At 34.8% G+C, this 144,179-nt stretch overlaps 3 protein-coding genes across 3 annotated transcripts; 1 reads left to right on the top strand and 2 right to left on the bottom strand.

Moving 5' to 3' along the window:
• Positions 1–25,256: 25,256 nt before the first annotated feature.
• LOC129000622 (tonsoku-like protein) lies at positions 25,257–72,580 on the top strand. Its single transcript, XM_054427584.1, has 25 exons — positions 25,257–25,423; positions 28,428–28,555; positions 29,320–29,449; positions 30,439–30,610; positions 31,373–31,487; positions 33,217–33,408; positions 34,395–34,500; positions 34,695–34,846; positions 36,710–36,856; positions 38,757–38,943; positions 39,383–39,508; positions 40,982–41,127; positions 43,902–44,138; positions 51,414–51,546; positions 54,264–54,386; positions 55,556–55,770; positions 55,934–56,182; positions 56,797–56,888; positions 58,053–58,209; positions 58,795–58,928; positions 59,337–59,512; positions 69,780–69,946; positions 71,590–71,712; positions 72,013–72,172; positions 72,322–72,580. Exons 1-25 carry the CDS (start codon positions 25,411–25,413, stop codon positions 72,555–72,557), a joined length of 3,816 nt encoding a protein of 1,271 aa, XP_054283559.1. The 5' UTR covers positions 25,257–25,410; the 3' UTR covers positions 72,558–72,580.
• A 2,894-nt stretch (positions 72,581–75,474) lies between these two features.
• Positions 75,475–89,139, bottom strand: LOC129000623 (leucine-rich repeat-containing protein 43-like). Its single transcript, XM_054427585.1, has 7 exons — positions 88,935–89,139; positions 88,159–88,304; positions 87,767–87,958; positions 86,108–86,674; positions 84,872–84,955; positions 76,443–76,476; positions 75,475–75,587 (listed from the first exon to the last, which is right to left on the bottom strand). The coding sequence occupies exons 1-7, from the start codon at positions 89,137–89,139 to the stop codon at positions 75,475–75,477; spliced, it is 1,341 nt and encodes a 446-aa protein (XP_054283560.1).
• A 1,121-nt stretch (positions 89,140–90,260) lies between these two features.
• On the bottom strand, positions 90,261–91,979 carry LOC129000624 (uncharacterized). Its single transcript, XM_054427586.1, has 2 exons — positions 91,591–91,979; positions 90,261–90,377 (listed from the first exon to the last, which is right to left on the bottom strand). The coding sequence occupies exons 1-2, from the start codon at positions 91,855–91,857 to the stop codon at positions 90,261–90,263; spliced, it is 384 nt and encodes a 127-aa protein (XP_054283561.1). The 5' UTR covers positions 91,858–91,979.
• Positions 91,980–144,179: the final 52,200 nt, after the last annotated feature.

Raw genomic sequence — 144,179 nt, forward strand, 5'->3', positions numbered from 1 at the left:
AAACCCGTTTAGTTTTTGTAAATCAAACTGCAAATAAAAGTGTATTATTGTTAATAAATGTACACAGTATTAGTGATATTTCTGTGTATCCAAATTAATTTTGATTAGTCGAGAACTAATTTAGTCACAGCCAATATAGTATTCCATTATACATTGTTGTAGGTCTATCAATTCTATTTACAAGATTTTTATTTTAGCTTTAATTATCTATAGTAAAAATATCCAACTAATTATTTAGGGCCTGGTTTAGAGCCAAGTTAGTACAGAAGGTCTAGGAACTAGTGGCAAAATTCCAACTTGGCAAAATGCCGAACTGTATACTTAAGAGATTCATGCATGATAAGGAAATGGCAAGTTTTGTATTTTTTTATTTTTTCTAAGAAGCATATTTGTGGTTTTAGTAAAACCACGCCTTATCTCTTAGCCACTATAAAAAAACGATTAGAATTATCTAATATTGATAGAAAAATTAATAATATTATGTGTTATTTTGTTTCTTGTTTCCAAAACCAAACCATAACAAAGAAGTACTATTTTCTTAAATATGATTCAATGCGTGCGTGTTTTGTTAATATGGACTTTTGATTTGGGATATAGTATCACAAGTGTGAATAAACAATGTTTATCGTCATTCAGTTGCCTTTAAAGTTTTACAGTTAAACAGATTTAGTTTATAATCAAAATGATTCATTATATTTTTGTGGTTATTCCTCTATTAAATCGTGGTAATTAATCTATCTCTATTAATCTATATCTGATAATTTGTTGAGCTCTCAAATAATGATAATGATGATTGTTTACGCTTGAAGAAGTAAAATACATATGGTCGTACAGTATACCATTTTTAAATTGATTTAGGTTGTACTTAAAGTGTCACGGGTAGAACTATATGGGATCTGACCTTTTTACCTTGAAAGTGTTCAGATTTCTACCATATAAATTTCCCACTGGCGTATACATAACATTAAAGAACGGATAAATTATTTGTATAATATAAAAAACCAATTAATTACAATATAATTACATGTCGAGACATCGATGATATTTTTACTAAGTACGGCATATCTAATATTTTATCTAGTTTACTATTAAATGTACATCGATGGACTTCGCATAAGTCATACACATAAGTATGGAGAGCATTGCATTGTTGTTATGGTATTGTATTGTTAAAGCGGTAGTTGTTTGAGTTATATGAATCGATCAATCAATAAAATAAGCTCAATATATTGATGTCCATCCGCTCCAGAGACATTATTTGCATTGTATTTGATTTCATATTTTTTCGGATAGTCTGTATGGTATAACTCATAGATAAGACTGGTTTAATACAAATAACTTTAATTCTGTTAAAAATCTACGGGAAATATATTTAACGTATTAATTTATCTTTTGGATTTTCTACCTTGAGCTAACCCTGTTTCTCTATTTTCACATTCGATTAAGAAGAGAGATTAAAAAGATTGTTGTTCAAATCCACATGCCTTATGGCTTAAACACCTCTAATTTATATATAATAATTAAATATATACATAGGAAACAAACATTAATATTTCTCGATTTGTAAAATCTATTTAACAAAATTTTGGAACCCATTTAGCTAAGACTTTAGACCTAAAATTAGAAAATAGCACTGTAAACTTAAGTCGTACAAAAGAGTAGTAATAATTGTAAGCTTAACCACAGCCATGCTGCAGTGGTGACCACTATTGTAGTCATCAAAGTTCTCTTTGTACCTGACTTGGAACTGAACGGTCCAAAAGTAAGCTGAATCCACTTATTTGTAATTTGGACTGCTAACAATGTTATTAGTTCTGAGTAAATTGAATTAAAAAAAAAATCAATGAATGTAAAATACCATGACTGCGATAAATATATTTTTTTACATAAATTATTGTTATTCAAAGCTCTATTACTTTTTATTAAATCTAAGGGAATCTGATAAATACAGTTTTTTATTAGGAATGCAAGTAAATTAAGTCTAATCGAAAGAACTAAACGGACAAAATTTGAGGCCATATCACCCCCATAAATATTTTATAAACGACCCTTACTTATTCTAGTGAAGATAAATTATCTTTCATAAGACGATGGCATCTGAGGTGTAATCAGGGTAACATTGATAACTTGATTACTAAAAACTCCTGGGATTTATAAGGCTTAATTACAATCTTATTAAGGAAAGTAAAGTAGGAGTGATAATAGTAACATAGCAAAACAACTGTACATCATATAGTGTACATATTTTATAAGCGTAGCTGATAAATTATTCTAATATGGCTACTTCCTATATTGTTTTAATATAACAACAGAATTGCTGGATTGCTGCCTAAACGTAGTTTGCTTAGTCAAAAGTCATGTCAAATCAATTAACTAATCCCCTGGACGATCAGTTTGGTTGACCAATCTCCAATCTCCTTCAGTAAACATCCTTTGGCGAAAACTTGGCTTGGACTAATTGGCAATGATTGTGTTGTCGTGATTGGTTTTGTACAGTTACTGCGTATTATTAAATGTTCAATGTACATATTGTTATCATATTGCTCCATGTTTGGTGCATTATGTACCACCTGTGTGATTTCGCTTCTATTAGATAAATTAACATGTTACAACACAACAGTATTGATGATACTACATTATACACTCAATGTTATGAGTAAAACTACATTTTACATACATTTTTTTTTATAAAATCTTATTAAATTATTCCTTTATTAGTTTGTACTATCAACCCCGTCCGAGGTTGGGTGGTTCGGTTGTGCCAAACTAGTACAAATAGAAGTAAATGGATAGAAGCCAAAATGTATTGTATGAATCTTTGGCCAAGGTCCAAATTACTTGTGCATTACCCTCTAATGTGAAATCTAAAGAGGGAATAAATGAAGTGTTCAAATTCTTAAGAGTAAAGAGGAGTAATATTTCTTTTTTAAGTCATTTTTTTTATAAAAGGGACGAACTAACCTTTGTGAGTACAAGAAATTAGAATCTGAAGTATACTAACTAAATTAAAATTTAGGCAGGTGGTATGTAATAAAGTTTGTCTTAATAATATTATAGCGTACTTACAAATGAGTTATTTTGGTGATATTTTTATAATAAATTGATTAAACTTGGACCAAACAAATCGGAAATCTTATTCAATAACAAGTGTGTTCAAGAACTACAATTTATGATAAGTGTTGAGACAATATTTATAAAGATTTATAATTTTTAGTACAACTTTTTTAGCTAAAGTAGTGCTCTGTTTATGATTATATATAAAATACTAATTCATACGAATGTATTATACTCCATCTTTATTAAAATATTTTTTTCAGGTAGATTAATTAATTAATGTTCAAATAATTAATAGCGTTAAATTAAAAAGATGTTAAAAGTCCAATTTGTTAAACATAAGGATCAAAAAAAATTAAATTTCTTGACGGATTAACCAATGCAACAAACACAGCGTATCATCAATTAATCGTTGATCGGTGAAATAAGTAAGAGTTTTTTTCCAAAAACAATAAATAATGTTTCCGACTGTAAAACTACACCATTTTTGCCTTTAAAACAATATCTAATCCAACATGTGTGTTAATATTTGATCAATGATCTTTTTGAGGTACCTACTTTATTTAATCAATATATAGTTATACTCATATACAGACTGTCCCAAAAGTCCCGGACCGTTTTAATATTTTCTAAACGACAACAGATAAATCAATAAGATTTTACACATCAACACCACACTTTAAAACCTACTTTTTTAAGGAACTATCAGTTTTCTGTCATATCATGGGGACGTCCCGCAAGGAGTCAGAAGGAAATCTTAAATAGAAGCACAGGTTGACATGCACATCATATTAAAGACCTTTACTAGCAGAATATAATGCCGCAAATTTGAACTCAAACGGATAACTGAGTAAAAAATGGCAGCCGTTCAAAGATTTCTTCAACCTGCCATTTTGAATCTTTGAACGACTGCCATTTTTTACTCAGGCGTTTTTTTTAGCTTGAATTTACGGCATTGTAATCTACTAGTGAAGACCTTTAATTTGATGTGAATATCGACCTATGCTTACGTTAAATTTTTTTCCGATTCCTAGGGCTGTGCCCCCAAATGCAAATTAAATGAATCTTTGAACCACTGTCATTCTTGACTTGGTTGTCCGTTTGAGTTCAAATTTGCGGCATTATATTTTGCTAGTATAGACCGTTAATTTGATGTACATGTCAACCTATGCTTCTATTTAAGATTTCCTTCTGACTCTTGCGGGACGTCCCCATGATGTGACAGAAAATTGATATTTCCTTAAAAAAGTAGATTTTTAGGTGTGGTGTTGATGTACCAAATCTTATTGATTTATCTGTTGTCGTTTAGAAAATATTAAACCGGTCCAGGACTTTTAAGACAGTCTGTATAAGACCTAGTATCTATTATTAAACTTTATCTTAAGTAATAGAAATTTAAATTAGTAAATCAACTGTCATAGTTCACATTAATCTACCGTAATTTTATCTCCATCACATTCAGGATTTAACTTTTTGTCTGCTCGCAACATCAAATAGAGCAGGAATTATTAATCCAATACATTTGAGAAACGTTATCACGTACTCATTATTCCCAAATAGGTCAGATCGTAAAGAGTCAAATTAGGATATAATCAGACATTTCAGAATTGTTACACCTTCAGCTGGTTACCACGAACGTGCAAAATAACATGCGAAACGCATCAGCTGTTCAGGAGGAGTAAAGCCCCGTTCACACGGGGCGAGTTTACAAGCTACAAGCCGGATTTTTTACACGCAGCTAGTAAAAAAGCTCAGTGTGAACGACGTACTCGCTCAAAAGCTGCTTGTAAAAAAGCTCTGGAAAAAGTTGACGCTGCCGCTACTTTACACGCCAACTCGCCAGCTTTTGAGCGAGTAGGCGTGTAAAATAGCCCAGTGTGAACACAGTTGCTTGTGCTTGTGCGCATGTTATTCAAAGATGTTGGAGGATTTGGTTCAAGCCAGCTACTGAGCGAGTGGAAAAAGCATCGTGTGAACGACTACAAGCGCACTCGCCGACTCGCCGGCGTCTTTCTACACGTCGGCGAGTTGGCGAGTGGACAAGCTCCGTGTGAACGAATACAAGCGCACTCGCCAACTCGCCGGCTTCTTACACGCTAGCGAGTAGCTTGTAAACTCGCCCCGTGTGAACGAGGCTTGTGTGTTGTAAATCAAAAGCAGGAGTGTAGTATAAGCTTCGATTATATCACACTACTCAACAGTAAAAAATTAATTAACGTTAACTAATTAATAATTAATTGCCTGGGTAGCCGAGTAGTTATAGTGCTTGCCTTCAAATATGAAGGTTGCTGGTTCGAATCCATTCGAGACCGTTTCTAGACCCAGATGCCATTTGTCAATGTACTATGAATTAATGATGCTATCTAACAAAAAGGTCGACGTTAGGTAGTAACAAGACCGGGTTTGGACCGTTCCCTTTCAAAACGTGAAAAAATGCCACTGCCGTAAAACAATATATTATAACATACTAGTGTACATGTTGCTCGAATTCGAGCAATTGCAAAGTATTACAGGAGTTATTTTAAAACGAATAACAGTCATACTTACCATTAATTTAAAAGAGTCAACTCAAGAATACCGGTGTGTAGCTCAGACCATTTTTGTCTTCGTTATTGATAAACCTAAAGCATTCCTGCCGGTTTTCTCCTTCTCAAAATGCCTCGCTGTACAGGCAACACAGGTCATTGATAGAGGGCCAATTGAGAACGAAAAGTCGTTTTGGGGTAGTGTTAGGGTGCATTTGTAACCTAATAGTTGAGATTGTCCAGGGTCAGGTGCTGACTGTGATGAGTTAAGCCTATTACGCGCCACTGTTCTGTAGCTGCGGTTGTTATCACGATTACGCCTCTTGTCTATGTTTCGTTGTCGTCACGTCGGAGGCATTTAAAAGAAAAAAAAAACAACCAATAACCAAATTATAGCTACACAAAACAACGATAAATGCACAAATTTAAGTTACAATCATACTAACACGATCCTTCATAGCGACACAAAACAACGATAACTACACAACTTTAAGATACAACCATACTAACACGATCCGTCTTGGGGGTTATGTTTACGCAAACTCAAATAGTAAATAAATGTACTCAATGCGTTTCATTGAATTGAAAAATAACAGCAACTAAATTATACAGCTGATCGAAATGTAAACAATTATGTTCTCCATAAGGATTACATGGGAACTTTTAAAGCCACTGGGGCAGAGCCCAAGGGACTTTTTCAAAAATGTAAGGCCAGTTTGCAAATCTACGCGACACGCTCTTTCCAATGAGACGTCATTGGATAAAATTTGTTAAGAAATGGCGGAGGAGTTAAACCGACAAAGTTTCATGTAGCGTATTAATTATATAGATTAACTAGCTGTAACCCGCGGGCTTTGCCCCGTTTAACTTCTTAATTTTCAAGATTATCTCGTTCGCATGGCTCAATCACGTCCTGGTTGAAGTTTGTTCGCTACGCTCACTCACCTTTAGGTTGGAGCTCGTTCGCTACGCTCACTCACCTTTAGGTTGGAGCTCGTTCGCTGCGCTCACTTGCCTTCTGGTTAGCTCGTTCGCTACGCTAACTCGCCTCCAGGTTGAAGTTCGTTCGCTACGCTCACTCACCTTTTGGTTGCAAATTAGCTGTTGTCATAAATGTAAAAGAAATAATAGTGCTGCACCCTGTTGGTAATCCTTGTAACTTTAATGCTATTGAACATCATAGAACAGAACCAACTTGTTTAGTTGAAACAGCTGTTAAGATTCAATAATTCCATTTCTCATAAGGCTAACATGGGAAACTCCAGAGCCACTGAGGCGGAGCCCGAGAGGATTTTTGAAATAAGAATATGCCTATATGTTAATCGGGAATGTGAGCTATCATCATGCCAAATTTCAGCCCAATCCGACCAGTATTTTTCGCGTTCACTTGTCACAAACATACATCCATACATCCATACATCCAAACTTTCTCATTTATAATATTAGTAGGATAATATTTAACTGTATTAATTATGAATAATTCCATAACATATTAATGATTTTGTATAACATATTAATGCTTATGCGTTATAATATTGGACTTAATTTGGTAAATTAAATAACGGTACTCACGCAGGTAACTAAAGTTTACTTCACCTGATTTGGATTATTCCATATTTATTTTTTACATTATTCGTGTCGAACAATTCATATACAGTTTGCACCGAGCAAAGTTATGCATACAAATATGGACAATATTGTATCGCGTAGTTGTGTTTTTAAAGCCAGGGTGCTATTTGTTTGAGTTATATCCCGCTATGTTATAAAAGCAGGGAATACCTTTTGATGTTAAGCCGCTCCAATGAAACACTTGCATTATATTTTATTAAACTCTTCGCATCCCATAACTTTTCATGGTATGGCCGAAACGAGTTGAAGCTTGAGTTTTTACAAAGGATGCTTTTAGCAGCAAACAGAACTGTTTCCCTTGTTATGTAATTACTTTCATATTTTTCGATTTGTGTTAGGAAATAAGTTTTCGATATTTTATCTAAAATATTTAAGAAATAAAAAGCTCCATTTCGCAGTTTTTTGACACTTTTATATACTATGAAAATAATGTAAACCAATCGATTCCTATACTTTTACACAAACAAAATTACAAGACTTAGTATGAAGAGACATTGCAGTTTTCTGCCATGCGATGACAAAAAAAAATGCATGCAATGTTGAGTACTTTAACATACATTGAATGTATGTATGTCGCCATGTGAATGTTTAAATATATCAGAGAGTGCTGGAAGACTAATTTTATTTATTATTTCTTGCAATTGCACAAAAACCTAACGACAGTGAAAAGGTTATTTGAAAAATGTATCAAAGATATATTGTTAGTATAATTATGAAATATATGCCATCTAAATAACTGTACTCTGTATTAACGTATAAATTAAAATAGTAGTGAGAGCTATTTAATACAGAAATATGAATCACATTGAATTCAAACTACATAAAAATAATATGGAAAAGACAATTAATTTTAGTCAGAGCTTAATAAAGTTTTGTTTCCATTTGAAATTGAATTAAATTCCAAAACAATTAAAAGAGTAGTGTGAACTAACTTTACAGATTAAAATCCCACGAAAACTCTCAGCTGAGTTAATAAAACATTCAACTTTAGTTTAGGGGATTAAAATTATGTTGATTCATCCAAATTTGCAAACACAGTTAGGTAGTGAATTCAACACACCTTTGTAACACCTTGCTTTCAACAATATGTAGCAAAAATTATTTCAGTATAATTTAATTGTGGATGTAGAGGAATACGAGCTATGTCTGTTTGTTTATAATATATATCTCGAAATAGAGCAGAAATATATATATTTTCTCACTAGAGAAGAAACGACAATTTCCTCACTACACTAGAGCAGAAAAGACCATTTCCGCACTAGAACAGGAAAGACAATTCTCTCACTAGAGCAGAAAAGACAATTTCCGCACTACGGCAGAAAATACTATTTACGGACTAGAGCAGAAAAGACAATTTTCGCACTACAGCAGAAAAAACAATACTCTCACTAGAGCATGAAAGACAATTTTCTCACTAGAGCAGAAAAGACAATTTCCGCACAGAGGCAGAAAAGATCATTTCCGTACTAGAGCAGGAAAGACAATTCTCACTAGAGCAGAAAAGACGATTTTCTCACTAGAGCAAAAAAGACAATTTTCTCACTACAGCAGGAAAGACAATTTTCTCACTAGAGCAGAAAAGACAATTCTCTCACTAGAGCAGGAAAGACTATTTTCTCATTAGAACAGAAAAGACCATTTTCTCACTAGAGCAGAAAAGACAATTTCCGCACTAGGGCAGAAAAGACAATTCCCGCACTAGGGCAGAAAAGACAATTCCCGCACTAGAGCAGAAAAGACAATTTTCTTGCTAGAGCAGAAAAGACAATTCCCGCACTAGGGATGAAAAGATCATCTCTGCACTAGAGCAGAAAAGACAATTCTCTCACTAGATCAGGAAAGAACTTGCAAACTATTTTTTCAATGGAAACTGACGTTTACAACTCCTTATATGCATCTTTTGAAAAAAAAAACATGGCCAAGTGACATTCTAGACTCAACGAATAAAGTTAGGAGTTTTATAAAGAGAGTTTTATAAAATAATCTGTTATTTTATTAAAAACTGAGCCTAAAGTCCAGCACAAATACAATACCGTGTCCTATACAATATACGTCCGCCACGTAATTGAGGTCGCATATGGCATTGAGGCTAGATAAGCCTTCTTTGATACATAAGTAGCTCTTTTGTAAGAGAAGATTACATGAAGACCATCATGGGGAGTCAACAGGGAGCTCTCTCTTATTACTTTTAAACTTTGACATTGTTCATTCATGTGCACAATACGTTGATACGAAAAATATTATATTACACTTTCTCAGAATAAAACGTATATTTCCAATACAGTTGAACGTTTACTAATACAGTATTCAAGTCAATCAACACTGCAGCTACAAAGATACAAACAAGTTGCTGCATAGTTTGCTCTTTGGACTTGGAAACAAGGAAGCTGATTGCATAACTTGTCCAATATTCTGCTTGATGACTGGGAATCTGAGATTACCGTCTTGTTTTACCGTGAAAATGGAAAATAATCACGATAATCAAATTTAATATCAAACACTTTCGGAACTTTTCATTATAAACCAAAATATATTCACAACAATTATTTTGGTTAGTAAAAGAATGCTTCGTTGTTTAATGTATTTTATACACTAAATTTCAAAATGTGTTTTACGTAAATAAGATAAGAGAGAGATCTTACTACGATATTGATTATTTACTAAAATATGTAATGTAGCCTAAGTATTTGTTGCACTTTATAATCTATTTAACATAAAACCATTATGTTCATAAAATCAGTCAATTTTATTTATAAAGAAATTTTTATTTCAAACTATTTTCTCTCCAATTAGATTTTGGGAACGTAAATCAGGTGGGATATATGTATAAGATCTTTTCTCAGTATGCTGATATTTTACCCCAAATAAACTCGCTTTTCCCTCCGCACTAAGTTGTTTTATTAAAATTAATTAAAAAAAAGATTAATTTTAAAACATTCATATTCATACGTTTTACAAGCAATAACTTTTCAATTCCTTCCTAATTTATTCTTAGCTAGTAAATTATAAGTTAAATGACTTTTCTTTTCATTGAGCTCTTACCTTCTAAGCTATAAACAATAATCAAATGGCCACTGTTGCTATCGGGTTTATTTTACAAAGAAGCCAAGTTTTATAAAGTTGCACCGTAAAGAGTATCTCAGATGATTTGTAGCGCGAAGAAGCTGTTACATTAGGTGTTCCAGTATAAATCACTTGAACAGGTGCCTGTAATCTTGGGAGTATTACTAAATCTTATATAGGCCCATCAAAATGACTAGGAAAATATTTCATCCAATGAAGTTTTGTCTCAAGTAAAATTTATGTATTTGGAAATAAGCTATTTATTTTATTTTGTGTCCGTTTAGCACTTTTGTAATTTTGTTTTCGTCAACTAATTTTGTCTTTGTTGTTCGAATTCCTATTCATGCTGCTTTCTAATGTCTCACTTTTGTTCAATAAGAATTCAACTCATTGAATGGACGTCATTTCGGATTATCATTGACAGTTGTGCTATAATTCTATGCATATATTGTTGAATATGTACTGTAGTTAGTTTGTGTTAAGCTATGTGTCAATAGACTAAAACGTTTTCTAAGTGTTTTATGAAAACAGCTGAATTATAAAATCACAATGCTTACAATAGCCTATACATAAAACCATCACCTAATTTTGCAAAACATTTCATTTGTGTCAACTACTTGGGTAAGAACGGTTGGTAAAAAAAAGCTTGGAAAATGTGGTTATTAGATCTTTGCACGTTTTTTAAGTAAAGGTTTTTTGCGCATACCCCCAGCTCACTTGAAGTTCGCAACGATGCTCCTCGCCTACTAGCATCATTTGTAGACACCATTTGCAGCTCTGTAGCTGACGTGTACGCTTAGCTGTGAGTTATTAAAATGTTTAAAACTATCGAATACCCTGCCACGTGTGATATAAGGTCAGTGATACTTTTTTTGATTACAAGAAACATATATGATGCTAACATTCATCTCCAGATAACTGAAGGCTATGGCTTTAATGCAATCAGTGTGGGTATTAAGTGCGGAAATGAGTTGTGGAGTGTAAAAATGGCCGTAATTTTTTTTCCTTTCTAGTGTTATGTGAGAAGTCTGGGCACCCACAAAAAACACTATTCCTTCCATAATGAACATTTTCAAACCATTTTTGAACAACCAATCCTATTTCTGCACTTTCCCAGCTATAATTTTTAACTTTGGACATACTTAAGCCCATTCATCTAACTGATAACAACATAAACAAGGAAATCTTTATGATAAACATGATTTTTTTACTAAATAAGCAGGAATAAGCTTTTAGGTTCAAACGGATAAAGGATTATCATGCGCAACTGCGGTGCTCTATAATCCGGAAATAAATTCAAAAAAAGTTTTAAATGAGATTGGTATTCGCTAATGCATAGCGGGATGCAATAATATTAAAGATAATAAGTTATATTCGTGCCACAGTAATAAGCAGTTTACAATGGAATACTTCCATTACAGATTATTTTAATTACATTTCATTATAAAGTATATGTGATTAAAAATTAACTTTAAGTGAATCAGTTTGTTTCTGTATACTGCTGTGTCCATAACTGTTTGTTATTGACTTACATTGAGTTACGTTAGTTATATATAATTTAGATAAAGTATTTATAAACTCTCTAATGCGTGGAAGTTCTTTTCTGTGTATATCGTTTTATAAATGTATTGAGTTATAGAGAAGAAACAATGTCATTTTGACGACGCCGAAACAACAGGCTACATGGCGAAGATGAGTAAGAAATAAGCATAAAATTGATTAGATGGCAGCGTAGCACAGAACAAATATTTTTTTACGTGTTCGTAAAAAAATTACTATGTACAGTATTACAATTGTATACCGTACGCAATGTAAATTATTTCGTGCGTCGAATAAACAATTTATATTACATCCATTCCAAAGGTTACTTTATTACAGGACTATTGAAAAACTTTACTTTATTACCTTTTTCATAACAATTTTGCTAATGTTGATTTGTGAATATTTTATACAACTACTGAAATTATGGAGAAATCAAAAAAGGTTACATTATTAGTTATGGTAAATTTTTAAGTCCAAATTGGAAAAATTCCAATATCATCTGACTGTATGTATTTTAATTATGTATTTACGATTAAGCCCACTGCTGAGCCTATTTAATACCGGAACCACATTATTTTATTTTGCATCTGCATTAGTTGCTGAGCTTATCAGAGCATAGGGCATACATACACACCAAATCATGATTTTAAATTAAATATGAGGTTTATAGCAGCTCACAAACCCATTTTTTGTATGATTCAACAAGATTATAAGCAGTAACTGTTGTTGTTAAGGAACCCCAATTTTGAAGTTACTATTCTTCTCGAGGATTGACAAGTCTATGTTAACTTGTAAAAGATGTGATCAAGTGTACTTCTAATCTCGATGTTTGAAATTATAACTCAATAAACTTCTCTGGATCAAAGATTTATTTAATAACAGTAGCCATATCATGAACACATTACCTTGTCTTATAAAATAAAAAGGTCCGTCAAGTATTGTAGGTCTCCTGAGGCATTGAAACTAGATAAACCTTCTTTGATACATAAGTAGATCTTTTGTAAAAGATAACAGGAAACTCCTCACAGGAAGTCGACAGGAATGCTTTCCTTATTACTTTTAAATTTTGACGTTGCTCATTCATGTGCAAAAATACGTTTGATGAAAATATTAGATTTTCAGAATTCTATTAACTAAAAAATCATAAGCTATTCAATGGGTATTGTTTTTTATTTGTATTATTATTATTTACAAAAACTAAATTTCCTTTTTGTAACTTTATTTTAAGAAATATGAATGTTATTTTAAGCATCATTAACATGATTGATGCTTTTTTTCAAATGTATTAGTGTTTATTCATAAATAAGTAATAACAACTTATAAGACCCGTCTGAATGCAAAAAGGTGTTAAGCAACAAAAGCATTTCAACTAAGCCGATTCACTCGTTATCAGTTCAATTTAAACCTTTTCCAATTCACCCTCTTTGCTAATGGCACGGAAGGGCCTTTTAACTTACATTCAAACGAAAGCTATTACTAAATAACTTAGCTAGAATAATTAAGATTCGAGAGGTACTTGATTTTTCATTACATTCTAAGTGTAATGTACACAACATTAAATTGACCAAAGAATCAAATAGAGAAGGGACGTATTTTTTGTTCCTATGTTAGGTAATGGTTGATACCTTTGCAGATTACACATTATTTGTTAAAAGGATTACTATCATCACTATTATATAATCATTTTGTTTTATGGGTAAGGTGCAGGAGACAAATGTTCAAAATGTTCCTCAAAGTATAATTGAAAATTAAAATTCTCATTAATAAATAATGAACAAATGTATAAGTGTTTTATTTGTGTGCGTGATAAGACCGTAATTCACCAGCTTTGGATCCGATTCCACAGCATTAACAGTTCAAGCACATACCGTAACTATCAACGTGTTTTTTTTTTTTTTTTTATTATCTTACATTGGATTTAGAGACAAATCGCCATCAAAATATATGCGACAAACGGTTAATACTTGCTGCTGTTCAAAGGTTCATTGCGGACATTTATAGTGTACGTGAGCGATTTGGATTAGTTTTCCATTGAGTGAGCTGTTTCAATTTCTCTTTCCTAGGACGCTAGGCACGAGCCCGGAATTGTTTTTCACATTGCTTCAGGCTGTACCTAGGGGTTGCGGCATTATCACATGGATAAAATTCATTGGTGATTTGGCGGGATTTGAACCCGGGACCTCTGGAACCGAAGTCCCACGCTCTAACCGCTAGACCAGCTCGCTCCCCCATACATCTGCTGTTTACTGTTTACAGTTTACCATACATATACATCTTGTATAGACTACAGTATAGTGATTTGTAGCTGGCAATTTTGTGCATGTTGTAAAGTTGGGATTTTGTGTATTGTTAGTTCTAATGTGTTGGTTAAGTTTTTAAGCGAATTCCCCAATAGGGAATAAGCTATTTTCACCTGAGGACGGGATCAGATTGCAGATCCCGAAACGTTGTGTATTGTTTTTTACCATTGTGATGGGAAATGTCCGCAACAAACCTTTGAACAACATTTACTCACCATCACCAACAATGAACTTCATAAAAAGGTTAAGATTTGTTCCAAATCATTTGGTTAAAAAAATTATTTTAGGCTGAATATAGCAGGTAGTTTGTCTGAGGGGGGTGGGTGATATAAATATTTTATAAGAATAAGTTGCTTTATTTTACTTCGTAAAAATGTTTCTCCTATTACTAACATTTTTAGTTGCATGAGTTTCAATTTAACAAACATTCAATTAAAACACATTAATTTATGTGCAGGTTATGTTTAGTTAAATACCTTTTCAACCGTACAATAAACAATGATCATATTATCAACTTTAAAATCATTCCAAAAGTAACTCATGTATGCTAGTTTTACCTAACAAACGAGCTATTTACACTTGACTTTGATGTTATTTCGTTGAAATAACAGAGCTTTTCCGATATAACCGACATCTCTATTCGAGTAGTCCAATAACACCAGGCTTACCACATGTTCATGGTCACGTGAAGCCCCAAAGCATATTCAACGCTTGGAGCCACAAGTAATAACCTGTGAAGTCTCATGCAATAGGCCAGTCATAACTATTCGTTGGCAAGCGAATTGTTTAAGTATATTTTAATTCTATTTTGGTTTAATGTATTTGGTATATTAAATGTAAGTGTTTGTACAGAAGATATTTACATGCATTGTACATTGTACATCGTAGTCGTCACTTAAACTATTAGTAGGCATCAAGATTATTCTGTGCTTAACTGTACTGTATGAGTAGTGCAACAATTAAGTCCACCCGCACGCAACAACTACCATTTTTTATGTGTGAGAAATGTATGTCAAATTAATATGATAAGTGTTAAACTTTTTCACGACTTACCTTATTGTATTATATAATTCATTTCTAAGCCGAACACCCGTACACTTTCATTTATCAAACAAATGTCGATAGAATTTTTGTGTTCCAAACCACATATAATTAAACAGTATCTTTCCATACGATCAAACGTATTTTATATTTTTAATGTCAAAGAATGTTTTGACAGATCTTTGTACAATTATTTTTGTACCGTATATCAAAACAATTGATCCGTAAGGTTAGGTAGCTGTACCTGCCTATTTCCTGGCAGTTAAAAATTTCGTTGTTTTTAAATCTACACCTAATAAAAAACGTGTTATATTCAAATAAATAGAGCTGAATCTTTACTCCGCTTTGTATACGTTAGAAATACATTTTTAACACAGTGTTTTAGGTAGGTCTATGCATATTTATGACTGAAAACCCAATACAGTTTGATTAGCCTGGAAGCCAATAAACAAATCAAAATAATAAGGTGTTAACTTTTAATTACTAAGCAAGTGTATTGATGTTATCCCTTCAATGTTTCATTCTAAAAATTACATTCTTCCATCTTCAAACGGCAGACAATAAGCCAACATTTTAATTTAATTTAAGTTGTATTAAACTGGATGGAAAATAATATAAAATGGGTTCAGTTTTAGTTTGAGTGTTAAAAAGTTTGTTTCCACTTTGAGATGGAATTAAATGAAACTCCAAAACAATTAGCAGAGTGGGTATATTTGAATGAACCTTTAGGGTTAAAACGCTACGAAAAATCATAGCTGAGAAAGAAAACATTACACTTAATTTAGGGACTTAAAATTAATTTGTTCTTCTCAGTTTGCAAATGTCTCGACCTCTCCAAATATTAAAACATACGATGTGTTTATTATAATACTATTTTTGTGACAATCTATAAGACATATTCAAATGTTTCTACTCATAAAAATGTAGACACTAAAGCCAAATGCTTTGCTATATCTCAGTTGCAAAGGTGGTATGAAAAAGTACAAAATTATAATATAATTTATTTGGCAAAAATATAAAACTTGTGTTTTTAATGTAGACCTGTAATCCGAACTACATTGTTGGCTCCAGAGTCGTTGTTCGGTGGGTGCAAAAGTTTAGTGGATACTGATTTTTGTTAATATGTAAATAACATTTTGGAGTCGAAATTGATCTAAAATGACTCCAAAGGATATCGTAAGGTTATTTTGTCCTAAGACGCTAGACACGAGCCTGGGATTTTTTTTCACATTACTTCAGGCTAGACCTAAGAGCTGCGGCATTATCTATTAGATAGCATCCATTGGTGATTTGGTGGGATTTGAACCCCGGGACTTCAAGGACCGAAGTCCCAGGCTCCTCTAGACTACTTGCTCCCCATTGTAAATTGACTCCAAAGGATTTTGCAAGGTAATAAAGACTTTATATTAATTTTAGTTCAGGTTTGTAACAGAAAAATAATCATAGATACGGAGTGACCCCTTGGGTGGAGGCAAACTCGTTCTAGTTCTGATGAAGTATGACTAGTATTACCAGGCTAGTAATGTCTGAAGAGTATAGGAGGCGACCCATCTTCCCACCTCTCCTTCAATGAAAAAAAAAACTACCAATAAGGAAGTCTTGAAGACGCTAGTGTTTAAAGGTCTCGGTACCGTTTTCATTAAAGTCGGCATAATGAACCATTTTTTAAAAGATAACACTTTAAATGTCATCCAAACATTGGTATAAATAGTTTTACCCCTTGAAATAATACTGGTGTACGACTATTTCTGCTTATTCATAATACCGGGTGTCCAAAAAGGAACTGAAAATGTTTAAAGGCAAATACTGACACCAAATAAGAGTCTATGTTTAATGTTTTATGTATGTATATAAAGCTTATATTCTCAAGTTTTATTAGAAACTTAATATAACTCGATATGAGCACCATTATTGGACCAGAACCTTCTACAGTTCTACGCCGTTCTGTAAGCAGCTTTATCTAAAGGTGCTTGAACTTCTAGAAGGATCTTCGGCAAACTTTAAGTGACCGTCCTCCGGCACTTGCCAGTCTGAGTCTACCCCTCAGACTGGCAAGTGCCGGAAGACGGTCACTTATAAGTCTGAGATCAGCGCAGCGACCGCACGCCGATGTGACAGTGTTGTGGCAGAAATAGTGATAAATCCTGTAGAGGTTAGCTTTACGTAGAAGCATTTTAAATTAGAATAATCTCGGCATTAGCTAGGTTTATGTAGGGTTAGTTAGGTGATTGTAATAATTACACAGTGTAGAAGAATATTAGCGTTAATATATAGCTATTATAAAATCGCCAAGTTTTACTGTCCACAATATGAACCATTTCAAGAGAAAATCCTCAAGTAACCTTCCAGATTTGATATATAAAGTTAGAATTTTTGTGGAAATGTTCTGAAATATTTTTTATGAACTGTGGAAAAGGTCCAGCACGAACACAATACCGTGTTCTACAATATAAAGGCGTCCGACACGTAATTGAGGTCTCCTAAGGCATTGAGGCTAGATAAGCCTTCTTTGATACATAAGTAGCTCTTTTGTAAGAGAAGATTACATGAAAACCATCATGGGGAGTCAACAGGGTGCTTTCCCTTATTACTTTTAAACTTTGACATTGTTCATCCATGTGCACAGTATATTGATAAAGCAAATTACTATTATATTTCGCTGTCCTTACACAATATTTTATACTGTTGGGTTGTTTTTTTTATAATAAATGGTTTATTTTTAGAAATATTTCATATCCTCCAGCTTTTTCTAAGCTACGGATTGATCAGTAACAACCGAAACTGTTTCAACCTGAGGATCAAAAGATTCGGAGGAAATGTGAAAGCATTTTTTATACATGATAAATTTTAAACTAGGAATACGCTCCGAAGTCACGTACGGAATAAGACTGTTTCGTTGGGAAAAATAGTTAACTATCCATACATACGATGCATACAAATATTTTTTCTTTACAGTGACCATATTCATACCAGTTGATCAGCTGCCCACGGAGTTCCAGCATCATTCAAGCTTAGGTTTTGGATCATATCTATAACACTTTTCAACCAATGTATTCTTGGTACTGCACTTTTAGCGTATGGAGGTGGACCAGGTATAAGATAATTTGGTTTATTACAAGGAACCCTTGGTTAAGGCAGGGAGATAAGGCAGGTTGTAAACTTTTCCAAATTCTTTGATGAAGAATGTATTTCGATTATTCGTTATAGCGACTCCTGAGACCTGGTTGCCTGTGAATAGCGAATAAATAAATCTGTCAACAAATATTTGAGTGAAAATCCATTCATCAGGCAAATAGAAATTCTCTTATAGTGGTAGGTTTGATGTGGTGGTGGTAATGTTTATTTCACAATGTTTGTACTTTTAATCTCAATATGGTTTAGCAGCAAATCCCCATAAAGGGTATAAGATGTGTCGTAGGTCTCATAGATAGGCCTAGACCCTGGAACAATTTATTTTTTTTATTTTGATGTCCTCAGAAGCCAAAATTATAATCCGTTCAAATTGTCATATATATTACATTAGGCTATATACGTAATGAAATCTAATTAAATTAATAATTTACCCAATGGCATTTTCCATTGAAAACAGGTTATTACTGTGAAACGAATATAACAAATAAGCTTTAATATTATTAGCATCCCGCTAGGCATTAGCGAGTACCAATCTCGTTTAAACCCCTTTTGGATTTATTTCACGATTATAGAGCACCGCAGTTGCGCATGATAATCCTTTATCCGTTTGAACCTAAAAGCTTATTCCTGATTATTTACAAATACAATTATGTTTATCATGAAGATTTCCATTTGATATTAATATTAATAAGTTTCACTAATTGAAACGGGTTTGTGTAAAAAAAAACATTGCGATTGTATAATTATAAAATAAAACGTGTATGTCCTTTATTCATCACTACCCATCCATCTATCTGATCATCACGATATTTTGATAGGTTTTTCTAGGGGAAGAATGTAATTTTGTTTTAAAATCCCTCCACTATATTAGTAGTAGAATGTATGATAAGTGTAAGTTGTTTAAAGATAAAATAAAACCAAGATAAGATCAACCCTGTTTCAATACCAATTTCCAAAAACTCATCACATAAACAAAAACAAACAAAAAGTCAACTGATAAATATTACAATTAAATATGGTATTTAAAGTCAGTACAACACTTCCCCCTTAAAATTAACCTGAGCTCTATTAATTATTTTGTTGTTTATCGTCCCTGTCATCGGTGTAGAACTCATGCAGCTCTCCCTTTCATTAACTCTAACTTGAGTTCTCGTAGCTCCTCCAACAACCCATTACATTCTTCTAGGACTCGCTTCAACCGAATATCTACAGACCCATATTTATGTTGTAGGACACCTTCTAGTTCTTCTAGAGTTTTCTGCTCTTCACCTAGTTGTTCTTGAACTTTCTTCAGAGATTTGGTATCCTTGTGTTCTTTCAACATTTGAAGATGTTTCTCAAAATCCTTGTATTTTTCCATGGACATATCACTCTGGTACGGTACTCTACTCTAGCCTTCTTCACACTGTCCAGATGTGCTTTGGTCACCACAGCTTTGCGGAACTTCTCCTCACATTCCCTTGGATCAATACTGGCAACTTGCATGCTGTTGACCTCCTCCATAGAGCCCTCAGAAGTACAATTTGACGATTTATAGCTGTTCTTTGAGCACAGCTGAGATCTACTATTGGTGGCAGAGCTAGCTCTATTTGGAGTGGAGTATACATCGTGGTTTTTAAAGTTATATTTGCTGTAAAGCTGGTGACTTTCTAGTTCCTTCGTCCTGATTTCTCTAGCTTCATCTCTCGCCTGTCTCTTGGTGGCCAATCGAGTCTCAGGCTCTTTGGATATCTGGTCGAGTGCCGGGTGATTAAATCCCTTCCTATCGTGGTACCGGCCTCCTGTCAATGACTTATTGTATTCCACTATGTTTCCATCCTTCTTAGTTCTGTGGTCATTCTCTTTCTGAAGCTCAATGTTGAATAGTTTCAACCATTCCCTTCCAAATACACTGTCTACATTTCCCCGAATAACGTATAGGTTGCCCACAGACATCTGATCTTTATAACAAATTTTGACTGTTGCAAAACCTACGGGGCGAATCATTTCTCCTGTATATGTCCCTAACCGTATTCTTGTTCTATTTAGAATCTTTTTCTGGAAATAATTTTCGAAACAGATGTAAAGGTATTGTACTGACCGCAGCACCAGTATCCAACTCAAAATAGTTACGCTTGTCATCAATGGTGCATTCTAACATAATTTTCCTCGGCCTGTTGACAGCTTCTGGTTGATAAATACTATCACACAGTTTAGATAGTTTACTACTTTTTTTCTGCCTATCTACAATGGATAACATAGACATGAATGGTACATTTTGACACTCACCCTCATCGTCATATTCATTATCTGGCGAAGCGTCGTCAGTTTGTAGCATGTTTTGCTTGTTTCTCCAACAAACTTTGCTGAGATGTCCCTTTCTGTCGCAATTCCAACAATTTATGTCTTTAGGAATTTCACAGATAGCCTACTAACGTGATGGTTTCCTCCACACCTGAAACAAGCTGTAGTAACCTTTCTTCCTTGCGAATATCCAGTGTTCCTCCTTCCTTGAATCTGAAATTGTTCTTCCACTTTTGAATACAAATTTGATTCTTGAATTTTTGCAGTTTCACTTTTGATCTGTTCAAAGTTACTAGCTATTTCAATACACTGGTTAAAGTTTTTATTTTCATGAATTTCCATTAATCTTGACAACAACTTTTCATCATGAAGCCCCGAAATAAACTGCTGCCGCAAGTGAACGTCAGTTGTCGAAGAGAAACATTGTGGACATTTGAAATCACATTTACTGGCTAAGTTTTTTAGGTCTTTGGCAAAAATACCCACAGATTCACAAGGTTTCTGGACTCGTTTAGTGAATTTGTGTTGCTCCGCGATAATACTACCTTTAGGCTCAAGTAATATTTGTAAAGTTTCACACAATTCATTGTAACTTTTATCTTCTGTGTTAGATGGGCTTAGGCTAATCCTTAGATCATGGAATACTTTAGGTGTTAACAAATTTATCAGATACTGCTTTTTCTTTACTTCTGATGTGATTTCATTTAAGTCAAAAAAATTATCTATTCTCACCATGTAGGATGTCCATGTCTCATTGTCTTCATCGAATTTATCAAAATTAGAACAAAACATTGGTTTGTTCGGTATCACTATGCGTTCCTCCTCTAGTTCCTGGTGTTTTCTACCGTTCTTCCTCATCCTCGTCGCCATTGTAAGTTGTTTGAAGATAAAATAAAACCAAGATAAGATCAACCCTGTTTTAATACCAATTTCCAAAAACTCATCATATAAACAAAAACAAACAAAAAGTCAGCTGATAAATATTACAATTAAATATGGTATTTAAAGACAGTACAATAAGGAAACATGTTTAACTAATTACGGTATCTGTATGAATGTGCTTCAAATGAAAGAAAAGTGTTTGTGTGTTGGTACAAAACAGAATACATATTTTAATGACTTTGTTAATTTCAGAAAAATATTGGGACAAAGCTGCAAAAAGCAACAAACGTTTTAGTTGGTAATAAAATTGTATATTTACAGGTGGTAAATATTTGCCCAAAGCCCAATTTTCGTTAATTTAACTCTCTGTAAATTTCTTCATCAGGTATTTTTAAAATCTTTAAAATAATGGAAACTAATCAATTTTGTAACCGTTGCTTTAGTACTTTTAGTAGGTAAGTAGTAACATAAAATGAGTTCACTATTTTTTTTTCAGCATGCTAAATAATCAATCATACTTTTTAGTTTATTACTTGTAATATTTATGGTATCTGGAGTCCAAAGCAGAGAATTACAAACTACTGTAGTTTTATGTTTTAAAGTAGATAATCTGTTATATTTCATTGTGGTGATGATTTTACAATAATTCAATTCGCTGATAGTGTTTGAAAGACTAATTATTAATATGCTTTATAGTAACTCTAGGGAAAATATATGAATGAGGGGGAAGTAAATAAACATGCTTCGTCTCCTCTGATGTGAATGATTGGCCTATTGTGTGGAACGAACTAACGAACTTACCTTTAACATATAACCTAATGTGTACATACTAAGAAACGGTTTAAACAACTACAAAAATATGAACATAACTATATATCACAAGTTCTAACTTTACCCTTTCAGTACACTATGCAACGATACATCCCAGTATAACCCAGTACCGGCCCAGTGTAACCCAGTACCGGCCAAGTGTAACCCAGTACTGGCCCAGTAAAACCCAGTACCGGCCCAGTATAACCCACTACTGGCCTAGTATAATTCAGTACCGGGCCAGTGTAACCCAGTACAGGCCCAGTGTATCCCATTACTGGCCCAGTATTACCCAGTACTGGCTCAGTGTAACCCAGTACCGGCCCAGTATAACCCAGTACCGGCCCAGTGTAACCCAGTACCGGCCCAGTATAACCCAGTACTGGCCCAGCATTACCCACTACCAGCCCAGTATAACCCAGTACTGGACCGGATAACCCAGTACTGGCCCAGTATAACCCAGTACTGGCCCAGTATTACCCAGTACCGGCCCAGTATAACCCAGTACTGGACCGGATAACCCATTACTGGCCCAGTATAACCCAGTACCAGCCCAGTATAACCCAGTACCGGCCCAGTATAACCCAGTACCGGCCCAGTATAACCCAGTACCGGCCCAGTATAACCCAGTACCGGCCCAGTATAACCTAGTACCGGCCCAGTATAACCCAGTACCGGCCAAGTGTAACCCAGTACCGGCTTAGTATAACCCTGTACCGGCCCAGTATAACCCACTACTGGCCTAGTATAATTCAGTACAGGGCCAGTGTAACCCAGTACCGGCCCAGTATAACCCAGTACCGGCCCAGTGTAACCCAGTACCGGCCCAGTATAACCCAGTACCGGCCCAGTATAACCCAGTACTGGCCCAGTATAACCCAGTACCGGCCTAGTATAATTCAGTACAGGGCCAGTGTAACCCAGTACAGGCCCAGTGTATCCCATTTCTGGCCCAGTATTACCCAGTACTGGCTCAGTGTATCCCATTACTGGCCCAGTATTACCCATTACTGGCCCAGTGTAACCCAGTACCGGCCCATTATAACCCAGTACTGGCCCAGTATTACCCACTACCAGCGACCAGCCCAGTATAACCCAGTACCGACCCAGTATAACCCAGTACTTTCCCAGTATAACCTAGTGCTGGCCCAGTATAACCCAGTACTGGCCCAGTATAACCCACTACCGGCCTAGTATACCCCAATACCAGGCCAGTGTAACCCAGTACAGGCCCAGTGTTAACCCAGTACATGCCCAGTATAATCCAGTACTAGCCCAGTATAACCTAGTACTGGCCCAGTAACCCAGTACTGGCCCAGTATAACCCACTACCGGCCTAGTATAACCCAGTACCGGGCCAGTGTAACCTGGTACCGGCCCAGTATAACCTAGTACTGGTCCAGTGTAACCCAGTACTGGCCCAGTATTACCCAGTACTGGCCCAGTGTAACCCAGTCAGTACCGGCCCAGTATAACCCAACACTACTGGCCCAGTATAACCCACTACCGGCCCAGTATAACCCAGTACCGACCCAGTACTGGCCCAGTATAACCCAGTACTGGCCCAGTATAACCTAGTACTGGCTCGGATAACCCAGTACTGGCCTAGTTTAACCCGGTACTGGCCTAGTATAACCCGGTACTGGCCCAGTTACAGTTCGGATTGAGTGAATCTTTTAACTAAGTGGTTTGGTTGTTAGTGTAGCCTTTGAACATGCAGGTCATCAATGGCTGTTTTGTTACCCACCTTTTGTTAAAATAACCTTCCTCGATCTCTGTATCCCTTAGAGATTATAAATATTCCGCCGCAGCAAACCTGCAGACTAAGCAAATTTCCATTTGACTGATTGGATGTACACTGAAATGTCTACTTAAAAGTATACTAAATTATTTGTTTTTTTAAGCTCTACAAAATGGTTTTGAAGGAAATTGCTAAAATTTATGTTTTTTTTTTGTCAAAAATGGGAAAACCCTATTTATGCCCCATAAACCCCCCGTTAACCCCCGTTCCCATGGTCCGATCATATTGGATCGCGAACACGTTCGAATAAACGTAGGTTTACACGTTTTTACCAAATTTCATCAAAATCAGATCATTTTTGCTCGAGTTATCGCCGTTATCGGGCAGTTAATGGGCGGGACCCATTAGGAGTTTTGTAAAATCGCTTCTTATTGTCTTTCTACGCTATGAGAGAAATATGTTTGCAAAATCTCGTGCTTCTTGGTGCTGGTTTGGCCCGTGCGTTGATCGGAATTTCGCATTTATATTTATAAGATTTCTTTCAAAAAAATATCGCACTGCTACATATATCCAAATCCACTACACCTTTTCCAAATTTATTTGAGAAACAGTTATGTTTGTTTGAGAACATATCAATTGTATTCGAGATTCGTGAAATATATTTTAGAAAACATCAGATGAAGTTGAGAATAGTCAGTTGTATTTGAGAAGGCATCAAATTAAGAAATGGTTAAATTTATTCGAGAACTTGTGATTTGATGGTGAGAAACTCAAAATTCAGCTAATAAATAACCAACTTATAAAATTAAAAGCCCTAAATCTGAAATAAAAATTAACGATTTTTCAATTCCATACAATAAGTTACTTTCTCAAATACAATTGACTATTCTCAAATAGGTACATTTTTTGTTTTATAAAATTCAACTGACTATATCTGATTTACATTTGATATTTTCTCAAACATAAGTAATGATTCTCAAATACAATTAATAACCTCTCAAATAAATGTGGAATAGTAATTTGAATTTTTATAATAATCAACCGAAATGGCAATTTGTAAGGAAAGTTAATTTCACAGCTGTTTGGGTAAGAAGACAAGCCAGATTTTCTGGAAAAAAATTGTTTCATGGCGGGAAGTCGGGAACGAGGGGAACATGAAATCATCAACAACAACAACATAACATTATCAAACTACTCAACCTACTCAACTACTCACTGACAACTGATAAATTGAAATTCTGTTGTGTGTAGAAACAATCATAGATAGATGATAGATATAAGTATGTTTTATAATAGGCTTACTTATAGGTGTGAAGATTGTCTTTGGTGTGTTCTGTTCTAATTTGCAGCTAGTTTCTTGGACTTCATCTGACTGAAAGTGAACATCCGGCTCATAGGCCTCAGTGCAATGTCACACCAAAGTAAGTTTGATAGGTTATTAATGTAGGCTTTTGTAATGCACTTTTACATTATTTTTGATAAATTTTATGTTAGGGTTTGTTCATGCAATGACATTTGGTTAAAACACATAAATGTCCATAAAATGCAAGTAAGTTAAGTTCCTCCGAGGACGAAACGCCAGGAGATAAGTTAGGCCTACCCACGAATACTAGAGTATTTTTCTAGTAATTGTGAGGAGTAGGCCTAAGAGGCTAGACCGAGGTCCGAGATAACTTAGTTAACCTACCTACAAAAGTACTTACCTAGGCCTATTCAGATTGTTCTAACAGGAACTGAATTTATTGAATGAAATTAATTTTAGTTTAGTTTAGTTTTGGTGAGTCAGTGGCTCAGTTGGTAGCGTCGCGGACTTCGGGCCCAAGGCAGCAGTGTCGTGGGTTCGGATCCTGGTCCCTGCTACAAACTTTTATCAGTACAGTTCACCTTTGTACTGTACCGGCTCACCCCTTGCTTTGCTGGATACGTTCCACGCACAGATCTGTAGTCTATGTGGACGGGCAAATGCAAGGTTAAAAGAGGCCGTCAACCTCTTAAAAAAAAAAAAAGCTACAATACTGGTACTGTTTAGGGACAAACTGCCCCAAAGCAGAACTTTCTTTTAACTTTATGCAAGGGACTTGGAAAAATTCAAAACTTTTCTGCGGGCTAACGTGGTCCAAGTTGCGTATAAATGAATTGTGTGTAAGTTTTCTCCTTACGCTTCAATTAATTAATTTGAAAATTTGTAAATTACCGTACCGGTACTGTTATTACATTGAATCACTTTTGGTTATTCAGTTATGCATTCTTCCTCACAATCGATGCACCAAATTTTTTTGTCGCAGCTTTCGTTCATGTACCTACCCTAATGCATTACGTTTTGTAGCGTTACCGGTACTGTTTGCAGAGAACAAATTTAATTTTTCTTTTGAAAATAAAATGGTAGACTTTAATACAAAAATATTTTTTGCAAAAATTCAATTTTATTAACCCTCCGAGTGTCACGCGTCATAAAAATGACGCACAACGCACTTTGTGTAGGGTCACGCGTCACTTTTATGACGCACAAACATCGTTTACGGCGAAGGCTCTATGACTGACTGAATCGGATTGAACTGGATCGAGTTAGGTATCGTTCTTTCCGTAATATTCTAAGCTTTCTCCAGAGGTCTGTCTCTAAGCGCTATTCATTTTAGTTCCGAAAATATTGTAGCAGACAGCTGACGTGCGTGTATTTGTAAACAGCTAGGTTCCCCCGGACCGATGACTGATGTGTTTTATTACGTTTATCATTGTTTTAGTGTTAAAAATCAAAAGTAGTGATATACGTGGTGCATTATTATAAGAAGATTTAAGTGGTTTTGAAGTGCTGGTTGATGATCCTGAAGAAGTAGGTAGTGATATTGATGTAAATTATCAGCCAGATTCCTAGCTATGGTTAGGCTATGCATTCTTAGCTAAACGCTATGTACTGAAATCCGTTTTTCGCTCATAACTTATTTATTTGATAACTTACCTCGCTATATGATTATATATTTGTAATCCTCATTAAATTTAGAACAAAGTGGCTATTTTCAAATATTTATAGGAGACCTATAATTTATACAATTTCATTGAGCGCGAACTTATTTTTTTTTTGAAAATTTTCGAAATTATATTTTTTTTTTACCTAAAAATTTTTTTTTTGAAAAAATGTTCCTTATTTTTTATATATAATATTGAAGCCCATGATTTTCCAAACAAAATGGTATATAGAACATTAGAATTAACATTGTTTTAAGCTTCTCAGATCCGTTTTAATAAAACCTTGCAAAGGGGCCAAAAATAGGTGGACATTAAGGCCTAAACTATGGACACTCGGAGGGTTAACTTGTTAACTAAAGCCTCGTTCACACGGGGCGAGTTTACACGCTACTCGCCGGCGTGTAAGAAGCCGGCGTGTTGGCGAGTGCGCTTGTATTCGTTCACACGGAGCTTGTCCACTTGCCAACTCGCCGACGTGTAGAAAGACGTCGGCGAGTGCGCTTGTAGTCGTTCACACGATGCTTTTTCCACTCGCTCAGTAGCTAGCTTGAACTAAATCCTCCGACATCTTCGAATAACATGCGCACAAGCACAAGCAACTGTGTTCACACTGGGCTACTTTACACGCCTACTCGCGCAAAAGCTGGCGAGTTGGAGTGTAAAGTAGCGGCACCGTCAACATTTTCCAGAGTTTTTTTACAAGCAGCTTTTGAGCGAGTACGTCGTTCACACTGAGCTATTTTACTAGCTGTGTGTAAAAAATCCGGACTTGTAGCTTGTAAACTCGCCCCGTGTGAACGGGGCTTTATGTAGCATTTTCTGTAGAAATGTGACAGGTTAAGTGTAAGAAAGGGCAATGTGGCCCTAACTTTGCCTGTAATAATAAATAGTTTTTCAAAAAATAAAATACAACCAGACAGGCAGGCTGGGCTTTCTGCATCCCTCCCCCTCTTTCTGCGACACTGTCGCTCTGTCGCCCGTAGTTCTACTTTGTGAATTGGCATAAACTGTTAAGTAACTTAGGGTCCCTTAAAGAATGCCTACCGGTAATCATTTCTATTCAGCTCTGTAGTGTGTAGTTTCTCGTTGGGTTTAAAAAAATAGTTTGTCCATTGGTGGTAGCTACCTATCTATTTCAATATAAAGTAGGTAGACCTGCACATTGAAGATCTCTTGGAATCTATATTTTAAGGTATAGATGTGTGTAGATAAGTTGGTCTGACTGAAATCACAATAAACTTCATTGTTTTGGCAAACCTCTGACCCTCCTTTATTTAATTTAATTGTTGTGTTTTATCTACGCCAATGAAACTGTTTAACGTTAGAAAGGGAATGGTCTACCGGTTTCTACTGTACAGCCTAAAAGATAGTGTAAGCTAGATTCTCCAGTAGTGATATAGGTAGGCTACCTAGTTTGTATCTTTATAATAACACCGAGGCCTACTCATTTTTATTTTACAGAGTGGGAAAAGAAAAAAGAAAAAGCCATAAACGAAGGAAACTTGGAGGAGCTATATGCTGCATGTATAGAACTTGCTTCCCTGCAAACCAATAAAGAAAATTATGAGGATGCTATTAAACAATATAAGGTATGTGTCTAAGAAGTAGGGATTAAAAAATCTTCAGTGATTACCTGCTTGGTGATCAAATTATTTCTTATTACTTTTAGTAGGCCTAACTAAGTTAGTTTTTGCACCAAATTGTTGCCATCTTCAGCCTGTGCAAACAAACTAGCCTGTAGGCTATTTTTCATCTTCTTCTGGAAACTGTCAATTAAAAAAAGACAAAACAGAACATAGTTGAAAACACAAAATCAACACGGGAACACAACACAGTAATATTAAAAAAAAAACTGTTGGTTTAGTAATATAAAAGTCGAGTTGATTGATTCGCAGTTGTGCGTACAAATGTGTCTTTTGTTATATAATCACAAAAAAAAACTTACAGGTTCTTTCCCCCCTTCATTATCTTCATTAGCGGTGTTCGAAATAAAATTTCACGAGAGAGGTAACTTAGTTGGTTATATAATACATTTTGTTAGTCCGATTTGATACTGGCCACCTGCAGGCTCAACGCTCAACTCAATTTCCACTTGGCTCGCAACTGATTAATGTAGGCCAGCTGCTTTCTTAAATGTTAACATGTCGTGTTTCCTTGTAGTTGTGTTTGTCTTCAACTCTGTAGTTGAACATAATACAAGTTTCAACAAGTTTACATAATACATGGTCAATGATTTTCATTCATGTCATATCCTAGATCACATAAATTTTAACGTTATAACAATATTAACGTTGTTTAAACGTTTTAATGTTATACCCTAACAACATTTGAACATTTTAACAAAATCTTTCAGGAAGCCAAGACAGCGGCTGAAGCTGCTAACAACACTATCAATAAGGCTGTCTGCCATAGAATGATTGGAGAGGTGTACAGTAAAATGCAAAAATATGACGAAGGAATCAAACATCAACACAAGTATTTAGGTGAGCTTCTACAAGGCAGTAACTAGTTGATTATTCTCAACAATAGGGGTTGAGGGTTATTAGATATTTAATTTTTAGATAGTCGGCCATTGACTGGAAAAATAAGGTGCGCTTTGTAATATCAATATCATAGTTCAAATTATTTTCTTAACCATGAACATTTAAGTTGAAGAATATTCTCTATTCCTACAGTCACCCGACAAAGTTGGCTACCTTGTACTGTTTATAGTACAGAAAGCTGCTAATTGCTGCATGTTTATACTTTGCCGTACGGTTTATACTTTGTCGTACTGTTTATACTTTGCCGCACATCAGGATTCCAACGAAACAACACAAAACAGCGTGGTTCTATTATGCACGTAATCCGTGTACGCTTGGAAATAGGTTGGCAACACTTGAAGATAATAAAATACTATGAGCAGCTGATTGACTATTATAACTACGATTTAACCTGTCATTTTGTGTTTATAGTTTTGGTATATCTGAACTTTCTGGACTTTTCTTTTAAACGTTTTTAAAACATTCATACAATCTTAATAAACAAGAAAACACCTTTAAAGCATTTTTTTAGGCGCGGAAACCACTTCAAATTACAAAAACATACGGAACTATATTCTCAAAACGCGGAGCACATTTCTTGCCGAGGAAAAATAGCGGAGTGATACGGACCGGGTACTACTTTCTCTAGGGCACCTATTTGTGTTGCCAGCTGAACCTAAAAACGTGTTGTATAGTGTTTGAAAGACTAATTAATTATTTATATGCTTTATAGTGACTGTAGGAAAAATATAATGTGTAACACGAGTGCAAAAGGCCTTTGCTGCACTCGAGATCATTCCACACTCGCCTGCGGCTCCTGCGTAAACATTGCTCTCGTGTGCAGCAAAGTGCCACTTTACCCACTAGTTACACAAATAACTATTGTTTGTTTATTATTTTGAAAAAGTGAGGTACTTAAATAAATCTAAGATAAACTGTTTTCCTGCTAGAGTTAGCACGGGTTGAGAATAACACAGTTGAAGAACAAAGGGCCTTAGCTAACTTAGGCCACATGTACTTCCTAAAAGCAGACACCTTTGTCAACCCTGCGTCTCAAGAAAAACTGAAATGCCTTGAAAAATCAGAGAAATACAGCAAGCTTAGTTTGCAGACCTGTGAAAGGTAAGGTTTCATTTAGATAATAGTGTGTACTTTATCTTTTACATGTCCCAGAGCGCGGGAATTTGGTTATAGAGGTCACGGGTTCAAATCTCACCAAATCACCAATGGATTTTTCTAAGTTATAATGCCGCAACCCCTAGGTCTAGCCTGAAGTAATTTGAAAAACAATCCTGAGCACATGCCTAGCGTCCTAGGACCAAAAAAAATATTGTTACATATTTTGATTTTATTGAAAATTAATTATAGGCCTAACCCTTGAACTGTACTGCAGACTAGGAGCTGCAAGATAGGGCAAGGCCACACTAAATAAACAGGCCGTAATGCTTGTCAAGCATGACGTCAACGACACGATAGAAGACGGCAATGACGTAATGTTTGTTGTTTGTTTTAAACTGCTTTAAAAAACTGTTTTAAGCTGCTTGTTTTAAACTTTCCTTGGAAAATAAATAAATACCTACGTCATTGCCGTCTTCTATCGTGACGTCATGCTTGACAAGCATTACGGCCTGTTTTTTTTAGTGTGGCCTTGGACAGGGGCGGATTAAAGAAAGTGCTGGATAATTGGGTGGCAGTGAGGAATAGCCCTAAAATTAGGAATTTTTATGATTCTTTAAACATTTTTTAAGTGCCCTCTAAAAGCCTTGTAGCTTTGAATCAAAAGTAAAGTTGGATATGATCACATAAGAGACCAAGAAAATTTGCTATTTTATTAAGTTTGACACTGTTACTTTTGTACTTCTTAAAATTTGTTTTTTGTTCCAGGATCACAACTGTTAACAAGCAGGAATTGGTAGAAATGCAAGCTCGGTTGTACTTGAACCTGGGACTGGTGGTGGAGCAAAATGATCGTGAAACTGCAATTAGTCACTACAATCGAGTGAGTCTTTTAGTGAAAAAAAGTTACTAATTGCTGCCTTCTCACTAAGTGGCAGCCTGTACATTGGCGTCCTGTACAAATTGCCATGACAAAACCATGCTTGTCCCTTCACATATGGTGACTACGACCTTCTCGCAAAAATTACTCTGTTTCGTTTTGTATGGTTCATTTGTCAAGATGAAATTGAGAGTGTAGCTTTTCCCCTCGTCAGACTTTTTCTTTCTTCTTTGGTTTACCAAAAGATTCAGTAGGCCTACCTAAGCTAATAAGAAACTTTCACTATTATCCTAAAATGTATTACCATCCTCATCCATTTCAGTTCTTACAACGTATATTACAATCATACTTCATCTACATATATTTCAATGGCCAGCTACGAGTTGGGTCGCTTAAAAAGCATGGTGGAAGCCACCAACCTGTAACGCAGTTCTTTGGCGACAGATTCACTGCCACAGAGTAGGGTCGCAGCGACCCGATAGTGTGAAGGCGGTCTTAGGGTATTATTTGATTAAAGTCACTTATTTAAACAGATTATTTTATAGAGGTTAATTTGTTTTTATTCATCTTGAAGGATGTAAATTTATTACCACCAATCTTAAAAATCCCTTGATTTTGCCTTCAATAGCTAGATTCCTGTAGTAAGGTAGTGGTTAAATAGTTGACACCTAGTAATTGAAAGGTTGTCGGTTTGTTCCTGAGTAAAGTTGATATCTCTTTAATGGTTTAAAACTCAACCCATTTGCCCTTGACGATTAGGCTTTTAATTAATGGTCCTGGATGAAGAACCAGATGGTGTCGTAGTCGTACAAATCTGTCATATCATGCCTTCAATACTCATCTTCACTTTGAAGTGTGCACCCTGCTCTGTGGTATCTTTACTAAACTACCTATCCTTATATTTAATACGTGAAGGCGATTTCTACAAAACACTACTCTTCCGTTAATAATTGACAGATTTTTACAAACGATGTGTCAAAATGAAGTATTGTTTGTGTAGATGCCCCCTTTCACCAACTCCAGTAATAAAAGTCCTCGAGCTTTGCCCCACAGGCCATTAAAATCCCATAGTATTTCTTATGGATAAAAGATTTTGTCTACTTAAATATACGAATAATTTGTATTAATTACAACTGTTCATAGTAAACATATGATACACCCAAGAGCGTTCGTTTTCAGTTTTGATAACTGGATTGGAATGATTGATTACATTATCTTTGAGTTGACACTTTTAAGTAGGTAATCGAAATTATGACTGTTATTCGTTTTGAAATAACACCTGTAATACTTTTCAATTGCTTGAATTCGAGCAACAGGTGCACTAGTCTAATATAATCAACTCCATTTGAGTCTCTGATGGGCTTAAAACTCCACACCTTTTATATTGCATTCAATATTTTTTTTTTATGAGTTTAAATGCTTAGCTAAGGAAATAATGGACTTGAGATGTTTTTATGCTGATTTCTTTATGGTTGTTCAGAGTTTGAGCATTTGTGAAGTAAGAGGTAACCAAGAGTATTGCTCTCAACTAATATCATTTTACTGTGAACTGCAATGTGCAGAATCAACAAACTTAAACCATAGGTAAGCTGTCTTGTCACAATTTGTAAATATTTTATTATACTTAAATACTTAGCTATGACAGTGGTAAACATCACACAATTTGCCTCTGTAGCAAAAGTTTTACGACAGTAAATTATGTTTTTAATTCCTTTTGATATCCACTATCCAGGCAATAAACCTATGCAAGAGTATGGACATATGGAATATCCTGTGCAGTTCGTACAGTGGGCTAGGGACACTCTATTATAACCAAGGAGACCACACTCGAGCACTGACGAACATAGACAAAGCACTCAACGTTGCACAGCGGCTTCCAGACAGAAACCAACAAATATGCGAAGCATTACTGCTAAAGGCTGATGTAAGTAGGGCTTAATTGTAGACAAATTAATGTACAGTAATTAACTTTGAAGTTATAGTTTCTTCGAATAGTATTGCCAAAAGGCTAAATCATTATAAATAAACTATTCAATTCACACACTTTTAACAAAAAAGTTCTCTATTTCGGCATTAGTCTTCTTCAGGAATAAACAAAACAAATAAAAGTGTTTAGCACTCTGTATCAGAAGAGAAGGCTTAGCAAAAATCAAAAATAAATATAATTTATAAAGAAGAAAAAAAATATTGAAAAAGAAAGAAAGACAAAATTTTGTATTTTATCTCAAATTTAGACCATGGTGTTTTAGATTTAAGTAATAATTAATGATCTTGCTCAAGCCGTCTTAATTTTAAGTCTGATGCGTCTTTGGCCAATTTTCTTATGCCTTTTAAAATTCCTTTTAGGCTAAACCCTTAATTAGCTTCTTGTTAGATTGATCTACATTAAGTCCGATCGATTTGCATTAAATAAATATAAATAATTATGATTTTGTAAAAAGGTATAGCCTATTTACGTTTAGGAATATTTACTAGTATCAAATGTTGGTAGATTTTTTTGTCTCTTTATGTGTCAAAAATTCTTCCTACGCTAAGGATTAGTTCAAAATTAACTGTGTTTACTTGGTAGATTCTACTTCAAACCATTTAAAACTTTTTTTATACTTTAAACTGCACAATTCAAATAAATTTTAAACTAACAAATTCCAAGATGAAGTTGAGCAATTTAATTTAATTTATTTAATGGAAACTGTTTTGTGTTAGTTTGATTACACAGTTTGGGAGAAACATTCATTCAAATTTGAAATAGCCTAGAATACAATTCATATAAATTTTGTAAATGAAACCGTTTTTTGAAGAAAACCATCAGTAACTAATCAATGGTCAGTCTCAATGCAGTCTATAAAACATATTATTGTAGGTAAAACTAATTCAAAACAACTAATCCAAAATTGTTTGTTGTTTTTTCAGATACTTTTTGACTTGCCAGATTTTAGAGGTGCCAAACAATGTCTTCTGAAGGCTTACAAATTAAACACCGAAACTCGTAGTAGTGTCGAAAAAAAGCTGAAAACAGGTATTTGGAATAACTCCTGATAAAATAAACGCAAACTTTTAGTAAAATGTTTCATCTAAAATATATTATTACTACCGTAATTTATATTATTATTGACTAAACAGTAAATAAAATGCTTTCATTGTAACATGCTTTAGGGCTTAGGTTTTCTCTAAACATTGTCAATTTTTTATAACCTGATACTTTGTCTGTAGTTGCTGCTGTTAGTCGTTACGAGCAGAAGCTATTGGACACTCCAGATTGTGACTTGGAGACTAAGAAGTCCCTGTATGAGTCACTAGGGGATGGCTGTGTGGCAATGTACAGCTACTCCAAGGCTATTGAATACTACCATCGTATGCTGGCTGTGAGTGTTAGATCAATCCGTACAGGGTTGAAGTGTTAGATTTATCCATTATAACAGGGTCCTACAGGTCTTCACATTATAGCATAGGACTGGATAACAGAGATCACTGCTTGGAGTGCAGTAGTTACTAAGTTTAGATCTATTTGATGTAGTCTTTGGATGGTTCAGTTCAGACGGACACCTTCGTTGTCATTTCCGTATCAAGAGGTTCCAAAGGTGTTATGTCGCATTTTACCACGCCTCTGGGAAGTGAAATAAGTCAGCTTTGAAGCCTCTATTCTCTGTGATTTTTAGGTTATGTAAACTCACCTTACAATATTCATTTAGGCTAGGCCTATTCTATAAATGTTTAAAGTTAATAAGTTAATAAAGATATGGATTACAAAATGGGTTTTATTTAAACAATGAACAATTAACATGCAATGAGAAAAGGCTTGACGTTACAATGAAAGGATTGACAATGGTGTATGGGGTTGAAATTAAATTGAAATAAAAGATAAATTTGAATAATAACTTGAAGGTTCAAATAATTTAGATGTGATCTATCTCAGGGTAGGGTGTCGTGCTGGCTTGAATGCTAATAATTAATAAATGTAATAGTGTCCAAATAGGCCTAATTAAAGTGTTAAATTTACACAATCTCAACAATGGAAAATCTAATTTTGGTGTTGTCCAAAAGGTAAGTCCAATTAGTATAAAATTTAAAAGAGTTTAAAGAAAAGGTTATACTTAATTTTGAAGATAATGATTAAGTTGAGTCCTCTTGAGGTTTAAGCTAAAAAAAACTGTGATATAACTTGAAACTGGTCTTCTTAATGAATGAATTTGATTTAGGTAAAATTTTGAGTCCTTCTTATAACAATTTCAACTTCTCAATGGCTTCCTTCTCTTTTCATCTCAATGTTCACATCACTATTGTTGAACACATGGGATCACTTTCACTGCTACTTAAATTTTGATTCCTTAAGGACTAATTTTGAAATGATATTATAAGAAATTTTGATGTATTGCAATTCTCTTACATATTTAATAAATAATTAGGTTGTGGGCGTTGTAAAAAAAAATATATATAGGCTATGAAATGAATATTATTAATGATAAATTGAACATATTAATGAAATGATATAAATTAGGAAAATGAATATTAGGGCAGCCTTTCTGAGGAGTGATTATTAGGTGTATGAATAAAAGTTAACATTTAAAAAAATTTAATACTAAATAATGAATGAAATGAAATGAAATATTACAGTTATACTGTCCAAAACAAATGTATTGGTTTTTGAGTTGTATGAAATATGTAGCCTATCCCAACTGTGACCACCAAATCGTCATTCGTCAGTGGATTTATCAGAACCTCTCGCCATCGGAAGATCATGGCCCGTTCCTGATCATACCCTCGAAAGCAACCAAGTGGCGTTCTGTTCAATAATGTATAGTTTGTTTACTTTTCCCTGATTTATCTTTTGGTTCTGCCATACAATTTAATGCAAATAGTCAAGAGATTTTCATTAAAAAACCAATAGTACGATTGGGATTTGCTTGCATAATTCTCATGGTAAGTGTGTGCAACTATTTTGTGTAGTATTTTCCGAGACCCACATTATTGTCTTTAGTATTCTTGCCCCGTTGTAAAGCACAGGCAGAAAAAAAATACAGTACAAGACTTGGGTTGTGAAAAGACATGTTTGTGAACATAAACGATTAGATAACCCTTACGATTGTGATTTCTAAACCTAAACTTGTTTTTCATTCAGTTGAGAGTAGACTGTTCTTCTGAATTTTTCTGTTTCGTATCATTGTCTTGTAAGACAACATATTATTGACGTATTGCACTAGTTTTTAATGTTGTTCTGTTTTTTCCAGACTGCTCGCGACCTAGGCGAGTCAGGAGAGCAACTAAGGCCTTGTTTCGTGTCTTTGTCTCAGACATACAAGGATAACAAGCAGTATGATGAGGCCATCAAGTACTTGAGGGAAGAGCTGGAACTCAACGTTAACAATCCTGTTGAGGTAGGGTTATCTATTTTGAAAATATTTAGTTGGCAATTGTTATCAGTTCAGTTTCGGTTAGGCATTTCTTTTATCTGTTGTTTGCTTTTTCAGATTTAACCTTCGAGAAAGCGGCTCGCATGTTAAGAAAAAAAAAAAAAATAAATGGTGTAAGTCGTGTCTAGCAACTGCACCACCTTACTGATAGCATAGCACTGACAGTTTACTGATATGGTGTTACGTGACACCTGGACTGCTCCTAAACATATTTACAACCACCCTTCCCCTAGGTTAAATCTTAGATGCAAGTTGAATTTACAAATCTCCTAAAATACAATTATCATCGTGTGACATGTTAACTTATATTGGAGATATTGGCAATGAATAATGAAATGAATAACTAAATTTAAAAGTTCAAAAAGGCCAATATATAATAAATTGTTTTAATCACAAGCGCTTTCGGTAACTAGGTTTCCATCGTCAGGCTGAGTTTAAACTGGTACGAAAAGTAAATATTTACAATGATAAATAAATTTAAAGTAAATTAAAATTAAATCAGACTAGAACACCCATGCTGCTCCGCAGGGTTTAAATAAATATAATATCCGAGAAATAAACAAATTTATGATTTTTGATTAAGTAATACAGTATCTTGAGCTTAACTGATTCAAACGATCAATAGCTCAATTTAAAGCCTATAATTTACTGATTTTTTAAAGTCTAAAACATATGGAAAAACATTATCAATACTGGAGCTATTGATTTTTAATCATAGAAAAACGTTATGAAAAATAATTTTTATATTGGTTGTTCACCTTGTGTTTGCTTGAAACTCGTCCGATTTGAATAACTAATAGCTTAAATGAAGGTTCTTAGACTAATATGTATAGGATTAGATAATTTTAACTGGTGAAATACATATTATAAACATATTATAACCAAATCTAACTCCCATAAGAAATACACGGGGAGAAAGCTTATCTGCATACAGCAAATCTATGGAACATAATTAATTATTCTCTTTATTATTCTCGCAATGACATTTGTGGGCACCGCGATGAAAATACTCCATTTTTGATCTCATAAACGTACTATTTTTCACACTAAAAAATGTTAAATAGCACTATAACTAATATTTACAGTTATATACAGCCCCTTTCTCCCTTCTTACCATTGTTTATGCCAATCACAGTGAATCATGGAACTGCTGATAGCAATTTGATATTGGGGAGTCTATCTTTATTGAACACAAAAGAAACATGTGAATATTATTAAATGTCCAAAGTCAACAAATAAATAGTGGAAGTGGGAATTTACCGGTCTCGGGGGACTGGCACCGCTAGAACGGCGGGCGAAACACACAGTATAGGTTATGTAACGCTAGCAACGCACATGCAATAACTCCAGTCCTTTCTACAAGGATGCGCTGACAAGCCCACAACAATGCTTCAATGTAATAAATTATTTGTTTTCTTGTGCTCTACACAATGGTTTTAATAAAAATTAAAATTGGCCATTTCATATTTAATGGTATAAATGTGATGTACACACGACCACAGGAGATCAGAATTTAGTCGAATAGCATCGTGGAAGACAATGTCTATGAAGGAGATTTCCAGGACTTTGCCGTGATCACGGAAAACAATGGCTACATGACCCAGAGAAATGTCTAGGATTTTGCAGCGATTGAGGAAAAATACAGATAAGTTTCCTAGACCGTGGGAGGTATCCAGAATTTCCCTGCAATTTCAAAAAACTATGATGATGTTTCTCTCAATGAAATTACATAATAACTGTTGAAAAAAGCACTGATAAAAAAAGCTCGAGACCCAACCTTTAAAAAAAAATGGCTTGGGCTCGACTCGTTCTTAAATGTCAAACTCAAGTATCTCTATTATCAAGTTTGTCAATTGTTTTACAGGCCTGCAAGACGACGTTAAGCATTGCAGAGGTTCTGGAGCTGAAAGAGGCAGATGTTAATGAGACTACTGAATGTTATCTAAAAGCAAGGTCGCTTGCACAGACAGCCAAGGACATCAAACTAGAGGCCAGGACATTGGAGTCCTTTGTGCAGTTTCTTAAGGAGAAGAATATGATTACTGATTCTCGTAAGTATTCTAGCTTAGTCGTTATTATAAAATAAGAATATTCTTGCCAAGGCTTTTAAATATCACATTTTTACTTATAATTGAATTAGACTTTGCTTTCTCTACTTACAAGTTTTAGAATAAATTAACTTGTTGGAACTAGTTGGATTGAGACAGCTGTGATATACATTTTGGAGGATTCAGAGTGTGCCAAAGTCTATTGTTCTTGTAACCACCCTGGAATGACATCTTGTATCATGTTTTATTATGTCTATTTGAATTAGCTATTGGCAAGAGCTGGTCCAAATACATTGATGGGACGTCTACTTCAGTACATCCAAAAGTCAATGGTCTCAGATACTAGTTTTAGAGTTAAAAAGAGTTATCATTGAGATTTTTAAATTAGCATGTTCCAGTCTATGATGTTCATTCGGATCAACTTGTTTGCTTTATTTCCTAGGGAAAATGGAGGCAGAACTTGAAAACCTGAAAGAAACGTATGGCCCTATGAACGACAGCTCAAGTGAAGAAGAAGAAGAAAACACACCTGACATTGGAGCCGACATTGACATCAATGAGCTCTCAGGTAATGGTTTAAATTATTAGACTTTCTTAATGCCAGCTTGGTTTAAGGTTTGCTAAAGAAGTATTTTGTAAACATTATGGTCATTAACAAATATGGGTTTAACAAAATATGGTAGGTTTGAATGTTTTTCTCTGTAGCTCCAGAGCTATTTTGTAGTGGAATACTTTCAACGCTCTAAGGGAAAGTGATGAAAAGTGTATTGTCCATAAATGTATGGACTATGGACAAAGTGGCTGACATAACTAATGCAAGAAAGCCTAAAAATGTCCTGAGCTCGCTTACATTCTCAGGTTTTCTTGCCATAGTTATGGCGGCCACTTTGTCCATACATTTATGAATACCTTTTTCATCAATACAAACAACATAATAACAATTTATTCAGAACATCTGTGAATCCTAATAACATGTGTAATAGAAAGATATTCAAATATCTAAAAATCATTGGGTGAACATAAAACAGAAAATATGGGATGAACTGAAACCTTTTACACCAAGGTCTTAGATGCTGTTTTCTAGGTTTTACGCAAGAAAAATAGTCAGAGTAGGTTTGATAAAACTGATAGTTTAAAAAGTTAAATTAATAATTTAGGGATATATTCTAGCTTACAATTTTATAGGCTCAGTATAAAAGGTGGTTTAAGTTTGAGAAACTTCCTTAAAAAAACCTCCGTCTGTTACAGAATAAAGTAAAGATTGTTTGCCTTTAAAGAGTAGGCTTTATTTAACCCTTTATTGCTAAGCAATGATATATCGTTGTGCGTCTTTTCTCGAAAAGTGCTACGGATCGATATATCGTTGTTCTTGTTTCATCCGAAAAGAGCTAAGCGGCGATATATATCGTGCCGGCACAACATTCGATCGTGTGAGTTTAAATGGGCATATCGGTTGACTCGGTTCTTGTTTCGAAACAGTGATGCTTTCTTTCGTTTCTTTATACAATCGAGGCCTAATATATCGTTCATTAGGACTTTGGAGATGACATTTTTTTACCGATTTATTTCTCGCACACTAGACTGCCTCTGTGGCAAGCCTAGCACCTTTTGGACGAAATAAGTCAAACTCTAGCATTCTTAGGAAAATTACAAAAAGAAAATTTTAGCATCGAAAAAGTTACACAATTCACAAGTAGCCTAATGATATTTATTAGTAAGAGTTGAGTGTAGTACATAAAAAAAATTATTGCAAAGCAGTCAACATAAACAATCAACAATATTCAACATCAGCTGGGAATATTTTCTATCACACTACCTACCATTTTGCAAAAATTTCACTTAGGCCTTAAGCTGAAACATTTATAATAATTAATTTTAAAAAATTAAAAAAGTTAATTTTTGCGGTCGAATGGCGAGTTTAGGTCGCCGGGCACCATTTTCCTGACTGCTAAAATGGCAACCTATACTCGCCGAAAAATGGGGAAAAAATTCCTCCTCAAAGGGTTAACTTAAAATCCTGATTCAATAATGACTGTTTTAGACGACGAGCCTGAGCCTGGAGAAACCCATCGAGCACGCAAAAGATGTCCGACCAGAAATTTACGTCGGAATGAAAAAGGAGAGTATCCTCTTCATGTTGCTAGCATCAACGGAAATATTGCACTCGTTAGAAAACTGTTGGATCAGGTAACAGTAATATTTTTTAAACTGTGGGAAATACATATAGATTTATACAGTATAGTCAACATCTACATAATGTTGCACATCTATATTGTACCTCTTGTATACTATGCTTCTCTTTGTAATTTGAATATACTGGCTTTGGTCAGAAATGAATAAAGAACTCAACAGGTTTCTTTTTTTTTTTTTTTTTTTTGTTAAGTTTATTAGAAGAGTAAATATCCAGTAAGAGCTCAGACAAAAGCCCAATAGTCTACAAATCCCTGGCAGTGATGTTGTGAGCCATGTCGGACCCAGTCTCTCCACTAACACGTATCAGCACAGCCCCCAAAGCAGAACAACGAGCGACGCTGAGACATTGTCGCGGACACGAAACGCCGAGAAACGCGGGCCTGCGGACACATTTACGGAGTCATAACGACGATCGCGCCGTGGCCGCGATTATTGGACCGACAATCGCACCGTGACCGCGAGTCATAACGACGATCGGGCTGTGACCGCGGAGTCATACCGACAGTCACGCCGTGACCGCGGAGTCATAACGACGATCGCGCCGTGACCGCGAAGTCCTACCGACGATCACGCTGTGACCACGAGTCATACCGACGATCACGCCGTGACCGCGAGTCATACCGACGATCGCGCCGTGACCGCGGAGTCATACTGACGGTCATGCCATGATGGCGAGTCATACTGACGATCGCGCCGTGACCGCGGAGTCCTACCGACGATCTCGCCGTGACCGCGAGTCATACCGACGATCGCGCCGTGACCGCGAGTCATGACGACGATCGTGCCGTGACCGTGGAGTCATACCGACGATAACCCCGTGACCGCGGAGTCCTACCGATGATCGCGCCGTGACCGCAGAGTCCTACCGACGATCACGCCGTGACCGCAGAGTCCTACCGACGATCGCGCCGTGACCGCGGAGTCATACTGACGATCATGCCGTGATGGCGGAGTCATGCTGACGATCGAGCCGTGACCGCGAGTCATACCGACGATCGCGCCGTGACCGCGAGTCATGACGACGATCGCACCGTGACCGTGGAGTCATACCGACGATAACCCCGTGACCGCGGAGTCATACCGACGATCGCGCCGTGACCGCGAGTCATGACGACGATCACGCCGTGACCGTGAGTTCTACAGACGACCACCCCGTGACCCGCGAGTCACAAGTTTCTATAGGTACCTGTAAATTGTTACCCATTTTTTGGTTTTTATAGATCAGTGCCACAAATGATTTCGTATGTTTTTTTGGTAACTGCAATACAGTACTTTTTTTTATGCACAGAAAAAAATCCTCAAATCAAATCAAATCAAATCAAAAATTCTTTATTCATATTGTATGTACATACATGAATAGTGTCAGACTATAACTAATTTGTATGCATTTTGATTTCGATTTACAGAAAAGTAAGAACCGCATATACAGTTTCATTTTTTTATTTTTTTCCATCAGAGCACCTCAACCTTATTTATTTAGTCGTTTTTACATTGAAAAAACTCTTCAAATGAATAATAACTCGTTTGCAACAGATGATTCTTAACTAGTTTTTTGAAATTATTTTGGTTTATTTTACTTTTTAATTTTGTAGGAAGATGGTTTAAAAATTTTGATCCCATAAAGGTTCCCTTTTTTTCAAAGAAGCTGAGGTTATGTTTTGATAAATTTATATCATTCTTATTTCTAGTGTCATATGAATGGACATTTTTTCTAATTTCCAAATTGTGTAGTTGATTTTTGACACACATAATACATTCTACTATATACTGATCATAGACAGTCAAAATATGTAGTTTTGAAAATTTATCCTTCACAGTTATTCGTTTGTTCAAGTATAACATGATTCTTATAGCTTTTTTTTGGAGTTTCAGAACTGTATCTAAATTTTGTTTAGACGTTCCTCCATAGATTGCCAGACCATAAGACAGATGGGAATGTATATGGGCAAAATATATTGATTTTAGGGTGTCCAGGCTACATAATAGTGACATACGCCTCAAAACATATAACCCTGAAGAAATTTTTTGTGTTATGAATTGTGTATGATCTGGACCTGATCCTGTCCCATCCCGTCCCGAAAATCGGGAAGGAAATAAAAATCCCGTCCCGTCCCGTCCCGAACTAAAATTTCAATCCCGTCCATCCCTAGTGTGTTTATATAAAGAAACTATAGTACATTTAAAGTTTTACTTCTGAAGACCTTGTTAACACTTGTTAAGGTATGTGTATATATACGTATTTAAAAAAAAGTAAATTTAAATAACCTGATTATGCCTACCCCTTAATAGTTTTTTAGTTTTTTGTTTTAAAAGTAGACTATACAAGTTATTGAAATTTACTTATTTTATTTAACTATATTACTAGTAGCCCTAAAGAGTGAATATATATATATATACCGGTATATAAGTCATTATTTAGCTTTTTAGTTTTAGCGCTTGCGGACACATTTTGAGGTTTTCACAGGCCGTTGCTGACACGTAGGAACCATTCTGCTTTGGGGAGCACAGCTCATTATTGTAATGTTCAGGTCCTACCGTAGCTTTGATAAACATGTTTTACGCATCGTGACAAGACGTTTAGAGGCAGGCAAAGGCAAGGTCAACAGCTGGCCACCAGTCCTTCACTCTCCTCTCGGTATACAAACTTAGGATTATTAGAGTTTTATATTGCTATTATTATTTTTTTATTGCTTTTTAATTCTTTAATATTTACATAAAGTGAAATATTTACATTTCTATCTGTTGATTCAAGACATTTCATCCCACAGGGTCATCCTGTGAACGTGAGAGACAATGCAGGATGGTTGCCACTCCACGAGGCTTGCAACCTCGGACACCTGGAGGTTGTGGAGGAGTTGCTGGACCACGGAGCTATCATAAATGACCGAGGAGGCGACCAAAGTGATGGAACGACTCCATTACTGGACGCAGCCACATGCGGCAACCTGACTGTGATACAGCTGCTGCTGCGAAGAGGGGCGTCACCTGTCATGCGAAACAACAAGGTAAATCTCGGGACAAGTTCACGATTATGACACGAATGCAGCACATGTTGAAGATGGCTCCGTGACAGCGACACAAGTTTACAATGGCGTCACGAACGCGGGCCTTAAAACACCATACAGTTTTTAAAAACGCAGTGATTGTCTGTTTAAACACCTATGGATTGTTTCTGGTCAGCTTTGGGCATTTTATATTGAGACTGATGTTTCACACTTAGGGTAGAAACACACATACAGCGACTGGGAGCGGAGCGGAGCTGGGCGATTTAGAGTGACAAAATCAAACCCATACAATCAAGTAGTAAAGCGCACACAGATAGCTGTTGCGAGCGTAGCGGTTAGCTTCGGAACAATCTCGTTTGTTTTTCTAGTGGACATTTTTAGTTCCCCTTTCGCCAGTAGTCCGCTCTGTATGCCCATTCTACCGGAAGCGTGTAGCTGGGGGGCCGTTCGGTGAGGGTTAGATGATGGGGTAATGGGTGGTTAATGGTATGGAGGAGGGAATTCGGGTAATCAGGAGGGAATAAACAGGGTAAGGCTAATAGGTTAGGAATAGGTGTGTCTGGACCAAACTTAATTTAAGCCTGCTGAATCTGCTACCAATAAAATTAGGAAGATTGCTGGGGACCAGAGGGACGGAGACCTTTTACCCAGATCAGAACACCTGCCTAGCCAGCTTTGATTTGAACTATGGAACTAACTATTTACATATTAATCTATCCTTCCCACTAAGAACTGAACTTGGATAACTGGAAATAATTGCTAAGTTACATTCTGGAAACATGTGGTTTAATATTTCATGTTCGATAAGGATGGGTGCTGAAGGCAGCCATCTCAGCTAAGAGTTAATTGACCTCATTTCAATAGTCGGGTGAGCCAGAAGGGCTCCCCGCTTGTTTCCTGAACTAGCCAGACATTATTGCTATTAATTTTAGTCCTAAGCTAAGGTAAAAAACTTATCCGTAACATGAGAGTCCGGTTCGGCGAATTTTTGGCTTCCTTTTCGTCTGACGGTTGGTTGAACAAGAAGGAGGAGAGGACAAGAGTCTAGGAGGGTGGGTGTTATAATTTCTAATAGACTGCATTTGAATTACCAGCTGATCATATGATCTTTATTCTTATTGATTACTATTGTTTATGTTTAGTTTCTATTCTATGTTAATGGAATAATACACTTTTTTATCTGATTTATCTTTTATTATGTTATAAAGAGTTACAACAGTTTTGGCGACGAGGTAAAAGTATAAATTTGTTTATTCATACATTAATGACCAGTTACATTTTTTTTTTTCAATTACCTTTTCTTCAAATAACATGTTAATAACTACATCTCAGGCTTAGGAACATTCAAGTTACAACAACAAAATGAACTCAGAACAATTTGACAAATTCATAGAAGGCCAGAAACAACAAATGGATCTTCTATTTCTGTTGTTTGAGAAACTAGAACAAAAAATGAAAGATAACACACCAGATCCAACTGCTCAATTTGAAAGTTACAACTCAGAAAAAGAAAGATTTTCAGCCTATATTGAACGATTTGAAAACTATCTCAGCATGAAGAATGTGTCAAACAAAACTAAAAAAGCTCAAATTCTATGTGCATCAATCGGTTCTATCCATTACAACAACTTAGTTGCATTCAAAGGACCTACAAAGAAAATCAAAGACTTGGAATATGAACAGCTAGTTGAAGCCTTTGGCGAAATGCTATCGCCTAAAAAGAATACTGTAGTGTCGCAGCATTACTTTTTCTCCACTTACCAATCAGAAAGTGAAAACATACCTGACTATGTTGCAAGTTTGCAAAAACGACTTGCTGACTGTGAATTTTACATAAAATGTGAATGCAGAGAAAACATTTCAACAGCTCACATTTTCTTAAGGGCTCAATTCATTAGGGGCATTCGTGATAATAGCATTCGAGAACAACTTTTACAAGGAAAGGAAGAGAACTTTGATGAAATAGTCAGGAGAGCTATAGCTCTTGAAGCAGCCCAAATCCAGTGCAAGGAACTTTCAAACATTTCAAAACCTCTGATCCCTAGTTCTTCAGTGCCAGATATAATGAAAATTCAGAAGACCACTAGACACGATCATCCATCCACTCGGACATCATCATCATCATCATCAACATCATCTCCCTGGAAAAAGCCATCATACAAGCATCGATCAAGCCAAAGAATCGATTATGAGTCCTTAGGAATCAACAATCTTTGCTTCAGATGTGGAACATCTAACCACCGATCAAACCAGTGTCGAATAAGGCGTGAAAAACTATTCTGTGAAGCATGTAAGAAGAATGGCCACATTCAAAAAGTTTGCATCAATACCCTGACCAAGAAATATGCTTCAAGTAAACAAGTTAACCGATTCTCTGACAATGATATGATCAATGACTCACAATCTGATTGTTCCTACGGGGCATGCAACATAATCAATTCAGTATCCAAAGATCAGAAAATCATCAACCTCTACGAAATTGAACCTGGACATGGAAAGTACATAGTAGAGGTAGCGATAAACCACAAGAAACTGAAGATGGAAGTAGATTCTGGTGCACGGTACACAATTTTACCAGAGGATAAGTTCTTAGCATTGAATTTGGGAATAGATCTTCAACCTTCAAATCTAAATTTTCGAGCTTATTCCAATGATATTGTGCCATGTAAAGGAAAAGCAAAAGTTACATTGCAATATAAAGAACGATCTTTAAAAGCAGAAGTGTATGTAGTTTCATCAGGCCACGATCCTATTTTAGGTAGAGATTTGATCCGTGCTTTCGACATTGAACTAAAACAAATCGATCATGACATGAAAACTAATCCAAAAGTCCATTTGGTTGATGGCGACAGAAAGAACTTTCAAGATATGAATAACATTCTGAATGAGTTTGCTTCAATTTTTGAGGAAAAAATTGGTTGTGTTCCTAACATTAAAGTTTCATTAACTTTAAGAGATAACGCAAAACCGGTATTTACAAAAGAACGTGATGTCCCATATGCACTTAGAGAACGTGTTGAAAAGGAGTTGGAATCTTTAGAAAAAGAGGGAATCATCACTCCGATTGCGACAAGTGACTGGGGATCACCTCTCGTCATCATTCCCAAACCAGATGGTGGACTGAGACTTTGTGTGGATTACAAGTGCGGTGTAAACGAGAGGTTAGTCTCGGCTAATTTTCCTATAAGGACGGTTGAAGATGTTCTTAACAGTCTCCGAAATTCCAAATACTTTTGCAAACTTGACCTTTATAAAGCGTACTTACATTTAGCAGTAGACAAAGAAAGTAGTGAAATCCAAACTATGTCAACACATAAGGGAACCTTTCTCATGAACCGTCTCAGTTTTGGCATAAAAACCGCTCCCTCAGAATTCAACAGAATTTTGTCACAAATCCTCAATGGACTTAATAAGTGTGAAGCTTATTTCGATGACATAGTCGTCCATGGAGCAACCCAAGCAGAATGTGCTCACAACCTTCGAATGTGTTTAAGAAGACTAACAGAATACGACTTACATCTAAATCGAAAGAAATGTACATTTTTTTAAACAAAGATTGAATACTTAGGACACCTGATTGAGCAAAATAAAATCAGCAAATCTCCCGAGAAGATAAAGGCAGTGATGGAAATGTCAAGACCGCACGACGCTGATGAGGTCAGAAGATTTCTTGGAATGATTACTTATTACTCACGTTTCATTCCAAATCTATCTACGTTGTCCTGCCCCTTAAGGGAGTTGCTCAAGAAGAAACACCGTTTTCAATGGACGACAGAATGTGAATCATCCTTCCAAAAGCTCAAGCAAGAGATTTGCAGTGACAGAGTCCTGATTCCTTATGATCCAAAATTGCCAGTTGTACTTTCTTGCGATGCAAGCCCTGTTGGCATTGCGGGAATACTTAGCCACATCGTAAATGGTCATGAACGCCCTATCGCTTACACATCCAGATCACTAACACCTGCAGAACAAAATTATAATCAACTAGATCGAGAGGCACTTGCTATTATATTTTCTGTTGGAAAGTTTCATAACTACTTGTATGGAAGCCAGTTCACTCTTGTCACAGATAATAAGCCTTTGAGCAGAATCTTTAGTCATGACCACTCTTTGCCGAAAATGACAACAGCTCGATTACTTCGATATGCTTCATTTCTATCTGGATTCAATTATAAGTTGAAAAACAAATCAGGAGATGAAAATGAAAATGCTGATTGTTTATCTCGAGCACCTTTGTCTCAAGACTCAAGATCAACTGATATGAAGATAAATGAAGAAGTTCACCTTCTGTATGCTGAGTCACTTTTCCAAATTTCTTCAACTGCTATCACGAATCGGACCATTGCAAGTGCAACATTAAACGATTCTCATCTCAAATCTCTTATGAAAACTCTACAAACAAGCAACGAAGACACACCCTACACCCTTCTTGATGGAATTCTCTTTTGGCAAGATCGAGTTGTCATTCCACAGAGCCTTAAAAATTCAATTTTGAGAGAACTTCACACAACACATATCGGTATAACAAAAATGAAACAACTTGCAAGGCGGTATGTGTACTGGGAAGGGATGAACCATGACATAGAAGACCTAGTTAGATCTTGTGAAATCTGTGCTAAGCTCCGTAACAACCCCCCGAAGGTGATAGTACACCCGTGGGATCAGCCTCACTCCAATTGGGAACGTCTACATATAGACTATGCAGGTCCTTTCGAGGGTCATCATTTTCTAGTTGCCATTGATGCCAAGTCAAAATGGGCAGAGGTCCGAGTCATGAGACATTCTCCTACAACTGAAACAACAATACACACACTTCAAGAAATATTTTCATTCCATGGCTACCCCAATTCATTGGTCACCGATAATGCATCAATTTTCACAAGCGATGTATTCAAAGCCTTCTGTATTGATCATGGTATTACCCAAAAATTTATTGCCCCAGGCCATCCAGCTACAAATGGATTAGCCGAAAGAAATGTTCAAACTGTGAAGAAACGTTTAAAATCAATGGCAAATGAAAAGGGCACCATGCCAGAAAAGGTCAGGAAAATGCTTTTACGCTACAGAGCCACACCACTTGCATGTGGGAAAAGCCCAGCAGAACTTTATTTGCACAGAAGATTAAGAATAGAGCTGGATGCCATATTTCCTATTCCAAAGAAGATAAATAAAGAAAAAGAAGTTAGGCAGACAAAACATGTAAGATCGATGAGAGTAGGAGATAGAGCCCAAGTTCGCCTTTACTCTGGAAATGCCGAAATCTGGGAATTTGGAACCATCCAATCCAAACTGGGCTATCGACATTACATGGTAAAGCTTGACTCTGGACGCTTAATCAAAAGGCACATCAATCAACTCATAAGAACAAGAGTACCGCCTAAAACGACAAATCAACGGGAAGAAGATAATCAAAGACGCTCCACTAACCAACAGTCAGAAGATATCCAAAGACGTACTGTTAGGTTCAATATTCCAGGGATACCAACATTACAACGCTCTACAAACAGTGGTTCAACCATTGTCGGTCGTACGCTACAACGGCGTTCCACGACTGGTCAAATACCAGTAGTGGAGGCTCAACATCCTGAATGTGGCATCCATTTTCCTGATGAAGTCAGAATTCAAGATCAATCACCTCGACGTTCCTCGACTGGCCAAATACCGGTAGTGGAGGCTCAGCATCCTGAATGTGACATCCAGATTCCCGATGAAGTTGAGTCACCTCAGTTACGTAGGTCAACACGTGTTCGACAACCGCCAAGTTACCTTGAGGCTTATGTGTGAGCTCAAAACTTATGTGGGGAAGATTGTTATAATTTCTAATAGACTGCATTTGAATTACCAGCTGATCATATGATCTTTATTCTTATTGATTACTATTGTTTATGTTTAGTTTCTATTCTATATAATACACTTTTTTATCTGATTTATCTTTTATTATGTTATAAAGAGTTACAACAGTGGGGATAGCGCGTTTATGCAGTCGCGGCAGGCAACGAGATAGTCATGCAGCCCGGCTTCGCGAACGGCACACACTATGTAAAATATAGCGTGTCGCTATGCGTCACAAGCGGAGCAATTTGGAACCTTTCGAACCTTCTATTTATGAAAGAATGTATTCAAAGATTGAGGTAGACATGTATTGCATGAATCGTGATTAATGCTTCTTAAGAACTGGAAACAAATGGTGATATTTACCATGTACCTCCCTTCCTCCATTCACTTCATGCAACCATTCCGGTCGGTTAGAAGAACGCAAAATGAATGTTTTTAGCCACGTGTTTTCGCTGTGCTGCAAATTGCGTGCTTACTTACTGTGTGATATCCTGGAAATGATCAAGCTCCCGTTCGTGTCGCTCTCACTAGTCGCCGCATGTGTGCGACGTCAGTCGCTCTCAGTCGCACTGCTAAAGCTCGCTCTGGATCGCTCCGCTCTGAATTGCTGTATGTGTGTTTCTACCATTAAATTCACCAAATCTGAAATTTGTTAGTCAAAAGTTTTGCAATATCTGAGTAGTTTTAGTATTTTTACCCATTGATGGTTCTTGTAAATGATTTTTTTTTACCATTTTTTTGCACTTGGAAAAAAATCCATCCCATCCCTTCCCAAAAATTGGGAAGTAAATAAAAATCCGGTCCCGTCCCAAACTCAAAATTCAATCCTGTCTATCCCTAACTAAAGTAGATATTTCACCTAATGACCAGCTGTAGCCATGTTTTCAATTAAAAAGAAATAATTTAATAAGCCACTCACAGAGAAAGTTACAGTTAAAAATTAAGTTTTTCCCATAGTTATTTTTATCTATTTTTTTCATTACATAATAGTTTATGTTACATAAAATATACTATGGTTGTCTTTCTCAAAACTACGGTACCATCAGTTATCCTTTCAATTTGGCTTGCTCATAAAGTTGGTGTATTTAACAGAAATCAGCACTTGATATAAGCACATCATGGAGGTTCAATAATTTAGCTATGTTCATTTTTGTTTTGAAAGTGGGTAAAACTTTAACACAGGTTTTATCATATCTTCCCACGTCCTTTTCACTTCCAGTCCATCTCAATCATTCATCACTTTTTATCACTAGGAACCAAGCCAACCATGGCTGGTACTTTAGTAGTCCGTTTTGTTTGACTTTCCCTCTAAATTTTCTATCAAATACAATCAAATACAGTATGTATGGAATAATGGTTATGTAAATAGTAATCACAATGTCAGTAGTTTGATTTAAGTCTGTGGTGCCTACTGCAATGTATAAGTTGTTTTCCTCACAGGGAGAAACTGTTCTGGATTGCCTGATGGCTTGGCGAAGAAGAAGCAAAAAGGAAACAAAATCAGACTTGGACCCTGAAACTCTTGCCCAGTATGATGATGTTGTCAAAACACTCAGGGTTGCTTTGAAAAAAGGTAACAAATCTGTAGTTATATCTTACATGTAAGCTGTGGCGTCTGGTAAAGCTTATGTTGATCAATAATCGTAATACATCTCTGGAATGTAGATATTTTGTATGCATTCCTAAAAAGATCATTTTCCGTTGATTCATTACCATCCTATATATTAAAACGAAACAGGGTTTTTTTATTTCACGATTCTGAATCAACCCCTTGACGGATTTTTATGATTTTTGTGTTGAAAGAAAGATAATTTTGAGAACTAGGGAATGTCGAAGCCATAATTTTAGTTTAGGGTTTCAGTTTTTTAGAAATTAAGTTTTAATTTTCAAAAAGTCTAGCAGCCGACGGACGAGTTAAAGTAGTTTTAGTGGTGGTTTAACTAACAGCTTGTTTCTAACTGTCATTAAAATGTTTCTGTTACAAGTATTTTGTATACAAAATTATTGATCGTCAGAGTTTGCCTACACAATATTTTAAAATGCAGTTTATTTTCTACCGTAAAAGATCTATGTTATCAGGAGATTAAGTGTAATTTTGAACTCAACATTTTAAACGTATAATCAAGTTTTGTTATAAATGTAATTCGTCTAAGTATAAGTGCTTAATCCTTTAAAATGCAAGTGGTTTACGTGTTGATACATCTTTTTCTAGATGTTTGAATATAAGTATGACTGCATACAGTACACATTTTATTCGTAATGAAAATGTCAACCGGTGTAGTAGGTCTCCAGAAAACTGACCAATAAGCTGCAGGGTGTCAGTAGAAACCAAAATCGATTCATACCATATCATAACTATCCCAGTAGTACTGTATGATTCAGAAACTTGATAAAGGGGTACATTCCAAAAGGCTCAGATCTCGGATGGGCTGGGCAGGCTTTGCATGGCGGAGAGAAGATACTTCAACTTTTAAAAGTGTATTCCAAGGAGTACTACAAGGTAGACGACCACTTGGAAGAAGACCAAGTAATGAAAGACATCTTCAGACTGGTATCTTCCTTAGAAATGGCAGGGGATAGAAGAGAACGGGAGGCCAGGATCATTTTAGAGGTTTCAGTGGCCAAGGTGGTAAAATAAGGTACGGTAAGTGATAGTAGGCCTATGCCTATGGAAGGTGGTATAAAGCTACTGTACTCAAAGCCAGTGTGTGTGAATCGGCCACCAAGTTGTAAACTAGCTGTTCTGAATCATATTCAGTTTTAATTGACTACTCGATTCCCGTACGTAGGACGGGCCAACAGCTTGTTATTTCTTTAATTGCAATTCCATTTATTCACTACCCAAATTTTTTTCATAATCCGCAAGTTTGGTTGGTTAGGTTAGTTTGGAATAGTAATTTTATAATTGATATATTCATAGGCTAACTGTTAAAAATATCGGAATTGCAATTAAAAAAAGTAGTGGCAGTGAATTAACAGAAAAGAACCAAAAAGGTAACTAAGCAAACTATATAATTCTTTCACCACACCATAGTATGATTTTTGCTAAAGAAGGATCTGTTCAGAGTCAGTAAAGAATTACGCAAGGCATTCTATACTCATCCTTCCCTCCTCATCAGGTTAGAGGATTAAAAACCTCGTTTGTGTTGCTGAAAGAAACGAAAAGAGTGAAAAGACAAATTATTATGTACTTTGAATTGAAGTGAAAATTGTGTCTAAAAAGCAAGCTGTATTCTTTTTCATATTTATAGTATGAAAATATATGTTATTTAAATCAAACCGGACCTCATGAATGCAGATTCCCTTAAAACCCTTTGCGGTCTCAAAGCCATTTTAGAGGAAGTTCCTCTCAGGTCGTATGGCCAGCGCTATTGGCCTCTACTGATTTCCCTGCCAGCTCGTTCAGCCAGCATAGGTGGCCATCCTACACTTGTTAACATTGTTTAGTAATTCTTCTGTAGGTTGTAGCACTAAACAGAGATAGTACCCTGACTCACAAAATATTAAAATGTTAGTTTGTAAGGTTTCTTATTTCATTAGCTTTTAATAAAATATAATTGGACTTATTTGAATTTATTTTTTTGGTTTTAATGTGTAAAACATTAGCCTTAACTATAATATTTAGAAAAACTAAAATACTTGATACAAGCTGATGTAAAAAGGTTGGCAGAATGGTGGCCAACCTAACAGAGAAACCACAATGGCTGGCCATACAACCCGAGAGGCACAGCGCTGCATGAACAATTACGAGCTGACCCAAAAACAGCTGTGGCCAGCAACCATTCGAGGGCAAAGAGTTAATAATTTAATCTTAAATTTCTTTAACTATCTTTCTTAATTAATTAATTCTAAAGGATAATAATTTGACAACATGTTGTAAAAATGTTAGGTGTGTTCCGAAAAATTGTGTACACATACTATATGTATAGTAAAACACACATGTAACATTGTACTTAGTTTCAGTTTTGAGTGCTTCAGTAGTTTACTGGTTTGATAATTCAGAATATAATACACTATTGACATTGTTACCTTTTCTGTACAAGGTAATAGGGGTACCCAAATGGGGACTTAGAACACCACTTTCTTTCTTCATATTTAGTCTGTTTCATTTGACCTGGACTACTTGGAAGTAGTGGTTTCCTGGGCTCACTACTTTTCTTCTTAGGTTAGAAATGCTGATGTCAAATGTCAGAAAATTCAAAAATTGTCTTGTTTTCAGTTAGCTAGTAAATCTAGCACATTTGAATAACGATATGTTTAGCTTTGTGATAACATTTCCCCCTTTTCCAGCTGGACACAATCCAGAATCTGAAAGGAGATCCCCTTCACCTGTTACCTCTTCTTTCACAAGTCAGCCATCAACGTCAAGAGGGCATTTGGAAAACACCAGGGATTATCCTTCACAAAGACAAGGTATTTCTACCCCAGTACATATTGCTCTAGACTCATCGGTTATTTAAGTTTTTTTTTGTCCAGACCCTAGCTCAGGATCAAAGATTTTACAAAATGAAAATAAAGTTGTGATAATTTAATAATAAAGTCCAAGTTAACATGACATTTGTCTCACAAGGTGGAAGGTATGTCTCTGATCTCCAATAGGCAACAGGCAGTTTTTTGAGCTCTCTTTTAAGTCTAAGGCTAAAACCTTAACCAAAACCTGTATGTGATCCTAGGCAGAATTGATTATTGTTGGCTTGCTTCCAAAAATCTAAACATTACATGATTGGGAGTGTGACTTCTATCACATTAGTCTTATTGAATCAGAGTCAACTGCAACCCTTAAAATTTTGGTATTAAGTTAAAGAAATAGGCTAATAATTACAGGAGGATATTGTGACAGAAGTGGTGGTTAAGCTTACAATTCGAGCTGATGGTATTGTAGAGATCAAAATCATAATTGGATATTTGAGTATGTAGTACTGATCTAGTAATCAGTAGAAACATGCTAAAAAAGTCAGTAGTTTATATAATTTGGAGGGGAACCAGAAGACCTAGATATTTTGAATAGTACTGGCTTAGATATAAGCTGGTCTTTGGCAGTAAAAAATCTTCACAAGTCAGTTCACTCTTCACTCCATTCTTCCCTAATTCATCTCCCACAATCAATACAATTAAAATATACAGAATCGCATCTATTTTACAATGTAACAATGTAATGATAGTAAACATTTACATCATGGACAACAATGGGGTAGACTTCCGTATCTGTTGGCACAAACAACCGAATTAAAATATTTATTATTCGATTGTGTCATTCGATTCGTTTGGTTAGTTAGGTTAAGTTTTCCTTATCTAACTAGCCAAACGATATATAAAATAATCAATATATCGATAGATATTTTCATTCGGTTGTTTGTGCCAACAGATACGGAAGTCTACCCCAAAAATGAACAGTGGAGTGAAGACCAGTTTTGGATAGCGAGTGGACAAAGGAGTGTAGGGTGACTGAATGTTACTCTGAAAAGTTATTTCTACTTACCTTCAAATTAATTTAAGCCCTTTGCAATTTAAGTAATCATTCGTAATAATTAATTATTTTTTTTTTTATTCATTTCAATCTACCTAAGTTTTTATTTTGTTAGTGCCATCCAACAAAAGGAGGAGTTTTGAGGAGGATGTTCAATCATCCAAACATAGATTTTCTGATAAAGATAGATCAAGGTCATCTAGTTCCTCCTTGCGAAGAAGTGGAGAAGAACTTGAAGTACCATCAAAGAAAAGTACAACAGCTACAAGAGAGTACGAAGAAGCAATGAAAAGTCTGCGGCGGAAACACACAACATTTCCTTCACCACAGGTATGATAACTTAATAACAGGTAAGCCTGTTGATTCGCACTCTAAAACAGACATAAATGTACTTTAAATTTAAAAAATAGTTAAGGTTAATATTTTACACATTTTACAAACTAAGTAAAAAGAGTTACCCATAAGTAGTAAGGGTCATCCCATATTTGTTCAGAGTCCACCAAGAGTTGAGCACAGTGCCCTAGTGGCAGAAGATGAAGTAGTTGAAGACTGGTTGGTAGATGACCTAGCACCATCAGGTCACAGGGGCATCAAGCGGCGCCGCTCACACCACTTTGAGGGAGAGCCCCAGCGCCGGCCCAACCGCCTCCCGGACAGCCCTCCCCCGGCGCCCCGACGTGTGTACAGACCTATCAGCCCTGTGGATCTTTTCACTGACTCCAGCAACTCAGGGGAACGTCAGGTGTGTGGGTGCAATATGGAAAACAAATTTTAGTCAGTATATTAAAAGTAGTATTGTCTTCTACAGTTCTCCAACGAGCTCTCCTCACGTGGAGTAGCTAATTATAAATATAGTGGGGTGAACAAGTAATAGATCTTTCTGTCGAGTTGATTATGCGGCTATTTGAACAGCAAGTAGAGTTGAGTCACGCAGTACACTATTGTTAATTTTTTTGTAAGTGAATTTCATACATTCATTGGCACACATCAGGTGTGAGCACACATTTGCGCAAACAAATATGAATGGGTTGATTGAGCTTAAGGATAAGAGTCTTTCTTTGATAGAATCATTTTGAAATTTTAGTTCTGTGCCTAAACCATAGGGTTAAACTCTATTTAACTAAATTTTTTTTATATCGGTGGATTTACAGTAAAAATAAACTTTTTTGCCTACTGTATGTTAGCTCATATTAAATTTATTTTTTTAAGTTTTACTAGTCTGCTTTATACAAGTTCATGGTGATAAAAAGAACTTTGCTGCTGTGTTAGCAACATAAATAATCTTTAAGAATCAACTAATAATTAAATTCATTAAGAGTAATTTATACAATATTAATTTTAACTTTATCTTTTCAGGTGGAAGAAGATGTGCAGCAAAGAGAATCTGTGACTATAAGTGATGAACCTGACATTGTACAGGAAATTCTTACTCCCCAACAACCTCAAAGGTAATTATTATTTCTCTAATTTTAAAAATAATAAAAAAAATAAACTTCATTTTTATGGACAAAAATATGATGAATGCTTTGTGTGAAATCAACAATTAGACCAAGTTGACAGAAATCTTTAGAAAAACCACAATATTGACTAGTTTTATTTTTTTCCCTGTAGTATTAGAGAAAATTACTGTTTGCTATTAGGTTCCCTTGTACATTTTAATGTGAAGAAAACAGTCCCTAAACGTGTGAACAATAGTTAGCATACAGACTCAGCCACTTGGTCCATGTTATTCTGTCTACTGCTATGGTGTGTTGGACAGTTAGATCAATTATGTCCCCCCTACCAATATATAGCAACTGTAGAAATAGGGATGGAATCTCTTCTCAATCAGATCCGATATGAAACTCATGAGTTTGCCTGTTTGTGGCAGAGTCTGGTAGATTTTTTTCTAGATTCTAGCTCGGAATTGTGTTTCACATCACTTTAGGCTAGGCTTAGAGGGGATCATCGCATTATAAATTTGATAAAATTCATTGGTGATTGGCGGAATTTCTACCCAGGAGTTCGGGGACCAAGTCCCACGCTCTACCTCTAGACCAGCTTGCTCTCCATAGCTTGGTAGGGTGTACCCACCTGAAACTAAGGGTAGACCACTAAGGTGACTTGACAGGGTGGACTCTTTGCAAGTTGTACCCTTGATCATATATACATGCATATATCCTGTCCTGTTCCGGTTATCCCTGGATCTGGGTGTCCACTAGGTCTCTCCTTCTTCTTTTGTCCCTCCACAATTCCTCTTCCTTCACTTACCGCCACTGCACTCCTCTTGCTTCCACATCTTTCACCTTATCATCCTAAAATAACTTAGTAATAATTCCAATATTTTGACTATTTCTGATTTAAATATGTTGCAATCTTTTTAATAAATTGTTTTGTCACTTACTGTACAATCCACACCACTGGTCTAAAGCAGTTTATTGAACAGACTGTATGGAGAAATAGGAAAAACACTTCCAATCACGCTCCAACCGAACACAAGTCACCTCCAGCACAGCATTCTGCCTTGTAGTAAACGGAAATTTCGCTTTGTGGTCTTGAAAGCTAAAAATCTGAGAATCCCTGTGAAGCATAACACTCTCAATATTAAACATGAATCTAATGAAATGTTCCAGTAATGTGAGGCCAGTCTCCTTAGCCACACAAGTTCCTCTGACAGGCTTTGGCGTTGTTAGGCAGTCAATGCCTCCTCCAACGGAACTTCCAGCAGCAATGCCAATGAACTTCCAGCCCCCGACTCAGCAACCTACTCAATGCACACAGAATACTCAGGTATGTATTTATTAGGAAGAAAATTGAAGATTGTCTATTTTAGTTGCCTTCTAGGAATTTTGTTTGGATAGTGTGTGAAAGTACAAAGTAATACAAAAGAGAGTCTTGAATATTCTAAACCGGCCACGGATTGGCTTGATAAGGCCGGCGCCACACTATCCTGTTTAGCAAATTGTGTTTTTACCGCATTTACATTACCCTGTCACACCTTCCTGTTCTACCACAACATACTTCGAGTGATGTGCGCGAGTATCACATGCTGAGCACTAATGATAGCGACAACAGTAGGGATAAACGCGCGGTACAACGGGATGGTGTGGCTGCTCTCATTTAACTGCATGTGTTTTGCCTTTCATCCCGTCGTCCGGCTACGCCGCAGCAGCATGCAGCATGGATCCCGTCGACGCACCTTAACCGTTTATCCCCCCCCCCTTTTGGGAAGGGTTACTATGGACCCAAACACAGTATTGAAAACAGCGGTTTTTTTTTTTGCAGTATGACAAAAAATATTTATAATGTGTACTAAACAGCTGAAACTTTTCTGAAATACAAATATGCATTGTTTTTATATGAATTCTCCCTTAGCAGATGGGGCTGCCATCCATAAAAGTGCGGGTGGAAGGCAAATTACTACTGATACCTCTGCCAACCCAAGAAAACACCCAGGAAGTTCAAACCATCGCCTGGCTGGCTGAGGAAGCTGCTAAACGCTACTACAGGTAGTAAAATGTGATTATAGCTCTATCATGGGGGTTAGTCACTGAAATCCTAAATATAAGGTTGATGTATGTAAGGTTTTATTTGTATACCCCTGACATCAAACACTACACTGTTACAAGCTTGTTTTATAAAAAACTAAATACGAAAGAAAATGTTTTAGTTTTTTTATGGATTGATGAATTACTAAAATGTTAAGACTGAGTAATTCCATTAGCTCAGGTCAAAACCTCATCTATAAGCTCTATAAACCACTAATGCGTGAGGTTTAGTAATAATTAAATCAAAGCCTGAAAACATATCCATAAACAAAGGCGTTTAGTGTTTGAGTCTCTTTCATAACAATGCCACTGATATAGACAATTTTAAAAAACTTTCAAAATTGTCAAAACTCCCTCTTTGTGCTACAGTTTCGAAGGTCAAGAGCCGCGGCTGAGCCTACAGACATGGGAGGGAGCCATGTTGTCTCCTCAGGACCCTGTCTCTCTACTACTGGGCTGTAATGAGGTGGTGGGGGTGGTGAACAGCTGGAAAGTACACAAAGCTACTGAAAGATACAGGGAGGTCTGCGCTGAAATAGGAGTCGGTAAGTGGACCATTGATAACAAAACACAGGCAGACGCTTGTGGCAGACTTAACGTCGCTCCTTATGCAAGGAATGTGTTGGATTATCAAAAATCAGGGATGGACAAGATTGTACTTTTGGTTCAGGACTGGATTGTTCCTTTTTATGCAACAGGGAAACCTTGAGTAGGCCTATAGATGCATGCAAACAACAACAATAATCAACAACAATAATGACTAGGGATGGACGAGATTGGATTTTTAGTTCGAGACGAGACGAGACGAGATTTTTTTATTTCTCATTGTTAAATATTTAGTAATTCAACTAAGGACATTTAATAAAATATTTATTTAATAACATATGAACTATATACAGTCAAATATAAACAATTAATCAAGTAGTATTAACATTCAAGTCAAGTTTTTAGTTCAGTTATTGAAAGGATACAACAGCTGATATGATGACATCACTGTCCAAAGTTCACTACAGCACTTCGTACTAGTCAGTTCAGTTTAGACTCACCTCTCTCACAGTACACAGTTACCTTTTGGTTTAGTTCATATTAAATATTTTAATCTCTCTTTCTCTCTTACCGCTCCAAGTGCATTATTTCATCATTTCTCATTTAAATATGGATTCCAAATTTATAGTACCAAGTGTCAAGCTAGGATCCAAGAAGATATTTTTATTTAAAGTAAATGTGTTGTAAATTTTCGTGTACAGTCCAGAATATTCATGAGTAGTGAATTGCTTTCTTTTTATTAATGAAGAAGAGTTTTAATTTAAATCAGTGAAGAATTACATACTACACAACAATAGTCATTTCTCAACATCATCTTTCATCTGTGGTCCTTCGATTCTCGTCACTCTGGCCAGAGCCATCGCTTCTCTGCTCATCTTGTTCCTGTTCTACCAAAACCCTAATGGATCTTCAGTTTTAGGATCTAAAGGTATTTCTCACAATTTTACCTCTTAATACCATATTTAACATGGTCCTCACGAGCCGGAAGTTTCCCAGCCTATGGAAAATAATCTACTGTGACTATTAAGTTATTAAGTTTTGTATTTATTTGAACTGAATAAATTAATTGAATAAATCTGTCATCAACATTAAGTATCATTAACAAGAGGATTAAATATTTTTGATCACATTATTATCAATTTATTAAATTGTTGCAGTAATTTGTGAAATAACACATAAAGTTTTGTTGTCCCAGACAGAAAATTTTGTTCTCAGACTGTACTGTCTACAACTCCTGTATTTTCATGCATAGTTTGTCTATTCTCTATTGTGCATTATCGGGCTGCATCCTGTCTGCCCCCCTCTCTCCCCCCTGTAATGTGAAACAAGTTTCTCTCTTGTTGCTGAATATTCAGAAAATCATGGAAGTCATACCAACTTCACAGCTGATCAACACTAGCGCTGCTGATGGATAGAAATGAAAACTTAAATGTCATTATGCAAGACTTTGTTTATGTTTTCATAACCTCAATTGTTTGCTTACACTTTTAAATTAAAGTGACAGAAGAATGTTTATTAATACGGATTGAACATTTAATTACAGTTTGTGTTTGAAATAACATGTTTTATTGAATTTCAAATTTATTATCTGGAAATAATTGCAGGTAGATATTTTCTGGGACTTAAACTTTTTATAGGCCTATACTATGGCTGAATATTTCTCTCTGATTTCAAGTTGACTAATATTAATATTTAATACAATGAATCCTGGCTGTCTTTAAATAAGTTTTGCTCATTATAAACTTATTTTAATCTGCATTTATTTTTATTTTGGAATTTTATTGAATTTAAGACTTATTCAAAATGAGGTTCTCAACTTTTGTGAAGCAATCTGAGCTTGTGCTAGCCAGGCTTAAGTCAATTGAAGCAAAAGTGCTTGCTATCGAAAAGGAACCTATCACTCCTCAACTTATAACAAAGCTCACTCTTTTGGATTCCACCGCTACAGCCAAAAATAATGATTTTGACAAATTAGTGAATAAGTTGTTCGGCACTGTGCCTTTACCTGAGGAATTAGATGAAAGTGAAAATATCACTACAATTTCAACATTACAAGATGAAATAAGTGATCTCTATGTGTCTATTCACTCTTTGTGTGTGAACTTGATACCTTCCCCAAGCTCTAACCAGTCGAGCCAGCCAAACCTGGATGATTCCAATGCAGCTATCAGCCAAGTAGCTACAACTAAGGTTAGTGTACAGCTTCCTAAACTTCAACTTGGTACCTTCTCAGGTCAACATGAAAAGTGGATGGCGTTCAAAAATTTGTTTGAAAATACTATTCATAAAAATGATAGTATTTCTGGTGTTGAAAAAATGAGTTATTTGTTAAGCTGTCTTGAGGGAGAGGCACTTTCAGTTGTTAAAAACATCCCTATGACTAATGCTAATTATTTTATTGCATGGGAATCTCTACTTAAAAGGTATCAGAATACAAGATTACTAATCTCTCTTCATGTCAACAATGTGTTAGACTTACCAGTTCTTCACAATCCCTCAGTGAAGCAACTTAGAAGGTTTTTGTCTGTTTTAAATGAAAACATTGAAGCACTTAAAGCTCTAGATGAAGAAATTTCTCAGGAAAATTTAATTTTGACCTCTCACTTGTTAAGAAAATTTGATTCTGATTTTCGCCATCATTTTGAACAGAGTCGAAGTGATAACTCTGTAACTCCTAAGTTAGATGAGTTAACCAAGTACATTGAGTCTCACTGTGTAAATCTTGAAGCAGCTAATCTTACTAATGTGGGATCATCTCTTAAGGGTACCTTAGGCCACCACACTCAAGTAAAACCCCCTCAGCGCTCAAATAAATCGGCGCTTATTGCAACTCCTCGCACTGTTTGTACATTTTGCGCAGGTGCAGATCACAAAATCTATCAATGCAAAGGTTTTCTTAAATTGACTTCACAAGAAATGTATAATTTTGTTAAAGGCAAAAATTTGTGCACCAACTGTCTTGGCGATAAGCATAAGGTAAAGGAATGCAATTCATGGCGTACATGTTCTACGTGTAAAAGAAAACATCACTCTCTTTTGCATTTTATGGATTCTGAAAATAATCCCTCTCCTAATGTGTCTAAAGGTAACACAGACAAACGAGCTCCAAGTTCTGACTCAAATAAAAATGAATCTGGTTTTGTTGGTTTGACAAATACAGAGAACACAGTTCTTCTTGCCACTGCTTTAATTGTGGTAAAATCAAGCGAAGGTAAGACCCTAGTTTGTAGGGGAGTTTTAGATTCTGCTGCTCAGTCTACCTTCATTACTCAAAGATGTGCTCAGTCTTTAGGGATTAAGCGCTCTCATGCTAATAAAACGCTTATTAATGGCATCTCGTCTGCTCAGGTGAAAACAAAAGGGTTAACTCATGTCACTCTCCAGTCCCTTAGTGGATATGTATTGGCAAGCTCTCACCCTGTCTTCATTTTGGATAATATCACTCCAGATTTACCTCGAGCTAAGATCACTCCTGAAGTTCGCTCACAGATGCAACATTTAATGTTAGCCGATCCTACTTTTGATAAACCCGCTCCTATTGATGTTCTAATTGGAGCTGACCTTTTTGCCTCCTCTGTGAAAGGCCAGTTTTTGTCACTTGGTGAGAATATGCCTGTAGCAATTGACACCATTTTTGGATATGCGCTCTTAGGATCGACCCCTGTCGCCTCAACTTGTAAAAATTCATTTCATGGATTAGTCACACTCTTAACCACCAATAGTTTGGATCTTCACACCTCTATCCAACAGTTTTGGGCTGTAGAGGAACCCCCTCTTACAAGCAAGCAATCCTTAGCCGAAGAAAAATGTGAAAAACATTTTGTATCTACGCACTCCTGAAGGAAGATATATTGTCTCTTTGCCTTTCTCAGACGATCCGTCAACATTAGGCAACTCGAGCAAAATGGCAAAATCCCTATTCTGGTCTCTGGAGAATAAATTTCGTTCTAATCCTGATTTCAAGGAAACCTATGTTGATTTTATGAGAGATTACTTGTCTTCGGGACATATGACACTCTGTCAGTCACCACGTCTTAAAAATAATCCTCATTACTACCTTCCACATCATGGAATTTTTAAAGATGGAAAATTAAGGGTAGTATTCAACGCATCAGCACCTACATCAACATCTCTGTCTCTCAACAGTATTCTTCATCAAGGACCAAAACTCCACAACAACATATGTGACATCATTCTCAACTTTCGCCGACATGCGGTTGTTTTTTCATGCGACATCAAGCAGATGTTTCGACAAGTCCTTGTAAAGGAATCTGATCAGATATTTCAACTTATTTTCTGGAGAGAGAATGATAAAATGCCTCTTCAAATCTATCAGCTAGCGACTGTCACTTATGGGCTCACATCATCGCCCTACTTGGCAAATCGTGTCATTCAACAACTCATTATTGATGAAGGAAAAAATCATCCTCTAGCCGCAACTGCTCTAAAGGATCAGATTTATGTCGATGACGCCCTATTGGGTAGTAATTGCGTAGAAAACGCTCTTTTGTTGAAAAATGATGTGGTTCAGTTACTCAAAAAAGGAGGTTTCGAGTTAAGAAAATGGTCTTCGAATAATCCATTACTCTTACAGTCGATCCCTGAAGATCACAAAGAAAAACCTATTGGTTTTCGAGCTCCCGAACAACCAGTTCATAGTGTTTTAGGACTTAAATGGATTCCTAATGAAGATGTTTTTCTTATTCTGTAGGAACTCAAAATATTAAGGAAACTCCTACAAAAAGAATTGTTTTAAGTGTGATATCACAGATCTATGACCCGTCAGGATGGTTAACTCCTGTAACCTTCTGGTCCAAATCCTTCATGCAATACTTATGGACACTTGGTCTCGATTGGGATGAACCCCTAGACGACAGCGTTATATCAGTTTGGAACAAGTTCGCCAATGAACTTCCATATATTGAAATGCTCAAGATACCTCGCTACGTGGGACTTTCTTCAGCTAAAGATATTCAGCTACATGCTTTTTCTGATGCAAGTGAAGCAGGATATTGTAGTTGTGTTTACCTGAGAGTTGTAAATTCACAAGGAATTATATCGACTTATCTTCTGATAGCGAAGTCAAGAGTCGCACCTCTGAAGCGTATTTCCATACCTCGCTTGGAGCTCTGCGGAGCACACCTGATGTCTAAGCTCCTAAATTACTGTATACAACTTCTCTCACCTCACTGCAAGATTAGTTCATACACAGCCTGGTGCGATTCCACAATCGTGCTTTCATGGATTGGCATGCCCTCTTATCGACTCAAGGTTTATGTGTCAAATCGAGTTGCAGAAATACAGGAAAATATCCCACCTTCATTTTGGCAACATATTTCATCACTAGAAAATCCAGCGGATGTTGGGTCAAGGGGTACCGCCCCACAAGATTTGATTAACCACACACTTTGGTGGAATGGACCTGTCTGGTTGTGTAACTCTGAAGAAAATTGGCCAAAGTCTGTCTGTAAATCTTTACCTGAAGAGTCTATCCCTGAAACTAAGATTCTCACAGTTAACACTCTCTCTGCTGTTCTGGATGAACCATTTTCTCTCCTCACTCGCTTCTCATCTTGGACAACACTACTTCATGTTTCCGCATACCTGCTGCGCTTCATTCATAACACCAGAAATAAAGTTAAACAAATTGGGAATTTAACTTCTCAGGAGATAAAAGAGGCTCATAACCTGATTTGTAAATTGGTTCAACGAGAATATTTTTCTGAAGAAATCTCATGTTTGAAATCCAATAAACCTTGCTCTGTACGCATTAGACGCCTAGCTCCTTATCTGGATAAAGATGGCCTCATTCGAGTAGGGGGAAGAATAAACAAGGCTGATATCTCTGAAGATCACAAACACCCCGTCTTGCTACCTAAAGGTCATAGGTTAGTTGATATTTTGATTGACCACCATCATGTCTTATATTTGCACTCTGGTCCAACTCTAACTCAGGCTATGCTGGCAAACAAGTACTGGATTCTCAGTGCTAGAAGCTTAATAAGATCTAGGATCTTTAAATGCATAAAATGTTTCAGATGTAAACCTCCTCATTCTTCTCCACTCATGGGGGAATTACCTATGAATCGAGTTACACCTTCAAGGCCATTTTCCATATCTGGTGTAGATTATGCAGGACACTTCTTTGTGAAGCAACATCTACTAAGACGAGTTCAACCTATCAAGGTTTATATTTGTATATTTATTTGCTTCTCTACTAAGGCGGTACACATAGAAGTAGTAACCGACCTAACAGCGGATGCCTATTTAGCCGCTCTTACCAGATTTGTCTCCAGACGAGGAATCGTTTCAGATATTCACTGTGACAATGCTACAAATTTCACAGGTGCATCCGAAAAACTCAGACGCAACTTTGAAAATTTAATCAAGGATTCCACAGTACAATGCTACGCTGAGAATTTCAATATTAAATTTCACTTCTTACCTCCACATGCACCTCATCAGGGAGGCCTTTGGGAGAGGGCCGTCAAAAGTGTGAAATTTCACCTAATAAGAGTCATTGGACAACAGACCCTGTCACTGGAAGAGTTTTCGACTTTAATCACCCGTATTGAAGGAATGATGAACTCTAGGCCTATAACTCCTCTTTCTTCTGATCCCTCGGACCTAGAAGCTTTGACGCCAGGTCATTTTTTAGTAGGTGGTCCTCTTATGACACCTCTTGAACCTGACTTGCGTAGCATTCCTATCAACCGATTAAAACGCTGGCAGTTAGTCCAACAGTTCAGTCAACATATCTGGGCTCGCTGGCAGAAAGAGTATCTGTACACTCTTCAAGAGAGAAATAAATGGGTCAACCCCAAGAAGAATATTGAAGTCAATGACTTGGTTGTCATTCATGAAGACAACTTGCCTCCACGCTCCTGGAAGCTTGGACGAGTTCTCTCCGTTTCACCTGGTACTGATGGAATAGTACGGGTCGTGCACCTGAAGACCGCAAGTGGACACCTCTCTCGTCCTGTGACAAAGGTGTCTGTCCTTCCTATGGAATAGTGAAGAGGAGTTACCACCCCCCTTTTTTATTGATTTTCTCATTTTTTGTGTTGTTTTCAGAACCCAGGGGTTCAGGGGGGGCCGGTATGTTAAATATTTAGTAATTCAACTAAGGACATTTAATAAAATATTTATTTAATAACATATGAACTATATACAGTCAAATATAAACAATTAATCAAGTAGTATTAACATTCAAGTCAAGTTTTTAGTTCAGTTATTGAAAGGATACAACAGCTGATATGATGACATCACTGTCCAAAGTTCACTACAGCACTTCGTACTAGTCAGTTCAGTTTAGACTCACCTCTCTCACAGTACACAGTTACCTTTTGGTTTAGTTCATATTAAATATTTTAATCTCTCTTTCTCTCTTACCGCTCCAAGTGCATTATTTCATCATTTCTCATTTAAATATGGATTCCAAATTTATAGTACCAAGTGTCAAGCTAGGATCCAAGAAGATATTTTTATTTAAAGTAAATGTGTTGTAAATTTTCGTGTACAGTCCAGAATATTCATGAGTAGTGAATTGCTTTCTTTTTATTAATGAAGAAGAGTTTTAATTTAAATCAGTGAAGAATTACATACTACACAACAATAGTCATTTCTCAACATCATCTTTCATCTGTGGTCCTTCGATTCTCGTCACTCTGGCCAGAGCCATCGCTTCTCTGCTCATCTTGTTCCTGTTCTACCAAAACCCTAATGGATCTTCAGTTTTAGGATCTAAAGGTATTTCTCACAATTTTACCTCTTAATACCATATTTAACACTCATAAAATTTCGAGACGAGATCGAGACGAGATTTCTCTTTTCATACACAACAGGAAATGCACGTTCGAAATTTTTACCTGATTTTGTAACATTGTTAGTTGACTGTTTAAATACTAAAATAATGATAATAGGCAAGAATATTTACAATCTTTCATTAAATAACATCAGCATAACATTTTTTTATTAATCACGCCTAACTTATTAAAAATGCCTACGATTAGGAAACATGGTGATATCAGTTAGGATAGAGTTCAACTTATCCTAAAATAAAATAAATCATAAAATTAAAGCAATATTAATTTTTATAAAATAGTTACTTGTTTTGACTTTTTTTATAGTAATAAAACATTCCTCACACTGCTTACACTTAACAAAACTTCTCAAATGTTATTAAAGTAATATTATTAAAATAATGAAAGTAATATTTACATTAAAAGAATTAATTAAATAAGAATGCCTTCGCAAAGGAAACGCAACTACAACACGCTCCTGTATTGCGGGTATTGCATTGACTTTCTGCAGGCGTTTTTAATTTTTTTTTTTTTTTTTTTATTCTCGTCTCGTTAAACGAGATTGAAAATTTCCCGAAATTTCGAGACTTGACCATCCCTAATAATGACAAACATAATCAATTTGCAGTCTTTATTGCACTGTTCTATAATAACCAACAAGTGTAAAAATAGGTTAGAAAATAACCCAAAACATCATATTTGGTACAATTGAACTGTCTTCTGTGCTAATTATCATCTCTGATATCAGACACATCAACATTGTTTCCTGTAATAGCGGCAAAATTTTGATCGTCCCCCACAATCTTATCTAACAGGCTAAAAATAAATACAATCTTGTCTGTTGATTGGGAATGTATTTTTCCTTAAATTTCAGGACCCGTTCATCAGAACTAAAAATAATGTTTTATTCATATGTTGGAAATAAATCTCAGTATATTTCAGATTAGTGTTAGGCCTACAGTAATTGTTTTAAATTAGTGCTTTTGATGTAATGAGTAAACTTAAAGGAGTTTTAAATGTCAACTATATATTGTAAAGTTACCACAAATGATTAACTATGTACCTTAAAATGTTTGAACCTTCACATGGTCCTTTGAACATGAAACTATTTATATGGGCCTACTACTTTTATCTGGGCCAAATTTATGTTAAATAATGCTAAACTTCTTTTTTGGTTTCAAAGTGGGTTTTTTTTCATAATGTTGTAAACATTTAATAGGTAATTTAGTCAGCACTAGCTAAAACCAATCACCAAACATATTATAATGTGTATACTATTGCAAGGTGTTGTAATGGGAGGAACACATACATTGATTGATTTTTATTATGAAATATGTTTACGCTCTTACGAACAATGTACTTAGATCAATAAAATATGTAATTTATCCAGTTTATTAATCCTGCTTAACTGAACACTCAAAGATAGTTTTAGATGAAGTCATGTCCTTCTTTGACACATTAAAAGTCTCTCTTTGAAGCAGACATAGTGTCCTTAGAACCAGCAGCAATTTCTTTAGTACTTCAACTTGTAGATGATTTCTGTGGTTCACACCGTATGAGGATGACCAGACGTTTTAAGTGCTTTTTTGATACTTACTTACACACACAGTTTTACAGATAGAAGTTAACCCATTGAATTAATGTATTGCGGCCAGCAACCAAATCGTTCCGCAGAACATGATTGAACCGTGTTAAAAACGGATGATGAACTGTGATAGCAAATTCATTACTTACTTACTTACCATGGCCACGCATATCTAAGGAGACATTTTGCCGCACCAACAACACCCCTCCGTCTTTCTATATCTTGTGCGTCTTCCTTGGTTGCTCAAGGTCTCCGGCTTTCCTCTCGGCCGTCTTCCTTGGAGATTTCTTATTAAGATGTGTTTCATATTATCACCCTCCTCTCTTCTCATAACGTGCCCAGCCCATCTAATTCTTCTACATTTAAATTCACAAACCACATTTAAATCCTTGTAGAGTTGTCTCAATTCCCTATTATGTCTTCAACTCCACTCTCCTTCTTCTAAAATTGGGCCATAAATCTTTCTTAGAATCTTATTTTTAAATGTTACTGATTTCCAAATAATAACTATTAAATAATTATTTGAAATTCATTATTTGAACAAATCTTTTACAGCAAAAACATGATGCTGCAATAGTTTGTCTATTGCATCATGCTCCTGAAACTGGATTCTAACGTATAAAACAACAATTCCCTCCACTTATAATACTCAAATAAAATCCATCCCTTTTTTTGCCCCACTCTTTTAATCTACAGAATTTCTTTAATGAGTTGTTTGAATCTTTAATGAGTTTTTTGAAACCAAGTGATGAGAAACCCTGTCAGCATCAAAAATATTTATTTTTATTTCTAATAAAACACCAGCTTGGTATTTTAAATTATTTTTTCATCCCTATAAGATTGATCTATTACTTCCTTTTAAGGTTCTTATGTTAACAGAAGTGGATGACCACCTACAACGGTGCCTGGAAGGTATTCCTCTCTCACTGGCAGACTGTGGGCTGGACGCTGTTACAGTGGACCCTGTGTTTAGAGCACTGATTACGCAGACAAATCTTCAGTATCTGGTGCTGTGCGACAACAGACTTGGTGACGACGGCTTTCAGGTCAGTTAAACAAAGTTTGTATTTGTTCAAATGCCAACTTCTCTGTCACTCGAATCAGACCAGTGTTGTTTGACATAGAACACTAGTCAAAGCTACAAGCCTGCTTCTTTTAGTATTTGTATTAGTGCTATCCCTTAACCGTTTAACCATTTAAACGCTTTAAAGCTGATTTAGCATTCATCGTTAGTAAGACCAAAATAAAACCTTCACTTACAACTATTTATACAAGCATAATTCAACAAAACCACTAAAACTGTACTTGTCATGTACATCCAGTTGTAATTGACACCTGCAAGGCATGCTTAGAACTAAAGTACTAAGCTTTTAGTATTTTTAATACCATTGGTGTTTAATCACAGCTTCCTAGCTAGGTGACAGAAACTCAGATTGAGATTTAGGCGGTCGATCGGTCGTGCAAGCGAGTCTAGTCTGACGGTGGAATTGAGTGTCCACACTGGGCCGTGCAGTCGTCGCAGCGACTAATGACAGTTCCTCTCCATTCGACTATTGTTACTCATGTTATCGGTTGAGAAAAAACGTAAGCTCAAGCTGCTGGACAGTTCTTCTATAATCTATGCTTACCTAAAGAAGAAATCGGTGGACCACAGGAATGCTACAAATGAGATTTTTAAGGAAAGGTATGAATTTGGTGGGTTTCATCAGTTATATGAAATGTTAAGATTGTATCCTGAACTTTATAAAAACTACACTAGGATGTTAGGGAATACATTTGACTACATCGTCACCGAATTGAAGAAGGAATTTACATTGAAGACTACAAACATTATATGGCCAATTTCTGTGGAAGAACGCTTTATTTTAACATCGTTTTACCACCTCACTCTTCAAGGCCTACAATCGCAATCGTCGGTCTGATGATACGCACGACCAAAAGCAAACATGTTTGTCTTTGGTCGGTCGTCCGACGCCGTCAGTTGCATTGTCGTGATTGAAATTTTTTGGTGCGACGGATTTGCTCGCATGGACGACCGACCGATCTTTCATCGTTCAGCTAGGACGGGGCCTTATAAAACTTCTGGACTCGGTCTGGTGTGCAACTAACTTGGAGTAGGTACATGACAGAACTTACTTCAGTTGAAGAGATATTGAGACCTCAATTTACTATGGTCATCGTCATATACAAAAAATAATTGAACTTAGATTTCAGATTGAATTTTTAATCAATCATTTTTAATTGAATCCTGTATCCCAAAATTATGGAGTTGACCACTATGTAACAAGTGAAACCAATCCTTGGCACAAACATTTATGTTACTGAGTATTCATTAGCTAGTGTTCTAGTTAGTACACATTGAAGAATTATACCATAGGACTACTCAAAAACATACTTACTTACTGCCATGGCCACTTGTACCCAAGCTGGTACTTGGCCTCGCCAACACATTGTCGCCAGTTCTCTCGGTCTTCCAAATCTTCCTCTTCTAGTCTCATCTTTTCCATATTCTTCCGGACTTGATCCCACTACCTAGCTTTTGGTCTTCCTACTGATCTCCTTCCCCTCGGATCTGCCATTTAAAACCATATCTTAACTTAATTTTAATTTTAGTAGTGAATAGAAAGTTGTGTTATAAAATTATGTGTGAGTATTCTTATTCAGAACAATGTATGGTTCGTGTTTGTAGTTGCTGGGAAAGTTGGTTCCAAAACTGCCCGTTCTCCAAGAGTTAGATGTCAGTTGCAATGGAATCACTGGAGATGGGCTCACTATGTTTGTGGATCAGGTCGTAGAACACCAGGCTTGTCAGGTACCCAACACAATGCTTAGTACATACATACATAATTAATTTACTGTATTGTTGGACCATGAGTGAAATCCAAATTTACATAGATATCTAAGGATCTGAGTGCATACTTATTGTTTTCCATAGTAGAAAATTGTCTTGTGTACAACTCATCTACGTCTACAGCTTGTGTAAAGCTTGTTAAAATAGTGACAAGTACTTACAACCTATAGAAAGTCATGTTTGTATTAGGCTACTGACTCAACATACTGAAGCGTACAACATTGACAGAACCAGGTAACTAATATTACTTGTACCTTACAGAGACTGAAGGTACTGAAGTTGAGTCACAATAGACTAGGTAGGACATGCACAGGGCCACTGTCTCGTCTATTGCAAGTAACCAGATGTCTCATGGGCCTGTCCATCACATCGGTGGGACTAACAGCAGGCAGCTTTGCAGGCACTAATCAACTCAATATGGGTAAGTTGAAGCTTTACAGTGTTATTTGACTGTTTTGTTATGTTTTCATCACAATTTTGTTTTATGGATGCAAGTGACATAATTTCAGCTATTATCAAATTACGCAACTGTTTTATAAACTCTGAAACACTATCACTAATTTGTTACAGAGAGAATTGAGGTGTTAGAAGCGAGTTCAAACTCACTGGGGAATGATGGTGTGCGAGCATTGCTGGGAGGACTGAGCGTGGAGCGAGTAGTGGAGCTACATTTGGCTCACACAGGAGAAAGGGTGGTGAGCGAAGTAGCGAACTGGCTAGCAAGAGGAGACCCGTGTAGACTGCAAACACTCAACCTTGCCCACTGTCCTGACCAGCAGACGGCTCTGGAGAGACTGACTCAGTGAGTATATAACCTTTGACAGTGTGGAGAAGAACACATTCCACACCTGTTGTGTATTCCTACGAAGGCTTGTTAAATAAGTGGACTCGATATTTTTAGCAAATTTTGAATTTAATTTCGGGTTCAAAATTACATGGACTTTTGTTCATTTTTACACAGATTAGTTAGATGAAAAGATAACACATTGTCTCTACAGAGAAAGTATTCTCATTGGTAAGAGTCAGTAATGTCAGAAGGCACAAACCCCACTTGGCTCGCCCTTACAGTCTTAAATAGTGCAACCAATGATTCCCAGCATAACATGCTTTAAGTGAGGCATATCAACTCTGCTTGGTTTTGCAACAAATTGTCTCACGGTTTTAACCATTCCCTTCAAATGCCATCCTTAGCTTGGCAACCAAAATCAATTCCATTTCCCTCCCATCTTCTTGCTTTATGTCCAAGTTGTTGTCGTCGTGAGTCTGAATCATATATTGCCTTGGTAATCTTGGCCAATTTCTTTGTCTTCTCAGTTGTGATTTCCTGATAGTTTTCTCTTGTTTAGCTTAAGTCTCATTTTGGACAGTTGGTAAATGGTACGAATTCAGCTAGCTTACCTGAGGAAATTAAAACCTAGAGTCTAGTAGACATATAAAATAAAAGGTCATGTAACTTTATTTTTTGTGAGTAGGTTGACAATAAAAGTCCAAACCCTAGCAATCCAAAAACCTTTTGGTAGTTAGCTTCATTAATTGATAGCCAAATTAACATCTGGATCCAGAATTTACCGTGCTATACTTATAATCTAGTTTCCAATTGAATAAATAATAAAGAAAATCTGTAATGCAGTTTAAAAAGCTTATACTAAAGGTTTTCAACTCAACCTGTTGCAGAAATCTTCAGAGAGTGGTATCACTAGAACATCTGGAACTCAGTTGCTCAGAGACGCTAGACCAACAGTCCTTACAGTCACTATACCAGCTGCCACTCAGAGTTCTGCGACTACCAGGAGTCAAAGTGGAGTTTTCTCCTTTTGCTCCTCCTCCTCCAGTGCATCAACTCAGCTGTCTCTCCCTCTCTTCCCCCACTCCCTTTTGGGCCCACACAGGACCCTTTGGGCTTTTCACTAACAACACTTGCACGTCCTTCAAAGTGCAACCAAATGTGACGTGAACGCTCACGTTTGCATTTTTTTATAGAGTTCCTAGTTCATTGTCATCATTATCATTGTTTTAGGTGAACCGTTTATTGATTGTTAGTACTGCATAGATTTACTCTCTGTGTGATCCTGATGTACCTGTTTTTGGATGTAGTGTATCTAGGAGAAATAGGATAGTTTAAATTATAAGACTAAATCATAAGATTTCCTTACTTTGGAATTTTCTACCACTTAGGCGAACAAATCATTATAATCTGTTGCTTTTCCCTTGTCACTTTTTAAGTGAAAAATAGATCTGGGGGAAAGCAGATTAAAATAATCATGGAATTTGGGTAACTAAGACTGTGATTTAAAAAATAAGTTTTGAGTTTTTACTGTTACTTCTTATTTATTCATTTTGTGCTATATTTGTAAGCTGCTTCCAGATGAAAGTTAGGGAATAAGCGCAATAATGAAGAATAGCGCTTATTTTGTTCTAAAAAGTTAATTTGCTATTACAAAAGTTATGCAAGTGTGTTTAAATTTACATTTAGCTGTGTGAATAAGACAGTATTTTTCATTTCCAAAGTTATATCTGGACTCGTTTATTTTTTTTTTTGTATTTTATACCATTAAAAATATATGAATAATTATCTATACAGATTGTGTTACTGATTACAGACAATAGATTCTTTAAAAATTGGCAGTCATAGTGTATACATAGATTTAGTATGATAAGATTCTGTCTATAAACTGAACTGCCCAATGTTGATGTACTTTCCCACCAACTTATGTAATGAACCTGACAAAAATTTTATTTTTTTCATTAGCTTTCTAACTGTTGTTTAAAAATTATCACTTAACGATAAAATTAGGTTGAATTAAAGTACTTGAATGTACATCAAGAAAGCTGCCCAAATGGTTTCATTATTGTGTCTAACATTCAGGCCTTGTTTTATTTAAGTTTAAAGTACAGTTATTTAAGCTGGAATTTTCCCATTTGACCTGTATTGTGTGATTGGCCAGTAGTACTATTCATGTCGTAAACAACACTAATCGTTTCAACATCACTGCTCATCACTGCCATATACCTCATTTGGCTGCATTTCACTGCTTATCAGCTTGGCACTTTGGCAGCCACTAGAATAGCTTCTTCCCTCCATTTCGGAATTATATTGGTTCCAACTTTGCTTACTAGGTATCACCACTAAGCTTACTTTCTTATTTCCTTGGTCATTTGGCATTTGTACCCTAGTTGGTATTTAGCCACACCAACAATCCACCTGGCCATGTTGTCAGGCTCCTTGTTTTTTCTCTTGGATAGTGACCAGTACCACTGTACCACTGTCTATCCGAGCAGCAAGGACAACCTATTTGAGATTTATCCGAGCTACTGTGTTAAAATTCAAACCCACAGCCAGTAAAACATAGCACCTTACCAACTAGGAAAATAAAATAGGAGCCTCTCCGTTTTTAAAGAGCTAAAATTTGTACTCTTTAAACTGTGAAACAGTATTTAATAATATTATTATATCTTATATTCAATTTCTTATACTGTAGAATAAATTGTTACTGTTATAGTTTAGCGTTTTTTTCTAAATAAATGAATGTTTGTTTTGTTTTTCATTTTGCCGCAAATTGAATACCAGCCTTTAATTCAAGAGAATGTTACAAAATTTGTTACTAACACCAAATAAAATATTATATGTTTTATCCATCCAATATTAATGTTTCCCACAGAAATTATTGAAGTTGACACTTTTTATTTGTATTTTTCAATTTTCCATGAATTTCTTTGTACTTTCTAGCTTTCTTTGTAAGTATTCCGTTTGATCCCAATACCAATGTGACATGTCATAGCAGAGGGGATAATTAACTGAACATCTCTTGACTTGTCTTCTCCTTGTCTTGTTTTTGCTAAGTTTAAAAGAAAATATTACATATAATTATTATATGGTATTGCTTACACACCATGGTTTGAGTTTGAGGTAAATGTGAGAATTGAGTGTAGAAAAAAGTGAGGTAAAATCTTGTCTAGTTTACTGAGACCAAATGTTCATTTAGCCACAATAGCTTGTTCAAGGAAAGCTGAGCTCAGTATCATTAAGTATAAGAGACAGGATAAGTGTAAGAAAGGGCAATGTGGCCCTAACTTTGCCTGTGTAAATAAATAACTTTTCATTATAAGAGACATTTGGGTACTATTCCAGCATCAGGTTAAATGAACTACACAAATACTTTTAATAAATACAATTCATGACTAAAATAAATAAAACATTTAAAAAATTGAAAATATCACTAAATTTATGGTGGTAAACCAATTAAGCTTTTCTCTCTTAGCTATGCTTACCAACCAACCCTCAAGTACTTCCCTTATGTATTGAATGCTCCATAATTTGAAACTCTACTCCACAACTACAAGATTATGGTCTCTATTTTAAATTAGCAATAACTGATTCCGAATACGGGTTTTTCTACCTACTTATGCAGTTAGGTGAGAAAACAAGAACCTAATTTGGCCGTGAAAAGAACCTGATGATAAAATCCAACCGTCCTTGGAAGGACGGTTGGACGTCCATAACTGGATGGCTGCTAGTAATGATGGCTTACAGGAATCTAGGGGACGATTTTCCGTCCGTGAAAATGTTATCCCCAAAAAGGTTTACATATCCCCTGGGTAGTGCTAAATGACTAACAGTGTTGTATTCCCTCACACCTGTGGTTTTACAGCATACATAATATCCTTGGTAAAAAACATCAATTTCAACTTACATTCTTTCTTCTTTTTGACAGCATACTGGAGATTCTGAAAAAGAGTCTTTGTTCATTGCACATTTCAAACCATTATCCAATGTTTGAAACAATACGGTATTCTACTTATTTGTTCGTATACTTCTACGTATAGTTTCCACAAACATATTTGGAACGGCGAAATTTTTTACTCATCATGATGTCAGAGGCTTATAAATTTAATAGGCTACTTAATCACAAATATGGAATGTCAGTTTACCAATCCTTGCTTTGCATTAACTCATACCTTGCTCCACAATATTCCTGGTGATAATTTCTAATTAATTAATCTTATATTGTCTAAATGTTTACTTACATTCCTGTTCTTATGTTTGTGTTGTGTGTGTTCTAGCATAGACAAAAGAATTAAATATAGACTGTCAGCCGTGCTGCGGTTGCCATGGTTACCATAGGTTCCGGCGCACACCGCTGCAGTTTACGTAGCGCGTACGCCGTAACTACGGTGGTGCTCCAAGCGGTGTGCACCAGAACCTATGGTAACCGCAGCACAGCTGACGGTCTATATTTAATTCTTTTTGTCTATGGTTCTAGCTACCTATGCTTTGACGAATGTGTATGCTTTAAATTTACAATTGCAAAAAAATTACGAGTATGTAACCTGATTCAACTTAATGATACCCGTTTTGTGTTTAAAAGTAGTACAGTGGTCAAAAATATGAAATTTTAAGCACTAGAGACTCGATTCACAGGCACAAATAGCACAGGTATCCAGATTGATGCCTACCGAGTGTAGATACACGTACAGTACACTTAAAAAGATATGATTGCACTAGTCCTATGCTGTGATAGACCAAACAAATCTGTTACAGGAAAATCCTTGTACAGTATTTTGTTAAAAAAAGTGTTATGTGTTTATTATTAGCAAAAGTAAGAAATTATTGACAAACAGAAGGAAATTAAATACATATCTGCTTACCTCTAAATCATTGGCAGGTTCAACGTCAAATGGTTTATTTAGTGTCCAAACGTATTCCAAATACTTTTTATTCCACACAATATCTTGTAAAGGTATTTTGAATAGAGCTAAAGTTGACTTGGAGATCAATATTTCTTTGTTAAGATCCTGTTTGACAAAACCCGTTCAGTAATGACATACATGAGGTTCCCATTTCACCCTTTGAATTCAGAGGTGTTTAATTTCTTTAACTACAGTATGCCTATTTCAGTAATGCTTTTGCTTATGAGTGAAATAATTAAAATAGCAAAATGCATGATGAGTAATGTGAGGGAGAAGTTTCAAAGAATCCAACCAATCTTGTTGACTTCCATCTTTTGCAGAGTTAAATAGTTGGAAGTGGAGTGGTACATCGTGTTTTTCTAGATGGCTGCTGAATTAGCCTTTAATACTCAAAGCGGGTTAATGTGCTAGAGGTATTTTGTGAGTACAGTTCCATATTGCTGTATTGTTGCATTGGTTTGGAAAAATATTGAACTCAATTCTCCAATTAACTTAGTGATAAATTCAATTTGCTTAGTTGACACTAAATTATCATTTAAGCTATGGTTCCACAGACTGCAGAATCTCCGCCATGCCCATGCGGTGCGATTTTTTTCCGCTGCGTAATTACAACGACGCTGGTTTAATGGAGTTTCCTTGTGTGCGGTTCCACTGACGTAAGTTTCCGCATCCCGAATTTTTGGTTCCGCATGGCAGACAAATCATACTGGTCTGAGAGCAGTGGCAGTGCAGATTCCGCCAGCGGAGAAGAGCCATACATTATAAAATAGGTTACGTACCTTTACGTCGTCAATCCTAGGTTAGTCTTTTTAGCGACTAGTTTCGAAACTGACGTTTCATTTTCAAGCCTTGTCAAACATAAAATTACTTGAACATAATGTCGTCGTCAAAGTACACAAATATAACATTTAACACGCACAAATACATTAATATACATAAAGACGCGTGGCCGGCCATTACACGCACGACGAACACGACTCAACTACCGACTGCCGCTGGTCTGGTGACATTGACCTTGGAGGAGGGGGTGGGACAGCTGATTATGAGCGCCTTTGTTATCAATGTCCTCAATCCTATCAAATACTATGTTGCGACCAAAATTTAGCTTTTCATTCAGGATGTCGTGGGGAAACCTTTTTGTTGCTTTGTAGATTTCATAGCTTTCAAGGACATTCATTAAGGAGCCTTTGGTGCATTTATGTAAAATATCCAGGTTATCACTACAGCTGCTTACGTTGTGGTTGTCATTCACCAGGTGTTCAGCGAACTTAGAATGTTGTGTTCGCAATTTAGGCTTGGGTAGATGTTCATTAAACCTTTTTTTGAATGAACGACCTGTTTGTCCGATATACATTTTTGGACAGTCGCTGCAGGTTAATTTGTACACTCCGGTGTCCTCTAGGCTATTGGAAACTGTAGATTTCGAAGTACGTGGATTTAGGTGGCTTTCTAGTTTATTTGAGGTTTTGCAGGCCAATGTAATGTTATGTTTCTTTAGTTCATTTTTTAAGGTATAATGTAAGCAATTGCCATATTCTATAGAAATAAAGTTTTGATCGGTTTTCTGTAGTGGTTTTCTGTTCTTTTGTTTGTGTATAATATTGTCGATAATACTGCTATTGTATCCGTTATTGACTGCTATACATTTTAATATTTCATATTCGTTGTTGTAGTTATTTTGAGACATGGGTATTGTTAAAAGTCGATTAACGAAGCTGTTGTAAGCGGCCATCTTGTGTGATTGTGGATGATTGGAGGTTGCATGGATTGTATGGTCTGTAGTTGTAGGCTTTCTATAGATTTTGTAGTCAATACTATTATTATTTTTGGTCAATGTTAGATCCAGAAAGTTAATTGAATTATTATTCTCGATCTCGAGTGTGAATTTTATTTGATGTGAAATGCTGTTCAAATGATTATTGAGAAGTTGCAGCTGTCTGGAGTTTCCATTAAAAAGCAAAAGGGTGTCATCAACGTATCGTTTATAAAATATGATTTTCTTGGAGAATTTGTTGCTGGTGGAGAGAATATTTTCATTTTCAAAACGATTTAGGTATATTTCGGAGAGCACACTGGACAAAGGTGAACCCATAGCTAGTCCTTCATCTTGAAGATAATATTTTCCATTAAAACTGAAGTAATTTTGTTCTAGAGTTGTTTCGAGTAGATTTATTAACTCGTTAATGGCGTCAGTGCTAAGTTGGGAGTTTTCTAGCAGGTTTTCTTTAGTTATTTCTAACGTTTCATGTATTGGAACATTTGTATACAAGTTTACAATGTCCAGAGATGCCAAAGTATGTCTGTTTTCTACTTGAATATCTTTCATAGAATCTATTAACTCTAGACTATTTCTAAGGCTATGGTTATTCTTAAATTTGATGTTGTTTCTAAGTATTCTATCTAGAGCTTTTGCGAGTTTGTAGGATGGTGCAGAGGTGAAGTTTACAAGTGGTCGTATCGGCATGGTGTCTTTGTGTATTTTAGGTAATCCCCTCAATACTGGCGCTTTGGGTTTGATCATTTTGAGGTAATTGCATCGGTTCCCGTTGAAGATGTGTTGAGTTTTGTTTATGACAGTTTTGAGTTTAGTGTGGAAAAGGTCAGTTGGGTCTTTAGGCAATTCTTTGATGTTATTGTTGTCAATAAAATCTAAGACTTTGTTGTTGTAATCGTCTAGTTTCATGATTACGATGCACTGGCCTTTATCAGCTTTAGTTGCAATGCAGTTATGTGTCATAAGTTTTTCTTTTATAGATTTGATTGTATTTATCTCACTTATAAGACACTTATTTTTGTTTTTATTTTTATTTCGATTTAGGATTGATTTTACCTTGTTATCAATGATGTGTCTTACATAATTTTTGGAATTTTCGTCCTTTATAGAGCTTACAGCTATCTCTGCGTTCAACAACTCAGAGGTTAGATTTTTATTCCAGTTTCCGTTAATGGTGTTGTGCTTGAGTCCTTTGTTGAGGACATTCATTTCGGGTTCAGTAAAAATTAAATCAGTGCAGTTTTTTACTCTAGGAAAGAACGTGTGGTTTGTTATAAATTGTTCAATAGGTTTGGAATGTAGTTCTACAAGTCTTTTTATTTTACATTTTTGGATTTCTTTCTTTCTGAAAATTATTTTACTTATTTGATTTTCGAGATTCGTCAACACGTTGTTGGTTTGAGAAGGGTGAATTGCATTTAGAAGGTTTATATGTGATCTCAAAAGTAGTGTATTTAGCATGTCTTTCTTTTTGTAAAGAAATTTGATTTCATTTTTTATCCATGTTATTTCTGCTAATGATTTGGCCTTTTGAGCAGCAAAACTTTTATTCTTTACTCTCACTTGAACGTAGTTAGGGATGACGTTCAAGTCTATGCATGCTTTGTTAAACTTTATGTTCTGACATGTGTTCAATAACTTTAGTTTGGCGTTTTTGTATTTGTAGGCAATTTTCGCCTGACTGGCATCTAATTTATTCAGCATTGCCTCCAGGATTGATTTAAGACAATATAAAATAGGTTACGTACCTTTACGTCGTCAATCCTAGGTTAGTCTTTTTAGCGACTAGTTTCGAAACTGACGTTTCATTTTCAAGCCTTGTCAAACATAAAATTACTTGAACATAATGTCGTCGTCAAAGTACACAAATATAACATTTAACACGCACAAATACATTAATATACATAAAGACGCGTGGCCGGCCATTACACGCACGACGAACACGACTCAACTACCGACTGCCGCTGGTCTGGTGACATTGACCTTGGAGGAGGGGGTGGGACAGCTGATTATGAGCGCCTTTGTTATCAATGTCCTCAATCCTATCAAATACTATGTTGCGACCAAAATTTAGCTTTTCATTCAGGATGTCGTGGGGAAACCTTTTTGTTGCTTTGTAGATTTCATAGCTTTCAAGGACATTCATTAAGGAGCCTTTGGTGCATTTATGTAAAATATCCAGGTTATCACTACAGCTGCTTACGTTGTGGTTGTCATTCACCAGGTGTTCAGCGAACTTAGAATGTTGTGTTCGCAATTTAGGCTTGGGTAGATGTTCATTAAACCTTTTTTTGAATGAACGACCTGTTTGTCCGATATACATTTTTGGACAGTCGCTGCAGGTTAATTTGTACACTCCGGTGTCCTCTAGGCTATTGGAAACTGTAGATTTCGAAGTACGTGGATTTAGGTGGCTTTCTAGTTTATTTGAGGTTTTGCAGGCCAATGTAATGTTATGTTTCTTTAGTTCATTTTTTAAGGTATAATGTAAGCAATTGCCATATTCTATAGAAATAAAGTTTTGATCGGTTTTCTGTAGTGGTTTTCTGTTCTTTTGTTTGTGTATAATATTGTCGATAATACTGCTATTGTATCCGTTATTGACTGCTATACATTTTAATATTTCATATTCGTTGTTGTAGTTATTTTGAGACATGGGTATTGTTAAAAGTCGATTAACGAAGCTGTTGTAAGCGGCCATCTTGTGTGATTGTGGATTCCAAACCTATTGAACAATTTATAACAAACCACACGTTCTTTCCTAGAGTAAAAAACTGCACTGATTTAATTTTTACTGAACCCGAAATGAATGTCCTCAACAAAGGACTCAAGCACAACACCATTAACGGAAACTGGAATAAAAATCTAACCTCTGAGTTGTTGAACGCAGAGATAGCTGTAAGCTCTATAAAGGACGAAAATTCCAAAAATTATGTAAGACACATCATTGATAACAAGGTAAAATCAATCCTAAATCGAAATAAAAATAAAAACAAAAATAAGTGTCTTATAAGTGAGATAAATACAATCAAATCTATAAAAGAAAAACTTATGACACATAACTGCATTGCAACTAAAGCTGATAAAGGCCAGTGCATCGTAATCATGAAACTAGACGATTACAACAACAAAGTCTTAGATTTTATTGACAACAATAACATCAAAGAATTGCCTAAAGACCCAACTGACCTTTTCCACACTAAACTCAAAACTGTCATAAACAAAACTCAACACATCTTCAACGGGAACCGATGCAATTACCTCAAAATGATCAAACCCAAAGCGCCAGTATTGAGGGGATTACCTAAAATACACAAAGACACCATCCCGATACGACCACTTGTAAACTTCACCTCTGCACCATCCTACAAACTCGCAAAAGCTCTAGATAGAATACTTAGAAACAACATCAAATTTAAGAATAACCATAGCCTTAGAAATAGTCTAGAGTTAATAGATTCTATGAAAGATATTCAAGTAGAAAACAGACATACTTTGGCATCTCTGGACATTGTAAACTTGTATACAAATGTTCCAATACATGAAACGTTAGAAATAACTAAAGAAAACCTGCTAGAAAACTCCCAACTTAGCACTGACGCCATTAACGAGTTAATAAATCTACTCGAAACAACTCTAGAACAAAATTACTTCAGTTTTAATGGAAAATATTATCTTCAAGATGAAGGACTAGCTATGGGTTCACCTTTGTCCAGTGTGCTCTCCGAAATATACCTAAATCGTTTTGAAAATGAAAATATTCTCTCCACCAGCAACAAATTCTCCAAGAAAATCATATTTTATAAACGATACGTTGATGACACCCTTTTGCTTTTTAATGGAAACTCCAGACAGCTGCAACTTCTCAATAATCATTTGAACAGCATTTCACATCAAATAAAATTCACACTCGAGATCGAGAATAATAATTCAATTAACTTTCTGGATCTAACATTGACCAAAAATAATAATAGTATTGACTACAAAATCTATAGAAAGCCTACAACTACAGACCATACAATCCATGCAACCTCCAATCATCCACAATCACACAAGATGGCCGCTTACAACAGCTTCGTTAATCGACTTTTAACAATACCCATGTCTCAAAATAACTACAACAACGAATATGAAATATTAAAATGTATAGCAGTCAATAACGGATACAATAGCAGTATTATCGACAATATTATACACAAACAAAAGAACAGAAAACCACTACAGAAAACCGATCAAAACTTTATTTCTATAGAATATGGCAATTGCTTACATTATACCTTAAAAAATGAACTAAAGAAACATAACATTACATTGGCCTGCAAAACCTCAAATAAACTAGAAAGCCACCTAAATCCACGTACTTCGAAATCTACAGTTTCCAATAGCCTAGAGGACACCGGAGTGTACAAATTAACCTGCAGCGACTGTCCAAAAATGTATATCGGACAAACAGGTCGTTCATTCAAAAAAAGGTTTAATGAACATCTACCCAAGCCTAAATTGCGAACACAACATTCTAAGTTCGCTGAACACCTGGTGAATGACAACCACAACGTAAGCAGCTGTAGTGATAACCTGGATATTTTACATAAATGCACCAAAGGCTCCTTAATGAATGTCCTTGAAAGCTATGAAATCTACAAAGCAACAAAAAGGTTTCCCCACGACATCCTGAATGAAAAGCTAAATTTTGGTCGCAACATAGTATTTGATAGGATTGAGGACATTGATAACAAAGGCGCTCATAATCAGCTGTCCCACCCCCTCCTCCAAGGTCAATGTCACCAGACCAGCGGCAGTCGGTAGTTGAGTCGTGTTCGTCGTGCGTGTAATGGCCGGCCGCGCGTCTTTATGTATATTAATGTATTTGTGCGTGTTAAATGTTATATTTGTGTACTTTGACGACGACATTATGTTCAAGTAATTTTATGTTTGACAAGGCTTGAAAATGAAACGTCAGTTTCGAAACTAGTCGCTAAAAAGACTAACCTAGGATTGACGACGTAAAGGTACGTAACCTATTTTATATTGTCTTAAATCAATCCTGGAGGCAATGCTGAATATAAAAGCCATACATTATTGTGACCATGCAGTTTCATTATGTCTTGTGTTATTTAGTTAAATAAATGACAAAAATACTAAATCTTGGTACATACCTTAATGTTACCGCTAGTTTAATCTCAGCATTCAAAGGTTGTTTGTCTCGATTAGTAGCGTTGGTGGGTAAGTCATCTTTGAAAAAGAAAAATTGGTCTTTTGACGCACCGAAGTACCGCTTAAACATTGTTTCATTGTCTACCAAATATTTACGAACGAGTATGTTGTAAGCTCCTTCACTGTCCCGAATCTTAAATATATCACTTCAATCACTATGACTTGACACCAACAAAGATAAAAGATCGACAACATCATCATCAATATCACCATACAGCATCAAAGCCTCGAGGGCTTTCATCTTCCAATCCATACTCGTTGCTAGTTTGGACACAACTGAATTTCCGCAAATTTATTTCCTCAGTCAGTGGAACCACCCCTCCGGATTTACGCGGCGTAAGTTTCCGCTGCGAAAAATTACGCACCGCACAGCAGAAGTTCCGCAGTCTGTGGAACCATAGCTTTAAACACATTCTGTCAAGTTCCAATATTGCTTTAACTCACCCCTTCAGAAACACCATTTCTTTTTAAAGAATCGTCTTTTCCTCGTTTTTGTTTAGATTTTCCCTTTGATACAGGAGTTGATGTCTGCAATAATAAAGAAATGTTACCATTGTTTTTGATAAACTGCAACTAATGTGACTGTTATAATCCATGAATTTACATCATCAACAATCTTCCAGAGAATATTGAATCCCCCCCAGTTATTACAGAGGCCATCCTGATGAATGCCTATGCAGTTTGCAAATTCAAGTGGATTCAAAACCTCTTCAACATTGATTTGGACAGTTACCAATCAGATTGAAGTATCGCCAGAATTGCAGTTGCAGGCGATTGAGCTTACCAGCGATAGAAAACTAAAGGAACACTTCAAAGTGATCTCTGAAGCAGGACATCCCTCCACCACATTTTACAGGTGTGTTTTAAATACCTAATAATGTAATGTAATATTTTATTTTCCTATTATTTTGCACTAGGATTAAAATCATATTTAGTCATGAAACTAATTGGTTCTGTTTTTCCAGATGCATTAGTTGACTGTTTTGACTGATGACTGAAGAGAACCTAAAAATTGTAAAAGGTTTTACAGAGAGCTTTTGTTTGGTTTACTTGTGATAACAGACATTTTTGAAAATATACATGTATGGACTGACGAGAGCTATCTATTCTGGAAATTGTTGAAACAAAATTTGAACCAAAATGCCTTAAAATTTTGAATGGAATGCGGTTTTACAATATTGCATACAGTAACAAACTTAAAATTTAGTTTTTATTGCAGATTCTTAATCTTGCAGTCAACCAAAGAATTCAAAGAAAGACAGTGTGCTCTGAACAAAAGTTATCCAGTCCACCCAAACTCCACAGCCTCATTTCCCTCCAAGCTACCAACCTATAGGGTAACCAGGCCCTTAATAAGAGTGTCAAACCAGATCCCCCTCAATTCTGGTCTATGGTGACATGACAAGCTATGAGTTGGCATCCCTGCAGCCTCATTTGAACACATTCAAAATTTGCCTAACTGTCAGGCTACTTACAGCTTTTTGGCCTTGACATAAGCTTACTATATGTTTTTGTTGGCATATCCAACAATGTACGTCATAGGAAAAAAAGCAAGTGCAATCCACACATTTTTGAGATCGGTCTTTTTGACTATTGACTATGCAAATAATATATTTTATCTATTCCTATATATTTCTTTTTTATGTATTTGATTGTGTTTAGTATAACGAGTTTACTCACCATTAAATGTACCACTCTCAGTGTTAGATCACTTCTAAAAACGTCCCTCAATGACCACAAATCACAATTAGACACCTCTATAGCTGGACTTTCAAATTCTATAATTTTACCCCAGCTTTTCCTTTGGGATTTGAAGCATTCTTGAATACCCTGGTCCAATGTCAATTGTAATTTATACTTCACAATTTCCTCACTCTCATTTGTTATTTTAGTTTCAGGAGTTTTTGAATTTTTCACTACTCCGAGTGATTTTTTCCCCTTCTTACTTTTCACACTGCTTAATTGATTACCAGCATCCGATTTAGATTTTTTTGAGGTTTTATTTATTTCTTCCTTGTTATGATTCTTTAATTTCTTACTCTTTCCTTTTGTTGATTTGTCTTCAATTTCAGATAATTTTCCTTTTTCTTGCTTGTTATTTTTTGTTTTGTAATTCTTTCGGTCTAGTTCTATAATTTCTTCATGTTCTAACTGTGATTCATCAATGAGAAAACTTGGCTCTCTATTTATTATATATTGTTGTAAAATGGGTAGCTCAAATTCAAGTCTGAATGAATGTGTCACTTTCTACAAAAAAAATTTGTATTATATGTGTCACATTATCACTACATTTAATACACATTAGAATTATGCCAGATTTACCTCTAGCAAAGAGAGGCCCGCAGTGTTTTGTACAAGAACCATATTTCATAGAAAATATTTGATTGGCTTATTTTGTTAATCAAGCCGAGTCAAGCTTAAAACTAAAAGCTCAACAAGTGGTTATCAATTATTATACATTATTATCAATCATTGAAATGGGGATGCTTCCTAGATGCGTATTCTAACCAAAAAATGGGAGTGTAGAATGGTGTGAGATGATCTGTGTAGCTTTGTTACTGACTAAGATCAGCTGTTTCATTGGCCAGGACCATTAAATTTATTTAAATCCTAATGATCAGGAACAGCTGGGTCATTTGGAACCATCAAAAAGCTACTGACTTTTCTCAGGAGCGAACCGGCGACTTTTGATTGCTAGCCAAGCACTATGACCCATCTTGGGCCCATCTATCCCAAAGGCTACCCATCTTGGGTTTAACACCAAGTCAGAAAATTGAGATCCAGCCTAGCTTTTGCTAATGATATTATTGTGATTGCAAAACGTTTCCTAAGATTGTGTGGTCAAAAATTATTTCAACCTTTTGTTCCTATCGCGATAAACAACAGCAATTATGTTTCCTTAATGACAGGAGATGATGATGAGAGATGTTCAATTTGTTGGCTGGACAAACCAAAATGTGGTTTATGATTTATGAAAAAATTAGACAAACAATTTTTTTCCCCATAAAACCCCTCTCGTAGTCTGATCATGCTGGTTCAAGAACTCATTCAAATAAAGGTAGGTACACACGTTTGTACTAAATTTCATCAAAATCGTACTAATGGATTCACATAGTGTGAAGTAATGGTATTTTTGGGCTCTGGGGACATCAAAACGATAAACTAAATTTGTCTCGGGGTCCAGGTCTTACTAAGAGACTTATGGGAATAGCATATCCCCTATAAAATGGGAAATTCGCTAAAACTTGTTAAAGAAGAGCAACTACCGTACAATTATTAAAATACTTCTCAATCTACAAAAATCAAAACTGCATGTCATAAAGTAAATCTATAAAGTACCTTATTATTGATTTTTTTATTATGTGGTTGTGGTACGCCCATGAGACGAAACAAGTATATTTGTAATGTACCATCCTGTTCTAAATCACTTTCATTTCCGTCACTTGGTTTCTGATCCTTTAACAATTCCCCATCCAAAAAGATTAACTTTGGTATATTCCTCATAATATATGTTGGATAGTTTGGTGACATCTGAAAAAGAACTTGTCTTGTATTTTTGTTTTGAATTTATGAGCTAATTTTATTTTTCTTCCCGCCAAGGATTATTATTTAGTCAGTCAAGAGTAGCTTAGCAAAACTACTAACATATTTTTGCAAGTATTCATCAAAGCCCAATGGAATATATTCTAACATTGTGTTCTTAAAATACTCAATGAGCAAAGGTCACCAACAGAGCAAGGGTTCCCAATGAGCACGAGAGAGGAAAGATTCTTCAACTGTGAACATGCAGTAACCAACTGAGTCATGTCCTCTATATTGTTTTGTGCCAAATCCAAGTGGTACAGGAACTCAAACATTCTCAGAGGTTCCAGTACACCTGTAAAATAATGATTAACAATAATTAGTTGCTAACGTAGGATTAACAATAATAATTGCATTATAAAGGCGTCAATGCTTTAAAATATCAAATATGATTATCATTTAATGGTAAGTCACATTGCTGATAAGGATTTTTTTATAGAGTTACTGTACGTTTACTTGGGAGTATTTGAGGACAGCAGCTATAAAGGTACATAAATAAAGTTCACACATAATTTTCTCTAAGGTCTTGTAATTCTTTTATGAGCCTACAAGCTCTTGAACTTTGACATCTAAGATTAAAAATAATTTTTACACATCCTGAAAATGCACCAAACCTTAGAATTTTAGTCTTATTTAAATAAGACAAAGGAAATCTTGATAAAAGAAGAAATTATTAAATAAATGAATAATCCCTGGGTCTTGAAAGATTAAACTCTAGCAATAACATAGTTGTCTGAAATGGGTAGCCGATTGGATGGGCCTTAAATCTGTAGGTTGCAGGTGTATAACTGAACTGAACCCATTGACCCATTTTAGATGCCATTTGTCATTAGGCTTTCAGTTGATGATGCTCTCTGACAAAAGTTCCATAGACTGTAATAAGAACAGGATTTGGACCGTTCTCTTACAAAAAAACATACAATACCACTGGTCAGTCGGTTTCTAGCCAAGCCGAGATAGAGAAGAGGGGGAGAGTTGTCTGCCAGTGAGGTTATGTCAGTCAGTCTGTTGCTACAGAGCTCCAGAACCATCAGTCTACGAGGGAGGCTGACTCCTGTGCAGGACAACAGACAGTTGCCAGCCAACACTAGAACCTCCAGGTCTACCAGTCCGCGTAGAGAGTCATCCATCTTGTCTATCTGGTCAAACAAGTATTAGCATTGACAATCAATCCTCTCTTGGCTGACTCCTTTGCAGGACAACAGACAGTTGCCAGCCAACACTAGAACCTCCAGGTCTACCAGTCTGCGTAGAGAGTCATCCATCTTGTCTATCTGGCCAAACAAGTATTAGCATTGACAATCAATCCTCTCTTGGCTGACTCCTGTGCAGGATAACAGACAGTTGCCAGCCAACACTAGTACCTCCAGGTCTACCAGTCTGCGTAGAGAGTCATCCATCTTGCCTATCTGGTCAAACAAGTATTATATCATTGACAATCAGTCCTCCCTTGGCTGACTCCTTTGCAGGATAACAGACAGTTGCCAGCCAACACTAGAACCTCCAGGTCTACCAGTCTGCGTAGAGAGTCATCCATCTTGTCTATCTGGTCAAACAAGTATTATATCATTGACAATCAGTCCTCTCTTGGCTGACTCCTTTGCAAGATAACAGACAGTTGCCAGCCAACACTAGAACCTCCAGGTCTACCAGTCTGCGTAGAGAGTCATCCATCTTGTCTATCTGGTCAAACAAGTATTATATCATTGACAATCAGTCCTCTCTTGGCTGACTCCTTTGCAAGATAACAGAAATTTGCCAGCCAACACTAGAACCTCCAGGTCTACCAGTCTGCGTAGAGAGTCATCCATCTTGTCTATCTGGTCAAACAAGTATTATATCATTGACAATCAGTCCTCCCTTGGCAGACTCCTTTGCAAGATAACAGACTGTTGCCAGCCAACACTAGAACCTCCAGGTCTACCAGTCTGCGTAGAGAGTCATCCATCTTGTCTATCTGGTCAAACAAGTATTATATCATTGACAATCAGTCCTCCCTTGGCTGACTCCTTTGCAGGATAACAGACAGTTGCCAGCCAACACTAGAACCTCCAGGTCTACCAGTCTGCTTAGAGAGTCATCCATCTTGCCTATCTGGTCAAACAAGTATTATATCATTGACAATCAGTCCTCCCTTGGCTGACTCCTTTGCAGGATAACAGACAGTTGCCAGCCAACACTAGAACCTCCAGGTCTACCAGTCTGCTTAGAGAGTCACCCATCTTGTCTATCTGGTCAAACAAGTATTATATCATTGACAATCAGTCCTCCCTTGGCTGACTCCTTTGCAAGATAACAGACAGTTGCCAGCCAACACTAGAACCTCCAGGTCTACCAGTCTGCGTAGAGAGTCATCCATCTTGCCTATCTGGTCAAACAAGTATTAGCATTGACAATCAATCCTCTCTTGGCTGACTCCTGTGCAGGACAACAGACAGTGGCCTCAGGTCGGCTGTTCTGACTGACTGTTGAGCTGAACTGATAACCTCCAGCAGTTGAATGAGCTACTTACAGATTGAGCTTTAGTCAACATTTTATTTTTAACTATTTTATCATTGTGGCATTCAAAAGATATTTTAAAACTAAGTTGTCCTCTCTGTTTGGCTTGAAAAATGACAGTGTGTTTGCAAAAGAAAACAGTGTCTAACCTCAACTGCACTTTGTTGGTGGTACAATTCAACGACTGTAACCCATCAGTTTGTTACCCTTGTTGTTTTTAAGCTCCTAAGGCTCGTTTCACACATACCCGGCATGCAATTAACCTGACTTCTAACCGGCATCGGCTAGGGTTCACCTTTCATACTACGCCGACACCGGCACTCTGGCAGTTGTACCGTACTCCATCTTGTTTTAAGTGGTGTGTTGTAAGAGATCGAAATGGAACCTATATAGATAGGTAGATAGCAATAGGGCTGTTACTTTTGTACAGACAATTGAATAGAAGAAGATGGAAGAATCATGTACACTGGGTCCACCCTTTGAACGTAAAAAGAATCAAAGTTGATGTTTTTTATATTTTAAAAAAAAAGTTAATAAACAAATTTTATATTCTTATTTTAACTTTGCTCACAAAACCTAAAGTCACATATCAACAAACAACTTAACAAAAAACATGTGGTGCAGAGACGACAGGCAACAGGTGCCTGTTGTACGTGAACTATCACATCTTGGCCGCTACATCAGCCGGCTCGTTTACCCGACACCAGCTGCCAGCCATTGCCAATGGGGCGTCCGGTATCCCTCGACTAGTACACGGCAGCCGGGTAAGTGATTATAACCAGCCACAACACATGTCGTGCATATTTGAACGGTCCCATGTACTTCTTCTTCACGTTGCCGGTTAAACAACACCTGGTACCCGACAGCCAGGTAGATGTGAAACAGGCTTAGGTGTGGTCAGTTCAGTCATGCAGCATCAAAGGGACCATCGGCATCACCAGGACGTGGGCCCAACACGTTAGGTTCGGCACATTAGCTTGTCTATGACTGTAGTCTTATTGAATCTTGCCATCTTAGACTTTTTACAAAACGTACTAGGAACTTGGCAAGATTTATTAACATTATAACTAAATAATCATTACCTTAGAACCAGTCAGTCTTAAGACCTTCATTCTCTTCAAAACTTCCTTTACAGTCATTTTTCCTGTACTATGATGCCTAAGGTAAAGTTCAATTAGCCCAATCAAATCATCACAAATATTGTTGAACCTCTCAAATTTTTCAATATCCACAAGACCTTTCACAATATCAAATTGTATCCTTTCCAGTTTATCTTGTTGAATGAAAGTTTCCTGCTTCTGTTTTTGGTTGAGATGGTACAGAAAACTGCTGAGATAAGATTTATCCATTTTTTCCTTGATTGCTTCATTAAGACTAGTAGAATTTTCACACTGTCTCGATTCAAAGGATTTTAACTGCCTTTCAAAATATGTCCAGTGGGGGTTTTCAAAGTCACAGGAATAACAATTTTGATCAGCCATATTCAAAACTTAAAATATTTACAAACTAATAATTAAAGCTGTTTTAGTTTGATTCTAAATCACATGTCTGTAATATAGGAAATTAACTAGGACAAGATTCAGCAATAATGAGCAAACAGCAAAGTTTATCCTCAAAGAGCATATTTTTTGCTCATATAATTAGTTAAATATGTTAAAGTTGCCATCAACAGATAAAAGTGATATAGTGTTACACAAAATACTTAAAATCCAAGTAAATATCAATAATCTTTTCCTTTTGAAAGGGGTACAGTAGAATTCATTATTCCTCGATCTGCTCCCTGGAAATCCCCACACTAAACAAAATATCATTGTTGCGTTGTTTGATATTTATTTTTTGTAGGTGACTATAAGACCAGATTCTTGGCTCTAATTTTGTCATCAAAGCAAGCTGAATTTAGTAACGTGATTTTTCTTAAAATCAAAAATAAATTTTGTGTACCTAGGAATATTTTTTTTGTAACGTATGTCTCTGACTTAGTTCGATTTCAAAGGCTAGTTAATTCTGGACCGAGATGCCAATTGTCATTAGGCTATCAATTTTATGATGCTACAGTATTTAACAAAGGAAAGGCCAAAGTTAAATAGTAGCACACAGGACCAGAGTTTGAAATCTTCATCCCTAACAAAATGTAAACCCAAAAATTAAGTGTTAAAACACAAAAAGGTTTTTATTGTGTAAATGTACATTAATAATTTTTAATTAATTCCTAAAATATAGTCCCATTCTTGTGTCAAAATACTGGTGTAAAGTACTCCAAAACATTTTACCATCAGCTCCATAATTTGAAAGCTACAAGTTTGAATCCTAGACATCCATTGATTCCGGTTAGATAGAGTTTACACTTCGAATTCATTTGATTTTCTGATAAATATGTCTTTTCTTCAGCATGAACAGGAACATGCGAGACATTTTACACAGCATTTTAGGATTCACATGATTTACGGAGTTACCCATTTCTGAGTAGTTTGTGGGACAGTATTGGATCTGATTTTTATGCTCATTAGTGGAAACAGACTCCTCTGCATATCCACACAGATAAACCTCGCTGTCCTTGCTCCTGTAATGCTTCTTGCTGTTTCGTCTGGGGAGCTTTGGACCAGGACACACAATGTTGACATTCTCTGAATCCTGGAGTTCCTCACTGTTGTAAGTTGATGTTCTTACTCTGTGATTATTCATTTTTTCAAGTGAAATTTGATCATATTTTTCAGGCTGTCTTGGATCAACCCAATCACAAAATTCACTTTCCTCATAAAGTGGTGCAATTTTCTCTCTTTCCCTTGATATATCTCCACCAACTCCTTTGGTTTCATAGATCTTTGATTTTAACCTTTGATTTCTGATTGTATCGAGAGTGTTTTTGTCAAGTTTGATGCAATCCCCTTTTTTTCTTATCCAATCGCAACTTTCGCTCACTGAGTCTCCATATTGGGAGGATTTATCATATTTACCAGTAGGTTTGTTTCTAGCTAAAACTTGACTCGGAATGTCTCCAAGGCTTTCATAAATATTTGTTTTCTTCCTTTGTCTACTAATGGTTTTAACAGCTTTTTCACTCAGCTTCAACGTATGTATTGAATCACTTTCATCTGGGCAAGAATCATCAAACACATTAATTCCATCATACTTTTTACTCTTCCTTGATTGTTTTTTCATCATATGCCCTCTAACATCTTCATCAGGACTGAATAATTCTTGGTTTTTCTCATTGTGGCGTCCAAAATCTAGTTGATTTTGTTTCTTTTCTTTCTTTACCACAGAGTACATACAACTATTGTGATAATTTTCTGAGCTGTCAGAATAATTTCTTGCTTCAGATTTCAGTTTCCTAATGTTTGTATCTTTTATTGGTTTATAGGGTGAGCTATGATTTTCACTTTTCAATTTACCTTCCAAAATCAAATCCTTATACCCATTCACCATGATAGATGAGGTGCACAAAACTCCATAAGCTTTCCACTGATGTTCTTTCCTCGCGTACTCTTCAGCGGTCAAGAAGAAAATGTCATCAATCAAGTCTGGGTCCCCTCCAAAGGCCAGGAGGACTTCTAATACTTTGCATCTTCCCCACATCGCTGCTACATGGACTGGCGTGAGACCTTCATCTGATCGGACATTTGGGTCTCCGCCGTTTCTCAACACTTGATGGGTGACTCTACATGTTAAATCTTCATTCTCTAAGCCTGCCAATAAGTGTAGAGGAGCTATTCCCAATTCAGGCACTAGCAGGTTAGGATTGGCCTTCTTACTTTCCAATAAATGTGTCACTTCAGCGAGATTTTCAGCCATAATGTTATCCACCAACAAATTTGCATAGTAAAAGTCCCTACTGAGCTCTCCAAAAGTGACGTTTTCCTCATTTTGTTTGAATTTCATTACAAAGCAGTTTGAATTGAGCTCAGGTTATGTTAAACAAACCTAAGGGGATGTAAATGTAAATATGATCAAATTTTGGAAGTAGGTATGTAAACAGATGTTTTTTTTCTATGTGTTAACTTCACCACAGAATTTTGGGAATTAGGTTTTTTTTCAGGGTGGTAGCTGGGCAGATCATGGTGGAACTTGCACCTATAGTATGGGCTGCACCACTTCACATGAAAATTTGTGAATTTGTGCCAGTCCATGAAGATTGTCATTATAGCAACAGCCAGTGCTACATTTTTAATTCATTAGACTAAAAATATTGTATTTTTATTTGGGATTGAAGTCTTTGTTCCAGAATTTACTTGTTTATGCAAAATCATTAATTCAATTATTTCCTTGATTGAAAAAAAACATATTTTTATTTGATTTTATGCACATTCTAAATTAACAAATTGTCAAACTCCTAGAAGATACGTTTCAATATAATTCACGGCTCAAAGAAAATGCATTTTGGATTTTATAACATAGATCATGACCAATTAACTGAATATTTAGGTAAAGGCATCAACTCATTGAATTGTAGGTATTATTTATACTAATTAAGCCTTGCTATTGATGTAATCGATACCACGATGAGTTTATAATGTGTTGATAAATTGGAAAAATTTGCATCTCAATACATGACAAATCTCAAACTGATTTGGTTGATGCGTTTTCAATGGCCAACCAACCCCACATTAATTGAGGTAATTATTCTTGCATTAATTTACATATCGACAACATGAACACAAAATAGTGGCTTCGCTCTAAAAGGTCCCTCCCCTTGAATTTGACTTTGTATAAAATTAAATTTACCAATTAAACCCAACTGGAAAGTCGCAGACGAAGCTATAAAAATTATTGCATTAAATAATTGCATAACCAAGTACTTTTCTTTTAAAAAGAATAGAGTTCAGCTAGCTCACCTGAGAAAATTAGTCCAATGCTCTATAAATTGGCCCCTGGACTCTAAAATTAGTCCAATGCTCTATAAATTGATCCTTGGACTCTAAAATTAGTCCAATGCTCTATAAATTGGCCCCTGGACTCAAAAATTAGTCCAATGCACTATAAATTGGCGCCTGGACTCTAAAACTAGTCCAATACTCAATAAATTTGACCCTGGTTTTCAGATAAGTTAGCTGAACTTTATTCTTACTCCCCATTTGGCTTTCCTCTAAAATATAAGCCAAACTATTGATTAGTCTAAGTGTATATACCATATCTTATTTTGTTACAGCACCCAATGTTTTATTTTCAATAATTAAATCATTTACTCTATCAGCAGCTTTATTTTTAGTGTTTATCTTTTAAACACTTCAAGTGTGAAGTAACAAAAGCAGCGATAATCTGAAATGAAATTTTAAGCTCTAATTATCTTGATTAATTAATTTGAATCGAGCCAACAAGACAAGAAGCTATCAATTAACACTCATTACCTTCAGTCATTAGACGCTCGGTAATTAGAGACTAAGACAACAGTGAGAAAAGCTTTGATATCAATTTGTAATTTTGTTGAGTGATTATTTTAAATTTTAAAAATCAAGTCATTATAGAGAAGAAATTAAAGAATAATCTGCAATAATAATCTGTAAAACATAATAATATTTTTATTTGTATTCACTTAAAATTTCATTAATGTTATTTAACTACTATAATGTTTTAAAAATAATAATCTGTAAAACATAATAATATTTGTTATTTGTATTCACTTAAAATTTCATTAATGTTATTTAACTACTAAAATGATTTTAAAATGCCCTTCAAAATGAAATATTTAGTCAGCTAGCTTATTTCTGAGCTTTGTAGAGGTGATAGAAGGTTGTTGGTTAATATTGAGAAAAATCAGTAGTTTTATATGATGCTTCTAAACTGAGCGACTGAGTCTAGCTGTCCTTGATCACTGTTTTTGTTGTTGTTTATATATACAGGGTGGTAAAAAAGTCCCAGGACAGTTAAATATTTTAAAAAATAATGTAGATAGAGCTACAATACTTGGTACAAAGTTACAGGGCATAAAATTCTATTTTAACGCATATTCAGTGATCCAATAACTCTTCAGGGGGACGGCCCACAAGGAGTCGGATGAAAATCTTAAAAGGAAGCATAGGTCAATATGTACATCAAATTAAAGGTCTTTTTTAGTAGAATACAATGCCACAAACCGCACTTCAAAAGGTTGATCCTGAGTAAAAAATGGCAGATGTTCAAAGATTTCTTGAATCCGCCATTTTGAATCTTTGAACGACTGCCATTTTTTACTCAGGCATTCTTTTGAGCTTGAATTTACGGCATCGTAATCTACTAGTGAAGACCTTTAATTTGATGTGCATATCGACCTATGCTTCCGTTTAAGATTTTCTTCCGACTCCTTGTGGGCCGTCCCCCTGAAGAGTTATTGGATCACTGAATATGCGTTAAAATAGAGTTTTATGCCCTGTAACTTTGTACCAAGTATCGTAGCTCTATCTGCATTATTTTTTAAAATATTTAACTGTCCTGGGACTTTTTTACCACCCTGTATATATATCATAATGTTCATCATAATGTGATGTGTTATATCATGTGTGTGTTGTGTATAATGTTTCAAGTAGGATCAAGAACCAGCTGATATTAGTCAGTAAAGCCATCATCCCATTCATTCTGGTTCATCTTTCACTCAAATTCATGCTCACTTGACACACTATTCTTCTCCGCCAGAAAATCTATTAAATTTGTGCAATTTAAGTTGAAACTTTAAAAATAAGCACTAACTATTGGCAGCATGAAGAATATTGCTTTTACTGGATACCTAGAAATAAACTGATATAAACGTAAAAGAAGTCATGTCATTTGAGTTTAGAAGACTGGAAGTTATTTATTTACACGCCAATGGGAATATCTTGACCTCACAACGTTTAGAACAGTGAATATTGCAGTCAAGGGTCTGATCTTGGAATAAATGCTTAATATTTATTTTCAAATGAATTTTAAGCTCAATATTTTAACCCTTATGTTTTTATTTGCATTCCAAACACAGGGCAAGACTGTAAACATAAGTGAAGCCCATCATCCCATGCTTTTAACCATGTATTTTTAATCAGTTTTGTTGAACATCTTTAAAGAGCTGCATATTTTATTAAGAGGGAAAATTTTCTTTAAAACTTGACGGTATCAGATCAGGGTGAATTTCACAGTTCACTCTTGGCCTGTTTCAGTGATCTGTGGTCAAATATTTCACAGTCAGCTGATCATTACATGACTCACACATCACTGATCATTACCCAATCAATCTAATCATCTCAGACATCAAATAAATACATCTCTCACTACTTAATAATCTTTATATACAAAAAATGTATATATAATTTTATATACATCATAAATATTATAAATTTATATAGGTACAAAATATAAAAAATAAATAATAAAGGGAACCCAAAATCTAAATTATTATTTGCACTGGAGAGTTTAAAGCAAATTCGAAAGAATTTACCCTACTCAAATGAAAATGTGCTTCAAGTTTATTTTTATTGACATAACTGCCCTCCCTAATTGCCCTAGGGTTTAGGTGTTTGTCAGGTTTGTGAATCTAGAAATTAACACTTGGCTTGTCTCATCATTGGTCAGATATCTCATCACCTCATCACATGTCTCTCACATCACTGATCTCATCTAATTATTCTGGGCAGATGATTTCAGAATTAGTCTCATTCCCATACTCGGATGAATTCAACTAAATTGTTCACACTGAAGTGATCATGTCTAAATAAAGTACGGTATGTCACAAACTATTTTAAATCATTTTGTTGTCTGCTCTGTCAATTAATAAGTTTGTAAACATAAATTTTAATTCGGCCAAACATTTTTATGATTTTGTGTTTTTATAAGTGTTTGTAACTTCTCTTCATAGCACCACGATAAAGAGAATCTGCATTAAAAACTTGGTAGGGATGAAAATGTGCTCGCTTAACCAAAAAACAGTATCACTATTTTTTATTTTTGTAAGGTAACCTTTTATATGTATAAATATGATCCAGAGGCTAAAAATATTCTAAAAAAAATATTTTGTCACTTTTTATTAGCAAATAACTATATATTTTAGTTGTTGATATCAACATTTGTCTACTTTGTGTTATCTTATATTGGAAAAGTAAGTTATAAAATAATAAAGCTTGATTCCTAAGAAAGTTGTACCTAAGAAAGATGAACTTGGAGAAAAGTACAGAACATGTTACAGCAAAACTAAATCTTGTCCAAACAAATTAGCTCAATTTAATCTAAATTGAACTTTTAATTAAATAATCTACATCTAGATAATTTAGAATTTAGACTATGTATCAATGTCATAGTTCACCAGATTGCCATCATTTCCTGAATATATTAATAAATCGTTTTATCCCTTCAAAACGGACAAATCCAAAGCCATGGATTTAAAATAGATTATTCATATGCAAATTAATGCAAGGATAGCTTTTGTACCAGGGCCATTGAAAACGCATCAGTCTTAAAGGATTGAGTCCGCTGGTTTAGCCAAAACATACAAGACTAAATCGTTTAAAACTCATCAAGCTAAAACTTTGATGAAACATAAATATAAAAGAAAAATTATTGAAATAAAAGCCAAAAAGAAAGCTCAAATTAACTGGAGTGGGTGAGGCAGTTTATGGATTCCTTTTAACAAACCACCACAATTCAATTATGTAAACAAAGCCAGTAAAATATCTATAATTAGATTTTCAGACTGACTGATCAATAATTGACTAAGTTAAGGTTTTGGTGTTGTGTTATATCGCTTTTACATACCCGTAATAAATTGAATTCTGGCCTTGCCTTTGATGAAACTAAACGTATTACCAAAAACTAAAAGATGTTTTATTGCTTGACATACAATTAATTGTAAGGGAGTTCTCTAGTTTTATTTAATCCTAAAAAAAAATCATTAACAATGTATAAGTATATTTATTCGTTAATAATAGTGTTGCTTTCTTGTTATTGCTAATACATGTTTTAAATAGGTACCTATTGAAAAAATTACTTTCGGTATATAACACTAAACTCCACAGAATTACTTTGCAAACCAGTCTTATCTGGAAGTTTAAGGTTTTCCGGCATTGAGATTAGTTTAGGATTTAGTTTAGTAAAATTGTACCCGGGTAACAAATTTATTAATTTCTGACAAAGAGTACAATTTCTGTATGTAGTTTTTACATACATTGTATTTGTCTGAGATACACGGACAAAGCACAGAATGATGATGTCTTTTGGGAATAATTTTATTGTTCACTGTGCATGGAGGAAGCAATAGTAAACATTAGTAAACATTTACAAAATATTTTCATTAGCAACCAATATTATGTTGAAAATCTTTTGAGTCTTAAAAAGGGAATCATCAAAATACAATAATATTGTAAAAAGGTTCAAATAACTGTAACCACCTCGTGATTCCTCTGCTCCTATACTGGACTAGGATTTGTACTAATGAAGCAGTCAATGGTAATCCCCAGTGGGCAGCTGGCTACCACTTGGTCAGTTGTAGCTTGGCAACAGAAGAGAAGGGGATGTCAATAACTGTAGACTTGTGACTAATTGACAGACTGTAGAGATCTATACACAGCTTCAAGGTAAACCGACAGCATCGATATTGTAAATTCAAATCTGCAAAAAGTATGAGTAAGATAAAATCACCACAAGCACCACAATTAATGGTTTGAACTGAACTAAATAATAGTTTGTTTCTGATAAATATGTTTAGAATTACTTAACTGGTTACTAGTTTCTCATTCATGCAGAGAGGTTATAACCATAACAATTGAAAACTGAAGGCATCAGTATTGAACTTAAATGAGTATTTCAATTTGTCAAATTTGTACAAAGAAGACTTTATAGTTAAATAAAGTCGCATTATATACATATAACTTTATTTTGGGGTTGAAAAAATATGTTATCTGTAAATAAAATCCAAATACAAACGCACGCCATAAATTTTAATAAAAGTTGTAAAAAATGTTTAAAGCCCAGTTGGTTTCGTAGGATTGCGTATGACATTTTCATCCTCTCAAAATTGTCTTAATTCCTCCAAAATGAAAATCATATAATTCATTACGTTTTTTTTTATCATATGCCAACAAACCTTTTACGTTTTTCATTATGTATGATGTAAGAAAAATTTGTCAAGAAAAACATGCATAGGAAACTGTCTACACATCCGATCCGCAGGAACTTGTATGGACTAAAATGTTTACAGAAGACAAAAGTTTGAATTTTTCTACAAAAATCATTTTATTTTAAAATATCAGTTATTATTAGTATTTTCACACCCACGCTTGGACGTGTTAATAAATTGAACTCTTCAAATAGACAATATTTAGGGTGAAAACAGAGGAAATAATGATGTAGGCAAAATATTGATACAGTAAATAACTAAGCAAACAGAACGTTGTTGGAGTATTTTAATGCCAGCCAATAAATAATAAAATAGGCTTAATAATAATTTCTGTCTTCTTTATAAACTTATATATTTTCTGAAATAAATATTTTTTCTAAATTCTGTTGTAAAAAATGTATAATTATTTATGGAATACCCAATTAAATATATCTGTAATCTAATGAAATAATGTTATTCTTGGAAATCCATCAGCAACTTTTGTTTGTCTAAATGAATGTACAACTTTATAACTTATAAATGTAGAAGCAACAAACAGCTAAGAAATAGTTTGCCAATCAAGAAGTTGTGAAGAGTTTTGTCACTAATTACGAGTTAGTCTAACTGCAGTAATTAACTGCCTGCTTCACTTGGCCTGTCATGTTTGCTCATTAAACGAAACAAATTATGTTTGAACAAAAATAATATAGAAATTTACTTCATTTAAAAATGCGGATTTTATAATTATATAGTGAATAGATGAAATTTTAATAAGATGTGTATGTAACAGCAATATGATTTAGATAAACTAAATATAATTAGGTCAACTACTGTATTTATTGATTTTATTGCCACCACAGTAGAATATTATTTATGTATTGCCTTAAAATGTATTAGTTTTGATTATTTATTTACAGTATTTTTTTTTATTAACTTTAAAATACCGTAAGCATATATTTTTAAAATTTATTAATAGGACCTATGGCTAACAAGTTTTTTTTTATTCAACTGCATCTCTTATATATTATTGTGCTAGGTTTTATAAATAGTTAAAAAGTTTTCATCACATTCAAAATAAAACTCCCCCCCCTCTTTGTGTTATGTTGTCCCTCTGAATTTTAATACTTATACCACAGACAATGGAATAAACCATTAACAACATTAAAAGTATTGTATTGTCTGTGCTTATACTTTATTTTTCAAGAATTCTTTTAAATAAGTTTCAAAGTTGAGTTTTCCCCACAAATAAGCTGTGGTTATGTGACTTTAGATTCAAAGAACCATGTTCTTATACACGTTATATTCCTCTCCCTATTACGAAGCACAAACAATCTAGTACAATGCGCTATGATAACTACGGGACTCAAATTAGACAAGCTTGTGGATTTTAGGCAGCTTTTCCTTATGAAGCGTTTGTATTTTTTGTTTTCTAAAATGACAATGTCGTCAACGCTGACGAAAAATCGGTAAAATCTACAAACGTGAAACTAAATTTACCCTGCTTTAAACATAGATAGTATCGTGGTAAGTTTTAAGTTCGTAGCTTAAATGGGCCCCTAATTAATACGTAATAGTATAATGAGAACAACATACAGACAGATAGTTTGAAAACTACGCTCTTTTGAACCGTGTTCATATTTTAAAATACGTTGGTCTTCATGTAAGGAACAAATCTACAAAATGGGACTAGGGAGGTCGTGGACACCTTGTGTTTTGTGTAATCTTACTCTATATTCCAGGACTGTATCCACGCAGTTGTCCTATATTACCGAATCACACATTGTCAAATACCGTACAAAATAAATTTTATAAATTCTACAGTTCCAAATTGTTCTGGCATTGTAGAATATTTTTTTTTGGTTCAGGGGGATTTAAAAAACACAACAAATACTACAAAATTTTTAAATCTCAAATTATCGAATGATTATTTTCGTCTCATAGCACCGAATCGCAGTAACTTCTTGTTCTATTATTTCTATTGGTTTAGCGGGGTAGCGATGGCTGTAGATGAGCACTGAGCAGGATGCTTTGAAGGTTCAAGTTTCTCTTGGCAAGTATTTAACTTATCCTCTAATTACTGAAGGCTAAGGACTGGAGCTAATGAGCCGTTCCTTGTTAATTGAAAGCTGCCTGTCTCGAAGCGCCAACTTTGTTTGAATTTCTAATTTACACTCAACTTGATCTTTTATCGAGTTAGTTTAAGTACAAGTTAAGGAGTGTGGCATGGTTTGTTTTAGCATATCCAAGAAGTATTACTGTAAGGATATTTTTGTATTGATCAAAATTGCAGGTAGTCTTATTTGCATGCTGACGGTAATGAGATTGTTACGTTCAGATTATGAGCATAAAGTATTAACGCCACACTACTCTATTTTGACGAACTTCCCATGCAAGGATTTAGTCCAGAAAACAGCTGTTTGCCGCCAACTTAAACAAATGGGGTTTCATTGCGTACTACTGTACTGTACTGAGTTTTGCCGGACACCAATCAGCTGATTATACTGTATTTGGGTGGCAATGAGTGGTTATAACAAAAACATAACCTCTCTTAGAGGTTGTGACTAGTGATTTTTAGTCCTTTAGTTGGTGGTAATATATAAGGATTTGAACGGTTTTAGTAGTATGGCGTAAACTGTTGTACGTCACTCGTCCAAAATGTGTTTACCGGACTCGTATGTTAATCCCGTACTCGACTTCTTCTCGCACGGGAACGACCACACTCGTCCGGTAAACACTTATTTTCAGGACTAGTAACGTAATATACCAATATATTAACGTGTGCAAATTATTCTTTTCTTGATATTTCGATAAATAAATACATTTTTAAATATTTGGGTAAGTCAATAGACAACGCAATAAGAATTTAAATTTTAAATTATCGAAATAGTCATACATTTAAATTCATCTAAACTGCTCTGGGGATAAAACTAACTACAACTACAGTACTTCAGACCCGCATTTCATGTAATGTATGTAAAACGCCACCAGTATAATGTGAATTTATTATCAACCAACTAATACAGCATGGTACAGTTTACAAATATTTGATCACTATTGTAAACATTCTTTAACATTCCAAGTTCTTATGCACGGATGTAGGATGTTTGAAGAAACAGAGAATATCTGAATCGTTAAGAAAGCAGTATCAGAAACTGCAGGGTTTAATCAAGACTAACAAGAGGTGAAGCTGCGTTATTGTTATTATCTAGAGAACTTTAGACAACACAAAACTCTGAATAAGCAAGAGAGGTACAGATTTGAATTATTTTATGCGTAACTGTTTTGAGAATAGGTTGTTATATGATGTGATTAATTTGTAATTCACTCTAAGCTAAATTCTCCTCCTTAGAACGAATTATTTGCTTTTATTAATTTTATGCATAATTAGTTAACTAGCAGAGTATCCGTCCTTCGTACGGGTTTGGCGTATAAGTATAAAATTATAATTGCAGTAATATGTTTTACGTTTGCAATGGGGGAGGACACGGTTTGAGAAAATTTTGGCTATAGTAAAACACATATACGATAGTTATAATGTCCTACCACTGCACCTAAACAACAGAGAAAAGTAAACTATCAAACATTCGTACAATATCACTAATTATTTATTAAGTTAAAAATATAAACATAACTGTTAAATAGCCTACCCTGACGCTTTTTATTGCTTAGTTCATAAGCTGTTGTCATAAATGCAAAGAATTATATTGTTGCACACTGTTGAACAATCGGGAATGTGAGCTATCATCATGCCAAATTTTAGCCCAATCTGACCAGTAGTTAATGCGTGATAAAACTTCAAACAAACACAAACTTTCACATTTACAATAAGTATGATACATAACGCAAGCTATTGCATTATATGACACCCGGATAGTGTAGTGGATAGAGCGGGCGTTCGGCCCAGGAAACTTGGCATCGAATCCTGCCAATCACCAATGTTACAACCGTCTAGTGACTCGGAACCCACGTTAAGCTGTAGGTCTACTTACCTAGAAACCGAATAGAATTGGTTTCTCAGTTGAAGAGATAGTTCTCAATTGAAGAGATATTTTTCAGTCGAAGAGATATTTCTCATTTGAAGAGATATTTCTCCGTATTTAAAAACAATCTCTAAGAACAGTATTACAATACATGTTGTATAAAGTATGGTGTTTTCTAATATTTTGGAGGCACTCGGCGCGTTTGCAAATATTACTGTATTTATAATAAAAGAATATCACCAAAGGGTGTACTTTAAACATCTCGTATTCTGAACAAATCCAAAGCCTACACAGTCCAGTAGGTCGGTAAACACCTGAGACCGGCTCCTGGACCAAGATGGCTCCTGGCTATTAACCTTAATAAATTTTTCAACCCGATTAATCCCCGATTCAGCATTACACCGTTATATTTCCATTCCCAGTTTGTTCTAAGTAACACATTTTTTCCTAGATTCGGCCTTTTAAATTAATTTTGTACTTAATTCTAAATAGTGCCGCAACGAATGCATATGCCTATTTGTCTACTGTAATGACGAAAACTGTGTTCGCCCAACCAGTTTTTGGCACTAGTTACACGAAACCGTTCCCCACATTTGAATAACTGTTAAGTTACTCAGTTGACGTAAACATAACACACTGTGGGTATGTTACATTCAGGTGTAACTTGAAGATCTGTATGTTTACGCGTCTGTTTGTTTGTCTTTAATGTCTGAAGCCTTCCTGATTAACATTCTATGCATATGTAATGTACCTTAGTCGCTCTGGTGCACGAATGGTGAGATGCTGATGAAATATAAACACGACAAAGTGTGGTTGGGGGAAAACAAACTGGAAATTAGTAGTCAAACGTCTGTATGTTTAGGTTTGGAGTATCTTGGTTTATATTGTAGATCTACTCTAAGGGCAGGTGGGGCTTCGTACATTCATAATGATGCAGAGTATATTAATATATTCAAATTAATCAGCACCAGAAGACCCATGCTGCTCCGCAGCGTTAAAATACATATACTGTAATATCCGAGTAATAATCAAATTCACGATTTTTGATTGAGTAAAACAGTATTTTAAGCTTAACTAATTCAAACGATCAATAGCTCAAATTAAAGCCTATAATTTACAAATTATAAGTCTAAAACGTATAACAAACCTGAACAATACTGGAGCCATTGATTGTTAATCATAGAAATACCTTAAGAAATAATTTTAATGTTTGTTGTTCACCTTGAGTTTGCTTGTAACTCGTACAATTTTGAAAAAAAACTGATAGCTTAAATGAAAGCCGGTATTTCTGTGGAGGTTCTTAGACCAAAATATATATGTATTACAGTAATTACCTTTAGGTTTTTATCATGTACCTAACTAAGGTAACACTTTACAGTCGCTAAAAAGGCTTAAATGAATATATTTTTGTTTGAAATGAATAAATATATTTTCACCAATCCAAAAATTCTCTGGATACCGGAATGGACCGTAAGTTGCTGTAATGATCATTATTACACACTGATTGCATTCCAGTTGAGTTTATCACACTCCAGCACATGCTCGAAAAATTCCAATAATGTTGCGGTACCGGTACCTGTTTAGTGAGAACCTACAGAACCCTTTACACTGTATACCTTCAGCATTTATTTGTAATTACAATGTTCAAATACATTTGCTGAAAAGATTATCAAGTGAAAGATGGTCGAGGGCCAAATTACAATTGCTGTATTTACTAGAGATATCGTCCATAAACTATCACAGAAAATATATTGTGTAGATATTCAGCTGAAATAAATCAATAAGTTAGTAGTAGTTACAATCTGGTTGTTTTATTTGTTAGTTATTGCTGGTGCTTTAGACTACACTTAAACAAAATAATATGATATGTTTAGGCTAAAATAAATGTTATCATCAGTGCATATTTTGCAGTTCCTTTTGCTTAATTCCAAAAGCTACTCGAAACTTATAACTCACATATAATACGAAGTTTGGGAAAACTCCAATAGTTTATGGTCCAATAGTGAGTCAATAGTTTTCTCAATCAACATACAGTACGTCAAATGTCAGGAACATTTTGTTTCACTCTTTTCTTACTTAGTGCATTCAAAAATTTTTGTAAAAAATATATTAATTTAATCTGTATTGTTGAATTAAATAAATAATTAAATCATCGCGATAAAGTTATGGGTGATAAAAGTAATACTACATTAGAAATGTACTACGATAGTGTATGCGATACGCCAAGCTTGGCTACTCTTTTTGTTCTGTGATAGCGCGGTAGCCAACCACTTGCCAGGTTCTTGCTCGGTTCTGGTCCCCTGTTCCTCAGCGAATGCCCGTGTCGCGGGAACGCCGGAATGGAATGCGCGGCATGCGCCGGACGCAGTGGGACTACTCTCGCTTTCACCGCCGATGATTACCCCGTTTTGGGGAAAACTTTGCTGCATCCTTTTAGTATTAAGAATTAAAACTAAGGTTACACTAAGTGTATTTTTAGGGATATGGATACATAGTTTTATCAAAAAAGAAAGAAACCCCCTCTTTAATGTCATTTTCCATTTTTTTACTCTATTACTTACTGTCTAGAAAAATGGGTTGAGTTAAATAAGTTTTGAGCAATAATTACAATAATATCCAAACAATAAAAATAAATCTTTCTTACACAACTTTAAACTTCTATTGATGTTTATGTTTTATTATTAACCTATATGAATTTATTAGTAAAGTCTAGATTATATAACATTTTATACTACCTTTAACTTATGTATTTAGGCTATTGTCCTTCTGAAGTAGCGAGTACAAAACAAAGAATACCCAATTTCAAAATTTACAAAAGTATGCATTTCATGTTTCGACCAGAAAAACGTGTGAAGTGTTACATGATGGATCTATGGGATATTTTGAAAAAAATATTACTTAGGTAATGTTGGTTTTACTTTATAATAATAGTTAAGAATTATTACCTACTAACCTACATCACACCCAGTGACTTGTATAAATAATTAAACTCAGTTTCTGTTTTTAAAAGAGAAAAAAATCTCTCGGGAGCACCGTCGAGGGAGTTGTAGAAACTTCCTCCAGTATCAGGGCACCAGAGGCACTAGGTACAGTCCTAACTGTACGCCGGGAGAAATAGTTGATTATTTTTATCAAAATAAAAAAATATGTGTAAAGAAGTTGCAGATACACGCCCAACACCCACCAAACGTGCCTTTAAACATGATATGGACCTAAAATGATGATCAATTAGACCTTTAGATATTTATAATAATGATATCTTTAAAATATACTGTTAAAAATTACTACTAATCGACATGGATTATAGAAGCTTACATATTTTATATCCAACTAGGCCTATCGATATGACCATAAAACAAATAGACATGTACCTTTAAGTCAAATTAAATTAAATTCAAATCAAAATCATTTATTTCATGAACATAATTACACAGAAATTACACGTAGGTGTATTTGTAATTTTTCAAACAATGTAACCTAAATTATATTGCTAGTGTGTAAAAAAACGGTACTATACTGTAGCTTTACCGAGCTGGACTATACTTTTTACCGAGCTCAAGTTTCACTAAAAATGGGCGAGGGTTGAAAAGATAAAGATGAGGAAAAGATTTTGTGAACTATACTTTTCGTCCTAGTGCAACAAACTAAGCTAGAAAACGAAAATACTTTTTATCTAAATACAAGCTAACCTCACAAAAAAATTTTAATTTTTGTTTTCAATGTTGCTAATTTAAACTAAAGCTGTTTAGTAAGTGATTAAATATTTTGGTCAATAACGATTGCTTGAGAGGACATTACAATCGATATGTCGAGCTATTGACAAGAATGCAACAATCAGCTACAACCTTTAGTATCCAATAGTCAATGCTACAACCAATAAAATCTATCGATACAAAATTTGACACACACATTTTCTATTATTAAAATTATTTTCATAACTACTGTAAGGATAAAGATAAAATATATAAATTTTAGAGGTGTAAAAAGATATTTAATTACCAAATTGTAAAGAATATCGCATATAATCAGTGGTACAGTAGTAACCAAGCCCAAGTGTAGAAAATGTAAATTTGACTCTCAATTTGCACCATGTCTGTTGTGTTTATTGAGTTATAGGTTATGGTTATACCATTAACCATTTGCATACAAAAAAATTGTGTATAAACAGCGAATGGCTATACTCTCGAGGATAATAAGTGGAAGTTTGGCTATTACCGTACTCTTGTGTCCGACATAACTTACTTTTTTATAAAATGGCGATCATACAAAGTAGGAATTTTAGGCCAAGTATGAATGGAGATGAGTGTAGGATGAGTGGCGCGATCTTGTAGTCGTGTTAGTGACTAAGGCCGACTTATTCCTTAGACACAGCTGTTAATTAATAGCCCATACAGCTAATGGCAACTAAGAGAACTACAGTTAGTGGAATCCGAACCACAATTTTGGCTTGGTATGTCCAATATTGACATTACAGCTGAAGTGGTTAAAATTATTTACTTTTGCCCAAACTCAAAGTCAATAAAGACACTCAGTACTGGTTTGCTTGGCTGTAACGTAAAATTACCTGTTTATTCGTGATGTCTAATACCAGCAATCGACACTAAACAAAGGACCTAGCGTGATAGTCCTACACGCATGCACTTCTACCATTGGTATCAGATATGCTGAATTGTTCATAAGTGTTACCTCTAAACAGTCATCGTCTATTGACATCACATGATTCATATATTGGAGTGGATTTTTTGCATTGATCATTATCAAATTGAAATGTTTTTTAACTATACAAGTTTTAACTTAGTAATTTGTATAATGCACTGACTGTATAGTTAGTATTTACGGATGAAAATATTTTGTAATCACTACTTAAAACATTTATTGGAGATTTTCCGATGAATAGATGGAACTTAGTACTTTAAACGTATTGGTTATTAGGTATATTTTTTACCAGGTATAATTGATGATATGTGGTTAGTGGTCAACTGCCAAACTGCCAAGAGTTCCTCATCAGGGGCCAAAGGTCAAAAATAAAAAGGTCACTGAGCTTTCTTAAGGTTTACTCAGGTTAGCACCTTTATCACTTTTAGCATAGATAAAAGGAGTTCACGTGTATATCTATTTTGTATCTCACTACATTACAATCCTTAAAAATCATTAAATCACTATAATCCAAAGTCTGCATTGTATCACCATGTAACTATCAGCAAAAATGTAAAAATACGTTATAGCAAATATTATTTTCACTCCCCTCTTCTCCATTTTCCTTAGATTTTTACCTAACGTTTAGTACATAAAACAACATACTTGACAAATAATTTAATCTAAAATATAGGAACTCCCCAATTTGTCATTTATAGCTCTCAGTAATCTAGTTACTACAGATATACGGTTTACAATGTTTACAATATCTGAGTCTCCATAAACTAATTTGAGTTGGGGCAAAGCGGTTTATTGCAGCAGTATATGACAGTTCCGTGTTTTTGCCGCTATATACATGTTTGTTGACTACTGCTCGTCTGAAGTAAACGTTTACTCAGCTTTCTCACAAGTTAAATTATATGCACATAAATAAGAACACTGTGATTATAGGATTAAAATAGATCTGCCCTACTTTATATGCTCCACATGGTGTAAAAATTGAGGTAGCGTAATTGAGTGTTTAATTCGCTCGCCTTATAGTTAGAGATTTGCAGGTTCGATCCTGGGAAATGTCTGAAGATTTTGAATATTCGAAGCTAAACCATGATGTGCTTCGGCTGTACATACATCCTCCAGACTATATAAAAGATACAGCCTCAGCTATACAAATCTATACAACGCATCATAACTATCTCACACTCATCTTCCTTTCATGTTTAGGTTGAACCAAAAAAATTTAAAAATGTAAGTTAATTATTCTAAAGAAATTACTGAAGTGAAACTCTAAACGATTTAAGGGTTTCTAACCTATATGTTGATCCGAAAATACCTACTTTATACACAAAACCCAAAGTAGAAGAAGCCGTGGAAAAATACTGAACAGTGAAGATACTTGTAGAGGGAGGAGCTTGAAGATTGCTCTCTTTCTATTGGCTGCTGCAAAGTGATAAATAGCTTCAAATAACGCGTCCTGATCCTCCTCTTAGTAGTTCTTACCATCTCGTTTCATCCTTTCAAAAACCTCAGCAGAATCGGTCGTTTTTTAGGTCTATAAGGTTTACTTCAAACTTCTAAGATTTTATATAGGCTATTACGAAAACAACTTAATTATTTTAAAGATAAGTAGATAGGAAAATAGTTTCACTCATACAATTTTGAGACGATTAATTGTGGCCTAATGAGAAAGCACACATATAGCAAACAATATAGATGTGTTTTCTTAAATAACTATCCTTTATATAGTGTAATTTCGTCCAAACGAAACATACTAAAGGTTTAGGATTAAAAAAGTAATATTGAAGTTCGACAATACCCCTTTTGAGCTTTTATTATTTTCTTAACTCTATAGTTTAACCTTGTAACCTTATAATGCTATTGAACATCGTAACCAAAACTCGTCGGCTTAATTGTTGAAACAGCTGTCAATATTCTTGGATTCTTTTTTAATAAGGTAAACATAGGAAACTCTAGGCCCTTTGGGGCGGAGCGGCGGAGCCCCAAAATGGAGTTCAAGAATGGGAAAGGGGCAACTCTAAAAGTTTAATTTTGATCGGATATGGCAGGTTTGGTAACACATAAAGGACAAACATCCGGCAAAATACATACATTGGATTTTATATATATACCAGCATTTACAGCATTTAATATAGTGTATTGCATTAAAAATATATGGAAAGGTCTAATTTATTAACCACATAGCACCAAGAAACAAATCTTCATACAGTATAAACAAATACAATTGAATAACAGAATGAAACGTACCATTGATTTGCATCACCTGTTCATTCATCTGAAATTTCACTTTCATATGTTTTGTTAGTAAAGAAATATACTAGTTTTCAATGGCCAATGGTTATGTGATAACAAGTTAATGAATACAGCAATAACCTTTTAGCGAATTTGCCATATAGGGAATAAGCTATTACCGTAGGTCTCATGGTAAGACCTGGACCCGGGACCGATTTAGTTTTTCGTTTTGAGGTCCCCAGAGGCCAAAAACACCATCCGTTCAAATTCATATATATATATATATATATATATATATATATATTTATTTATTTATTTATTTATTTATTTATATATTTATATATGTGTCCGTTAGCGCGATAACTCGAGCAAAAATGATCCGATTTTGATGAAATTTGGTATAAACGTGTAAACCTTCATTTATTCGAACGAGTTCGCGAACCAGCATGATCGGACTATGGGAACTGGGGTTTATAGGGGGTTTTATGGGGTAAAAATGGGTTTTTCAAATTTTTCACCCTGAAAACATAAAATTTTGTAATTTCTTTCCAAACCATTTTGTAGAGCTCAAAAAAATAAATAATTTAGTATATTAAAGCATTGTTGCATGCCTAACGGTTACGGAAAAATGGCAAAATAGTGTAAATTTAAAATTACCATGTTATTCTTATGGAGAATAAATACAGTGTTGTAGCTTGCTATGGACATATTTTAATGAAATTTTGAAATTTTGTTTACTTCATACTAAGCTATTAATATTTCAATAAAAACCCCCTATTTTCTTCCCTGTAGCAGCAAACCTAGGTCCTCATTAATATTAATGATATTTAAATAGGAAATAAATCTGACAATTTTAAGGGAATAATTTAGTGGAATTCCAGCCGTGTAGATGGAAATTCGCTTAGTCTGCAGGTTTGCTGTGGCGGGGGTATTTATATTAGTTGTCACATAATATAACAAGTTAACATATTAATAACAAGAGATAACAAATGAATAAATAACATAACATAACAAGTTAACATTTCGTTAACAAGAGGTATTAAAAATAATTGTTCAGTCGTATATCGCTCGAAATATTAAAATAATTAACTAATTAGACTACCATTGTCTGTACATTTCCAAGCACTGACTTATCTATCAAAATCGGTTTAACAAAATTACCTTCAGTCATCACACTCCAAACGGACAAATTGTTTGTTTTTCCAACTTTGTTTTCTTGATATTTCTTTAAGTGGAAAGCATAGTCCCATAGCTCCTTGAGACATTATCGGAAAACTCCTGCTTCAGTCCAAGTTTATTTTTTAAAGTTGGAGTCATTAGGGAAATTACTGTATGCTTTCCTCTCCGTCTGTAGAAATTTGAAAGACATTTGAGAGCTAGCCTACTTAGGCAAAAGTATTATTGCTCGTTTTTACTTATTTGTATAATATTACACAATATGGTTTGACTTTGAGATTTTATTTTGGTTTAGAACCTGCATTCACAATTTAGAGTGTTTAAAACTATTTATACATTAAAAATAAACTAGTGTACATGTTGCTCGAAATCGAGCAATTATTGTCAAGTACGGTAGTCATTACAGAACAAATGACAGTCATAATTTTCGATGAGTTTAAAAGAATCAACTCAAAGCTTATGTAATGGAAATACTCACGCCGTTCATAACATTTCGATATAATCAACATTTATTGTAAATATTTTATCATTTTTTAGAAGCTGGCCTTGTATTTTAGAGTTTTTTTTTAATGTTTCCCGAATTAAGTCGTCCGTATCTTCGAGATTGATACTGTAGCCTAAATGGCATCACCATTGTCACCACATACTACAAGATTCTTGTATTATCTGTCAGTCACAATTTAAGTTGCTTGAATTTACATTCTTTTGGTTCACTGATGTAATAACGACAATTATACCGTATTTACCTGAGAAATCCATAACTAAAAGGCCTGATGTTGTTTAGGTTTTTTTCCCTTAACTGTGAATAGTTTTTTAATAAAGGTTTCTTGTTTTTAGTCCTAATCTAAAATTTGTATTTAATTTTTTTAATTATAATCTGAAAATTATACAATTTAGTATGTTTCTTTGATTAAATTCTTGGCATTGAAAATATTTATTAATAGTTAATACGTTTTAAACTTTAACCATAGTAGAGATTAAATATTCGAAAATATTGACGAAACACCTCCATGTACTAAGAAGAGAAGTTAAAAAAACTCTAAAATTACAAATGTAAAATAGTTATCATATTATCTAAAACGTGTAAATAGTTGTTAATAGATTTCTTGACACCTTGACCATTTTAAAGGTAGATTTAAAAGAAATTTAAGGCAAACCGCGAGGGTTAGCTCGGGGGTTTTTGGTTTGGCCAGCTTACTTTAATCGCATTGAGTCCAACCACTGGCCACACGGTTTTGGTCGAAGCCTGGGGGAAAGGATTTTAAAAATTAAATCTTCCCAAAAGCGTTCTTTGTGAGAGATAATTATTTTAACAATTTAACTTTGCGCATATTGTAACATTTATAAAACAATTTAGTTGATTCACACAAATTGGTGTACGTAAACTTCAAAAGCTACTATTTTTTTAATTTGACCATTCTCTCTATATAAATTAAATTAAGTAATTTAATATTCGTTATAGTTACAGGAAACTACAATAGATAGAAAATTCTTAAGATAGTTCCTGCATCCTTCTTTTTAAAAATCTATAATCACAAAACACCTATAGCAAACAGTCTCACACATAACCTTTTTATCTTTTAGCATTTAAGATTGTGGCATTCCTTAGGTAAGAATAAAAAACTAAAGAACTGTTTGGTGATGAAAAGTTAATTGCCAGTTTGCTAAATACGAATTATATGTATCGTGGCTTGTAATTGCAAAGAGTATAGTTTAGTAGTTAATTAATCAAATAACTCCTGGGCAGCCAAGTTATTACAGATATTGTCTTCAAATCTTAAAATTTCTGGTTGAATTCCAAGCTAGTCAACTGGATCAACTGGATCCATATGTCATTTGAAATTGCGCTATAAATAAATTAATGAACCCAACAACCAATTGACGTTAGGTTACAAGACCGTTCCCTCGATAAAAAATAATAAATGCAAATTACGTTAAAACACACAAATTAAAACTACAATTAGTATTTTTATGAATTTAATTCAACATTGTGCTCGAATTAAATTCACACTTGTTCAATCATGTTGAAAAAATCTTAGTATTTGAATACAGGGAACTGTCTTTGTTCAATCTCATAACTGTCTTGACTTCGGAGCGTACTTTTATTCAACTATAAAACTAAGTAGGTAAACTAAAAACTAAAAACTAAAAACAATATTAATGATTTACTTAAAGTTGTAGTGTGGTGAAAGTGGTATTAGTTTACCAAACAACATTTAAAAATGTTGTTACAATCCGTCTTTACAAGTTTGTACCTCTGTTTTGAAACCCTGGTGTATGTAGTGTAGTTCTTAGCAGTATGTTAAGTACCTTAAAGAACAGAAGTATCCTTAAACATGGTTTTAAGACTTCTGAATGAACAACCATAAGCAGTGTTACGGTGGGTAAACCAGCCACAGTAGCTCTGGGACCAGATTCAGAAGTGGTTCTGTGCGGTGTTGGTCTGCTTGACCACGTTGGACCCTTACCACAATGTGGTGTACGGTCAGAACCAGTAAGATAAAACCAAATGTAACTGTATGGAACCACATGTTTACGTTTATTTATATAAAATGTCTATCTAATCGCAACCTATTTTTCCAAAACATTTTATTTGAACCGTTTACCTATTTTTACTTCACCCTGAACAAACTAACATAGCGAAACTAACAGTCATAACTATATTTTTTACTATAGACTACTATAAAACTTAGTTGAATTTCAAATAACCATGTGTTAGCATTAAAATACTGGTATAAAGTACCTTCTACTTGATACACTAAATTGTATTCAATTTTGACTATCTAGAAAAATATGTGAACTAACTAGCTGTGTACCCATTCTTCGGACGGGATCATGTAGTCAGTTTAAACCATATTATAATCAGAACCTATTTCATTCATTGGTTGGTCTGAATGATGCTTAGAAATGTAATTTAATTTACAGTTACAAATTATTGCACTTGCGATTAATATAGGCACAACGTTTTTAATTTCTCTTGGTTTTGGATTTTCTGATTAGAAATGGTTGCAGTATTTGTTAACAACATTTAATGTAAACATATCCAGTAACAGCTAGAAAAAAATCTTTATCCAAACAGCTGTTCGTTACTTCATAGATATAGTATTCTCCAAACAGATGAGTATTTCATAAATGCCGTATTATATGGTAAACATTATGAGAAAACTTGACAAAAATCGCACTAAATTGGGGTTTTGAACTCCCGTTATTTTATTTCAAAGGTAGTGAGATCATATTTTAATGGCAAAAGACACTCTAGCTAGTCTAGTGAATACAAAAAGACTATTTGAATCCCGATCTATAATCTCGTTTTTGAGGAGAAGTCCGCGTAAAATGCCTTCTGGTCCGTGACAGACAGACAGACAAAAATTATAATAAGACTCGTTTTGGCTTCTTTAATGTATAAAACGTAAAGATAAACAAAAATATATAGTTCTGAGCAATGCACACTGCAAATTTTAATTTTATTATATAGATATGCAATTACCCATAAAAGTTAATATTACATCGGATTTATAAATATTGTTTTTCAAGACCCATTGCCATACTGAATACAGTATATCGTGTCAACTACCGTATCGTGTAGAGGTTGTTTAACAATTCAACAGATCTGATATCAACACTCGTACTGAACATTACCACAATATTTATCACATGCTACAATTGAACTCCCACCTCATCATTGGTTGGTCATCGATTATTATTCCACTATAAACAGCTAGTTAAGTTATAGCGCGAGACTTCTGTCATAGCGTGCCGGGTTCTAAACCTGCCAATCATCAAACGAACCTTAAGAGCATCGTCACAATATTGCAAAATCAAAAATACTACTTTCCCTCCAAATTTAACAGTCTTGCAATCGCTTGGGTCAACAATCCATTGAAATAAATTACCGCCGTTCACTAAGCCCCGGCCAAAGTTCCCGCTCTTTTTAGGAGTCATCAATAAAACAGCTGACTCCTCCCTAGTCTGGTGATAAGACCGCTTCGTCAGCTGATTGGCCATGATAAGGAACAAGGTCTTGTCTGCTAGGATTACCTCTGAAAAAGAGAGAAGAAAAGACGTTATCCAAACTGACCGCCTCTGTTAAACGTGTTACATCGTCGTGCTAGGAATGTGTCCTTAAAGTATATTTTACTTTCTTCTATTTTATCTATTCATTTTACTTCAGGAGAATGTAGACGAAATTGTAAAAAACCCGTGTTAATTTCTTCGTCCTTTAGCGAAATTGGCTGTTTTCAATGCACGATTTGTGGATGTAGACTAAATACGAAAAAGAATAAATATAAAAGTCAGTTGTAGTCGATTATATCAGCTGTAGATTTTTCTCGCATGAGAATTTCGATTGTAAATAATTGAAATGATGTGGCTTTTGATTGTTTTTGTCGATTATTCTTTGTTGTTACGTGGTCTTTGATTGGCTTATACTTCATTTAATTTTAATACGTAAAGATGAGTTTGAAAATAATTCGTTGTAGTATACGATTAGAAGGCTACATTTTAATACGGTAATATTCTAAGTAAATCTCCTGCACACAAGTACAATCGTAACAGAGCAATTAATTATACCTCAGTACTTTAGTGTAATAACAACATAAAATCTTATACAGGAGAGATAACTTATACAGGTTAGCGAATCACAAGATTTCACTTTTGTGGGTTATTTGAAATGAAGAATGGTGCGGTGGGAACGCTAAATATGGTTAATCACATGGACCAATAGTAAATTTAATTATTTCACTGTTTTAAAACATTGCGTCGAAAAGATTTGGTCTTCCAACATGGCGTTTTTTGGAATAAATATTGGCTGGTCATTAGCCTTACAAATACTAGAGTATTCTCAATACCTAAATGTTATTATTTTAGCCCTTAACATTTGTGTCAATTTAATGCTTATATTTATATTGCTTACAAAATCTTGTAAAGCTAAGTATACTTATATTTAATCTGTAACCAATGGTTATTGCTATTCAGTTACCTAAAGTATTTTCCGTCACCATACACCGTTGCGAAGCAACTTAAACATACTAATACTATGATAAAAAAAATCTATTATAAACCCTTAATTAATTTTAGTCTTGACATAAGTAATTACTCAATAGTAATTGTTTACTGAGGTGACACAAGTGACACAAGGTAGTTTCGCGTGACACAACGATTTCATGCATGACACAGCGATATCTCGATATCCAACAATCGATATTGGACATCTTGCATTGTTAATCAGCTGATAATCAGCTGAGAACACGCCATGTCATCACGTCATAGCTAGGCCCGATGGATTGTTGATAAAGTGGCCACGAGTAAAATTATTTAATTGTTATGACTTCATTGTAAGGTGGTTGGCAATTTGTGGATCTATCTAATTAATTTAGTAGTTCAAACGCAACGCTGTGCTGCTTAAACCTAATGTAAAATGTAAAAGATTTTTTAACAAAATAATTCTTACAGTTAATTTAACACTGTATTTCGCTGCCTAACTCATTAAATGCTTTGCAATCTACATAGGTAAATGTCATGAAGTTGTTAAGTTTTTGTCCGGATAACTGAACTGGCCACGTTTATGATAAGAGTATACTGTACAGTAATCATATTTCGCGAAGTCCTTCTAAATTTATTTCGTAATAGCATTGACTGTACTGTAACCAAAGACAAGAGAAGAAATATTTATTTCCGTAGCCTTTGCTACAACTAAAAGAACTGAAAAAATATAGCAAAGGTAGTGTTTATCTTTAGTCAAAACAAATTTCCGGTTTGTACTGTGTAGTTTTTCTTGTTTTCAGGTACTACCTTATAGTCTGTTGTCTGTACTAATTTTGTTATGTTTTACGAATGGCCACGTCTTACGTAAACATGTTTCAAAAACTAGATGTACGCATGGAATTTTTTTGTATTTAAAGTCATGCCCTATTTCTATGGTTAGTAACAAATTTGCTGACAATTTTACAGAATGAGTTAGACCTAAGTGTTTAGATAAATCACTTCTGGCAGAGTGGTAGGCCTATATATTTGATAATCAGCTGAGTAGACGCACAAGATCCCTTGCTACGACGATCACCTGTTGTAAAGAGTTTGTCAGTAATTACAGAAAATCTGTCCAAACTAAGGTAATTAACTACAAAGCATCAGCTAAGCCGTCAAGCCGTGCTTGGTTATATTTAATAACACAAGTTTTGAAGTAAATTCATTACCATGAAGCGTTTCTGGCGCTAGTCGGCACTGAAGCGTTTCAGAAGTGTAAGCGGTTTTTTAAACTTTTTTAAAATATTAAATGGTTAAGCGTAACAAAGAAAATCTTTCAATTTGAAGGGATTTACTAATAAAAAATTTGGGCAAAATAGGTTACATATACAAAAGAATAAATGTTATAGGGTTACTTTCCAGAAAAAAATATTTAAATTAAACAAAACAGTTAAATTACATACACCTTTTATGAAACATGTACCAAATAACTAAATGATTGGCTTAATGGTTTTGGGGTAAGTATTATTTATAAACTACAATATTACATTAATTTTGGTTTAAAAACATTTTCACAATCATTTTTAAATTAAACATATTTTGTCATATAAAAAGTAAGCTAAGCTCTCACATTGTTATTCGCTATTATTAAGTTTTCTAAGCTATTCAAACATAAATATTTTGAAATCCTGTAGTTTCCGATTAAGTGTTAAACCAATAAATTATTATCGAATTTTAAAAGAGTATTTTTCTTCCAATATTTTCTAGAGGAGCGTATTTTGGAACTTAATACCTTTGGTCACAGAAAACATACTACTATAACCTGGTAATAGTAGTATGTTGTCTGTGCTTTGGTATCCAATAGTCAATGGTAATACTCTAACTGTAAAATTATGTATATTCTATTACAGTAAATCCATTGACTATAGTCAATGAATACAGAAGGTACTGTATTCATTGGCTATAGCAAAACTCTTGATCGACAATATGAGACTGCTGGTGTACTCTGCTCGCCTGATACCGAGCGATAGCAAATCGCGTTCTGGTGGTGGCTGCAAGCAACGATAGCCGAACATTCAACCCAACATTCCTACCCGCTACATCTTCTCGTACTGACAAAAAATACTCGTCTCGTGTGTACTCTCACTGTCTTACCGTCGTAGGTAGACATAGAGAAATGCGTTGAATATACAAAAATTATCAGCCCGGAGACATATAACAAAATTATATACGAGGAATGAATACATTTTTATGTACTGTACTAGAAAAAAAATACAATTTTCACAGAAAAACCGTTTGAATCTTCGATTATCGGCATCGCTCGCGCAACGATCACAAAACGTTCTCTCGCACTATAATAACAGTTCCAGAATCGTTCTTTCCCGTCATTCCACGATTTAAACACTCCCGTGGGATTAGGAGTCCAGAATCTATCAGGAAACAGGGACTCTGACTTACAGTATATAGTAGTGCTAGGCCAAGTGGTTTGTATACTGTAGTAATGACTGTAGTAGGCCTGGTAGGGTATAGTTGTATACTTTTTAGCGAATATCCCATATAGGGAATAAGCTATTACCGTTGGTCTCATGGTAACTAGACCCGGGACCCATTAACTTTTTCGTTTTGAGGTCCACATAGACCAAAAACACCATCAGATCTAATTCATCTATATATATATATGTCCGTTGGCGCAATAACTTGAGCAAAAATAAACCGATTTTGATGAAATTTCCTACAAACGTGTAAACCTACATATATTCGAACGAGTTCACGAACTAGCACAATCGGACTATTACACTAATAACAGGGTAAAATGTGGTTTGTGAACGGGGGTTTATGGGGGTTTTATTTTTAGTGTTGTATTTTACAGGCTTATAATAATACTTTATTATAATTACTTTTATACTTCAATATTATTTATTATACTTTATACTTTATTTATTATTTATTATATTTTATTATACTTTACAACTTTATTATACTTTATTTTAATTTACTTATAATAATACTAATACTACCATAGTAACAACTTTGTGTCACAGTATTTTACTATTTGTACTAATAAATAACCGCATGTTTATATAACATAAATATTTAAATAACAGCGATCACTTCACGATAAATACAGTGTAACATTTTTTATCAAATAGTCTACTTTACGTCCGTTTATAATTTAGATTTATAAAAACTGTTTATACCATTTGAATGGTACTTATAATGTATGAAGAATATTCTTGGCTACACTACCTTTTCCGTGTAAATTCAGAAAGCTTGTAATAACATTAGGGCTCAAATTTCCCTTAATACTAGAATACTAGAAATGGATTATTATTTTTATTTTTTATGTACTGTATATCGATATAGAATGAAATTCGCTCATACTCTGAATACGTTACAAAAGTATTGTTCTTTGTCAATACCAATGCAAAGACCTGCAATTTATTGATTATGGTCTCTGTATTGTTTGAATAATTGTATGTTTAACTACTTCTTGTATAAATAATTCGTTAAACCACTAAACCTTGTTAATCTAAGCTGTGATCTAACAATGATCTGTAACTATGAAATAATTACCTAAGTGGTCTAGCCTCACATCATTTCAGCTGTATTAGCCTTATAAAAATTTGGACATAAGTCTTATGAATCCAACTAATTTCAATACAGCTTCAATTCAATCCGTTTTCCACGGTCCAAAAAGTGCTGTTTATTTCCTTATGTAATTGTTTTTCGCGGTTATGTAATGAGAGAGAATCAGAGAGGACAGATATTAAATTCCGCGCTAATGTCTACAAACGGAATTTTTGAGATAGGAATCCGGACACCTCCAGCGGCTGCGGGAGTTTATTAAGAGTTAATATTTACGATATTTGCCTACGGTGTGGTGGAAAATACACTGAGCGAAATGTTCGTTAATGATATAGTGAAATGGGGAGTTTCAATTTATGGTGAACCGTGGACAATATTATTATAAATGTCTTACGAACAGTTTGGTATGTGATTTTGTGTTTCTGTAGCTTTATTGGCGTAAGCTGATACATAAGATTTATGAATTACGCTCCCAACATTTTCAACTCTCCGCTACCAAGGCCAAATACTCCATTATGAATTGTTAGTAGGCATATCAATCTAACTTGTGGTACTTATTAGTAGGCCTAACACTCCCTAATAGATGGCATAGGCCAAAACTTAATTTTAAGGTGAAAAGTTAAACATTTTTACATAAGGTTATGATATACATCTTTTGAAAGGCTACTTTTTTGAGTTGCTATGAAAGATTTTATCACAGCTTTCTAAAGTGTTTTAGAGTTTATTCCATTACAGCATGTGTAGTAAATTACTACATTTATTTGCAGGGCAAGTACTGTACTCAATTTTTAAGACGTTGGTATTTTTAAAAATTTAATCAAATATGTGTGCCGCTTTGAAAACAGCTTGGAATGGAAATACAGTAGAACGAAATGAAATATAATATGGGACAAATCGTTTTGAAAATGTGATGTTAAGGAAGTAGCCAGGAGCTATCCCTGGTCTCAGGTGTTTACCGACATCTCTACCTACTGCTGGACTGTTTAGACTTGGGATTTGTACCGAGTAAAGGACACCCTGTGGGGATATTCTTTTATCACAAATAATATCTGCAAACTGTCGAGTATTCAGGAAATATAAGAAATTGCCATGTATTTATCAGAATATGGACAGTTTTTTTCAAGTAGAGGAAAAAATCCCATCTTCCAAGTGGAATGTAACAGTTTCTATTCTACATATTTGTACCTGCAGCCTGAATCAGGCGCCAAAACCCCAACCAATGTGGCATTCAGATTGCAAAAAGGTTATTGTTGATTGGCTGAATTAGAACCGAACCCAAAAGTGTTGCAATCTAACCTCTAAAACAGCTGTTTATCATGTAAATACTTGTCTACGTCATGCATCATCTTATGAATCTACCAAATAGTTTGACTAAACTAAATCTAATCTAACTCCGACACTTAAGATTTGGTGTTTAGTAAAAGCCGATGGTAAAGGACAGCTGGGCCCAGATTCATACTATGAAATATTGGAAATCAATCAGATAAAATTGTCATGTGTAATTTGTAATACAATGCTTACGATGGTGAATTTAACTTAAAGATTTCTAATTTTATTACTTTGCAGTATAATGATGTAACATATTCTAAAAAGAAATCCACATAACATAATTCAAATCTGTTCCTCTCTTGTTTATTCAGAGTTTTGTGTTGTCTAAAGTTCTAGATAATAACAATAACGCAGCTTCACCTCTTGTTAGTCTTGATTAAACCCTGCAGTTTCTGATACTGCTTTCTTAACGATTCAAATATTCTGCGTACAACCTAAAATTCTTTTGTTTGCATCATAAAACTCAGCAATTTGAATAAATTTGGGTTTACAAGTTATAGGGACATATCAACTCAAACAATACATAACAAATGCGATTAACATTATTATATACTGAGTATGTATGATTTGCATTCCACTGATAGCTGAAGGGGAAATCTTTTAATGTAACATGTCAATGAAACACAAACATGTTTACTTAAGTTACGTCACGATCTAAACATATGTTTGACAACTGGAGCCACTTTAGGTTATACACCGCTGAGAATACACTCACAAGATTATGTGTTTAAACCTCAAACAGGAAACCTAGGAATATGTAAATAATTTTACCTACGACCGTTTTAGCCGTTTCAGTTCAGTTCTTAGATTTGAAAAGTTTCACATAACAGCATTGTTTACTTTCAAAACAGCATAGTTTTTATCATAACAACACGGGTAACGGACCAATGAGGTTCAAGAATTTAGAAAAGAAGTAAAATTGTAATGATTCAAACTTCAAATAATCAGCTGTTCAGGCCAATTAAATTGTCGAGTGGTGCAATTAGTGTTTACAATGTTTCGTTGCATCAATGTCAGTGGCTATGAGAGGTTATAAACGAAAACATAACCTCTCTTCAACCGGTAGTTAGAAGTTGTAATTTTTAGTAATTAATACACTGTCGTAGGTAAAGAAGTTTACGAAACTCACGTAAATAGTGTTAACGACTCCATCTTTACGAAATCGTTGTGTAAAATACTTAAACATAGATAGAAATGTTTTACTTGATAGAAATTGTTTACCTTGGTGGATCATACAATGAACCACATACCGTATATAATAAAATAATGTAAATATGTAATGTAGATATGGGGGCTTTACATCTAACATGGCGCTATAAGGGGAAGAGCAATCATTATGGCTAGTAGATTGTCTAATCAAATATCAGTCAAGATAACACCATCAATCAAACCCCATGATAACCCTAGTGGTGTCCCTAGTACTAATATTAGAGGTAGCAGTGCTTACTGAATATTAGCAATTAAATTTAACTGTAATTTGACTGGAAACGAATTTGATCCTTGGTCGTCTGGATAGCGACCGGTTTCGACAACTAAAACTTATATACAGTAGTGTAGATGGTAACGTACTGGATATAATTATGTAATTCTTCGAATAATATCGGACTTTTTCACAATCAATGAAAACAAACTGGAAACATCTGAAAAAAAAAAATATTATAATTACTACATTATTTTGAATATGCCAATGTTATTGATTCCACTTGAATTTGTTAGTTGTTAAATGTAAGGTAACGGAATTATTATATTTTTTTATATGGGGAATACGCTATATTGCAGTAGGCTAGTTCTCGTTTGTCCTCAAAAGCCAAACATATCAACCGTACATATTCATATATTTTAATGTCCGTGAGCACGATATCGCGAGAAAAGTCATCCGATTTGGATTAAATTTGTAAACCTACATTTATTTGAACCATCTATGTATTATTTGAATGAGTTCGTGAAACAGTACCTATGACTCCCGGTTTCCCATTTTTGACCCCAAAAACATAAGATTTGCAATTTGCTTTAACCATTTGTACAACTTTTAACAAACAAATAATTTAGTATACTGAAGCATTTTTGTGCGCCTAAGGTTACGGTGAAATTCAAACTGTAAATGTAAAATTATTTTTTCGAGAATAAGTAAACTGATGTAGTTTCCAACATGCATTTAAATGAGTTTTGAACAGCTGATTGAGCCTGATCAATAATTCATTTATCTTGTAAAAAACTGTGTTTTTAATGCTATAAACAATATTGGATTAAGCGTGAGGGTTTTAATTTTCGTACACGTTGAAAAAAAATATTTACAAAGACAAGTACATATTATTCAATTAATATACTTAAGATATTGACAGTCTATAAATTGACACTTTATCTTTTAGTGCAACAGATTAAAATTTTAAATGTTCCTACCTATGGGTTGCAAATTTCGGGCAGTTTTTGTTTTTTTGGGGGGGGGGGTGGAGGGGGAAAAGGGGGTTTGTCGAGGAATTAGACGTTTTGAATTTAAAATTTAGAATTAATTGTTGAACGTCATTAGTTATTTATAATGGAAATCTCAACTGCGTTATTTACTATAATTTATTGTTGTGACAGACAAGCAGTTTTTTTTAACAATCTATCCTTTTCTGAGGTCATACACAGTTGCAAGTGATGTACCGTACTATTGAAGCTGACTACTGTAGTGATACGACCAAACAAACTGCAATCGATTCATTTCAGCAAATCAATTTGATTTTACAACGTTTGAGAACCAAAGTTTGGTAAAGTCTTATAAGATCTTAAAGTGGTTTAAGGCAGTTTTAATTAACACAGTTTGACAAGAAACAGAGGTTAGTTTTAATCAAGAAGAACACGAGCAAGCCGTTACTGTTATTGTTTACAGTTGGTATGACTGTAGTTGTGAGTCGAGAGGCAACACTGTTCCAATAAAAATTTAGATAAGGAAATATTAAATTAAATTTTCTTCTTTAAATGAAACCATTCAAGTTCTTTAACAAACGATCCTATCTTTATAAAAGTTTGGAGAGGGACTTTATTTAGAAAGCTTCATTTGAATATGTATTTATAATTCCTACATTAGCCTAAAATCATTGTCTGTATAAAAAAATATAGTTCATCTCAAAGGCAAAAAGTATCTTTTCGAGTGATGAAATATACTATTAATAAATAGAACTCAAACAACGTTACATGCAAATTATTTAGGCTTGTCATTGTCAAATTTTAAAAGCTGCTAATCATCTTATATATAAAAAATAAGTAGTAAACAAAGAAAAACACCCAACACAAGCAATAATCTTAAACTTGTGCTGATTTTCAAAGTAAATGAACCCTTATTGAGTATATTTAATCTATGTTATGCCATTGGAGAGGCTCAAAATGTTTCTACAAATTGTAGGCCTAATATTACAGCAAAATACATTGATACAGAATGCATCCAGAACTACAACTTCATTTATTACCAAACTCCAGAACTTACTGGACTTCATTTGTGAAAAATAGCCAGAATAAATATTTAACAAGTAGATTAAATAAATTGTAAAGAAGAGGTAAACTTCTTGTCTGTCACGTGACAGTTTTGGAGGCAAATAAAATATTTACCCGCCATAAAACAAGAGACGCTGTGAAATAAAGATCAGCGGTCGTCATGAACATACGTCCCCGGGGGTGAAGTTTACTGGATGGAGACTGTGACGTCACGTTGCAGCGAATAGTTTATGTGTACAGGTAGAAAGGATTATGGTTGTAGGCTATGAATAAATAAAAATAAATTCTATACTAAGCATTAAAGCTTTTTAAATAAAACGTTTTGTAATTATTTAAAATTTCAGTAGTTTATTTACAAATGGAGACTTCCTTAAAGTTCTATTAAAGCTAGTTCCATACTTGCCACGAAAAAATAATCATCAAGTGCTAAATCACCATTACATTGTATACAGTCAGGAGGAGACGGACTTGACCCAGAGTCCAAAAAACACCATCCGTCAAAATTCTTATACTATGAACTGTATATATGAGAGAACGAGCTTGTTGTTTGCTTATAGGATGTATTTCTGTAAAATTTGGCAAATTTATTTTTTTATCCTAAGCTATTAACATTTCACTAAACACACTTGATGACTATTCCTGTAGCAGCAAACCTAGGTGTTAAACGTTATGGTATCCAAACAGAGTACAGCTCTAACATGGTTAAGAAGGTTTTATGAAAACCCAATCAGGCAAATGGAAATTCGCTTAGTCTGCAGGTTTGCTGAGCGGGGGTATTTTTTATTTATTTTTTTCTAGGCAGCCTTGGGGGTTTGGCATTACTTCAGGCTAGACCTAGATGTTTCGTCATTATCAATTAAATACAATCCATTGGTGATTTGCTGGATTTTAACCCGGGACCTTGGAGGGGTGAAAACTATAAAATGTTTAAAAAAAGGATCTTTCTACATTTTCCCCCTCAAGACAAAATATTTTGACACCGAACCATAAAGATTGTATGTTTACTTCAGTATCTACAGTGCAGAATTATTCTTTTATTCTCAAAGTATTTCTAAACGAAATGAACAAAATGGTCTGTTTCAATGGTTCTGTAACAAAGCAGAAAACCGACAGTCTCAAGGATTACATAAGGTTTTTCCGTTTAGTAGAGACTATCTAGACGGAACGTCAATAGTTTGGAATGTGCCCAAGTGCAGCCCAAGACGTGAAAGGGGCGGACCAAGGTCTTGTCTCATGTGATTGGTTCTTGTTCTCAAGAAACTCCGGAACCAATGAATACACTTTGCATACCAAGTCTGAAGAATCGACAACTCAGGATTTGAAAATCAAATTCTTGTAAGGGTTCTCGGGGGCGGGTTTGTCTGCACCAAGTGTGATGGTTTCCTTTGATTTTGTAAAATATTTAATTTCATCGTGTATTATTTTTTCAACTTTTTTATATTTGAGTTAATTTTTGAATCAAATTGTTATTTTAGGGTTTACTTAAGTCAAATTTTTCTTATGACTTCGTGCTTTTTTGAATTCGTCCCTTGTACATCGTGATCTGAGAGTAAATAGTATAAAGAACCATTAAAAATCCAAATATTAACTTATTAACATGAATCAGAAAATCAATTGTAAGCCAGCATTTGCTAGCATTAGTGAAAACCCTCTAAAATTAAAATATTTTTTTCGTTAAAATTTTACAGACATTTGCCTACAAAGTTTCTTATTCTTTCCGCGTCAACCCATGGACTTATATTAAGAAGAAAGTCTAATTTTGTAACAGTTTCGGGTTGAACGCGCGTTGAAAGGAAGAACAAACACATCACAAGAGTTCCACATACAAAGCTGGAGTGAGTAAATATCAGAAGCGTGAATGTACGGTAATTATAGAAGAACGAGACGGACCCAATGTTCACCCATGCTTGTAGGAGAACATACCAAAATGTTCCCATATGTTTGCTGTATCGTGAATGCAAAAAGAAGTAGGCCTACTCGGAAAGGAGACGTTTTAGAAATTAAATGCGTAACTATTAACGTGTTGTTATGTTAATTACTATACAGTATGAGGTGTGTTCGAATCGTAAAAGAAATTTTTTAAATGCTTCTGTTCGCTGTGCCCCTTTGTTAGGGGGGTGTTTTGGTTGGGTTCGCGGCCTTCAAATAACGAAAACGTACCCCCATCACAATTTGATCCTTACAGTAGCAAAGATATTATTATCGAATTTCTTATTGTCTGAGTGGCCAAGGATTTTGGATTGGAGATTGGATTTGTTCTTGGTCTATCAATTAATGACGATATCTAATGAATGGTTGAATAATGTAGGGTGATAAGTCCAGGATTTGTACAGTTACCGTTTTAGTTGGTTTTTATACCTTTTTTCATTCTGAAATTAAGCCAATTTTAATTTTAAAAACCCTTGATTTGATACTTTTGCCAAAATATGTATTTATTTTTGTCTCAAGGAACGTTTATCCTTGATTTTATAATTTCAGAACCAGGTTCTGGCTATAGCCTAAAGTAATACAGTCTGACCTAAGATACAGTTCCATCACGCAAGCAAACCTTACTCATTCTGAGGATGTTCAAGGTATAAGTAATACGTTAGTGGGTTTGCAAAGAGTCGAGTCACTATTTAATCTATTTATTATTCATACTGACGTCAGGAGGTTTACGTTTACGTTTACGAGAGGATCCCGCGAGAGAACTCGTGTCAGTCGCAGGAACACGTCTCACGTCACGAGATGAGAAATGTGAAATATTTACTGAAACTAGTCCAGGGAGCACTTTCTCTAATCAACTGAAGATGTCTTGAAATGTTCTTGGAAATCTCGTTCTTAAAACAAACTGACATAGCAACAAAAAATTTGTAACTTTGGAAACTTAATTTTCACGTGATTGTGACGTTCCAGTCCAGAGCTGTACTGAACTGAGGCTGTTTAAGGTCTATGTCCTCTTCAGGTATAGTTTTTACTCAGTACTGTACCTTACAAGTGGTTTAGGTTCGGCATTATATCAATTAGTCACGATTAGATAAGGACAATACTATTAGTCAGAGCAATAAGCAATGATACTATGCAAGTCGTTCTAACAGATAGGTACACTTTTCAATCACAAAAAGATGTCAATATAATGTCTAAGACACTTTGATATACGAAAATCAAACAGAAAAATAATATAATATTATTTACTGAAACTCAGTCCTAAAAAGGCATTACCTATATTTTTAGAAGAATATTTTTGAATCGGCAGAGGACAAATCGAACTATACTTCAAATCTGAAACGTAGGTAGGAATCTCATTTGTCATCATTGGTCTTGTTTGAAAACACAAGAAGTAGACGACACAACACGATAGAACGACATGTGAGAACTCTGAAAGTTGACAAGCTATAAAAGAGATGGAGCACAGAAACAGCTGATTTCTCCGTGAGCTATTGTCCTGTCGGAGAATTGTCAAACACATGTTTCTCGTCAGGATATAAGGCGGATTTAAGTAATGAAAACCCGGTTGTTTGTGTGGATTTATTAAACGTATCTATTATACAGTAGGGTTAGTAGGGTTATATTCCATCGCTAGGGCGCAAAGTGACTTTTTTCGACCCGAGCTCACATTTAAAGACCGAGGCAAAGCCGAGGTCGGAAAATAAGCGAAGGTCGAAAAGACACTTTTTGCCCTTGTGTTGAACTGTATTTTTTGTCATTTTGCATCATTATTTAACAAACTAATTTAGAAAACTAACATTCTTTTCATGTTAAAATAACCTCTCAAAACAACTTCCAAGTTGTTTTCAATTTTGCCAATGCAAGAAAGAAGCTTTTTAGTAATTATTTCGATCATGTCGTCTATTACGATTGTGTTAGTAGTTTAAATTCCTTTAAAACATGCTTAAACTTTAGTTAGAAAACTGTCATAAATATAACACTAATTTATCCAACGTTTTTGCTTAGCATTAAATATTCTTACAACAGTTACAAGTTATACGGGAATAAAAAAGAGAACTATCGCTTCTTGATAATTAGTTCTAAACGTACAAAAATGTACAAACAAGGCATTTATTTTATGATCAAAGCTAACACCCCAACCACTATATTATAACGCACACATTTCATCCTACTCTTTTACCATTAAAGACTTGCCAATAAATAAACAGGGGATTATTCACAGTTTTCCCCATAGTGTTGCATTGCCACGAATTATATAAAAAGTCAGAGATTTAGCGTGCATTTTTTACGAGGATGGCAGCAAACAAAGTTTTTTTAAACGCTTAATCCGATAATATAGTGATTAGCATTTTAAAGTGACAACAGGTTAAAAATGCAGCCGACTTTGAACACGATAAAAAATGCAGATTATAAAAATCGCAGCGGATTAACACATGTGGATTTGACAGGTGTTTAGTTTTTTGCTTCGACCCTTGCTGGGTGCTTTTTGGTGTTTTATTTTTATTTTTGTAGTCTATTACAACAAAAGGGGTTTGTAATAGTCAATCAACATATAGGTTAAAGTGTTTTAGCTTATCTTATCGATTAAACTCGAGCTAATATAAGTTGTAACTTGCATATAAATAGATTATTCAAAATCGTCTTTACATGAACTACATTCATGGATCTTTTAAAATATTTCCTTCTCCAATACACATTCTCTTGGTTCATTCCTGCGTCAAAAATAAGTTCAATTTACTCAGTAAACTTCAAGAATCGTCTAATACTCTTTCTTTAGTAAAAATGTTAGACAAAAATTGGTACTTTCCTGTTAAAGGGAACATTCATTATTATCGATGATTTTTTTCTCGATATATCAATGTTTTTGTTTTCCGATCCATTACAAATTGACAACAGCTAACGGATCTTGTTTAGGCTAAAATAGTCTGTTATATGGGTTAAGAAATGAAACTGTTCTAAGCTAACCTAACATAACCAACTAAACTTGCTATACCATTTAAAAAATTTTGTTTGGGTTTGAATATAAAAGGCAAGTTATACACGCGGAACTTTTAAATGTTACAGCATGTTTGGTTAGTTATGTTAGGTAATTTTTTTTTAGAACAGTTTCATTTCATTAATGTTTGTTGATACTGAACAATATTTTTCGTAGTTGTCAGCTGATATGTTTCAATTTGTTAATATCGATATATCGAGAAAAAAATCATCGATAATAATGAATGTTCCCTTTAACAGGAAAGTACCCAAAAGTTTAGTGTATTTTAAATTTGTTCATTTACATTCACGGAGCAAAAACTATAATGTATTTTATTTACAAACAGTTAATATTAGAATTTTTTTAACAGTATTAAACTACCACAATATTTTAAAATTAAATGTGGATTTCCGAATCCAAATTTTCATCTAGTTCAGATCTTTTTCACCAATGATCTTAAACGTCGAAGTCAAAGTTTTACTATTTTCTAGTTATTATGTGCAATATCTATAATTTGAACAATTATACATAATAGAAGTCTTCCAGTGGTCGAAAACTCGACCCAAAATAATGTAATGTACGACTTCTCTATTTTCATCCAACGCTGTAAATAAAACATGCGTAATGATTGTGTCTTCCGTTTTTTGTGTATTTATTTATCGTTTTTATTTCGTCCTCAGCATGGCAACCCATAACTTTCGTGTTATTTTATATTTTATTTGTTGCTTGTGTTTATTTTTTATTTTTTATTATTATTATTTTTTGTACTTATTGTTTCGCCTATTTTAATTTTTAAAGGGATTCTCAAATCTACAGGGACATCTATCTACAGGGAATCTATAAGTTGCATCTTTCTAGCAGCATGCGTATATTTCCCTGTGATGCACACAAGTTGAGAAAAAAGGTTTTCAAGAAACATGCTTGCCTATTAATATATGGATTGTAAAAAACAATAAGTAATGTTCTTTTTACAAAAACAACTTATCATTAGTTAACTTGTTTGTGATCCATACTTTGGATTTCGCAATTGCATAATTTTATTAGTGAAAACCTCACATTAAAGTTAAGAAATATGTACCCGAAGTTTAATTATAAACAGGAATACATTTTATCGAATGGTATATTATAATGTCATGTGATATATATGGCAAGTCAAATAAAAGTCAGGGAAACATAATACAAAACCTACTCAGTTATATTTTCTTCCAGATATTTTACTGTAAAGCTTGCAAGGTGTTGTTTTATATTGCTTAATATTTTTGCACATTTTGAAGAAAACTTTGTTGTTATGCTACAGGAAAATATTTGTTTGTTTGGATGTTTTATAATCTTTGAAACTTTTGTATACTATTTTTTTTTACAAAAAAGTATTAGATAAAAATGCAATTTTTTTTACCCAAACTGAAAACAAATTTAACGTGACCACATAAATCTTTGATTTTTATATAGGACCCATACTTAGGTGAACACTATATTTCTAGCTAGAATTTGGGTATCTGCCTTACAACAACCAACTAAAGACATGTAGGACCTTGAATTCTATAGCAAATATATATTTAAAAAATCAATAAACTCACAACTTGGTTAGAACACCCTTATAAATATTAATTTAAAATACAAAAATAGTTAGGTTGAAGCTTCTCCAATAGGTAATGTCTCTGTAGGTTCCAATTAAAGTAAGCAGGATGTTTTACGTCGAGTTGAGGATGGATCGTTAGGGTGTTTTAAAGCAACACACGACAATTATCTGGTAAATTGCACAGTCTTTGTACCTCTAATGAACAGTATGGCTTTAAATTGCTTCGTAATGCTTTGTAATTCAGTCATGAGAATGACGATGAAGACGTTGTGTAGTCAATTATGTTTAACATCTCAGGTTGGGAAATAGTTGAAAACTGATCCAGCAAAAATGTAGCAATTAGTTGGTTGTCAAATTTAGTCAAATGGTTGTCAATAGTCGCTAAAATATTTTAAGGGTGGATGTACTTTTGTGGGGTTTTATATAGCAAATAATTACTGTATTCAACATTATTTACGAAATAGTACTTTATATCAGCAGTTATCAGTTTGAAGTTATACTTTTATAGTAGTCCACCTCTAAATAATTACAATTAATAACATAAATTACTTAGCTTTATATGATACAGAAATACCCAACTGTAACTAAAAAAAACTCCCGCTTTTCAGTAAGAACTTTACAAACAGAAAATCCGTGTTTTAGACAAAATTCAAGTGTTTTAACAGCACAGACATAACACGGTCTGTAATTATAAAAAGCACTGGTGTAAGCGTCAGGCTGTATTATTTCTTGCGTTGTTTGTATGTTCTTTGCTCTCTAATGTTCAGCTAATTTCTTTGAAGCTGTTTTACAGCACATTATATTTTTACACATCCTTGATGCCAGACGGACTTTGAATTCTCACATTTCACATCAAGCATAACATGCTACACCGGTAATACACTGGTTAGTGTAGGATCTCGTTCTTTCTTCGTGTTGTAATTTATTTTTATTTTGAAATATTTTAACCAGGTGGTTTTACCGTATGTCTAAAACAAATGTAGCAAATGTGAACTCGTACACTTCAAGAACTATGAAAGCAATATTTCTAATAGAAGATGGGATTTTTTAAATTTTAACAACTTTATAGCCACTTATTTGTTAGAGCTTATTTCGGGTTTGGACTGATTTTTATCAGTGCGGCTGGTATAAAATATAAATCAATAGCCGGTTAAAGTTATTTTATATGATTTCTGGTAAAGAATTACAACATGATAGTAAATGTTCGTGTAGTCTTCGAAGTCAATGTAGTGTTTTCATCATACGTTAATAATACGCGAACAAAACCTGCAGGCTAAGCAAATTTTTATTTGCCCGATTGGATTCAAACTAAAATAGTTTCTAAAATTTATCAGATTTGTTCCCTGTTAATTTCTGTATATTTTCTCCGTAAGCATTAATACAATATATGGAATTTTTTTTAGGGCCGTAAATGAGAAACCCCAATTTTGACACCACAACAACCCATTCTCATAGTTTGATCATGCTGATTCTCACACTCATGGGAATTTGAACAGGTGGTGTTTTTGGCCTCCATCAAACTGAAAAATGAAATCGGTCCCGGGTCTTATTTCTACCATGAGTCCCACAGTAATAGCTCATTCCCTATATGTGAAATTCGCCAACAAAACATGTTGTTGGCCATCTTTACGCTCTTTGCAGTACTATTAGAGCAGCACCAGGAAAATTACTCACTAATATTTAGTTAAGATGTCATGAACAAAAAAAAACAATACCTTAAGTAAATAAATTTTGTAAACTGCGATGGTATAGAACATGCCAACGGAAAATGTAGTCACGCATGTTATGTTTACTTTTATGGTAAAAATACTATAAAATTACATTTTAATTAATCAAATCATCTATAAAACAAATTTGTCTCAATAAAGATATGTTCATTTTCATAAAGGTAGGCTATATACAGCTCTGAAACAAGAAAGGTATGTAAACTCCTATTACAATAGTAGAAGAGTATGGGGAGTAAATGTTAACTTGTACCCCACGACCTTTGTTATCCGTGTCGCCGTGTCGCCGTGTCGCGGGGGCGTGTCGTCAGTTGACCGTGTCGCGACATGTCGTGTTGATGTTCCTAAACCTCTACACGCTTTGCATTGTAACTTGCTCATTACGCCGTATAAAGTGGATGTAAAGCTGGTTAACAAGTTCAACATCACCGCGGGTAACATCAATGTAAACCAGACTGGTCTTTGGTGATTTCAGTTGATTTTGTGTAATATCTTCATTTAGAATGCAATACAATACCAATGCCCAATTGCTTTAAGTATGATGACGTACAGATTATTTTACATTATAACTAGGATAAGCTAGATAACTAGGATAACTAGAAGCAAAGACATAAATAACTTCTCGAGCAACATCGTACGTGTTATTAAATTACCTGAAAGCACAAATAATACGGCAAATAACACTTAATAATATATTTACACTTATACTGTTTACTCACAAGACGGTAAATACAAATAAAGTATGGTAAGTGGTGATCGATTTCGATTGGACACTCCAATCATTATCAGACCTATTGGGTCACCACTTACCATCTTTTATGTGTATTTACCGTCTTGTGAGTAAACAGTATAAGAATCGTAAATATAAAGTGTTATTTGACGTATTGTTTAGTGCTTTCAAACAAAAAACATAACGAGAACGCTAAAAAATCTGACAACAGCCATCTATATTCATTGCTCTTTCTATGTTAGTTCTCTGTTAGCCAAGAAAACTTGATAAATCTCTATTGATTTGTAAAAAAAAAACTTAACATTAAAAATTGAGATCGATACAAATTACAGTAACATTGGCAGGATCAAAATCTAGATTAAAGTTATGCCATAGTGTTGTGTCTTGAAGTATATCAAAACTGATAAGGTGACTAAAGAAATATTTATTTGTTGTATTGTTTACCTAAACATTGTTTTTCAAATTACTGTTCCTACTGAGTGGTTGTCACGGGACAATCCACGTTGTACGCTCGTTGTGTTATATACTTCGATGTGTGCGTTGTACCACTATAAACCATCTACGGGCCTCCCTAGGGCAATGTTGTAAGTCCGTCGATCTTTTGTTAAACAGGTCCTTGTTTTACACAGGGTAAATAATGTATTTGCAGCATTCGCCACTACGTGTGTTTACGAGCCTAAGCCAGAATATACTTGCATTGTGCTTTCTTGGTTACATGTTCTGTGCATACATTGCCGTATAAAAAGATCCACCGTGTGAAAATGTGACCAAAATAGTGAAATTGGTCATTATTTCGTAACTGTAAGATTTTAAAGTAATAATGTTAATTCTTTTTTAATTAGTTATTTATTTATGGTCGTGTGGTTATAGTACGATTAAACATGGGTTATAGTCCATTAAAAGAATAAACAAGGATATTAGACTTGGTTTTAACAGTTAACCACTTATTTGAATGGATGAAATTAAAATTATTACCTTTTTAAAGCCTCTCAGAAAATTAAGTTGATTAAAAGTATTAATAAAATGTTTAAACATCTTTTTATGGACCTAAACCATACGCTAAATAATTAAGTAAATTTACTTAATATAATACTGTTGGATTATGTAGACTATTTTTTGCCAAGTTGACAACCCAGCAAATGTACAAATGATCCCGTGTGTCAACGTCCTCGCTGGGTTGTCAACTTGGCAAAAGATAGTCTACATAAATTTATTTAATTATTTAGTGTATGGTTTAGGTCCTTAAAAGATGTTTAAACATTTTATTCACACTTTTAACTAGCCTAACCTTCTAAAAAGCCTCTTTTAAAAAGGTAATAATTTTAATTTAATCCATTTAAATAAGCGGTTATCTGTTTAAACCAAGTCTACGATCCATTATTATTCTTTTAATGGAACAATTCAATAGGAAGGACCTCGAATAGTTTAAGGCCAAGGCCAAAACCACAGGTAACGCGACTAGTTTTATTTTATAAGTATAACTAGTATTTTTACACCTGCTTCCAGGGAGGGACCTAGGATTACAAAAATATAAACTCTAGATTTTCTACAAAAAAGAATAACCACTTCACTTATTAATTAACATGTGATAGTGAACCACACTGGTCGAATATTCCAAAATATAATTTTTATTTGAATTCATAGGTGATTCCCTTTTTTATTGCACATCACAATAAATGGACTGGTATATTTGTTAATTATGCAATTTCTAAATTAATTTACCATAAACCATGTCTTAAGTATTATTATATACTTTTTGTCAATTTTAATTTATAAAAGATTTAAACTAGAAACTATGCTGTGTTGTGCCCCAATTTGTGTTGAACACAACCCGACTGTCAATCACAAGCTACAATGTACTGTAGACACAACATCACTACTCTTCATTGATATTAGCTCAAATTTATCAAAGTATGTTGGTTGTACTTTTTCTATAATTTTCATATATTTCTTGGCTTGGAAGTAGAACTATTGTAAAAAATCCGGGGATGTAAGTGCTACGGAAATCTGAATGAAAATAAAAATCATTCCAAATGAACATCACTCAAAAATCATTCAAACAGATGGGACTCAGTTATCATTTTATATGTTCAGTACTTTTTAGCGAATTTCCCTATAGGGAAGTAGCTATTACCGTAGGTCTCATGGTAAGACCTAAGCCCGGGACCGATTTACTTTTTCATTTTGATGTCCCCAGAGGCCAAAAACACCATTCGTTCAAATTTTTATATATCTATATATAGATATATATATATATGTGTGTGTCCATCCGCACGATAACTTGAGTAATTTTTGTCCGATTTTGATAAAATTTGGTTTGAAGGTGTAAGCGGGATAAACTTGAATGAGTTCGCGAACCAGCATGATCGGACTATGGGAACAGAGGTTTATGGGGGGTTTTATGGGGTAAAAATAGGTTTTTCCCATTTTTGACCCTAAAAACACAAAATTTCACAATTTCTTTTTAAACCATTTTGTAGAGCTTAAAAAACAAATAATTTAGTATATTGAAGCATTATTATGCACCTAACTGTTACGGAGAAAATTCAAAAAAATTGTAATTTTAAAATTCCCATGTTATTCTTATGGAGAATAAGTCAACTGTTGTGGTTTCCTTGTTTATGAACATATTTTGATAAAAGTTGGAAAATACATTAATTTCTTACTAAACCACAGTACCTTTTAATATTCTACATAAAAAAACTTGTTTACCCTCCCTGTTGCAGCAAACCTAAGTACTCATTAAACTAATTCTGTTTATATAAGGAATAAATGTGATATTTTGAAGGAGACATTTTAGTTAAAAACCAATCAGGCAAATGGAAATTCGCTAAGTCTGCAGGTTTGCTGCGGTGGGGGTATTTTGGTTTTAGTTTAAATAAAACTTATAAAGCAATTAATTTTGTAAATTTTTTCAAAGTATTATATATTATCTTTTAATTTATATTTTTAAAGCAGAAACACATTTCAAAACTATACGTTATTTGTACCTATAGCTATAATATAAAATATGTATGTAGAACTTGGAGTGGAAATTGTAGATCGTCTTTGATGCTACAATAATTTCTGTAACTTATAAAAATGATGTTTGAAATAGATGTTTTTTTTAAGGTAGTATCCTTTGTCCATTGCATGATTTATTCAAATGATATTTTAAGAGTTTAAGAGTCTCCATGCCTCAACAAAAATATCAACTAGTTGTACTGATAATAACATCACAGCTGATTTGAAACGTCTAAAATCACACCTTTTCTAACTTAACTTTAGATAAACAACTTAGTAACTTAGTAAAACAACTTAGATAATTTTAAATTTTTATATATAAGATTTATGACGTTATCGTTTGACAAGTAATATTAAAATTAGAGCTATCAAAATTTAATAATTCGTGAGTACAAATTATTCCGCAGCGCTCGACGCTGTAATCCTCTCACATTCGGCGGCGTCGAGTTGATGTTATTTCGAGTGGAAGCTATGATCCTGTTACGAGTTATTGTGGTCGTCCTGAGCGTGTATTGTCACATCAATCCAGCCTGGGAATACACGCCACCGGTGTAAAACACGTGGTATTGCATAACAATACACCCAACAGTCAACAGCAGACCTCCATACTCTGCGAGTTGTAATTCCGATACAAGAGGCGTAGGTATTAGTTCTACGCGCAGAGTAGAATTGTTTGAGCAAATGTGAGATTATCATTTGTTAGAGGATTGGTTTGATAGATTCGTTTGATAGATTATTGCAGTTTTTGCGATTAACCATATAAGATCTAATATGATCCCAAATTAGGATGACATCATTATCACTTTATTGAGATAGTGACTTATTTTGTGTATACTACAGCCAGCTGTACTAAAGCCAGCTATTGTTATAAACAGTACAAACCTCAACAATGTAATGCAGATATTATTTTTAACTATCTGTATTTTTGTAAGTGATAATATTTATTTATTGTAGTAAACAATCAACATTGCATTAAAACATCGAATGAAAAATTGGAATATTATATGTTAAATTTAATATCTTAACATCAAACTCAAGGTTAATAGATTGAGTTTTTGCTTAAAATCATTACCTATAACTGTTCAATACTGTTATACTGTTCAATGAAATGGCGACCATACATAGTAGGTATTTTAAGCCAAGTATGAATGGAGATGAGTGTAGGATGAGTGGCGCGATCTTGTAGTCTTTCTTGTTAGTGACCAAGGCCGACATTCCTTAGACACAGCTGTTAATTAATAGCCCATACAGCTAATGGCAACTAAGGGACCTACAGTTTATAGTGGAATCCGAACCACATTTTTCCTTGGTATATACGAATTGGTCTAATTATCAGGTTAGTACTGCGGATAACCTGTAATTTCGTTTTCATCACACTATGATGTTTTAGCTGTTTTACATACGTAAATTGGTGACTGAACGTTACATTTTGCTGGCCATGCCAGCTGACATCGTCATTTGGGGACCGAGCAGGTTTTTACATCCCTAGGGCCCCAAAATCAACTGTTCGCTTATTTACTTAAAACATTAATGTATATTAAATACACAAGTAGTATCCATAGCATTGCAATAGACTTGTGTTATTGCTAATTCGTCAATTTATTTCTTCACATAACCTTAAAGTTGTATTTGTGTTGACTGATGAGGGTGCATTATTATTGTGGTGTATTGTGGTAATAAGGTATAGTGTAGTGAAAAATAGCGTGTTACCACGGACCAAAATGGTTTTGCAGCTCTCGATCGTTTTAAGTTCTCGGTTTCGTCTCGAACTTAAAAACTACAGGCAAAACCTCATTTTCGTCCCTAGATACGAAATATACTATTTCCCTAACCCCCTTTAAGACCTGGTCTACTGAGATTATATGGGATAGAAAAATGATTACCAAAAGCAAGACGTTAAATTTTTATTATAAACTTATATCGTTTGCTACCAACTCGTAAATTACAGGTGAACGAAAACCACAAAAGGGTTTATTTACAACCAGACCAAATCATCGTAAAACAATATACTCACTTAAACCAACAGAGTTTTCAGCCATGTGCAAACATGAGGTAAATACTGAAAACACGGACTATCCGGTGAACGGAAATGTTCTCCAATATTTGGGAAACAACTCAGGAAAACACCGTGGTGAGGATGGGCTTACAGGATGTAACAGCTGTTGTTTGTACATATGTGTTTTGCTGTTAGTCCTTAAACGGATTTTTAACAACGCAATAGATCCGGTCATGTCAAAGATTTTCAGATGGATATTTTGGATATTATGACTAATAATTTGGATTTAAGACGGTGGGCCTACATAAAACCTGATTTCATTGTATTGATCTGGCATTGGTTGCAACTAGGTAAAACTGAGTGAAGTTTACATGAAGTAGCTGTCCTGCGATCCATAAACATGGTCAAAAGCAATTACATCAAAGAAATTAACTAAATCCTGTGCTGTGCGAAGTAAAACTACAGACAACAAAGTATAAGTAAAAAAATATAAGTAAAAAAATTCCTTTTCGTAGAATGCTTATGGCAGACACGTTTAGTCTGGAAAACACTTTTATTTTTCACTAATTTACCACTGGTCTGTTACAATCAAGTTACGGAAATCCCTAGTTTGCTAAACATTGCAGGCGTGCCCCATTTCGAGCTGTGTAAAATTAATTGTAAAATTGTTTATAGATTGTATAGCATGGGAGGAGCTAGATAAAAAAAAATCTAGTAAGATACTATTAAAAAATAAAACAATTCAACCAGGTAGTTTACTAACTGAGAACTGAAAGCAGTGTTTTCAATCTGTTCTATTTTATTTTCTTAAAATTTGGCAGGCCAACTAGTTAATTATGTCTTTGATGATACAGACGAATTTTAATCAAATTACACCTTTAGCTATCAAACGACTTATAGTGCTGTCGCTTTATAAGATTTTAACTGCGTTTCGGAAAATAAATTGTAGGCCTATCATTTTGAACTCATAATTTTAAACCTAACATTTTCTCAAAGGAAACACATATGTTACATTTCAGATGTAATTTGATTAAAAATCCAACTAGGCAAAATGAAATTCGAGTATATAAGACTTGCTGCGGCAAGGGTGTTTAAAAACTGTGACAGTTTAGGATTGCTTTAACCAAACTTTTTATTCATGATTGCCTAGTGGTAAGCAAACCCGAGGTTATCCGTTTTACAACCCCTATTAGGTTATGCCCCACTGTTTGTTGCCACAAAACGAATTACTCGAACTCGATTGTCCCTGAAAACACATTTAATCTACGATCACAAAGTCTGGGAATCGCATTACAGTCACTTTGTTGTACCTCTTTGTTGTTGGAATATTTCTAATTTAATCAATATTTTGGAGGGTAAATTTAAGTATAAGAATAAGTAACAAATCTTAATTGTATACGTTGCAAAATGTATATAATGTAATGCATATTTAACGTTTAAAAAGTATCAAGGTTATTTGAAACAATTGAACTGTTGTATTTTGAAAGAGGCCTATAACATATCAGGACAAATCAATCAAATCATACCACTAAAATTTCTAGTAATGTAGCTTCATTGTAGAGAATACATATTTACTGTAATTGCTACAGAATTGGTTTATGTGTTTTTAGTCTCATCACCTCAAAAAACATAAAACAAACAGAGCATTTTACAAGAACTGTTAAAAATTTTCTCAGTTATAAGGCAACAAAATTAGCAAACGATAAGCTGCAAGTTAAATATACTAGTTTAAGTGTGCTTACCTTTAAACCACATACAATTACTACAACTACTAGGTACAACAATTAATTTACTAGGTTTGTGCAATTAGTACAAACCTCAACAATGTAATTCCTTTATTTAATAGTCAATTGACGTTATTTTATAAACGATGATGTTTTTTGAGTATTTTTAAAATTAGTTTAATTTATACTATTTTAACATAACATGACTTGATCACTGTTAGCTGGTTGTTATCTCCCGTTATATTGTCAAAAGGCACACTCGAAAAAAAACATTTTGTTTACATCAACTCACTCAAGTGAAAAGTTGAATCGCTTTCCAAAACAAACTTGACATTTTGACATAATGAAAAGACTACTTACAGTATCAATGATCAAAAGTAAAGAAACCTATGTAGAAATGTACTACCCAAGCAAAGTCGTAATAGATTACACTAGTTATGGTAATTTGTAATCAAATTGCCGTTAGACAAACCTTAATGTCGCTAATCAAATTCCAGTTATGGTAATACTGTCACTCTTGTCTCTAATCCCCCCCCCCCTGGTCTGTATTGCTTGGTTCGTGTAATTCACTAATGGGAAATTCATTTTCTAGTAACAATCCCTCCGTATATTGTTATTTTGCATGTTGTATCACATGTTGGTGCTTAAAAAATTTGCAATAACTCATTTCAATTGTAACTTTTTAAAACACTCTACTCAATAAAATAGTCATAGTAATAGTATATTATTCAAAGTAATTGATTTATGATTAGGAAATTATTGCATAAAACAAAATTAATATTAGCTATTTGTTATGTATATGTTTAATTCCACCAATTCAAAATTGGGAATAACTGCATTAGTTGCTAGGGTTGAGGTATCTAGCTTGGGTTTGCTTTATCGTACTTATTTTTAAAAACCTTCAAAATGAGGGGCCACTCAAAAGGAGATGCTATTTGAAAAAAATGAGTCATCCCCTACCCCCTCAAACTGCTATGGGGTGGTTAAAAACTATTCCCGAAAACACAAACAAAATATTTCCATCTATTACGGGAAAAAATAAAGACTTGATTCCATATTTGTGAAATCGGTGCATTTATACACTATTCAAATTTTGGAATCCTGCCATTTTGGCTAGGGGTGAGATATCTACCTCGGGTTTGCGGCATTGTTTTTTCTTGGCAAATCCTTCAAAATGAGAGGTAACTCAATTGGGGTTGCTTATTGAAAAAAGTTACCCCCTACCTCCAACCCTGTTAGGGGGGTTAAAAATTCGTTTAATGTTTCGTAGGAAACTTATTTCCAGAGAAGTTACAACACTAATATTATTTGACGTGTAAAATACCTAATCTGCACATGAAAAGTCATTCTAGTACAATTAAAGTCGTAGAAGAGAGTTTGCGTAATATCGTTAATAGCATTTCCCAAATGTACTGTCCTGAGTCAAACTTTACCCAAAAAAGAATTTTCAAATTATTTCTATCTATGATTGATGATTTAATATTAATGTTTACCCAAACTTCTTACATACAATTCAAAACGTTTTACGTTCATATATCTCCACTTAACAATGTATAATAAACTACACACTGGACCATCTTACGGAGAACCTACAGTGACATGTGACACGTCCCAACTCCCTGGGGACGAGGAAGATGTAGAGAAGAAGATGAATAAGAGATACCGGACAGTGACGAGGTGGTCAGTGGATGAAGAGGGTTTGACCTCTGGGAGGTCACGTGACAGTCCATAATTGATACAATTTTGACGTCAGTTTGGATCCATTTGGGGGACACTTCCATATCTGTTGGCACTAATATCGAATGAGTACTTTTTATTGATATATCGATATATATAACCTAACCTACTAACCAAACTATCGAATGAGTACTTTTTATTGATATATCGATTGTTCGATATATCGATAAAAAGTACTCATTCGATATTAGTGCCAACAGATATGGAAGTCTGCCCTCCATTTGAACCGTGACACGTCAAATGTAAGTTAACTTCCACACCAAACTTAATGAATTCTCCATACCGTACTGTTAAATTTTAAATTTAACAATTGTAACCAAAACTACAATCTCTGCTGTTTAACTTTTAAAACTAAATTTACAATTCCAAAACGTGTGCAACTAACTGTAAATCAAATAAACGTGGAAAAACAACAAAGTTTGCGTTTATTTACAACCAAACCAATTCATCGTGAAACAATATACTCATTTCAGAGTTTTCAGCCTTGTACAAACATGAGGTGAACACGGGAAACACGGACTATCCGGTGAACGGAAATGTTCTCCAATATTTGGGAAACAACTCAGTAAAACACCGTGGTGAGGATGGGCTTGCGGATATAACAGCTGTTGTTTGTACAGATTTACACTGTTTAGACCAGATTTCCTACCTGTTATGTTGTAAAAAATATAATGGTCAAATGTTTTCACCCGATATCCTGACAACTTATAAAAGTTTTTCCTTTGATTGTCAATGGCTTATCAAATTACCCCACAAGAAATTGTCAATTGTATAAAAGTGTAACACTTATCATTCTTAAGCCTGCGTGAACGTAATTAATAAATGTTAGATATTTTTAAAAAGGTATACCAAGAACA

The sequence above is a fragment of the Macrosteles quadrilineatus genome, unplaced genomic scaffold (genome assembly GCF_028750875.1).
Source record: "Macrosteles quadrilineatus isolate MER2022 unplaced genomic scaffold, UCM_ALF_1.0 Scaffold_8__2_contigs__length_117827958, whole genome shotgun sequence".
In the NCBI taxonomy this organism is placed as follows: domain Eukaryota; kingdom Metazoa; phylum Arthropoda; class Insecta; order Hemiptera; family Cicadellidae; genus Macrosteles; species Macrosteles quadrilineatus.

Bases quoted from the DNA above. Each gene is read 5' to 3' on its own strand.
- LOC129000624 (XM_054427586.1), bottom strand. From the start codon at position 91,857: ATGGATAAATCTTATCTCAGCAGTTTTCTGTACCATCTCAACCAAAAA. The intron at 90,378-91,590 runs GTAATGATTATT...TTGTTTGACCAG, and splicing joins TAAGACTGACTGGTTCTAAG to ATAGGCAAGATGGATGACTC.
- LOC129000623 (XM_054427585.1), bottom strand. From the start codon at position 89,139: ATGGATGACTCTCTACGCGGACTGGTAGACCTGGAGGTTCTAGTGTTG. The intron at 84,956-86,107 runs GTGAGTAAACTC...TTATTATTGCAG, and splicing joins TGAGAGTGGTACATTTAATG to ACATCAACTCCTGTATCAAA. The intron at 76,477-84,871 runs GTGAGTTAAAGC...ACTCTTTTTCAG, and splicing joins GAAATGGTGTTTCTGAAGGG to AATCTCCAGTATGCTGTCAA.
- LOC129000622 (XM_054427584.1), top strand. The intron at 30,611-31,372 runs GTAAGGTTTCAT...TTTTTGTTCCAG, and splicing joins AGTTTGCAGACCTGTGAAAG to GATCACAACTGTTAACAAGC. The intron at 54,387-55,555 runs GTATTTCTACCC...TTATTTTGTTAG, and splicing joins TTATCCTTCACAAAGACAAG to TGCCATCCAACAAAAGGAGG.